Source organism: Leptosomus discolor, chromosome 3 (assembly GCF_034619465.1).
Source record: "Leptosomus discolor isolate bLepDis1 chromosome 3, bLepDis1.hap2, whole genome shotgun sequence".
Lineage (NCBI taxonomy): Eukaryota > Metazoa > Chordata > Aves > Leptosomiformes > Leptosomidae > Leptosomus > Leptosomus discolor.
The window spans coordinates 48,660,995-48,805,173 of NC_141393.1; positions in this window are offsets into that span (position 1 = coordinate 48,660,995).

Consider the following 144,179-nt stretch of genomic DNA (forward strand, 5'->3'; position numbering starts at 1 on the left):
GAAATAAAACCTTGTAAGTGCAGTGTATTTAAAGATCTGTATTAAAGATTGTAGGAAATACAGAGGAAATAAAAATAAGTCAAAAGGAATCTGGCATGGCTAAAGAGCAAGGCAAAGTAGAAAAAAAGTGGGAGAGGAATTCTTCACTGGATTTCTAAATGAATTAAAAAAAAAAAAAAAAGAAAAAAAAAAAAAAGAAACTGTCCTAAACTCAGAAAAATTAAATGTAAACATCTACAAAGTCAGGGCAAAATCAGTTTGGGGAACAAATAAGATGAAGCATAAAGTCTAATAAAAATGTCTTTGTTCACATATGCAAAAGCAAGAAGCCTTCCAGAGAGTTTGTGTGAAGCCAACAGACAATCCAGATATAAAATAAATATACTTCTATAGAAGAAAAATTCAAACAACCTGCTAATACGTTTATTTCTGGTGTAGGAACTTCAAAGAGATTCACTAGTCATCATGTAAGACTCATTAACTGATCCCTCCTAAATAACAAATCATCACAAGCAGCTACAGAGCAGATAGATAAATGTAAAAAAATGGAGTACATAAATGCAACAGCTGCCAGGACTGGGTAGTCTTTCACCTGTAGCTGTAAAGGAACTGAAATATGAAATAGCTAATCTACCTCTATGTAAAATGACAGAATTGTTTTTCTAAGATTCCGTAAGTCTGAATAACTGTTACTGATAAGCCTGATATTTTTATCAGGCAAATTAAAGGAGTATGTAACAAAGAAGAGAATTAGGGTGCTCAGAAATGAACAACAAGGCAAGAGTTGTCATGGGTTTAGATTTGTCTCATAAATCTTCTGCAGTTCCTTGAAAGAACTGTAGCAAATGTATGAGCAGAGGCAATCAGTTAAAAATCACCTTTTGAAGTTTAAGTAGACTTTTGATATGGTCCTCATTACCAAAGAGAAAAAGAGGACATACAGAATAAGAGTGAATAATCTGTTCCCACAGTGAAGGTCGCCCATGAACTTCCACCAGATCTATGTTGTTCAAAGCACACATTCACCATGTGAAAAAAGCTGTGAATAGCAGTGACAGGATTTGCCTGTGATCATAAATTATTTAGGAGAGTAGAGACAGAATCTGATGATGAACAACTGCGGTATCTCCTTACAATACTTGGTGATTAAGCAATAAAACATCAATGTGAAAATTGAATGTAGTTAAATACAAAGTATCCCTCACTCCATCAATTTTAAGTTTACACATATCATAATGGGCTCGGAGCCTAACTGTCACCATTCAGGAATGAGACATTTGAGTTACAATAAGTAGTTCTATGAAAACACCAACTCAGCAGTGGCCAGAAGAACAAACTGAATCCTAGCAACTATTGGGAAAGAAACAGCAAAGAAAATAAGAAGATTGTTATGCAGCTGTAGAAATGGACTGACTCCACGGAACAGTAAATTTCCCTTCCTTTGTCTCAAGAAAGATACAGTAATGCTGCAAGGGATTTAAAGATGCCAAGGACAAGAAAAAGTACATAGCATGTTCCGTACAGAGACTGATTGAACAGATTAGGCTGAAAAATTCATGAATGAGGGAGAAGATCATGGAAAGCTATTTAAGATATGAGATCTGGAGAGCTGAACAGTGATAATGAACCATCATTCCTTTTGCCACACAAAGCAGCTTCTCACTTGCCTCTTCCTTAAATATTTTTGTACTCATTGCATGCAATATACACTATGTAAATGCATTTACTACATAAACCTTCATACCACCAGGTTTTAAGCTTGTGTGATTTCCAGAAGCACATTAAAGAAACCTGTTGATGACAAGTTACAGCTTCTTTTTTCTATTAAAATCCCAGAACAGTTAGTCCCCTGATGACTGCTATTACTGCTTTTAGAATTTTGCTTTTTTTCTCAACTTATGAGGAAAAAAGAAGGAAAAAGACTTTTGTCCTGTTTCTTGAAGACAGGATGTCAAGGAATGGACTAGCCTTGAAGGTGTTGGAGAAATGCCATGATTTCCTGACAGAACCCTAGCTAGTAATATTCAGGAATGTAAGAACAAATAAATATTTTTTTTTAAAAAAAAGGTGTGAGAGAGAGGTAATGGCAACAATTTTAGAAGATCAGTATCTTAGAGGAGAGATTAATGTTTAGAAATAAAACTAAGGAACATTTTAAGTCTTGTTCCTGGGCTTATAAATTCTCATGGAAGGTTGTTTCCAGAGCTTCAACTCATATTGATCTTGCTGCAGTCAAATTCCTTATTCTGATGGGTAAAGGAAAGAGAGTTGAGGGTCTATGTTAGTTGCAAATGAAGCAGCAAGGCATCCTCATACCCGTGAAAGAAGAGAAGATGACGCATGGTAGCCTGTAGCCCTAACATATTATTTATCTCCTAATGTATGCGTGGATCTTTGTGAATGTAGAGAAGAATCCTTTCCTTTCTTTCCTTCTTTATACTTCCCATCTTCTCCACATGAATCACTTCTTTTGTCTCTGCTAAAAAAAACCTCACCCTAAACTCAGCAAGTCGTTAACTGTTCATTTTTCCTTACTTTTCTGGCCATGGTTTTGGTTTTCATCATGTTTCATGGAAAAGATAGCAGGAAAGTGGCAATTGTAGCTGTGACTGAAAATTTTTATTCTGGGTTTTTTAGTTTTTGGGTGGTTTTTTGTTGTGTTTGTTGTGGTGTTGTTTTTTTTTTTTTAGTGACTGAAGGCAGATCCTGAGTCTAACATGTAGAGCTTAACACAGATGGTATTTAGTCGAGATCAGATTTGATGTATTAGAAAAACAATAGAAGTGCAAACATTTTCGTCTCATCTGAAAAGTCCAGTCAGTCCTTTGAGCTCCCAGAAGGTATCTGGAGTCACTTCAGAGTTCTGATTTCATTCCTGTTTTCCAGTTTTCTCCATTGCTGATTAGCTCTTGGAGGCTCTCCCTGATTATTCTGCGATATACCCAATGATGCCATAAAAGGCATCTCGCACCCCAAAAGGAGAAGTAACCTTCATTTGCTAGACTCCTCTGACAAAAATGATAACAGACAGAGTAAAAATCTTTATGAGTGTGCGGTCCTAAAATGCAGCTATGCTGTCCCACAAAAGGTGATATTTTAGTACAGAGATCTGCATTTCTCAGAACTGTGATTTATAAGGCTCTTGGTACTGCTGAATATAAAGGAATTCAAAGTACTGTGTAAGCAAATTTAAGTCTGAGCAGTGTTCATGATCTAAATATTACATCATCATTCCCAGAGTGTTTGGTCACTTGTTGCTGTATTTTAAGCATTGACTGAGTTACAGTTTTGGGGTTTTTTTAAGCCCAGTAACAGTAAGCAATTGTACATACATTTACAATAGTGGGCATTAACCTCTCAATAGAGGCCATTCCCCAGACTCAAATTAAAATGTGTATTAGAATTTTCACAGTTAAGAAAAAAAATGCAACAGATTAATTTAAAAAAAAAAATCAGAGTTTAAAATTTGTGAGTGTTCTTTATATGCACTACTCTTGTAATCAGCGATTGCTAAGTCTTTCAGCATACAAAGTACATATTAAGGCAGGAACAAGGCAGAAATCTGATTTAGGGACTGGAGAGAATAGAGGCATTATTGTTTTAAGGGACAGCAGGAGATTGTTCTTGTTTTCCACATCTACATTAACTGACAGTCCATTTCAGCCACCACTGATACTTTAGATTCAGTCTATCAAATAGTAAGTCTGCACATACTGCTGGTTTTATCTGTCTATTGTGGCTGAATCTACACTAATCCCTACTGTAGAATGGGAAATGGAATTTGGAAAGGGCCAGGAGAATTCAGCCTATTGATTTACAGGCCAGGGCTCAATGAAGTTGCTCTGCTACTAACCAGGGCTGATTTTCAAATGCACAAGGTAGGGCAGACATTATCTATGTTCTTCTTCAGCGCACTAGTCTGAGGTATTGGAGGATTTTTTTTTTTTTTTTTTCATATCTGAAAGTAAAAAGGATTTGCTTTCTTAAAGCAGCTTCTTTGATTTTTGTGTGTGTGTTACAAGAAACAACCTTTATAATGTTACAGAAATTAATTATTTCCCTTCCTCTTGCCTCATTAGTTAGACTTTGGTGCAGTTGCAAAGAAAGGGAATAAATGCCTTTAGTATTGGAATAATGCCTTAGTGCAAAATATAATCTGGGGACTTCTAAAATACTCACTTAAAGCCTTTTGCTAAACATTGAAAACAATTAGCAAAGATTTGCTTGACTTGGAATTTTAGATCCAAATACTTCTAGGAAACCAGAACTCAGATCTGAAATTTGTACTTGTGCTCATCTGTACAAGGACAAGGAAAGCAACTGGAAGACAAAACTATTTGTTCCAAACATATGGATACTTTGGGGTTTGAGAAGCCGTTTTGTCGTGCTAATGCATTACAGTAAAATGCGCACGTGCATTTGCAGAGATACCTCAGAAAAAGTTGTGACATATTGGCTTATGTATTACCTTAATATTCTACGTCAATGTAAAATGTTAAAATGAGTTACTACAAATAGGAGGATTTGACGCTTTGGTGTTGAAGGAAAAAAACCTCTGCAAGCAGAAATCCCAACGAAATCTCATAGAAGAACAATTCCAAATCTGAAATGAGTGTTTTACAAGAACAGTTACTCCTCTCTAAATTAGTGACAGTTTTACTACTGAGGGTAATCTTGGATGTCAGGTTTCCATCTGTATGGATTTTCCATTTTCAACACGAAAAATGTTTCCTGCTTCTAATTAATTCAGGGAATAACTTGTTTGAAGTTTTATACTGAGTGGTATGTATTTAGAGGACTGACAGAACTTCAGTTTTCGGAAAGCAGTATAAATTAATTCTTCTCTACTGTATTTCTGATTCCGCATATCAAAAAGCAGAATCAACTCCAATGGCTTTCGAGGCTGATGAAGGCTATAACATCAGAGATATGCAGCATTTTCAGCAGTACAGCAAAAGCTTCCAAACTTCTGAATGGTGGGAAAAAGACACAGGTTTTAAAGATCTACCTATTGCAAAAGTGCTACATTTAGTCCATTTCTAGGGAGGGTGAAGGGAAGAATATTAAAGGCTTCTTTGTTAAGACAATTTGAAAATATTGTTTCATTCTGTTCTTTTAAATTAATTTTTTGGGAACCCATACAGGTAAGGAAATCTGGAAACCATATTAGGCATGAACTGCTTCCAGTAACAGCCAGCTGGGTTGAGGCCATTAAAAGCCAATCCTGGCACATCTATGACAAGGGACATCCTGTTGGGCTGGAAATTAGTAAATTGATGTGAAATTATAGGTAATTAGCTGCCACACTTCCACAATATTATTTAAAAATGTCTAACAGCTGTTGGCTAATAAGGAGTAATAGTCTAGTCGCTGCAGAACATTTTCAGTGCCACTAACAAAAACGTTAGCATTCTATGAAGGGTAGCTGCTGTGTGACAGCAGCAAGATCAGAAAAGATGGCACTGATGAACAGGTGTCATCAAAATGTGGGCAGCAGATGTGTGCAGCTAGATGGGTAACTGTCACATACTGGAGCCTGAGTCTCTCTAAAGCGATTGTACTGCAGTGACTCCCTCTTGTTAGCATCTTGTTAGGTGCGCTAGGCTGTTATATGTGACTGCCCCCTGCTTTCTTCCTCTTGAGAAAAGCAAACGCTGTCCTATTGCTTGGCACTGATGAAACAGTCCTTCAGCTGCAAGTCTGTAACCGATACCAGTATTCCATATCTTGATAAAGAATGGCTGTTTATTATTCTTTTGTGTGAATTCCTAAGGTGTATTCTATGGACAATATTGCATGTTAGCTGAAGGCGGCATATAACAATTGCAACAGAAGTGTTAACCACTGTTGCTTTTATTTACAGCTTGGGTTTGTTTTGTTCTTCCCTTGCATGGGCTAGCAGCATGTTTATATCAGGAATATGAGTTCCCACAATAAACGGCTAATTGCTGAACACTTGACGTCCCTCTTCAAATCCCAAATTAAAGCAATTCTTCTCACCATAGGGTTATGCTGCTTTACATATATTTAGGTCTTTAACTTCATTGTTATTACATTTTCATTGCTGTTCTCTTGTTAGGTTTAAGCAATGAGCTGTGACGGTGCATTATGAATCCTGAGCAGAAATGTTACATAGCTTCTATCTCATTATTTGATGCTGAAAAGACTTTCCTTCTTCCCCCACAAAAATCATAAACTTTACTGGGCAGCAATGCTACTGCTGAAAGCAGATACACACAACTTGTAGAGAGACGAGATTATTTCCGTAACGTATTACTAACAAATTTGAGAAGTATCTCGCATAACAGGAAACAATGCCAGTCTTCAAAAAGGTCCTTCAAGAAAGTCCTAGTTGATGCTGACAAAACTTAATCTCTAATATTTGAAATGCCGTCAAAAAGTGAGCTGCTTATACATCTAAGGATCACTGAAACGGGTCCCACTGAAAATATCCTCAAATTCCTATACAGCGAAATGCTATTCATGATCTTACTGAAGACACTACTTTCAAATACGGAAGAGGATTTTTTGCTCCAAAATTCTGCAGATTGATTCCATGTTAGCATTCACTGCTATGCAGGAACCAAACTCTGAATTCCAAACTCCTTCTATTCTGAAGAACATTGGATTTAAATATTTAGTTGGGCTTTGAAGTCTTTGGTACTATGTTTCTCTTCAATTCATTAGTGTAACCTCTTGTTAACATTTAAGCTGAAATGAATTGCTAAGAATTGTGCAAAAGTGCTGACTATTAGTCGGGTGTGTATCTGTTATTACGAGTGAGATCTGAGACTGCACACGCTCCAAAACCAAACAGCTTTTACAGTTAAAAGAGTTGTGAGACTGTACTTGGACAATTTGCAGGAAAAAAAAAAAAGGTGGAAGATGATTTCTGGCCTTCTATCAGCCCATGGCTGTGCAAAGATCCAGTACAAACTGGTCTGACACTGGCAATGAAGAAAGGATACAGATTTTTGTTTGAAGGCAGAGTTCTTTTTGAAATTCTCAGAGATAAAAAATCCTCAGATGTCTTGTCTTACAGCTCCTTTTAATTCCTGTACTTGGTGAAGTTCCATAAGCACTCTATTAATGAGAACGGTCTTACTGTATTCCAACAAAATCCTGGTCAGAGTCAAACAAAATGTGCTCATGCTGTGTCTGCAAGTACTTCTATTAATTAGATGTGAAATTCTGAAGAAACTTTCTCCTAAAAAATAGAATCACAGCTTTTTCCAGCAGATGACACTACTTCTCTCTGGAGAAAACATCCTAATTTGTGTTCAGAGTCATTCTGACCTACAGAGAAAATTAGATATCTATCTGCTTGCTGCAGCAAGCAGTCATTGAAAAAAATCTTCACTTCCTGCAACAGCTCTGCCAGAGCCTGTAGAGTTAGGTGTGCTGAGGTACTGATGTACTACCTTTGTCTGCCTGATTACCGAAAAGATTATATGCAGTCAGTGACTGGCAATAAGAAAAGCCAAATTTCAGTTTCTGAGATTTCTTGTAGAATTTTTGAGCCCTTACACAGAGACCCATGAATATGAATTAAACAACCTGAGTGGTAATGAGTGTTACTTCTCCACTCACGAATATAACTAAGCAAAAGATTCAAGCAGAAAGCTCCTACTGAGGGAAGGAAGATTGAAAAAAACAAAAACCCAGAAAAGAAAAGATTGACATTTCAATTTAGGAAGACCGAGCCATCCATAATATTCAAGGGCACTTCTTTGTCTGGACAACGTTGTCCTCCTAAACCTGAGAACGAGGCTGCAGGAGGTAGATGTTACTCTTCCTCTCTTCAAACTTCGCTCATACTTTCGTGTCTGCATTGAAAGGTCCAGCTGCAGGCAGGACAATCGAGAATTTGTAAAACTCAGAACCAGTAAAAACCAGAGTAACAACAGGACCGTATAATAGATAACATTCTAAGATTTGCTGTTCTCCACAGATCTTCTGGATATGGAAAGCCATGTCAGAGCTGGTGATCTTAGTGCCTGCTAGCTGTGCCGGTCACTAAGTCATTGTAAATCTTGTAGGGTTGAAGGGCTGCATGACCGTATGCCTTACCATCCACTGCAGGTACAGCAGATTGAGCAGTGTTTGTGTAAGGGAAAAGAGCTCTTTTTTTCTTCTCAGAGAAATTCCCTAGGATCTGAGCTTCCAATTCTGCAAGACTTATTAACTGACATTTAGAAAATATGTTTGCATTTTTCCTGTGAGGCAGAATAAATAACAAAATAACATTCATTAAACATGTGAAGTACTTCAGTGAAACAGAAAATTACGAAACTTTACTGGGTACTGAACTTCTGATCCAAAGCCAGTACTATCTGCTGTCACTTACTAAGCCACATCTCGGAAGTTTGAAATTCATAAGCATGAATCCAGATAGGCTGCTTTAAAGGACAAAAAGACTTTTTTTTTTTAAACTTTTCTTTTATCTTCCCCTGATAGTCATATTAAATAAATGCCTGTATGGAGTACCTACTGTTAATTATATATATAGATGTATAATATATATTGTCACTCTGCTTGTTATCTACCCATATAACATAAAACTGTGAATACTATTGTTAGATAAATTTCACCATTTTTTTTTCTTCTTCTAAACTGTTTACATCAACTACCTTTGACTGGAGAAGAGACATCATCCTTTTTATTGCTTGAGAATCCTTCTGTTGAAATACAGTCTTGATTAGACAAGGACAGTTCCTGATTCAATGTGCTTATATCTTTCATGAAAACAGTTGTACTTGTTTATAAGTAGTAATGTAGAGCTGTTAAATAGCAATTTATTTTCTGAATGCCAGCTCTCTTAGTTGGCTGCACACTCTGCCTTTGACATTTGCTGGTTTATTCGTCTAGTACTGATGAATGAAAGGAAAAGGTCTCATCGCAAGAGGGTTTATATGAACGCAGGAAGAGACAGGATTAGTTAGACCTTCCATTGACTTTTTTTTTCTTTTCTGAAGAGTTGGGAAGGAGATCTGCAGGTCATATAGCCCTCTGTCCACCAGACTGGACCAACTTTACTTGCGCTATTCAGAACAAATTTTTGGCTAGCATAATCTTTAAAATTTCCAGTGATGAAAATTTCCTAGATCACCTTACTAGTATTTAATGACTCTGCATTTACGCCATTACTATAGAAAGAATCTGCCTTCTCCTCGTATCTTCCCCTGCAGCCTGTGATAGGCAGCTCCTTTTCCCCAGCACTCCTTCACACCGAAAAGAACTCTTTAAAACTTATCTCAGCTGAATTAATGCAACATGAGTTTCCAATGTCCTTTTCCATTGTCTATTACGTGACCAGTTAACACAGCTAATAATAATAAACTGCATTTACTGGTAAAGAGCAGCTTCTGATTGCGGTTAGCCTAATTTTGTGCAAAAAGCACTTTGTTCATGTGCGTAGTGCTTCAGACTATGGTAGGACTCAGAAAGTAGAGTTAAAAGTAGTTGCAAAGGAGTGCTCAGTGGTTTGCAGTGATCATTATTTTATCTGTCCACTTGTGATGCTACAGAATTAAATACAACATTTTCAAAGGGAAAAATAATTTAGATTTTTTTTTTATATTATATATTACAGGTTACTATTAATAAATTTAGACTTTTAAAATTATCCAGTAACTGACCTCTGCAGAATTTTGTCTCTGACACTATTTTACCTTTGAATAAACATTTTTAACTGCAATGAAAAATGTTATGCTGAAATCAGAAAGAGTACAATCAAAAGCACTGAAAATCAATTCAATTTCTGTGCTGGCTTGTAGGGTAGACACATTCCTCAGAAGAGTTTTAAAACTCTGATCACAGATAACGACTTTCAAAGAAAATAATTGAAAAGAAGAATAAAATGTCAGTAAAATTTTCATGAAAGCTAATTTTCTTCATCATATGTGGACAAAAATACACGATATTGTTATGACTCACTGAATTATTCAGTTGCCAGAGATGTATATCCAGCCTTTTCCTTCTGTTTAATATGTGCGTGACTATGTATTTTTATTGTCCTGGTTTTCAGAATCCATTTCTTGTATATCTTTTGCTCCTAAGGCTTGCCATTTGTAATAGTACAGTGCAGAGCTATTCAGTAATGAGAGACACCAGTCTTGATCAAGACTGTGAACTGCCAAAGGTATGTCCACGTTCTGTATTTCTGTTGACAATCCTGTACCAGTCTTTCAGGCTCTCAGAAAAAACCTGTACCATGTAGCTGTAGTTCCCAGCTCTGAGGGACTGGTTGAACTGAGACTGTTGAATATCTGTCTGCTCAGCAGACCTGGATAAAATAAGGCTTTATAAAAAACAAGTTTTAAAAGATGTTATGCGGTTGAGCTGGAAACTAGATCTGTGGAAAGGGTTTACAAGAAACTCAGTTTATCCATAATGTATTGTAAGGTAGCAGCAACTGCAGTTGCTGTCAGGAGCCTCCTTCCCCACAGAGCAACATTAAAACGTGCACCTTTATCTCCTTTGCTTGTAGTGGGACTTCTTTGGATAAAATCTCTGGTGCTACTTTATATGCAGATGTTTCCAAATTGAAAGTCTTAAACAGACACTCCTTAGTGTGGAATTGTAAAGGAAAAATATGGATATGAACTTCAGTCTTCTGCAAATGGAAGATGAAATTGCATTGTAATAATGCATTTCAGGCCCTGAAACAACATGACATAATCAGACCTCCTTCCTACCTCTTTGTGTTGCTTTTATCAGTTTGATGTCAAACATATAGTTGAAGTATTATGGAATGTACATGAGCAGATCAAGGTAACACAGGCCAAAGTAGATCAGAAAAGAACTAAAAATTTGTTTCAACAGCCCATGATGCAATAAACAGAGTCAAGGCCTGGAGATGAGGAGGGATATTAAAATCAGTGACAAAGTGTAGGAAGCCTTAAGTTCAGAGCTGCTGAGAAAGTAAGTATAAGATCCCATAATATATTGGATGTAGGAGCTATGCTGGAACTGAATAACAAAAGAAAGAATAAATACTGGTTTAAATTGCCATTATGATACACACAAACTTTCAAAGAGGATGAAGCCTAGACTGGGAAAAATTGATGATTTATGTACTTGTTTTTAAAATTATTTATTGATTCAAATTCTAGAGACAATAGCAATTTCTTGAAAATTTGTCATCTATCAGCACCTATTTGTTGCACAAACACTAGCAGAACCCACTGATGTTCTTGTTAGGGGAATGCTGCTGCCCTTGTCAGCTGACGCGCTGGGACGCAGCACACAATGGATATGGTCCGTAAACAGTGCTGGGAAATAAAGAAAAGAGACGTAATTTCAAATAGTGATATTTATAACGATGCAGACTTTTGTGGTGCGTTGGTGCCTGTTGGCGTTTTGGTAGCAGGGAGGGGGCTACAGAGGTGGCTCCTGTAAGGGGCTTCGAGAAGCTCCCCCCAGCTCCAATTTCGGACCCGCCCCTGGCCAAGGCCAGAACAGTCTCTGCGAGTAACTATTTAAGAAAGAACCTGTTGAGGACTTCTTTGTTCGTGTTTCTTTATTGGTGAGCGGAGGAGAGGAGGGGGATGTGAGAGACCCATCCCTGCGGACACCCGGGTCAGTGAGGGAGAAGAGGGGGGCTGTGCCGGAGCAAAGGCTCCCCTGCGGCCCGCGGTGGGATGGCGGCCGAGCCCCTGCGGCCCGCGGAGACCAGCGGCGGCCCAGCCGTTGCCCTGCAGCCCGCGGAGGGCCCCGGGCCGGAGCAGGGGCCGGGCCCGGAGCCGGCGGTTCGTGGCTCCGAGGCAGCCGCGCTGGAGCCGCCCGTCGGTGGGAGGGCGGCAGCCCCGGGAGGGACCCGCGCTGGGGGGTTCTGGGGAGCTGCGGCCCCGCGGGAAGGACTCGCGTTGGGGCAGTTCACGGAGGGCTGTCTGCCGTGAGAGGGACCCCGCGGTGGGGCAGGGGAGGGCTGCAAGGGGCCCTCTCCCTGCGGGGGAAGGAGCAGCGGAGACACCTTGTGCCGGCCGAGCTGTGACCCCCATTGCTGCCCCCTGCGCTGCTGAGGGTAGGAGGTGGCGGAGCTGAGCCCGGGAAGGCGGGAGGGGTGGGGCGAAGATGTTTCTAAGACCTGGTTGTATTTCTCATTGTCCTTGATGGTGGTGGTTCATGAAATTGATGTTGTTATCCCCGAGCAGAGTCTGTCTGTTGGCCGTGACTGTAGCTGGTGAGTGAGCCCCCCCTGTCCTTGTCCCGACCCTCGGGCCTTTTGGTTGTATTTTCTCCTCCCCATCCCTCAGGGGATGGGGCAGGGGTGAGTGAGCGGCTGCGGGGGGCTTTCGTTGCCAGCTGGGTGAGCTCAAACCACAACAACTTTTTTGACCTCAAGTGGGATCTTGCTAACAGTAAGGTGTTCCGTGCATTCTCTGTAACATAAGCGTTACGGACTTGGAGCCCATGCTAATATCCAAGGGATACGTCGATGAACGTGGGTCCGCTGGTGAATGCGGGGGGGGGTGGTGGGGGGTGGGGTGTTCTCCGTGGTGAACGCCAGCCCCGGCTGGGTGGACAAGCCGTACGTGTTTATGCCAGTGCTGCTGATGGATGTGGGTGCTGAAAATGCCGCTGCCCTGTCTGTGGTGGCCTATGTGGCCAGCCAAGTTAGATCTTGTGTGAGTTATGTGTCCCTCTGGAATACAAGTTCAACCTTGGGACTGGCTGAACCTGCGAACTTGAACAACAGCAGCTGCATTGATCAGGCTGGGATGGAGAGACTTGCTCGGTCTGAGTGTGCAACAGGCCTGGCTGTAGCAGCCGAGAAGGAGGAGCAAGTCCTGAACATGCTGCAATCAGCAGTTCACATAACATAGTTAACAGGAATAGATTGCCCAGCAAATGTGACCATCAGGTTTAAAAACTTTGAGGACAGTTGCAAGAACTAGTACTGTACATGGATAAAATCACTGTCTGATATATTTAAAACTGACTACTCCGATGACTACTTCTATCCCTTTTGTCTTCTACTGCTTGATGTGAGGCAGAACTGGCTTGTCTAACTATTTAGTCAGTGCTTGCAATGAAGTAATGACTCCTTTCCTGTCTTATGTATTTGACATTGTCTGTCTCCTTCCAATACATTATTTATTGGCTTTCTTGCCCTGGCATCCTTCGTAAGTAATTCTTCTAAAGACTGATTGTGATTACACAGGGCATGATCTGTTTTATTTCCTTCTAAACCATTGTATTTTGACCTTCCTTGTACCTAAGTGTATTTGGACAGAAGAGGGAAGCAGAAGTGTGAATGAGAGAAGTAGGGGCTGTTGCAGGGGCAGCCTTATGCTGTCCATATGCTTAACTAATGTGTCACAGGACAGCCATGGCATTGGAACACAAAAATCAGTTTGTAGATCTCAATACCTTTCATGACTTCTGCGAACATACCACACGACATTTTTGTAATGTTGTGCTTGAATTGATCAATTAGTGGATGTGGTTGTGCCAGGGAAATACATAAGGTCTAACTTAATTCAAATATTACTTTGATAAATTAGAATTAAGAAACAAATAATTAAAATTAGTAACGATAGTACACAAAACCACCTTCTTAAACAAAATGTAGTAACCCTAAAACACAAACGTGCACACACCTTGCTCACATACAACCTGTTAGGGTTACATACTATCCACAGGCCGTACTGCAGCTCTGTAGGAGAGCGGGTGTCCCTACACTTCCTCAGAGCAGCCAGACCTATCAGCATTCTTTCTCTGTGATCATGGAGGACCTTCACCACCACTCTCCCCACCCCTTTTCTTTACCATGCCAGATTTATGTCACTACTCCCTTTCATTTACGGTTGCTGGATTCTTCCTCATTCCACTTTTGGGTTCTAATCCCCTGGCAGAGCTATTTCTTTGTTTTACTTTCAGGTCATGACTGTCACTAATCCCCAGCACCACTTACTGCCTTCCAGCTGTCACGCTCAAGGCCACTCACAGCTGTTCTTTCTTACATCCAGTGACTATGCAGCTTGTTGTATGTGTGTTTGTCCCTGGCAAATACAAGTTTTGTATCATCAGGCAGAGAAACCTGGTCAAGAAGTCGTAGTCACTTTTGTTTGTCCTGTTGGGTGTTACTTGTATGACATCACAGAATCACAGAATGCTAGGGGTTGGAAGGGACCTTGAAAGATCATCTAGTCCAATCCCCCTGTCAGAGCAGGACCACCTAGAGTAGGTCACATAAGAACACGTCCAGGTGGATTTTGAATGTCTCCAGAGAAGGAGACTCCACAACCTCTCTCAGCAGCCTGTTCCAGTGCTCTGTCACCCTCACAGTGAAAAAGTTTTTCCTTATGTTCATGTGGAACCTCCTATGCTCCAGCTTGCACTCATTGCCCCTTGCCCTGTCATTGGACATCACCGAGAAGAGCCTGGCTCCATCCTCCTGACACTCGCCCTTTACATATTTATAAACATTGATGAGGTCACCCCTCAGTCTCCTCTTCTCTAAGCTAAGGACACTCAGCTCCCTCAGCCTTTCATCAGAAGGGAGATGTTCCACCCCCTTCATCACCTTTGTGGCTCTGCGCTGGACTCTTTCAAGCAGTTCCCTGCCCTTCTTGAACTGACGGGCCCAGAACTGCACACACTATTCCAGATGCGATCTCAGACATGTTCATTACAATTATAGGTATATTGAATGTTTTGGGTTCTGATGCCTTTCTAGTCATGTCCACTCAGGTACCAAAATGAGAGGGTATTTGTAAACTTAGGCCTGAGAACCTGAAAAATGAAGTTAGTAATAAGTTTATTAGTATCACAATACAGCTGTAAATCTAAAGTCTTTATGATGTTTGTTAGACTTAAACAACCCACAATAAAAATTTAAACCATGTGTAACTTTTTGCATAGCAAAAATCACTTTTGAAGACAGGATTGCAAAGTCAGTAAAGAAATGATAAAATCAAAGTCACCTGTATCCAGTGTTCAGTGTGATAGCTTTGCTACCATCTACGTAACGTTTCTTCAAAGGACCTTGCTGGTCGGTATTTACTCAATGAACACTGAAAGACAATTCTACAATGGCTAGTTGTTCAACGTAAATGAGGCCTGAGGTGACACTTGATGCTGTTGAAAACTCATTCTGAATACAAAAAGAATAATTATTTAAATGGCATTTTTGAGGTGTTTATTACTGCAGTTGCAGTGCTTTGCATCATTGGCTAATTTGTCTTCAAAAGCACCGTTCTGAATAGGTGTGGTATGTTCAGAGTGCAAGTTACATGATCTACATCGGTTTGTTAAAAGTTTCCCGATTAAATTAATGGTGTTCAGTTTAGCGTGTAAATCCCCTCATGTCTTAAAACTTGGATACTTGGAGGCAGCTGCAGGTACTTGAGGTCGACACTCTCAGTGTAAACAGCAAGGTGGCTGGCAGATTATTTATGAGGGTCCTCAAGCTGGAAATTAGCTTCGTTATTATTTGATTGGTCTGGGATTCAAGATTTTTAGAAATCCGGACACGTTATAAAGCCTGTCTGGTTTTGTCTTCCATTTTTCTGTTAAGAAAACTGAGGAAATGATCAGGTGAATTCAATATATTTATTTTAGGAAGTTATATTCTAGGCACTCAGAACTGTGAGCAGATAACAATAGTTTTCTTCTGAAAACAGAAAAAAAAACCCCATCAATTAATTTTAATAAGCTAATGCTAACAACATTATGTAAATATTTATTCCAAAATTAATGGTCCCTGTTTGGCAATATTTGTTTTCCTTTGCATTATCTTGTAGTAAATTTCAGAAATGAGTTTATATGTAGGAATACTGACTGCAAAAGGCTTTTGCAATTTAGTATGATAGAACCAATTATTATATGACCTATGCTTTTCCCCAGAAAATAGATGATGAAATGCCTGTATCTCCACTTGGACAGCAGAACCATAGGATATACAAGTTTAGTCAAAGTTTTAATCAGTGTGTGGTTAAATGCTCATTTATAGCAATAATGTGTACAGACTAATAATTTTAATTAATATCTCTATTCACTTCAGTTTTTATGTCTATCTTCTCTAAGTTTTGTGCCTCAGTTAACATTAAAACTTTAATCCATTGTTGCTTGCTGCAGTTTATAAATGTTTGTTTATATATATAAAATATAAACCTAAAATCATATTTGATATTTAACATTTCTCATGAATAAGTTAGTTTTGATAAGAATAATATAGGCCTCACTTTTGTTTACAATCTCAAATAAGCCTGTCCCTGTCCTCAAGGCAGAGATGAGCTTAAGCATTACAGTAGTGCTTCTGCTGGCAATTAGCACCAGAACAAGTGGATCCGAGTACTTCAAATGACATGGTAAAAATAAGCAATTTGGGATGACGGAAAGAAACAAATAGTATCTTTCCTCTTCACCTGCAATAACCAGGATAACGTTGTCTCTATATTGGCTCTCCAGCTCATCTCGACTAATAAGAGACAACTTTCACTAGCTTTGGAAGAATTTAAGCATAAATACGTGTTTATAGAGATGATCAAGGGTTCTGAACTTATGACTCCAGAATATTTTTATTGCTTTATAAACTTCCTGTACAAGGACTTTGCTTTTCATAGAATCATAGCATCATTTTGGTTGGAAAAGACTTTTAAGATCATCAGGTCTTTTTTTTAAGGGAAAAAGTTTATTAAGGTTTGCAGTAACGGAGCTTTGCTCATTGTGATGAGTTGCTCAGGAATGTTTGATGAAGCTTCTCTGACTTAAGCTGGAGTCTGCCTGCTGAACCGAGTGCACTAGATGTTTTGCACCACCCTGCCATGTTCTACCCCTTTAAACCGACCAAGCATCAAAACAGCTCCAGGTACATGAATATGGGGAGTTCCATTAACAGCCAGATTACAGAACAAAACCTGTTGTCTTCTTGTTAGTTTTCTTGCAAGACTGATGTCTGTTGTTCCTGCTCACAAATTGGTGAGTGTGGTTTGCTTAAGGATAATGCAGAAATACTCCTCATGATGTGAAGTTCTATCCATTGGAAACCGATTGGATCCTAGCTTGATATGTAAGGCAATATGTACACTGCACATACGTGATTGTACAAAGGGCCAGGTGATTAAGTTGTCTCAGTTCACAAAATGCATGTCATCTTCCGCTCTTTAAACCTTTATCCACTATTGTCCCTTTCTTTATTCTTTCAGCTATGTATTTATTCTGAATTTAATACAAGGAGTAGTTGAGTAGCTTTCTCAGCTTGTCTGCATGAGGCACACTTGAAGGATTTTAAAGAAGCTTTTAGATAAGGGTCATGGGCAGGAGCAGGCTCCCTATACATGGAATTGCTTTTAGGGTGTGGGACTGAAACTTTTACAGAACTTGTGCTGGCTAAAAAGAGAAAAGCTTTTAAGAAAGAATTAAAATGAACAGAAACAGGGAACCCAGTGTGTTTAAAATAATTTGAAAACAGGTTGTTTCGCAAAGATTTGCTTCATTTGTTGTCTGAATCTGTTAGAGCACTTTGTTGAATGAGTTACACAATGAAATAATTGGAGCCCTTCAAAAAGTAAGTTCCCTATTTCTTTCTCTACAGCTAATCTTAAAAATACTAACTATTAGCACCATCTCTAGAAACTATATATATAAAAACTGTACGGTTTATTTTATTCAAGAAATAACATTAGAACATACTGTAATTCAGCCTCATTTAATAGCCTTGATGGAAAATAAGGAGGTCTTTGGATAAACTGTCAAAAGAAATAGGCTGGCTGATTTTAAAGGGTGCAGGCCACCCAGTATCGCCCTTTAGTGCCATCTGGTCTGGAAAACTAGCCAAAATATGATCTGTCCAGCTCCTAGAATTCAGGTTGCAGTCCTTGGTCTGGGCAAACACAAGAGACTTCGTTGTTCACCACACATTCAGAACCAATTGTGCAATTGTGACAGTTGTACTGCTTGCGTGTGTGACCTCTTCACTTCTGAAAGGGTTTTATTCTGTGAATATATACTGCACCTGAACAAGACGTCTAAGCACTGCACAGGCAGACCATATTGTTAGGGGAAAAGAGAGGCAAGTACATTGTTATTTGAGGAAAAATTACCTCAAGCTCAGAGGACTGACACAGAGGACAGTGACAGAGAGCACATCGTTACCAGCTGTTCCAGATAAATATTTTACACCCATGGTGGTACTACATTAATATTGATGATATATTGATATTTCCCACATTTGCTATATAAATTAATGAACTACTGGACCAAACAGCCAGAAGGAGTGGGATGATTTGTCACTCTGTAGCTTCCCCAATTTGCTGTCTTCCCAAGGCTATACATTATCAAGAATAACAAATGGAACTCATATGGCTTCCTCGTTAACATGCATTAGCTGTATCAGAGTGTGCTTCATGGTTTATTAGGGTCAGTTCAGGAGAACCTCCATATCTTCAGACAATCTTTCTCTTCCTTAAAGAAAACTAGCAAAGAATTAGGACATCTTTAAGGAAAAAGCTTTTCAAGATATTTTTAGTCTCTTGTAAAGTTGTAAAACAGGTTCAACTGATTCACTTGCCCATGAATATAATTTTACTGACCACCTTTGGCAAAAGGCTCCATCCTATGAAACATATATAATTTGTATTTTCTAATTATGTTTAGAAATGCACTAGATTGGCTATCACTTGTTTCCTGACTTCTGGATGTTGCACTCTCTGTTCGTTTGGTTTATAGTATTCATAGGGCTCGCTGTTTCTGGTTGGATTTTTTTGTTTATGGTAGATTCTATACAATGTAATTTACTGTACCAGGTGCTGCACAGAAACATTGCAAGACAGGCCTCAGCTCAGTGTGTGATCTAACCAAGGGAAAAGGTGGAGAAAGGCAAAACTCCATCTTACCAAAGATAGATAGCTCAGTGTCACCTCAGGACAGGAGACGGTTTTGCTTGTTGCATTCTTAATCACTTCCGAGAAAATTTTTGAATGAAGCTTTAACATTTTTATCCCAGAATGATCAAGGGTTTGAAATACCTCTTTTTTTGATTTGTATTGTACTGGGGGCTTGACGGGGTTTTTTTGTTTAATTAAAGAGTTGTCTTTTTTCACTGACCAACCAACTTTCTAATATTTAGCTGTAATAAAACAACTTATACTCAGCCTCTGTCAGGTGAGAGTTTGAAGAGTGAATGCTTTTACTAATGGTTGAGCTACCTGTGAAGGGGGAATCAGATATGTAATCAAGCCAAGCAATCCAGCACAGTTTTGATATTGGCTTGATTTGGTTGTTTTTATAGACAGCTTATGGCTAATGAAGATTCTTAATCATAAATGCTATCATATAATTTGATGTCTGTGTACAGTGTATCTGATTTCTCTATATTCCAGAGACTTCTCTTATTCTACTAAACAATTTCAGAGCTCATTAGCATATTGCTGTAGATATGATTACACTTGCAGTTGGCACAGCTTTTTCCTGTTGATTGCAGAGTGGTAAACAGCTCCCTTTGGTGCCTTTCCCTCTCATCTGGAGCACAGAACCTAACTGCTGTGACCACTTATGTGACAAATTTGGCAGATGCAAGATCCCAGATGGAAAGCTCTCAAATTTCTGTTTCCAGTGTAGCATCTGGGTATATGATTACCTTCCTGGCTGACTCCTCACAAGATCTCCTGGGCTGCTTCTACACATTTTCCAGTTATAGCAACTTCAGCGAGTGTTGTGGAACTGGGTTATACTGATCTATTGACAAAGTCTCCTAATTTGCATAATCTATTGAAGTTATAACTTTCTTTAATTAAAGAATAAAGCAACATTCTGTTACCTAAAAATATCATCTTGACCAGAGAGTTAGTTTATTTCAATCCACAACTGTTCTGCTCCACTGTTTGACAGAGAATGTTTACCAAGGAGGTGGAGCATCTGTCTGCCAGTTAGGAGTCACATCTTGTTCTCCATTCTATGGTAGTTCATGGGATTAATGATTTTAAAATGCATTGACTTAGAATGAAACATACCAAGTGTGGGGAATTATGTAATTACTGATATTCCAGAACTTGCCGTAGACCTGTTCAATTGCGAATGATGGCTGTCTTTGTGTTGGGACTTTTGGACTAAGTGCATTTGTGTTTCTAACTGTCAGTCAGTTGATGAAACAAATACTGAAGTTACTAATATTTTAAATAAATTAGAATACAAGATTAGAATAAACAAACGAATTTCATATGGATATTCAGTAATCTTTATATCCTATGTTATTTTGCTTGTGATGAAGTTGTGTTCTTTGAAAATACAGGATATATTTGGAAAGCAGTCTCTTTCAAATTCTTTAGAAAATTTCTACGTAGTCAGGGAATGAATTAAAATTTTTGTATTAGCAATTTGAGTACAAAACTTACATACTTTAAGTATGTATTTCGTATCTGTAGGAATAATGATACCTGAGAATCCTCACTGAAATACTCCTTAAGTTCAAGAAATATGAATGGTACTTTTAAAGTGCTGTGCAAAGCCTGTAGTTTCATCCAAATGGAATGAAGTTTCTATGCATTTTATGTAGTACCTTTTCTTGTTAAATGAAAAAAGAAAAAACCTCAACCCAAAACCCAAAACAAAACCCCACAAGTATGAGTAACTGTGTGAGAGTCTGTCTTTCATATTATCCCTTTATTTTGAACTTTGAAACTCTCAGGGGTTTATTTTTGCTAGTCAGGAGCGTAAAACAACATTTCTGCAAATTGTAATGGCATTCTGAGCATGACCAATAATAAACATAACAAGTGGCTTTAAACAGCACTAAGAACAGTGGTGGAAGTCCTGGTTCCTCATACCATTCAATGGAGGTAATTCAGTAATGGGTGGTATCACACAATGTGTGTGTTCTGAGTGACTTGACATGAATATGGGCAAGTCTCAGGAGGAGCTGTGGATTCAGGACAAGTAAATCCACCTTCAGCTATCTTCAGAGATGTGTACAACTTGAAGATTCAGGAAATTAAATTAATTTTAATTAATTCCTTCTTGGGAACACATCACAGCAGAGTTGTGAAAGTTACAGCATTGTCACAGTGGTTCAAGGGAGGCTTCAGACTCAAGTGTTTTGTGAAATGTTCAATTGCATGCATGCCTCCTAGGGAAACAAGGTCCTCTCATTCTTTTAATTTATTATGTAGTCACCTCAAAATTCAACCATTGACTTGTGATGATACTACCTAAATGACTGGGTTTTTTTCTAGCAGTTTGCTGGTTTGCCTTTTACACAGTAGTCAGGATGACTGGGATGCCAAAAAATTTTGTTGCTCTCTGAATTGCTACTGCTTTCCATGATATATATAGCTTATTTTATTTCGTAATATGCTTAGCCTTGCATAATTCATGGTTGTTATCCTTATTTCAGTAGCAGCAGTATTTCTCCAAGTACTTAAAATTTTAATTTTCCTCTTCTGAATTCTTTTAAGCAGTACCAGAAAAAAAAAAAAAAAAAAAGAAGACAAATTACTTTATAGTGAGAATTGTAGCCAAGATTTTTGGAAAATGAGGAGTATGTAGAGAGAGAAAATTTGACAATTTGTGAAGATTTACCCATAATAGCCTTTTCATGAACTGTCATGTAGAGATTTAAAAAACACACCACCACTTCTCTCACTCTTGCCCTCCTGGTGGTGTTACAGCTAAGAAAGCTTAAGCAACACTATATGCAAGTTTAAAAAATAAGTAATTCCTTGGCATGAGGTTTCCTTTATGTTAAAGCTACTGGGGGAAAAAAGCCTCAACATTCTTACTGGTTTGCGATATGGCTTAGGTGGATATTTAAAAAAAAAAAAACAACAACCCAAAACAAAAAAACCCAGAGTCATGCTTGGTGTGCAGCATATGCTATGCGCTTAGGATAATAGGGAAAATATTGTGTAGGAATCAGTTTTATTCATTATTTAGTATTTCAACCAAATGAAGTATTTGCAGGATCTGTGACAGAATCTGGTGTCCACAGTAACTTCACTGAGACTAAAAGGAATTTTCCGGATTTGTGTTGATATCAGTGTTTAATGTCTGGCTCTTCCAGTGATGAGGCTCTGTTTTACTATCATTTTAGATATTTTATACTATTCTTGTCATTCAGTAGTTGACTATCTTGTGTTAATTGCACTTCGTAAATACTGGCAGTTATCTATCCCTAGTACTGTATTAAAGGCCATTGTGCTGCTGCAGGTTTGACTTTGCAGCTGAGATATAGAACTGAAATCTTACCACACTTGTCTGCTAAAGATCTTGTGACATTGTTTTGCAAGAATAATATGTTACCATCAGATTCTTGTATAAACTGCAGTTAGCTTAATTACATTCTGCCTTCCTAAATTCCTTCTGTAGTGTCATTTTGATAAGACATTTTTCACTTTCTGTCTTAAAACTGTTGTGTAATACTGCTTTATGCTGTTAAACATCTGCTGTATTCCACCCCAGTGGTGTCTGATTCACGGGTAGATGAAGTGATTGCTGTGTGCCTGGTATATAAAACACTTTGGTATCCTTTGGGATAAATATAAATGCAAAGTGTTGTAACAAATCTGTAGTCACCAAGGACTTTGTGGTTGTCACTATATTGCAAGTTACAGCAATTGGGAATATCACAAGGAGCAGTGATGGAACAGTAGAATCCTTTTTTAAATGCATTTGACTCTAGGCTGAAAGAATTTGTAGAAATAGAAATTACGACACACAGCTGAACAGCTGTTATCCCAGCTTTTGGAAGACATTGCTAGATTTTCCTGACGATACTGAACCCTGCCATTCCCCTGACACAAAATTACTCTGGATGTCTCCTGAAAGAAGGAAGTGTCTTGGAGACCATGGACCAAAAAAGATCTGTCTGAATCCTCCTCCTTACACATACCTGGAATTTCCATGAGCAAATTGGACGGGGGATGGTATATCCCTGAGTATTGCACTTGGAAACGTCACATTTTTCATAACTGCCACAGTAACAGTGATGCAGAAACTAGTTCAGTGGTGGTACAACTATCTTGGTAATAAAAGGCAAGGATATTTCAAGATGGTTGCTTTCCTTTGATTTTTCTAAGTAGTCTTCTCCATGGTTTTTAGAGGAGAAGAAAAATTTCTCCAAAACTGTGCACTCTAATGCTTGCAGTATTGTCCCTCAGAAAAATGTACCAAGAAGACTCAGAGAACTTGACAGAAAATTTTCTCCAATATTAGCCAATACTTGTGCTTTTGTGTGTGTCTTCTTTCATCCTTCCCAGTTGTTTTTCTTTCATAGAATCGTAGAATGGTTTAGGCAGGAAGGGACCTTTAGAGGTCATCTAGTCCAAACCCCCTGCAGTGAGCAGGGAAATTTTTAGCTGGATCAGGTTGCTCAGAGCCCCGTCCAACCTGGCTTTGAGTGTTTCCAGGGACGGGGAAGCATTCATCACCCTCATTGTAAAACATGTCTTCCTTATATCTAGTCTGAATCTCCCCTCTTTTAGTTTAAAACCATTACTCCTTGTCCTATCACAGCAGGCCCTGCGAAAAAGATTGCCCTTGGCTTTCTTATAAGCCCGCTTTGAGCACTGGAAGGTTGCTAGAAGGTCTCCTTGGAGCCTTCTCTTCTCCAGGCTGAACCACCCCAGCTCTCTCAGTCTGTCCTCACAGGGAAGGTGCTGCAGCCCCATGAGCATCTTCGTGGCCTCCTCTGGACCTGCTTGAGCAGGTTCATGTCTGTCTTTTGCTGGGGGCCCCAGAGCTGGATGCAGCACTGCAAGTGGAGTCTCACCAGAGCAGAGCAGAGGGGCAGAATCCCCTCCCTTGACCTGCTGGACATGCTGCTCTTGATGCAGCCCAGGATGTGATTGTCTTTCTGGGCTGCGAGCGCACATTGGCGGCTCATGTTCAGTTTTTCATCCACCAGCACTCCCAAGTCCTTCTCTGCATGGCTGCTCTCAATCCACTTATTGTGCAGTCTGTGCTTCGGATTGCCTCGACCCAGGTGTAGGACCTTGCACGTGGCCTTGTTGAACTTCATGAGTTTCCCACAAGTGTCCATGAACCAAGTTAAAATTCATACTTTTCCGAAGATGGTAACTGTGTTTTTGTAACTGTGGGGTTTTTTTCAGGCAGTGAAGTGTTTATCACACAACACTATAAAAACACTTTTGCCTTGCTGCATAATCGGAAAAATTAGTCTTGTCTTGAAATACTCTTGAAAGCACAAAGACGTATTTATCTTGTGTATTCCAGGGGAAATGTGACACTTCTTAGTCCATTGGAATCCAAGTCACAGTAGTATGCTGAAAAATACTTCTAGGTAAAAAATTACCTGTAAAATGGCAAACAATTTAGGATACCTTACATGTGCAGAAATAACAACAGCATAACTGGTTAGTGAGCAAGAAGACTGAACTACTTATATATGAGAAACCTCTGCAATACAGTGGGATAAATCCATTTAAAATCTGCTACTTATGAGGGAGTATATTTCATAAAATTCTGTTGCTGTCCATTGAAATTTTGAGCAGTCTTGCTACTGATGTGTTTCAATTATAAATGAGAAACTTAATTTCAGCTGCTTGAGTAAATATTCTATCTTTCTTAAAACAAATCATAAATTGACTTCAATATGCCTGCAGACACTGTAGCCTACAGTTTAGTACTGGTAAGTCTACATATATATGAAATATGGTTATGGCTGTATAAAATAATGTGTCAGATGGGATCCAAAGAGAAAATAATAATAGCTTATGCAAGTGCTGGAATGCCAATGATACCAGGCCGCCCTATTGATATTAGGATGTCAATACGTCTATTAAAATGTTGACTAAAGTAGCTCAGAAGTTGTCATAGAATCATAGAATCACAGAATGGTTTGGGTTGGATGGGACCTCAAAGATCATCTAGTTCAGACCCCCCTGCCATGGGCAGGGACACCTTCCACTAGACCAGGTTGCTCAGTGCCCCATCCACAGCTTCTCTGGGCAACCTGTTCCAGTGTCTCAGCACCCTCCCATTCCTCTTCTCTGCTTTCATCCACCATGTTCCTTCTGGTTCTTTTTACTCCTCTGCAGTGCTTAGCCTTGTTGAAGGTTTGCACAGGCCCACCTCTCCAGCCTGTCAAGGTCCCTCTGGATGGCCTCCCTTCCCTCCAGCATGTTGACCACACCACACAGCTTGGTGTTGTCAGCAAAGTTGCTGAGGGTGCACTCAATCCCACGGTCCCTGTTGCCAACGAAGATGTTAAACAGCACCAGTCCCAATACCAACCCCTTGAGGGACGCCACTCGTCACTGGTCTCCACTTGGACATCGAGTCATTGACCATGACTCTTTGAGTAAGACCATCCAGCCAATTCCTGATCCGCTGAATGGTTCATCTGTCAAATCCTTCTCTCCAATTTAGAGACAGGGGTGTCATAGGACAGTGTCAAATGCTTTGCACAAGTCCAGGTAGATGACGTTGGTTGCTCTTCCCTTATCCACCACCACTGTTACCCTGTTGTAGAAGGCCACCAAATTTGTCAGGTAGGATTTGCCCTTAGTGAAGCCATGTTGAAGCTTCATGTTACCTCCTTATTTTCCATGTGCTCTGGCATAGTTTCCAGGAGGATCTGCTCCATGATCTTGCCGGGCAGAGGTGAGACTGACTGGCCTGTAGTTCCCTGGGTCTTCCTTTCTTCCCTTTTTAAATATGGGGGTTATGTTTCCCCTTTTCCAGTCAAAGGAAACTTTTCCAGACTGCCATGACTTCCCAAATATGATGGATAGTGGCTTAGCCACTTCATCTGCCAGTTCCCTCAGGACCCATGGATGCATCTTATCAGGTCCCACCTTCAGGTTCCTTAGATGGTCTCAAACTTGACCTTCCTATGGTGAGCAGTTCTTAATTTTCCCAGTCCCTTGTATTCTGTGACTTTGGCAGTGTGTCTGGAGCACTTGCTGGTGGAGACTGAGACAAAAAAATCGTTGAGTATCTTAGCCTTCTCTATGTCCCAGGTAACCAGGTCTCTCATTTCCTTCTGGAGAGGGCCCACATTTTCCTTAGTCTTCCTTTTATCACTGATGTACCTATAGAAGCTTTTCTCGTTGCCCTTGATGTCCCTGGCCACATTTAATTCTATCAGGGCTTTGGCTTTCCTAACCTGATCCCTGCCTGCTCAGCCAATTTCTCTGTATTCCTTCCAGCTACCTGTCCTTGCTTCCACCCTCTGTAGGCTTCCATTTTGTGTTTAAGTTTGTCCAGGAGCTCCTTGTTCATCCATGCAGGCCTCCTGGTGTTTTTGCTTGACTCCCTTTTCGTCAGGATGCATTGCTCCTGAGTTTGGAGGAGGTGCTCCTTGAATATTAACCAGCTATCTTGGGCCCCTCTTCCCTCCAGGGCTGTATCCCATGGTACTCTACCAAGCAGGTCCCTGAAGATGCCAAAATCTGCTCTCCTGAAGTCCAGGGTAGCGAGCTTGCTGTGTGTCCTCCTCACTGCCTTAAGGATCTTAAACTCCACCAGCAGCCAAGGCTGCCCTTGAGCTTCATATTCTCCACTGACCCCTCCTTGTTGATGAGAACAAGGTCCATCAGAGCACCTCTCCTTGTTGGGTCCTCTGTCACTTGGAGAAGGAAGTTATCATCAACGCGTTCTAGGAACCCCTTGGATTGCTTGTGCCCTGCTGTGTTGTCCCTCCAACAGATATCAGGGTGGTTGAAGTCTTCCATGAGGACCAGGGCTTGTGAACATGAGGCTGCTCCTATCTATCTATAGAGGGCCTCATCCACTCTGTCTTCCTGGCTGGGTGGCCTGTAGTAGACCCCTACTGTAATGCCTCCTGTCCCTTCCCATCCCTTTAATCTTGACCCATAAGCTCTCAGTTGGCTCCTCACCCATCCCGGGGCAGAGCTCCACGCACTCCAGCTGGTCATTGACATGGAGGGTAACACCCCCTCCTCCCACACCTGTCCTTCTTGAGGATCCTGTACCTTCCATTCCAGTCATAGGAGCCATCCCACCACGTCTCAGTGATGCCAATAAGATCACAGCCCTGCAGGCGTGCGCACGTCTCTCACTCCTCTTGTTTATTTCCCATGCTATGTGGGTTTGCATAGAGGCATTTAAGTTAGCCCCCAATAAAGCTGACTCACTGGCTGCAGTGGCTGGATTTCCTTTGTGCAGCTCTTCAGAATGCTTGAGATCATAAAGTTCTGTCATACAAAATGCTTGAGATAAATGCCAGAGAAACTATTGGTAAATACAAGGGGACTTGTAAGAGTAAGGGAGGGACAAGAAGTATAATGTGTTACTTTGTTCCCAAATTTTAATGCACAACAGAAGAACTAAGTGCATCATATTTATTATAACAGCCACATCTTGTCTAGTACAATAAAATGGTGCATTTAAATACATACGATGATGTAATGTGCTACAAATGTATAATGCATCAAGGAGAATCTAGAATCAGTATGCTGTTCAAAGCATGATAGTTTTGATTTAAGGATTTTTTTGTTGTTCTCTTTAGCTCTGAGGGGGGTGGGACAGGGGTGGAGAAGAAGCTCCAGAAACTTGGTAAAGACAGGATATTTCATTCTATTTTATAAGCTCTCCTTTTTTTCTGTTCTTAAAATATACTGACAGACACCATGATACACTGATCCTTATATTATTGTTCTTCACTCAGCGTGAAAAGATGGTAATTTATTGAGGATTAAATCTTCAAAAGGAGCATCGGTTTGGAAGTTCTGCTGGATTTGAAGCAACTTATTTGAATCATTTGGACCTCATAAGTGTCTCTAATTAAAACCTAGAGTGAACTTTTTATTTTCTTCTGAGAATTCCAGTCCTTTCCTGCTAAATATATAACAAGAACACACAGAGATGACCCTCTGTATATGCATTTCCTCTTTTACATGAAAAAGAGAATGAAATTTAGTGGTGTTGCTTTCTATATCTTTCTCAATGAGGCAGAAGGCACTTTGGTGACACTAACTTGCAGGTAAGGATGGGAAGAAACTAAGGGCCACCCGGAGAAAGGGCAATGGAGTTGCAAACAGCTGATTTAAGAGGATTGCATGTCTGTGTTGTGTTTGTGTGGCCGGTCCTCAAATAACCTCAGCTGCTTCTCCTAAGTCTTGCCCTCAAGACCTTTCACCATCTTGGTCGCCCTCCTCTGGACACACTCTAACAGTTTGATGTCCTCCTTATATTGAGGCACACAAAACTGCACACAGTGCTTCCCCACAGTGCAGCGTAGAGTGGGACAGCCACCTCCCTCGACCGGCTAGCTATGCTGTGCTTGAGGCACCCCAGGACACGGTTGGCTCCTTCAGCTACCAGGGCACACTGCTGACTCATATTCAACTTGCCCTCAGCCCAGACCCCCAGATCTCTTGTTGTGTGGCTACTCTGCAGCCTCTTATCCCCCAGTTTGTGTGTATGACCAGGATTACCCCATCCCAGGTGGAGAATCTGGCACTTGCTCATGTTAAATTTCACATGATTGGTGATTGCCCAGCTCTCTAGTCCATCCAGATCTCGCTGAAAGGCCTCTCTACCATTGAGGGAGTTCACAGCTCCTCCTAGTTTAGTATCATTGGCAAACTTACTGAATGTACATTTGATTCCTGTGTCCAGATAATTTATAAAAACATTAAAGAGTGCTGTCCCTAAAACTGAGCCCTGGGGAACCCCACTAGTGACTGATCACCAGCCTGATGTAACCCCATTTACTGTAGCTCTTGGAGCTTGACCCAACCTGAACTTGTCTAGCTGTATGCTGGACATTTTGTCCAGAAGGATACTGTGAGAGAAAGTATCAAAAGCTTTTCTAAAATAACCCCCACACACACATCTACTGGCATCCCTTGATGAACTAGACTTGTCAAAAAAGGAAATTATCTTAGTTAAGCAGAACTTTCCCTTCGTGAACCCATGTTGGCTATGACCAATGACTGTGTTGTCTCTCAAGTGTTTTTCAGTAACTCTGAGAATAACCTTCTCCATAATTTTACCAGGCACTGAACTGAGACTGAAGGTCTGTGATTACCAGGGTCTTCCTTCTTACCCTCCTTGAAAACTGGCACAATGATTGCCAGCATCCGGTTGACTGGGACCTCTCCAGACTCCCCAAACCATCAAAAAATAATGGAGAGATCTCCCATGATAACATTGGCTGGCTCTTATAGTACCCCGGGATGAATCACATAGCACCCCATAGACTCATGTGCATCCAGCTGAAGCAGTGAGTCTCGAACAAGCTCAGAGTCATCTGGGAGTTTATCATCCCACCAGTCACAGTCTTCCACCACAGGGATCAACATGGGTCCCAGGACCCATCATTGGTGTTAAAGACAGAGGTGAAGAAGGCATTAAACATCTCTGCTTTTTCTGTGTCCCTATTTGTGAGGTGACTGACCTCGTCAAGTAACAGACCAATGTTATCTCTGATCCTCCTTTTGCTGTTAACAAATTTTTAAGAGCCCTTTTTGTTGTCCTTCACAGGACTGGCCAGCTTGAACTCTTAATCAAGCTTTGGTTGCATGAATTTTCTCCCTACAATGGTGAACAGAATCTCTGTAGTCCTCTCGTGTCATCTTTCCTTGCTTCAAATGTCCGTACACTTTCCTTTTCGGCCTAAGTTCTAGAAGGAAATCCCTGCTTAACACTTTCCTCAAAAAATCCCAGACAACCAGTTGCCTTTTCTTACACAACATGTTTGTTCTGAAGTTGCTAAACATGGCAAGAAGTCAGTTAGAGAACACATACTCTTTCAATATTAAAACTAGTAGGTCTTAATATGATGGCTGTAAAATTAAATCGCAGCTCATAATAAATAATAAAGAAAAAAACCTGTCCTTGTGAAGGTCATCATTCATAAAAATTATTTATGTGTGAATTAATGGAATGTTGGCTCAATAAGCACTTTATGATGCAGTGACTTCAGGCTACAACACTATGTCAAACGCGATTTTTCAGAGTCATGCTGTGGCTCGTAGTTTGTATTTAATAAATGTCTCTAAGCCAGATAACTAATTAATATTCTTGAGAATATAGTTGGGAGATGAGACTACTGAGATTTTAACCATAAATGCAGAAGAATAAATTATTCAGAAGAAACAAATATATTGTTATAAGTTTGTACTCCAAACAATTTTTAAAATTTTGAACCTCTGATGAAATAAGTTTAGATCAACGTCAGTAGTATTAGAAAAAAATTAGGTGCCTATTAGAATTATAAGTCTGGGAAAATTTGAGTCCAGAATATTCCAAAACCTCAGAAACTAGGAAGTCAAGAAATAATATTTTCTTTTTAAAAATATGGAGAACATAATGAGATCTTCATTATTTTGAGAAATTTGCCAAATCCAACCATGATTCCTAAAAAAAAGTATAATATTTAGCTCCTATCTCAGTTTCCCATGACACTTCCCACTTCATTATTCCTCTTCGTCTTGCTCCAAGAAATTATCCCGTTGCTCTAGCATCATGCTAGTGCTCGTCCTGCCCTTTAACTATCTGTGTACCCTGGATTTTCCCTATGTGTATTCAATTTCACTTTCTATAATTCTCCTTTTTCTGCCACTACTCTGTTGGGGGGGAAAGTCATTAATGTGTTTTCTTTGCAATTGCTGTGAAGAGATGATGCAATATTACTGTTATGCAGTTCTCTAATCATCTTTAATTTCTGGAGTTCTGCTGAAACCTCTCTAATTCCTGTACTACAATACAGATTTTTTGGTGGTGTAAGTATGGATGAAATGTCCCAGACATCCTCTTTACTTAAAAATAGAAATTGAGAAGCTGTGGAGGAGTGGAAAATAGTCTGGGCTTTTTCCAAACTCCAATGCAAAATGGACTTAGGAAGCAGAGGTGATAACAGGTTTATTACTGATATATATGTATGTGTGTGTATACGCATTGCCATTCCATTTCTAGAGTGACTAGCTCTGAGACTAACACAGCAGCTATGGAAGATTTCACTGTGAGGGGCTATCTGAGGAAAGGGGCCACCTTTTCTCTTTCCGTTTTACAGGGGCTCACAAGCACAGCTTCCATTTGCGAGGGCTGAATGCTAATGGCGGCTTTGGTCTTCCAGGCAATGCATTTTTAAGGATCACTCTCTGCCCTTCTCTAAAAATTGTTAAGTCCACTGTTTCTTTACAGCAGTGAGCCTTCCTGAGGTGGCTGGAATTTTTTTCACCTGAAAATGTAGGACAAAGTTGAAAAAGCACATAGATGCAAAGGAGCAACATTAACTGACTGGAGAAACAAGAGTATCACATAGAGGCAATCTCCTCTGGGTGGTTCACCAGCACACTTCTGTCTTTTGACTTAAGCCAAAGCTTCATTATAAATAACTAGAAAGAAAAAGTGGTGCCTCTAAACGGCCTCCTGAGGGCAAGCAAATGGCAAAACTAAAGAAATCTCGAAAATCCCTGTGAAGATTAAGCTGGAAATAATTACATACTTTGGCAATCACTTACAGCTTCACACATCAGCCAGCCTTTCACTCTGTGTTCGGCAGTAAGCAGGCAGGCACTCAGTAGTCCCAATGCTGAATAATCATGCAGTGGGAAATAAATTGGGAGTACAATGCGATGCTTTGCTAGGAGTTGGGTAGTGACAAATGATGATGATCAACCAGAAGATAAACAATAACAAGCAGGCTTAATGACAACATTGCAAGATTTGTCGACACCAGTGCGTTCATTGCCCACTGGCACAGCCCCCTGGATCTGTTGTTTTTCTTGTGCCAAATTGGAATTCCCTCCATAATTACTTTTTCCTCTCAGTCGTCTTTATTATCCATTTTACTGTCCAAAAAGTAAATTTTTTAGTTCATCACCAAAAAAGAGCCATTCAGTTTTAACTTAGTATACAGATTGAGATAGTGAGATGCATAGATGGACAGACACATTCTTTTGAGTCTGTTGTACATCTTTCTTTTGGAAAACAGTACATATACAAAGTATGTAAAAGAAAAAAATCAAGATTGGATTATTAAATATGTTTGATATTGAAATCTCTACACTAAAAATGGCCAGGATCTGGTGTCAATCAGAGGCAGAAGTGGTGCTGTGTTCATGTAATTGCAGTTGGCTAGCGGCTTGGGCTGATGGACTGAGGTGCTTTGTTTGGAAAGAAGATCAAGGACTCAAGAGTGAAAAGATGCAGATGGGTGAAAGAGCTGGGGAACAGCATGCATATGGCGATGTAGGGAGAACTGACGTATTAGTGCTTTTGGGCTCCATTTGGTCTCCTAATCATCCTTCAGTTGAAATCACTGGCTCCATCAAATTCGTAAGCAAAAAATCACCAGCTACAAATGAGAGGATTATTACAAAACATAGATAAAGCTGAAATTGCTGGCTGTAAACATGCATCCATCGCTGCTTTATGGTTTGCAACATATGCTTGTAAAACTAGAATTATTATAAAGCTATCTACAGTAAATACATAAAAAGGATATGTGGGGAAGGAAAGAAATCAAACATAAAAATTGGAGAGTGGGGTGAGCATCCAGCAAATCAGCTTTTTTTAGCTAAATTTCTTATTAAGGCCTGCATTAAATATTTTGCACAGAACCTCAAACCATTTGAAAGGAGTTTAGTTCTTGAAATGTCTGTCAGCCTCAGTCTAAATCCATGGAATCTCACTAAATTAATGATGCTGATCACAGCTTGGAAACTAAACTCCCTTTCTCTGTTGCTGCTCTTATGCTTTCTTTCCCCTGGAAACCATAAGAGCCTCACATCACTGTGGTGTTTGGATTGTCCTTGTCTTCTTGGAGGTCAGCACTGATTGGATTTGGTTGATTTTTGTGATTACTGTGGAACAGAATCATTTCAGGCTTCTCATCATCTAGCAAATTCCTCATAAAATCCCTGAATTTTCCTAATGCGAGTTTCATGGTGCTTCATTGCATGGTACACCAGACGCAGTGAAATACACATATAAATAACAAGTTCTTCATTTTCTTGGCTTAAGAGAAGCTTGGTTAATATTTACAGCAGAATACCTGGATTACTTTTCTTACTTGTTTTCCTCTGGGGAACATCCATTTGGTATGCTGTGTGAATTGTGGAAGCTGTTTGATACTCAGGAAATAAAATCGAGTTGCTGGAAATGGCTGTTGCTCTCTTTTTTAAGCACAAGGCGGCCGTCTGTGTCCTTAAGCCGAAATGTATTTCTAAAAAAGGTCTTGTATCTGTTTAAATTTTGAGGTTGCTCCTGAGAAATTATACCAAAATTAACTCATTAGAACAAAAAGAATTCAGAGTAAATCAACTCCTTTCATCTCTCTCAAGTAAGAGCAAAGTAAGACTTTGGTGTAATTGTAAGCCATATATGCTGTCTATAATCACAGAGTATTAAATACTTTTAACAAGTATTTAATTCAAAGAGTAGTAAAAAAGTATATTCTACTATAAGAAAAATTAATATGGAACTAAAAGGATAGTACAACAAACGTAACAGTACACTTAAAAAAAGTCTTTTTCCCTGCCGTAAGTTTTTGAAGCCAAGAATGGAGAGGATTAGAACATTTTCATTAAGGCAATAACTACATAAACATTAAGCTGTTTGAAAATGATCATGAATCACATCTAAAAATAATGTTTCTTCAGCTTTCACTATTGTTAATTAATGAATGCATCTTACTATATAATGTAATGTACTAAACAAAAGAAAAGCAGAAGGATATGAAACAAAAGAATATTTGATACAAAGACATTTATTTATTGTCAGGTTGCACTCTAGGTTTGAATAATGGCTTGGCAATTAGAAAACTATTTAACAAACAATAGTTATTGAATAAATAAGTTTAATCTATGGGAATGACTAAAACCAAGTTTTGCCAGTGCAGAAGTTTCTCAAAAAGTTCTATGCGGGACTTGTCCATCCAGTCCCCCCTCTAACTCAACTGTAACTGCATGCCAAAAATTTTATGAATTCAAGACATTCTGTGTGTATGCAGCTACCACAGTGAGAATTGCCCTACATGCATTCCTTGAAACATTTTGTTCTCTTCGGTTTTGCTTCTCTATACATCTGCCTGTAGTATAAAACATGCATTTTTTTCAGGGTGATTCCCAAGAAGACTGCAATAGGCTGAACGTGGATTACTGGATCTTGGCTTCATAGAGTACTTTGGTAACATTTATACTTAAAGGACCAGAAGAGACTCAGCAGACAGGACTTGAATTAAAAAAAGAAGACACATTTTCCTGATGAAAACCATAGGATCACAGGATAATTCAGGCTGGAAGAGACCTCAGTAGGTCATCTAGTTCAACTTCCAGCTCAAAGCAGGGTCAGCTATGAGGTCAGACTAGATTTCTCAGGGTTTTATCCAATCAAGCCTTGAAATCTGCCTAGGACGGAGGTTGCACAACCTCTCCAGACAACATGTTTAAGTGTTCTCACAGTCCACATAGTGAAACTTTCTCCTAAGATTCAGTCTGAACCTCTCGTTTCAATTTTTGCAGCCATCCTTCAATAATGCACTTCCTTCTACAGCCTAGCTTCATCTTATTGTTTGATAACCTCAATACAATTCCCTTTGACCAAAAAAAAAAATATCTAATAATAGCATATAAACTTCTTGCCACTAGTTTTTGACTTTTATAAGGATGGGGAAAGATTCTTAAGACCTCTGATCCCAAGATACCGAAGAGTGCTGTAACAATACAGAAGAAATGAATGGTGAAGAGTACTGGAATAATAAAAATGGAGTGATTAAATGCATCAAGTTATAGGTTAACAGAAAAATTTCTGTTACAAGCTGAGGTTTCTTCAGTTCAAAAGCATAGGAGGAGAAAGACATAGGTGTATTAACTTATCAGCAGATGATTATGAGTTATAAATGTGATATGGCTGAGGAAAAGGTCAATGTACTTCTGGGATGCTTGAGGCAAAGTACGGATAGGAAAATACAAGTGATGTTGTACAACATCATCAGTAAGACTTCATGTGGAAGGCTGTGTACACCTGTGATTACTGCCATCGAAAAAGATAGCTCAACCTGGAACAGATATGTTAAGTGCTATTACAGTATCTCAGAAATGGAGTGCCTGAAAAGAAATAGAGTTACACTCTATGGGGGGATGTGGGGAAACAGAGGGGGGAAAAAAAAGCATAACCTAAATAGAGAGTAAGAAAATTTTATTTGAAGGGCATACCAATGGTGAAGAAAGAGACTGGAGCATGCCACCCAGTTTTAGAAGAGCTCTCTGTGTATAATAGAGAAAAAATAAAAAAGAGGTGATTTTTTACAGCTGTGATAAACTTTTGAATGAGATTGAGGAAGCTAATAGGAGAGGACTAGATTTACCTGTTCACGAGGTCATATTTTAGGGGAGCATAAGGCAGGAAATAATGTATATAATATACTATTGGTATATTTCAATACTTGATATACCAAAAATCACCAAACCACACACCAAATGAGCTTTTGTAGATGGGTAAGATAGGCTGTCCAAGAACTAATGGCAAATAAGCATTTCTTTTCATAATCAGCGCATGTTGAAAAATATTAATTGAAATGTGTTTCCTTTCAGAAGCTAAAAAATACATTGCTGATTCTGTTAGTTTTTTGGAGAGCTGCAATAGCACTGTATAAAGAATGTTCACGAGGCAACAGCAGGTACTCTGCTGTGAGATGATTGTGAGTTCTGAATTACTTCTTCCTGGCCGTTTTCCTTGAAGCTAAAAGATTGCCATGTTTTCATTCTCAAAAGTCAATCTGTACTGGAAACATAAACTGAAGTAAATTTTTTTAAATAGAGGAAACTCACAGAAATTATGGCAGAAAAAAACCCCAAAACAGGCTCATTAACAAACTTCTCACACACACACGCACGCACACACACACACACACATATGCACGTGCACACACAGACACACTTCTTGTAAGAGACAAATCCCCTTTCCTGCATGAGGTGCAGAAAAGTATCAGAGTCAAGAAGTCTGTCACCTGATGTCAGGTATGCTTCCCACTCCTTTCTCTCCCTCAGAAAACACCTGAGCCACCACTCCTTGTTCAGGAGCTCTCGTTTTCCCATTTGCCTTGCTCATGAATCTGAAACTTTTTTCTTCCCGTTGAGCTCTCTCATCTCTGAGGGAAGAAGCAACGTTTCCCTAATTCAGTTCCTCTTTTTTTTAAAAGGAACATAAAATACAAACAGCAGTAAATAAAGCAACTACTGTCCATCACAACCACACTTATATACAGATCCATTAAATATATTCCCCATATTGCAAAACTGAGTGGATGCAACTAGGTAAATATCTTCCCTAAGTGCAGGGCTTAATGCAGAAACACAATCTAACCGTACTTCAAATATATGCATACAGCAAGAAAACTAAATCTGATTTTTTTAAAGAATATTTTAATTCTTCTTTTTCATCATTCAGACTAGAAACGGCAAGTTCTGCTGAAAATAGTTTTTGCTAGCTGCAGATGCCAAAATACCTTTTATTCCAGAAAACTAGATATTGTTTTAGTAAAGCTCGTAGGTAGCAATAAAGTATTTGCAGTTTTAAGGTTTTTTAACACTCCCAGTCATTGGCTGAAGTGTTTTTTTCTGCAAGTTTGGAAATAAAAAGATGTAAATTTCTCTCCTCCTCTGTAGATTTTAAAACAAATGCAATCTAGAGGAGTTAAAAAGAAAAATAACGAAAATGTAGTAAAGCCCTTTGTTTCTTCTATTTTTTTTTAGCTTTCATTCAGCATTGCCATCTTATTCTGTGGATCAAGCCTCCTCTTTTTTTTTTGTCTCTGTCACCAAAGGAGGAGCATCTTTTTCATGTTACTTTCACGATCCTCAGTCAAGACAGAACTGAACTTTAGAGTCTTCACATTCTGGTCAAGCAAACTGTACATGTTTAACTAATTCCTGTTAATGGGTAGCTCTGATTTGGTAATAAGAATGGAATTACAAAACAAAAGGTGGGTAGATGCTATCTGCTAAGAGCAGATCTGATTGCAAAGATTATTAAATTTTTTTCAGGTTACACTGACTTCCATTTAGAGTACTTGGCAGGCTTCTTGTTTGTCTAAGAGGTGTCAGAAAGGGAAATGCCAGTTGCCTCACTACTAGAAATTGTATTGGCTTTTACACAGTTGAAGAAAAAATGTCATGATTGACAAACAATTAGAGAATAATTATGATTTTGTCTCTCTTTAAAAAATGTATATTATTCTATTTCTTCACTCTTCTGCGTTATGGCAAAAGACTAAGTGCCAGCACAGCAGCAATGAGAAATCCCTGAGCAGCTGGAAACATGAAGTAACCTCTCATGATGTTCTCAGCCCAAAGAACACTGCCTGTTGCTACTCCTCACACACACTGTACTTTTTAACTGGGTATGTGAATACTTTTGTAGGTTTGCATTTACTTAATATCTCTTTGGATGAGGTAGATCAACCACACAATTTTCAAATTGATGGGTTTTGATACTATATTCAAATACTGTTCTCAATTATGTTAGCTACTGGTCATGTATTTATTTGTTTGTTTATCTATTTTTTTATTTTTACATCTATTATTGTTGATATTTCTTGAATCCAAAATTAACACATTTCACCAAATGGTAGGGAGTTAAAAAGTTATTATTTTTCATTTACAGATCACCATTCTTCAAAGGAACTTGAAGCCATTTATAACTGATGCCAAATTAACTAAACTCACCATGGTAATTTTCCTCCCTTTGCAGAAGATTAAATTTTGGTATCGGTATATTAAATGACTCACACAGAATAGTCCTAGAGTTAGTGCTAAAATATAGGATACAATCTGAGTAAATAGTTTCAACATTTTGTCCATAAATAATTACCGATAAGAAAAGGAGAAAATGACACCGAATATACTACAATTTGCAGAAGATTTGAGTCTCTGATTTCCAGAGTCTTCTCCTGACAGAAGTTGTTTTAGGAAGGGATCAGTAAGAGGATGGATCACTGATTAAATTCCTGAATAGCTGAAAATAAATAGAATTGCAGTATTTCAGAAAGCCTAAATTAAGTACAGTAAAAATAAACCAGTTTTAGCTTATTGCAACCAGCTTTGATAATAATGTACATCATATTGAGACACTGCTTTTCTCCCCTCTTGTTATATACATGTATTAATTTGCTATACCTGCACCCTTATTTTGTTACTGTAGCATACTAGCCATGAGTAATACTTGGAAGCTTCAAAATATTTACCCAATGTGCTACGCTTTCATAAGTGTGTAAATCAGATAACACAAAAACATCTGCCATTCATCATGTGTGGTCTGTAATTAATTTGCTGCTTGCTACCCAAAGACATCCTTAAATAAGAATTTTACTTACTTTCTTGATCAATTTTCTCTCTTTTTTTCTATTGTTAAAAGCAAAAATAAAAAAATATAACTGTGTCTTTAAACGGCCTGAGAGAGTTAAAATATATTAGTGTATGGTCATGGTAATTATTTCCATTTTCCTAGCTGAAATATAGGATTGTAGTTGTTTTTAATGTACTCCTAAATGTCATGTGCTTAAATATTAAAGCAGCCATTCTCTTCCACTGTAAAGAAGATGGGAAAATGCATTTTTGTAAATCACTTGCAATTTAGTTAGATTAAACTCTCCTTTATTCATGTACTTAACCACCATTTCAAGTATTTATTCTGTGACAAAGAGACATATACTGAGAAAAAAAAAAAAAAAGCAGTACAGGAAAGAAAGAAAACAAGTAACTAGAAAAATTCTGTCTGATGGGTTACGATCTGTCAGATTTTTCTACCTGTTTCTCTTCTCAGAGGCAGACTGCTCTTACAGTTTTAGTTATGCAATGTACTATCTATTGCCTCTAAACAGTATGGATCACTCCTAGTTTTCTCAGTGTTACCATGATGTATCTGGCCTTAGTTTAAGCACCATGAAGCTGACTGAGGAATGAGGATACTTTAGAACATGTAAACATAAGTCTTTCCACATTCAAATGTCAATGTTTGCTTTGAACTGGCAGTTATTGTCAGTAAATGTATATATGCTCTAGAGAGTCCAGCAGAATCAGAATTACTGGGTTTTGTGCTGAATCATTTAGGGAAACTCTATTGTATGTACCTGCACATTATACAGAGTAACGTGGAGTTAACCGGGATACCTTTGCACTTCAGAAGCAGTGTCAAATTTCACTGTTGTGTTTGTGGTGCTGTTGCTTCTAGACTTCATCATTATTTAAATTAATGTGTTGAAATATAATTCAAATCATCTTGTAGTGCTGTTCCATTTAGAATATTATCAGTATTTGAAAAAGGTAATTTATTATGGTATCTTCATGCTACACAGCAGTCAGAAAAATGACATTGTTTGAGGCCTGTATTATACAGGAGGGAGCAATAAACAGTGGAGCACTAGGTCTGGAGATGGAAAAATAGGATGAGAATCATTTTACCTTGACCTACAAAGTTTAATTAGAAAGACCGTGTGAATTTCAGTGCACATGGTTCAAAAATGTTTTCTCTGCCATGATATGAGATCTTTCTCTTAGTTACAGGTTATTTACCATCCTTTCCACCCTTTCAAATACAATAGTCTTTAAAACCCAAAACTATTTAAAACCAGGATGTTATTTTGATACAAAACATTGTTTAGTTTTGAAATGTCTCAACTTTTCTAAAGTTTTGAGATTTCAAACATAATTATTCAATTAATTCATTAGATTTTCACAAATATACAATTGATGGAAACTGAAACCAAAATATAAAAACTGAAACTAAACCCACATTTTTTGTAAATTGTATTAAAAGAAAATAAAATTAAAAGATTGATTTAGTTTATTACAGACCTCCCCACTGCCTTCTAAATAACTGTACTTATATTTAGAACTTGCTCAAAAGAAGAACTTGGTTATTTGGAAATTTCTGTAACAGAAAAGTAGAAAATAAAACTTTTTAAAAGTGTGTGGTATGTGAATTCATAGTGCAAAAGAAAGATCTCACAAGGATATTAGATCAAACACAGATAATTGAACATAAGAGCAAATATAGCACATTTTCTATATTGGTTACCTTGTGATCAGGTTTAGTCAAAAAGTCAATAGCAGGCTTAAAACAGTCTGGTGAATTAAAAAATATTCATGGGAGGTTTTAATTGTAAGGAACTGTGCTACATCCAGTGAAAAAGATATTTTGTTTGGAAGTTCCAAACATTGTCAGCTGTTCATCCATATATTTTTGTAATAATATTATATTCATTAATATGCCTGTAATTTCTTCCCAAAAGTTTCAAAAGAATTGTTTAAGTAAAGCTTTGAAATATTGGCTACAGGAGGTTGCACTCACATTTTTAGGCAGAGTAAGCTTCATTTCTTTTTTCGTGGGGGATTTTAAAAGACGAGAAGTGAAACCAAAAAGAGACTAGTGAGTCCTCTGTGTTAAAAAGTGATGGTAGCGTTATACAGATCATTTACATGACTTGTAGCAGATTGTATTCTTAATTTCTTGCCTTGCTGAATCACTTGTCAAATAAGCTTCCATTTGACAGAATATTCTCTTTCTTCCTGAGCATGTGTGGAACCTGCCACCAGGTTGCTCTCATTATGATGCCATTCAGCTAAAAAAGCTGCTTTGAAAATGGTTTCTTCTGCAGTAAGTTCTGCATGTTTAGTGATGCACTAATATAGTGTGAAAGACAACCGTCACAATTTTACTGACATTTTATATGCTCTTTATTTCCATGTAGAGAAGGCACAGATGTAAAAGGACAAACTGAGATGCTTCAAGACATTGCTCAATTCAAGCAAGCCGCTTCTGAAGAAATGAATGGAGGACAAAGGAGAACGTTAAGTGCAGAAGGCATCCCTCTGCAGGGAGACAAAGCAGGCTTGATGATGCCCACTGTTCTCTGCCCGATCTGTGTCATTCTGCACCACATCTGTGTCATTCTGCACCACTCCTTCCTTCCTTCCTTCCTTCCTTCCTTCCTTCCTTCCTTCCTTCCTTCCTTCCTTCCTTCCTTCCTTCCTTCCTTCCTTCCTTCCTTCCTTCCTTCCTTCCTTCCTTCCTTCCTTCCTTCCTTCCTTCCTTCCTTCCTTCCTTCCTTCCTTCCTTCCTTCCTTCCTTCCTTCCTTCCTTCCTTCCTTCCTTCCTTCCTTCCTTCCTTCCTTCCTTCCTTCCTTCCTTCCTTCCTTCCTTCCTTCCTTCCTTCCTTCCTTCCTTCCTTCCTTCCTTCCTTCCTTCCTTCCTTCCTTCCTTCCTTCCTTCCTTCCTTCCTTCCTTCCTTCCTTCCTTCCTTCCTTCCTTCCTTCCTTCCTTCCTTCCTTCCTTCCTTCCTTCCTTCCTTCCTTCCTTCCTTCCTTCCTTCCTTCCTTCCTTCCTTCCTTCCTTCCTTCCTTCCTTCCTTCCTTCCTTCCTTCCGTCCTTCCTTCCTTCCTTCCTTCCTTCCTTCCGTCCTTCCTTCCTTCCTTCCTTCCTTCCGTCCTTCCGTCCTTCCTTCCTTCCTTCCTTCCTTCCTTCCTTTTTTTCAAGCCAGCCTGACATGTAATTAGGAGTTAGTACATTTCTGCTCAGATCAGATGTACAGACTATTTGTATTACTGGAATCCAGCCCATCAAACTACCAGCGTACTTTCCTGACTGCTGCAGGGAGGACCTTGATGCTTCATGCAAAATGGCATCACAAACTGAATTCAACTTCATATCAGCCACAGCTCCTGTTGAAGTTGGCCGGTTTTTCTTGCTTCTGCTCCTATTTCCAGCCATAAACTCACAAATGGAACAACACTGAAGATGTTCATTCACATGTCACCATCCTTTTTAACTTAAAAGTCTTACATGCAAGTCATTTACATGTGGTGTTACACGTGGTGTTCAAGTTCCCCATTTCCTGTTCGTGTAACATGGTAATGTACATAATGAAAAATGAATGCTGTGGAGAATTTTAAACAATGCAAATGAAGGTAGGAAAGTCTGCCTCCAAGAAAGGCAACAAGATAATGGTATGTTCCTCCTAACTTAGCTTTTTTGTGTCTGTATCAATTTTATAGCCATCCTGTTATAACCATCACTTTTGAAATGTATTCTGGACCCATTTGTGTCATACAGATCTGAATTTAGTGAGTAGAGTTCTCTATAAACACGGCCATTACTTTGGCTAGTGGTGTTTTAGTGCTGAAAAGTAATCCTTATTAGAATTCTGCCTGTTGTATTCCTGCTAGAGCTAGCAAAGTTGATCTGGCTGGTACAAAACCAAACACTGTAAGGAAAGGCAGACTGCACAAATTAAACTTCTAAGATAAGAGGCAGCCTTAGGCAGATATTGTAGAAAAAGCTTGCCTGCCCCACCAAAGAAAGAAATTAAGAAATCTGATATAAGTAGGGTGTGAGTTTTCACAAATTGTTTGAAGGAGACTTCTTACTCTGTGCCAACTTTAAACAGCAGAAAACCCTTCTCCACTTGCTATTTTCAATTTTCTTCAGGCACACAGAAACTCTGAACTACTTGCCCAGAGCCAGTTTTGATAAGTGAGTCTTCACCTTTTTCAAGGTAAGTAAGAGAAACTTTTTTTCTCCTAAAGCTACCTCCAGTAGCCCTTGATTGCAGACAGGACTTCAAGCTAGCCGCTTAGGTTAACTTTGCAGAAAGGGAAAGTGCAAAGTGGAGAAACAGTCTTTACAGTTGGTCAGGAAAATACAGTGCAGCTCGAGTTTGAAGCAAGCCAAAATTCCTGCATATAATGGGTCTAATCCTGGTCTCCTCAAATGACTCCAAATTTTTCTTTGGCTGTACTAGGCTACAGAGTGCAAACTCAGCTTTATAAAGAATTTGGAGGAGGACCAAACACTTTTCTTAAACCAAAGGATTTCATCAACAGAACTTTTATCCTACACTGGCTATTTCAATAGGACTTATATGTATAAAGACTTTCTGTGCTGAAGATAGTCCTCAAATGTATAATCCCTGCTGAGCAAGCTGGTTAGGGGAAGCTGCCACCCTGCTTGTAGTTCTCAGCAGGCATGTGATTTAAACCCTGGGGAGTTTAGGTACTCTTTGTAACACTGAGCATTCTGCTCCAAAGAGCTTAGAAGTGCAAAGCCAGTGAATGTAACCTGTCTTCTGTTAATACTGTACTTTGGTGTGCTTGAATTGTTTTTTACTTTTCCTCTCTTGTTTTCTCTTCAAAAAATGGAGAAGTAAATCCCTGTGAATATAAGAAAGCCTATTTTTTGTAGACAAATAGATCCATGAATAATATATGGTTTGGAGTAAATTTCTGAAAATGTACCCTGCCAGAATTTGCCAGAATGCTTCAAAGTGAGGCAAAATAACTCTTTACATGCTGTTCAGAGCCAGCTGCTAAAAAATAAGGTTTTCCTCAAGACTCACATGTCTCTGTAGAGCTAATTGGAAATGATGAAATTGTGTTACCTAATGAAGAAGAAATTAAGAAGAATTGTCATGGGATATTTACCATGTTACTATTAGATAACACAGTAGAGTTGTTGCTATTAAGTATGTTATTTCCACTGTTTTCAGTAAAAACTTATTTACTACATATGTATTGTAAGATCCCACGTCTTACTACTTTGGCCAGAAATCACTCTTATAAGAAGCTTTTTGGTATTTGTTTCCTCTTTTATTAGGGATGTGTGGGATTCTAAAGTGAAATTATACTCATTTGGAATTTAATTTGTACTATAATTTACAGTAAATCTTTTTAATCACCTTTTCAATGGCTAAATATAACTCTTGCCCGCTACAGTTTCCTAGCCAGAATTTAATGATAACTACTGTATTTCATTTTTTCACACTGCACATTCACAGCATCCATTGATTTCAGACTGAGCCAGGCTGTCTGCACAATTTGAAGAGTAAAATCTGTGTTTAGTTAAGAATAGCTTTAGGTTTTCTTGGGTTAGATTAGTGAGAGCTGCTTGAGGCTGGAGTTTGCAAGTGAGATCTACCATTATCTCTTATTGCCTGTTACTGAAATATTTGTACACCCTGTGAATTACATAAACAGCACGGACTAGATCCAAGCTTTCAGTTAAGCTCCAGGATGTACAGACTTCTGTGATAGGCATATGGGTGCAGTCAATGAGGAGTGCTTGCTGCCAAGGAATAGGCAGGCATATTGGTCAAGGAGATGCAAGATAAAGATGCTGTTGACCTTGAACTAATGAATACTCTATGTCTGGATTCCTTATCCCTTTTCAGGAATTTGCCACACAAAAACAGGCTTAACTTTGGTTTCCCAGGTTCCCCTCTTGGAGATAGATATTAATACTGTTTCCTTCAAAGAACTGAGCAAGTGGACCTGCTTCTCCTCACCCTCTCTCCAACCGTGACCGGACTAGGAGGAGGAAAAGGGTATTTTCTCTTTTATGCATTACATTAACAGATAGAACTTTAACTTTTCCTATTTAAGGAAATAGACAACTGGGCTTCTGCTTCAAAAGGTCAAAACACAATACACTATGCTTGATGGCACAACTCTGTAAGCAGCCAACACCTAGTAGTCAGGCTGTGCTGTTGTGTATCAAGAGATTTCTGATCATTCTTTTGGGAGTCTTTGTTAGTTACTGTAGAGCGAGACTATAAATGCAAGGATACTGTTGTAGCCTATCTGAAATAGAAGAAGCAGGTGTTTAGCTTAAGTTCACCGCTGAGAAGCTTCAGAGTATGAGCATGAATGTAGATTGTGGCTAAACTAATGGGCAATAACTTTCTTAAGCCACATTAATTGATCAACCTGGGTTACCTGACAAAACCCTTTACAACAGAAAAATCAAGATTCAGCTTTTCTTTAGAAACTTGAAGCAGTTTAGATTTGTGGTTTACTTCTTCCAAGCACTTCCAATTTTGAGCTCAGGTTTTCAGCAGCCCATTATTTAGTACTCTGAGTGTCATTCATACTGTTAGTTACTTTGACACTAGCAACTATAACTTTTCATTTCTTTTTTGAAGCAGATATACTTATGGTGTTTGCCACTCAGATTTCAGAGCAGGCATGTTTAAGTATCACAAAACAGTGATGTGTTCATAGTTGTGCTACTGGCACAATTTACTGTGCTGTAGAAAGGAGGAAAATTGCTAACTGCACTAAAGCAGAAGGAGGATTCTAACAAAGACTGCCATAAACCAGATCAGTAATGTTTTTTCACAACTAAAGAGAAGATCGGTAAAGTAAAATGGGCTCTTGTATATTCCAGATCCCAGTATTAGTAGAATACTAGCTGAAGGCCTGCTTGGTTTAAAAAAATTTGAGACATTAGCAATGTTGCCAAACAGTATAAGGAGCTATGATCTTACTTGCACTTTTGGGTGCTTTTTAATTAAGAAAGAATAACATTAACATTTGATTTCAGAAGAAACAGTCGAGAAAGCATGGGTAGATATCCGCTACAAATTTCAAACAGGAGCAACTGCACAGAAAGTGGTTTGATGACAACAGGTGATTTACTGGAATCTTCAGAAGGTGCTGAGGTAGGATGTTGTCAATGAATAACTGAGGGCTTTACTTCTGCTTTCTTCCAAAATCGACTAAAAATACAGGTTTTTAATATCTTTTATTCAGGATTTTCAAATGCTATTTTGGAAGAGAGAAATACTTGCATTTTCCTCCCAAAATTAAAAGATTAAGTCACATTATTAGATATCAGTAGTAGTGATGTCTCATGAAATAATGGGTAAAGAAATTAACATAAGAAACCACTAAATGTTATTAAGTATATTCTATTTACAGGAGTTAGACAAAGCAGATTATGTTTCTGTCAGCAATAGTATTAATAGAAATGTATGAGAAGTAATTGGTGGCAGTCATATAAAGAAAAAGATTTGGAGACAAATTTATGAAGACTGATGGCAAAATCACTATTGAATTGGATGAATGGTTCCTTTCACTTGGATTTCTGGAAAGAAAATAAATACGTCCGTAGTAGACTTTGAAATCAAAGAGAATGTCAGTAATTGACTAGCGCAGGATGTACTGAAGCTACTGCTAAATGTCTTAAATCCAGGGAAATTAATTGGGATTGCTTGGAAGTTGATAAGGTAAACAAATAAAATGTGATGTAGTTATTCTTGCAGAATGACAAGAGACAAATATTTGCATAGGAAGAATAGTGCTGAGATGCTGTCAAGGTGTCCTAAGGCACCTTTTCAGTGAAAATGAGGTTTGGTATTTCAATGTAGATAAAAGGTAGTATAGTTTGACCCAGACAAACTCTCTTCAGGATAGTTAAACATTTATATACCACCATGTTCTGAATAATTTCAGAGAAAAAGGAGTAATTTCTTATTTAATTAAACCAAATGAAGTAATAAGTAAAAATAAATCTACTTGTTTTTTTTGGCTTCATTTCCTCCCCTCCTCTATTTGAATGCCTGAAAACATTCACTTTTTTTTTAATGAATATTCGCATGCTGCACTCAAGGACATATTAAACTTGGTTTATGCACAATTTGAAATACTTTCTAACACTACAGAATTATAACTGTGGAATTTATAGTTCTACAATTTATTTTACAAAATCCTGCAATCAGTGAGAAATTGAAGTTGTCAGTATAGGCAGATACCATTGGAATTAAGGGAGAGCCTTGACTAATTTGTAGTCAAGGTAATTTTATCCTTTAAATTAGCCACTAAAGAACCATTTGACCTCGTGTACATCTAGCCAGTACATAGGGCTGAGCAGAAGAAAAATCAACTATGCAGAATGGGAAGAATGAACTTTGTAAGCCATTTTCAGTACTAATTGCTGAAGTTTTCGTAACAACAGCAATCCAGGATTTAAAATAAATCCTTAAAAGCTATCACATTGATACCAAAAACATTTATTAATAGCACAGCATGGGATTTCATGGAGACAAATGCAAATATGCTTACATATTCTTTACCATATTTTTCCACTTTATTTTTAAGCAGAGTTAAGATTAATGGTAAATCAAAACTTCAGCTTTAAATTACCACCTGGATTTCAGGTCTGGATACAATGCTTAGGTTGGGAAAATCCCTTCTTCCCTACTTTTTTCATTGCATTCTTGCCCCCCTGCCCCAGCAGTGTACAAAGCCTGTGCTGCCTTGTAAGGGTCTTGGAAGACTGACCAATTCTTGGTTTTGAAACCAAATGACAACTCAGAGGAATCTTAGTGTAATGTCAAAGAGGCTATGAGCGCAAGAGGAAGTGGCAGTCAGGGAAAGAGATTTTTCACAGCAGAGTTTCCATCGTACAACCACAGGGAGATGTTGAGTTGGATACGAAAGTGTGACGATAATACCATAATACTCTTTGCCAAATAAAAGAACACCAATTTGAAAAAAAGCCATAATGAGAAGGACATACAGCATTGAGTTGTATGAAGCTGGTTACCAAACTCAGATACTATCAGCATTCCAGCAGAAACATGATGTACTAAAAGCAGGCATTGGAGATAACAACAGGGCAAACCTGATTTTGTTTTCTTTCCCTTTAAAATGCCCTGAGAAAGAACGTGAAATTCATGTCATTCATAAACCGAAAATTGCTTTTGGTTTTCTGTCGCTTTCTAAAGAGACTTAAGGAAGTTTCAAAGATCCTGATTGACAGAATCATTTTGATTTGATTAAACTTTTTTTTTTTAATTAATTGCAAGGTATAAGAAATATTTAGAAAATTCTCTAAAATGTTGTCTCTTTGGAGGCTCAGAAAATATTCATGCATAAGCATTACTTCCCCCACCCCCCCATATTCTATTAGGGTGTTGTGACATACCAGTAATGCATAAGATAGCCTACTGAAATCTCATAATATAAACACAGTATGAGTAAATACTTAATCAAATCCAAACGTGTGAGTAATGCAGTCTTGGTACTTATCACAAGTCATGGGAGAGCTCAGAACTTATGGAAGCAGCCGTTACACAAGAGGCAGCCATGCAGATAGCTATCCACATTGGCTTGGAATAAAAATCAGAGAAAAGAGGACAGATTTAGGAATAAAATACTGAAGAATTCCAGGCTGGAATTTAAGCATCTAATCTGACCCACAAAGCAGCTGAAGCTATGCAGAAACATACTCGGGTAAGCATTTTTGGGGAAATAAGTATCGTGAATATGACCTGGTGTTAATGGTTTTACAGAGAATGTGGAAAACAGCCTTAAAAGGAAACTTGAGCAAATGTCACAGGGATATTGTTTCAGGCATGCTGTGCAAGCCCTCTGTCAGTTTTGCCTTTCGGAGCTATCTCATTGCTTTTAAACAGCTACACGAGTGAGGCCACTGGGAGGGGTGAAACGTCTGTTTGGCTGTCTGGGACACATTAGCATTTTCAGTCTCGATTACGTGTGTACTTTTGAAGGAAACCTCTATCATTTGTATTTAGTGCACTTTGGCCTGTGTCACAGAGCAGCCCTGGAAAAAAAAAAACAGGATTCCTGTTTTTTAAAAAAAAACAAAGTAGATGGTACCTCATCTATCACACTGCAACTGCTAATGGTCACTGAGTCTACAGGACCAGACTGGAACTACTTTGAGCCAAAAAAACCATAAATGAGAATATCGTAGTAGTCAAATTTCTAGCAGGTTTTTTTCTGCCTACAAATTTACTCCTTTTGACCCACAGAGCTTGTGAAGACAAAGCCTAGCTTTGTTATGGCTCAGAAGACAGGAGCTTAAATTTTTTACTTAGCTAGAAAGTAGGTGGCACAAGAGGTTCGTTCAAAACACTTTTATAAAATAAAGGCTTAAAAGAACAAAAATAGGACAACTGCTTCTTGTGTTGCAATATGAGTGAAAAACCTTTTGATGCTACTATTGCCTGAAAGTTCTAGAACCACAGTAGTAGCTTCCTTTAACAGTATTAAAACAATTCAAGGATCGGATAATATTTTTTTTTCCCCTGTCCAAATGTGAAAAAATGAATGTTCTGTAATTTTATGTCTTTGCAGCCATGAAGAAGTGTACTATTAACTGGCATTTTATATTTTGCTTTTTGTGCTTTTATTAGTTAGTAGTCACAAAGATTTAGTTCTGCAAAAATTGTTACATACATATGCTTCAAAAATATACGTTAGTGTGCAATAAAATGTCGCTCACATACTGCTTCAAACCTGAGGTTCAGGCAAGACTCTGCAAAAGCAGCATTTCTCATCCAAATTGTGGTGGACAACATATAAATAAATCAAGAAAATCTTTCTCAAAGCATTTAATCAAAACAAATGTCCGTTTCTTCAGATAAAATTAAAATTATCAGAATTCAAACATATTGGTGCATAAAGAAGTATGAAAGAAATGAGTGCAAAAAGAAGCTTGGAATGGACTGCCTGAGGATTTATAGTGGGACTTTTTGAAACTTAGTGTGACAATTTGCTGTTGTATGGAAGCTGAGTCTATTAGCTACAGTTGTACAGATCACCCTTGACTAAGGTAAAACCTCATTTGTATATACAAATTCATTTATATGTAAAATGTGGGAAAGAATCAAATGGATTCGACTGAATTGCAGTAATCAAGGCTTAAATGCATATATCACAGGTGGCAACATATTTATTCTTTCTTGAATTTTGTCAATATTTCTGTTGAGAAGAAAGGGCTGGTGATAAATGCAAAATACTATTTTTGGCTCTGCTATTAATTTGCTATACAGTCTTGGGAAGTCTTTTCCTCTGCATCACCAAGATTCTAGTGAAAGCATGAGATGCACACAAAAATGGCTGAATGACAAGACACAGCTTTTCCTTTGTCTTATATTTGTAGGTCTAATTTGACCAGTGCATGGACATAGGAACCTTCCCCTCTCCACCCCATCAGGTAGTACCTATACCAGGAATATTAAAATCCCTCTTACCAGTTAGACACCGTGTTGTGAACGCAAGACAGAGCTCTAAGTCTATGTCTATTCATAAACCTTCCTCTTTCACAGAAACCTTAAAGCCTGCTAGGTTATTTCCTGGTCTTGGCTGCTGCTAACTGGCTCCCAGCTACAGTCAGTCACGCTGACTATATGGCTTAGGTATTATCCTGTTTATTCTTCTTCACCAGAGGATTTCTGGCCCAGGCAAACCCAGCCTCTGAGATGAACTTCCCACTTACCTAATTCCTGCTCTAGAAGATCATCATCCTGGAACAGATGCGCATACTCATCCTGTACACCAGTTAGAGGAGGGGGTGGATTAACTGCAAAGGGGAGGCTAGAGAAAGAAATATAGCTGCTGTGCGGTCACTATTTAGTAGACCTAAATTTTTTTGCCTTGGGTAGCTTAATCACCAGCTTTAACCTTTGCAAAGAAGCAGAAGCAGACGCTCCTATTCTAAGCAAAAGAATGCCAGGTAGTGGAGAAATGGCTTTTTTCCTTACTGCCACCAATTTGCCTAGAAGTAGAAGGTTGCTGCATAGAACAACCAGATGCCATGACAATTCAGAAAGACTTCACAGGTGAGTCACAGTGGCTCATCCAATTTGAAGCTAGTAACGTAATCCTTCTGCCCAGTGATTCTTAACACAATGCGACTGCAAGCTGAGAAACATTTTCTTGTGCCTGACTTTTCCAACTTAGTTTACAATGTAAAAACCAGGCCTCTGTTACAAAATCCCCCTCTATTTTCCACCAAAAAAAAAAAATCAAGTTTGTGCAGGAATTGTTTGGGGCATCTTTCAGGTTACTGTGCAAGCTTCCTGAATTTATCATCTATAACTAAAGTAAATATTTTACTACGTTTTTAATCTAGCCCTGACTCCATGCAAAAATAGGAAGGTAAAATTAAGGTTTTTGTGCTTCACTTTCTTACTCCCACTGATTTGTTTGGGGAAAATTTGGTAGTTTATTGAATAGCTAAATTGGCTGCCATCTGAGAGTGCACCCATCTTCCTGACGTCATCTGCCAACTAGGGGTGGACAGAGAATAAAAGTCTTATTGTAATACTTTTGTTGTTGTTCATATTTTTGTGTGCATGGTACAGAATACTCTCTCAAACCTTATACTACAAAATTCCCCCTTATACTTCTCATTAATGTGGTGATGCTCTTATCAGGTCTTAACTGATTAATGATGGCCGGGCTTATTCTACTTAGCCCAACTACCTTTCACGTGAAGATGTTACAAGATCAGGTGCTATGGTATTAGTTATTTAACTACAGATCCTGCATTTGAATTTTGTCTCTTAAATCTGGGACTTCATGATGTCATTTCAACCAGGACATTTACCGAGGTAATTTCTGTGTCACTTCCTAAATAATTTCTTGTGTATAGAATTTCTTTGTATTTTCAGTTGCAAGCATGATTCCTCCAGCCTTTGCTGACTGCTTATATGCTGATCCATAATAAGAAGGGGTGGCCCTTTTCTAAAGAGGGACTTCTTACCTGAACTGAGCAGTTTCAACTCCTGATCACAAGGTGGTAGCACTCCTACTTCTTCTGCACTGACTCTCATTGCAGTCAATAAGTAAAGATGGAAAATAACAGCTTGAAGCTTCCAGATTCTGCTCTTGCTGACATGAGCATGCCTTAAAGTCATGTGTAGAAAGGCAATTTTAATATATGATGCTCACATAATGTCACTAACATATGCTGTGCCAGCAGCAAATTGATTGCAGCACAGCCTCTGCCATTTTTCTTTCATCCTGACATTACAGCTGACAGTTTTTAAATGTTGAACGCTGGGGCAGTTGTAGATAAATCATAGACACAGTCACAGAAAGCAACTATGACACATCAAACTCATAAGGTCTGCAACAGCGAGACATTCTATTCATGTACAGATTAAATTCTGAGGAACAGTGTTAGCTCTACTTCACGCATGCAGTTTATCTGCATGCACACAGTAGAAGTTTTGCTGCAGGCCAGCAGTCTGGATTGCCAAGCACTGGGAAAAGCAATCTGTTCTCGTGGAAACACATGAGAAGCGTCATCCTGTTTTATACAGAATCTTGGTAACTGCATTTGGTATATAACAATGAGCATCTACATGGTGACTACCAGTTTTTCTTGAAAGTAAGGGATTCTTCATGGAATTTCTCTCAGAAGTTGTCTGCATTCAGATAGATCTCAGATCAATGGACTAAAGTGTGGTACTTCCATTGCCATGTTCATATCTGAATGGAGAGAATAGTACATTGACTTGAATGTTACTGAATATTGCTTGTGAAGCATCAATCTTTGCATGCAGAAATATGCAAAACAAATGTTTATCTGTTAAAAACATGCCAGACAAAAAAACCCAAACCCTCAGAAAGTTGGAGCATCTCTCTAGGTTCTGGACTTCATCATTGCTGCTTCGCCTTCTGTGGCCACACACTAGAGGCTGAAATCTTGCAATAAGTTATTCTTTTGTGGTTTTCCACTTCATCTCCAAAAATTATATTTTAATTATTATTGCTTTCATTCAGGCCAAGTAATTCTTACTCTGAAGCAGTTTAGCTTCTCTGCCTCTGACCTCGCTTGAGCTGGGGCCCAGAGCATAGCATCTGGGGGTTGCTATGCCCATCTGGGGGTGGGGGGAGCTTCTCCCACTCTACCCCAGCACGCAGAGAATCCTGAGAAAGGCAAGGGGAGGAGGGAAGTTAATACAAGGCTCTACTCTGGAAATAAATAAACAAACAAATCCAATGGTGGACTAAGTTGATGAGCTACACCTCTCCCATTCCCTGTGGAGCACTTGCAGCCCATTTCTTGGATGCCTTCCAACAAGATGGAGGATTTTACGTTAGCCTAGCAAATGTATCTCCCCTTTCTAGCCAACTGGCAGCCTGTTTTATCTCTGTCTGTAACACATTCAAGCTGGAGTTATTCCATCCACCTGCATAGAGAAAGGGAAGTGGAAAAAAGAAGGTTCTCATTCAATCTTTCAAGGGCCACCCCATCCAGCTTTCTTAATAGCGAAACAGATGTCTGAGATGTAGAAGCGTGAAGGTGTTAAATGGTTTGTCGCTTTACAGGGTCTGATCTACCCGCATGGCTGCTCAGCCTCTTCCTCTGCTGAAAACAGCGAGGAGACCATGGCTGGACATTCTCATTGTAGCTTTTGAAATAAATCTCTCTTTTTCTCCCCCACCCCACCCCAGCAAACCGCTTATTATTTTGCACTTTATTGAAACAGTTGTCCAAACCCCAGAAATTCTTGACAGCCATCACTCTGCGTCCCTAATTTCTTGATTTCCTCCCTGATGCTGTCTTACTATAATGGCAGTCTTTTGACATTAAATTTTGCAATTATTTCTCTTTCTTCTCATGGCAACAATAAATATTGGTCATGTATTCTGAATACAATTATAATTGACTATTTTCAATGGTGCAGCTTCACCTATCTTACTGAAGTGTGGAACAAAATATATATTCCTGCAGCTAATGCAAACCTTCAGGCCAAAAGTTTTCTCTCATACATACCAGTGAAATCTCATTATCAGGTAAAACTAGGACTGCCATGTCTTTTAATTCCCTGTTTCTTTCCGTCGAGTGAGTTTTAATGACTTTTATTTTTCAAGAAAGCTTCCCACATGACCTCTAGGAAAATAAGGGATTAGTCAACATCTGAAAATTCAGTCTGTTGAACTATATTAATTTTCTTAGAGGCTAATATGTTGATCAGGATACGTTCACTTGCAGAAGAAAATAAATTATGCAGACTCTCTATAAGAAAACAATTAGAACTAACACCAACAGCCTCCTCAAATTGAACAAAAAAACCTTCTTCCCCACCCTTTTTTTCTGTCCCCACCCAAACCATCAGGCAAATAAAATTGTGTTGAAATTTTCAAGAAGAGTATCTCAGTCATGACATTTTTAGGAAACAAAATTAAGGCTACCTAGGAAATCATCAAATTTCTTAGCTCCAGTTACCAAGGAGTAACTGCAGATTCTTGGGTCTGCTTTGTGTCTGACAGGTAGAATAAAGAAATGGCCTGGAGATGCTGACAGAGTCAGAAGATAATTTGGCTCCCATCACCTATGGAAGATGGCTGTTGGAGAAATGCCAAGTAATCTCTGAATCAAATGAAAAACTATGCCATCACAGAGAAACCTTCACTGGGAAATCAATTTGCATATTGCTACAAAGGAAACAGTGCACATAAACACTAGCACAAAAAGCAGATTTTCTTTTTTTATTATTATTTTTAAATGTAAGTTCTTTAATGCGATCAAAATGTAAGCATTTAGAAAGTAAACTTTTAAACCAACCTTTCATTTGATGATTTGTATTACAGTGGCTTAATCATTATCTTTATAATTTACACCCTTTCAGCAGTTCCTTTCATTGTGATTTCATCAAAAAGGGGAAATTTATGTGATAAGACTATTCGTGTAATAGCATTCAGCCTCAAATCTTGAAAATATGATTCAGTCACTGAATTCCAGAGTTTGATTTAAACAAGTTACTTTGTGAATGAAATAGTGCTTATTCATACTCCCCGGACAGGCAGAGAACTTCTGGTCTCTGGGACAGCCACAGTCAACCTCCTTTAACCTCTATGAGAAATATGTTATGGAATGACATCTTACAACGTTTTGTTGCATTTTATTTCTAGCATGAGCAGGAAGGAAAGTTCAAAGAGACCATTTTTCCTTTCTTTCTCCTTCTTGCCATCCTCACTTCACAGCCACAAAAAAAATGACTAATTATTTATGGCATAAGAGGTTGGTTTTAATGCATATAATAACCATATTCTCATTGATAAAAATATCTACTTTCAGACATCTCAATGGCCATAACAAATTTTATTGGGAGAAATCAAATACAGTAGTAAAAAGATCTTTCTAGTAAATTAATTTTACAGATGTTTTGTTGTATGATTCAATGGGACATTTTTATTAATGAGAATATTACAGTACTTAAATGCAAGCACTAAATACAAACAAGTTCACTTACAGCTGTTAAAAACCCATCTATAGTTAAGGACACAGGGAAGTATCCACTCTTTCTTCATCATTCATTTTGGTGTGCTGCTTTGGGGTTCTTTTCCTCTCCAAAGGTATTATAGTGATGATAGTTGCAAATATCTATAAGGCAAAAAAGCAGCTGTTGAATGCAGCTTTAGTTCTCAATGTAATTATATAAATGTTTCTCTGAAGTGGTCTGCTCTGTGATCCCTCCAAACTCCTGAATTAATTTATACTCTGAGCTGATTCATTGTGTATATCTACACAAATCCTTTTCTAGAGAGGAAAAGAGTATTAGTTATGGTTACAAGAAATCAGCTAATATTAGGGGAGTGCATGGAAATAGTTTCTAAAAGGAAGAGACAAGTTTATCAGTGGAGTCAGGAGAGTGTTTCCCCGTTACCATTTTGGAATTCTGCTTCTAAGTTTGATTATCTTCCCTGCTCCCACCAGCGGGACTGTAAATCAGAAAATGCAATGGAATAGTTGTGAGGTTCTAGTTTAATCTTTTGATACTCTGAATAGGTTTGTATGTTAACATTCGTTGCATATGAACTTTTTTTTCCCCCTCCTTCTTTTATGTATATATTTAACTCTGAATTTCTTGAATTTACAACCCTTAGCCTGGAGAGAACTGCAAGATCTTTACATGTTTCGAGGTTGATGAAATTGTATGCTCCATTCATCTTAATGTACCCATTTTCACCTATGCTTCCCCTGAAAGCCTGCTTCGGAGTTTGTGCAAAGTATGCATTTTCATGGCAACACGAATGTAAGTCCTCTGTACTGCTCAGTAGTTTCACTTCCAGCTACAATTTTAAAATGAAGCAGAAATCTGTCACTGCATTTCACAGAGAGTCAAAAGAGCTTGTGCATATGAAGCTTGCTCTAAAACTACTAACTCTCTCCAGATATTGAGGTTTTTCTTGTTCCTGGTTATGTTAGGTGGACATTAGTTGCTGAGCTACTCCTGCACATGAAAATTGGTACATCTGTGTATTTACAGAAATTCAGTTTTGATTAGCTGGTGGCTAAGCTTAATGATCACACTATGGAGCCAGAATTCTCATTTCATTCAGTCCTAGGGTACTTACCTTTGATTTGAAGCATTAAAATCCCTTTTGATAGGGATATAAACATGAAATTTGGCAGGTAGTTCCTCTTAGTCACAATTTGAAAATGTACTGGGTAAGTAACTCTCAAATTGCATCCCCGTGTATTAAAACTCCCTCTGAGATCAGCTGATCTAATTAATTCAGGTAAAACTAACTCGCATCCAGAAAACATAAGAGCAGCATCAGATCAGGGAATCTGAGTTTAAGTTATTTTTCAGTTCTCTTCATATTTTAAGACGGAAGATAATAGCTCTGTCTTACCCTGCCTGTGCAATAAAGCATTTTAACACTGCTCTTGAACAGGTCTCAATTACTGGAAAAGTTGCAGTGTGAGGGCATCAGGAGCTCTTGTGAGAAATTAACTGCTTAACAGTCTTTATGATGATGAGTCATGGGGCAGAAAGATCATTTTCATCCTCTTGCATAGCCTTGAGGACAATGCAATTACTTACAAAACAATAACATTACCCCAGGCTCTTTGGCAAGCCTGGTGATCCCATAATGGACAGCAGCAGACAAATAGTAACAAATAAGAAAACAAAAAGCTGTGTGATACAGGCTCTATTAAAAAGATAAAAGGAAGGGCTGGAAAGGACCAGTCATTAGAGGGATTGCCACTGTTGTTTACCAAATGGAAAGCATATTGTTTTCTTCTGTATCCATTCATGGAAATAAAGCACTAAGCAAATTAAAAAAGTAAACAGAACTTAGCGAATCTCAGCAGAGGACTTAGCTGTAAACTCTGTGCCCTAGATACGATTCATTGTGGCCTTTGGGAAAACTGGGACCTTTATTTTATGAATAGTAACAGATTAAGCAAAAGCAGTTGTTTTTTTTTTCTGCAGATTCTGCTTTCTTGAACTGTGTAGGAGAGTGTGCTGGTACCTAGACAGAAATCTGAAAGGTTGGGCACTATCCTATCACACTCATTAGACAGTGCATGTTTTACTTGTTGGCATGCTGTGAAGCAACAAAAGAAATTACACGTTATGGCTTGGAATAACGGTAGCTGTGAGATAGCACAAGGCTGACTGACAAAGCAAGATGCAACCATGCCACTGCTTCAATTTCCAGTTTACTTTGTGCATTACACCTTTCCTCTGGAATATTAGATGCAAGTTTTTTGTCTAATTCAGCCTTTGAATTCCACTTCTGCCAATAAACTGGAAATGTATTACAAGAGTTGAATCAGTTCCCGTCTCACCTATCTTCCCCATTGCCTAAGCATTTTTGCACATGCCACCCACCTGAGGTTGATTGACTCTTGAGTTTCTGGAATGTTAGACAGCACGAGTGATTTAATAGCATGACCTGAAAATTAAAGCGTGAAAAGTGAGCTTTGTTTGTCCAGCTGTTAGCTGAGGACTGGATTTATTCACCTTGTCTCTCCTGTATGTATTAATCTCGTTAGAATTGCAGTCCTGTACTCCTGCTATGGGAAAATACCATTAGCTGTCCCTAGAACAGGGGATCTTCCATTGCATTTTAGAAAAACTTGGGACAACGGCAGCAGTGCCATACAGCTCCTCACTGCCCAGGAGCACCAAAGGCAGCTGCAGGCAAACTGCACAGGGCTGGAGCCAGGACCCAGCGACGCTGCCTGGGGAGGCAACCACGAAGCTGTCAGCACCCACGGGGCCCTGACACCGTGCATGAGGCTTCAGCTTTTGGTTTTCAGGAGCTTTTGGAAGTGTGCCTTGTATGGCAGCCATGTCTTACACTGGTTTGGAGTTCATACACGAGCTATCGTCTTTACAGCAGGATTCAGTATCTGTCAGCTGTGCAAGGCTAGTTCCCGTTGCAATCCAATAGTTTTAGATAAATTGCTCATTATGCTGAAATAAAGACTTCTCGTATTAATGCATGTTCTGTGGTATCTTTAGCCTGATTGACTCAAAGATAAGAACTTCTTTTTGAATTACTAAATATTAGCTAAATTGTTTTATCGCCTGTTCTTTTTTATATTGTTAATGGACAGACTTTTTTGATCACTTGAATCGCATGCTAGAGTGTGTCAATAGCTTTGCCATGTTTTATCAAACTCTTAAATAACAGTTCTTAGTTTTAGTTTCTCCTTTCAGTATCTCTTATTATTTTGGTATTTCAGAACAATGTAGCATTCCTGAAATTTCATCTCTCTCTCTTAGTGGTGGGTAATTTTCCTTTTGGTTTCAGCTTGTAATTGTGCTGAAAGTACAAGTTGCATTTGGGTCTGCCTGAGTGCTGCTTTTCTGTTTGCTTTTCAAAACGTGAGGGTTTCAAAACTTAACTGGGAGGTGCTAAATCATTTTATTGCTGTTGCATGCTGCATTTTGCTTGTTAGTGTGCTGACAATGAGGAGCTTCATCATGACTCTCTCCAATGTGAGTCCTCTTTCACATAAATGGCATTCCTCGTCAGTAAACCAAAACACTCTCTAATTTGTTGGGATTTTCTTTTAATCTGCTGCCAACTAAATGCACAGGGTTTAGTCAGTTCTAATGCATTTCCCATACCCAGCACAGTGTTTGTCAGCTGACATTTGCCATCCACAAGCAGCTTGTGCAAAACACGCTTCCTAGCTGGCCTCATACAGACTTTCTGTACAGTTGAGATTTCCTTTATTCTATTGATATGTCCTAGAAATTCAGAGGGTTTCTAAATACAACAGCCTAACTTGGAGATATCATCCAAGGCTTTATTTCTCTGATAAAGGGCCCTGAACCAGAATCTGTTTTTTTCAAACAATAAAAGGTGACTTTTATCCTGAATATACTTAATGGCAACTCTGAGCCATGCAAAGCTAAACACAAAATGAATTTCTACATACTTTGAAAAAAAAAGTTAGGATTTCCTGACTCTAATGAAACTTTTGGGAATTCTGCCACAAGTTCGGTAGGGCCAGTATTTTATTTTTAATGATAGATGTCAGTGTTTTAACCTTCAGCCTTCTCTATTCTACCTTCTGTATTTAGCATGTCATGATTTCAAAGTGTTTCAAAGTCCCCCAAAAGTCTTGTAACTTGAGATTTTCTAATGCGTCTGTATTTTTTGACAAGTTACAATGTCAATAACATGTCTGCAGAACTCAATTTCTGCACTGAATCTGTTCGCTCAAACTTGCTTCAAACTCAGCTCTGTTCCATTAACCCCTATTACCTATTACGAGCTGTCTTCGTTTGGCAACACAAAACACAATCTTCAGCTCTTTCAGTCATTGAACTCATAGCCATCCAAAAAAAAAAAAAGTAAAGCACAGTAAAGATGCAAAGAGAGGGATAGGAAGAAGAAAATAGTTTCGATTATGCAATACAGCCAAGAGCACCTGTGTTGGAATTCATTAACTCCATTGAGCAGGCAGCTGCATATTCACAACATCCTGATGAGGCAGGGGAAAAGAAAGGAGAGCAGATGACTGACTGTACAGATTGGAAAACATAACAAAATATTTAAAGTACTTCATCTTCTTCCTCAGGCATTTGATTATCCTGTTTCCCTTTTAGAACTGCTGGTTTCCTTGTATTTCTCTGAATATAATGTGTTTGTATAGTTCATTTTACAGGTACCTTCGTTATAAATACAAAAAAACACAGGAGTAACATTTTCCAAAAAGTACAGTTTACGCTACTTGTTCTGCAAAGTTAAATACTTGAAGTAGTTCTGAGCACCTTTGTTCTGTAAGTTTATCAGTTAGGACAGACCTTTCTAATCAGTAATCATCCTGGCTATATTAGGCAGCTGATAATTTTTTTTTGCTTATCCTGTTTCTATTCCTATTTTCCCTATCCCAAATGTCTCTGTGCTTTATTCTAGACAGGTACACTTATAATCCATGGAAATTTTACTTGCACCCCTGTCATGGCTTGCAGCAGTGGAAGAAGTCCATCTTCCTGATTCACCTGTTGTAATTAAGGGTCATCAGGTGGATCTTGACCTCACTGTCTCCTTTTGGCCTCTGCTAACAGTGATTCCAGAAGTGACTTCCAAGTGCTTATTGAATTCTTCAAGTGGAAATTCTGTAAATACCTGATCACAGCTGCCTCCTACAAGTAACTTCCCTGATGCTGAGGGAAGACTGTAGGTACTAATGCTTCCTCAGATACTCATGTTGCCTAAGGTGTCAGGTGTGCGTGAGGAATATGGAGCTGAACAATGGCCTTGAAAGCTGGAGCATCACAAAGTCTTTGTAAACTAATTTCCTCAGGTTTCACAAGGGAAACCAGGTGCATGCTGTTAGTCACCTGAACTTCAGTGGGATTTTCCAGTAACATCTTTATAAATGAAAGACTTCAGCAAACCTCCATGATGCACTGAGTGTTGTCTCTTCTATGCTACAAGACACAAGCAGGAATTACTGGCAGTATTTGGTCTGCATATCTGCCTGCCGGTATGTAGTATCGTGTTTTGCATTATGATTTGTGGTCTCTTGTTTGTAAATTTTTGAGATGAATTCATCTATATAGAGTACTCTGTATATTACACTTGAAGGGAAAAATGAGTGTATACGCATACCCAGAATTCCAGATACCATGTTCACATCTCTCATATGTCAGAGTGTGCCAAAAATAACTCTATTGAGCTCCATCAATTGATGCTGAATTTGTATAACTGAGAACAAAAGTGGGAATTGACCTCTTTTCTGTAGTCTCGCTGGTAAGATCGTGTTTACTAATATAACATGCTGCCCAAACAAAAGTTGTAAAACAAAGAGAAGAACAAGATTGAGAAATAGAATGGCTGAAAATGAGTCTCGAGCACTGAATTAATACTGAACAATGTATTTCCTTAAAAATTAGTCTAAATATAATTCCTCTTCTCAAAATCTCTTAACATTATTTTCCTATTCATTATGTCCTTTATTTATTACTGCTTGATTGAAATAGTACTTTTCTGGCCTTTAAAAAGACTACTATTTTCCCTGTATTTATTTTAAAGACAATCACGTTATTAATGTGGCTTTATTAGCCTGTTTGAGGTCCAACCCCTCATTAGATAGGCTTATCCCCTGGAAAGTATTTACTAAATGAGTTGCCACACTAAGGCAAATACAGCACTGAACAACTGAAGTAGCACAGTTAGCAACACATTTGAAAGATGAACACAGCAGCATCCGCGAAGTATTTGTTACATGACTACGGCTAAATGGAAATAACTGATGAAAGTTTCACATCTCGAGCAATTTGTTTCATACAAATCATTATACAGACATACAGCTGAAAAGTGTCTTCATGCATTGTGGGCCACGAAGGGTGTACAGGGGCTGCTTAGGGCATGTCAATAAAGCATGTTCTGGGACCTTTGAAGGGCTATCTCTGAGCTGATACATTCACTTACTATCATAAGGGTCCAGATGAAGACTCTTGGCATCCAAAAGCTATGAACCTATATTAGTCTGACACTACCTAAGGAGTCAGGCCCAGTTCTTCTGTAGGCTAATTAGCGTGTTTGTGATTATACTGCTTCCAGTTTCAGACCTAACTCAGTCAGTTCTAAGATAGCTATCTCCTTGCATGGGCATAATGATATGTACTTTGGTGTTAGTCACCTACTTTTGCCCCAGTTTTCAGTTGTTAGCCCTCTTTTGGTGCTGGTGTATAACCAAAGTCTGCCCTTCCCCAAGGAAACTGAGACATCCCTGCTTGATATCAAAGCAGACAGACTGTTACATGGCTCCTCAGCCTGACTGATTCAATCCTAGGTCTTCTCTGTCTGAGATGAATTTGCTACTCCTATATAAAAACTCTAATTAGTAGGATATAGATACAGACATACACAGATCCTGACTCTTGTTTTCTTGCCTGCTTGAGGATCTTTATGTCTGACTATGTATGGCTGCCATCAGAAATACAAGAAATTGTTCTGTTCCTCAATTTGGAAGTAATTTTTACCAAATTCTATCTTGTTTTGCTTATTTCCTTATTTCACTTAAATATTGATTGTTAATTAATAACTTATTAGAAAGCCACGTTTGCAACAGTTTGCCAAAAAGCTGTTGGATGCTTTGTGTTTCTGACTTTGGTAGGTGACACCAGAATCTTTGATGCATAATTTTAGCCTTGTTCGCAGACCAATTGGGTGATCCTGTGTTCCAAAAGTTATCAAAATGTTTGCAAAAGAAGTTGGTACAGTACTTGACTTCTAAGGAGTTCTTTTTTTAAAACTTAAGAGCAAATAGGCTATGCTGCTGTGGTGTAAGAGAGCTAGTTTTCCTTATCAATTAATAACTGCTAAAAACCTAATAAATAAAAAAAAAAAAGGACAGAAACAAATTGGGGAAGGCTATTAGATTGTCCACAGAAACCTGCATTTCAAAACCCAGGTTGGCCCTGAGAGGTAGCAGGAAGATCTCAAAACACTAAATGACTTAGTGACAACATAACAGATAAAATCCAGTGTGAACTGAACATATGAGGAGAAAATAGTTCTAATGAAATATATACAGTGATGGCTCTGAATAATGTATTGATACTCAGGAAAGGGATTTTGAAGTCATAGATAGTTCTCTGAAAATGTCAATCAATATTCATTTGTAGTCAAAAGAGAAAATTGTATGTTGAGACTTACTAGGAAAGAATTTGATAGCAAAGAAGGAAATGGCACTGTATAAGTCCCTTATATACTGCTAATTATAAACTCTATGCAAGTTCAGTACCTCCTAAAGTCCATTTTAAAAGGACTAATTAGAACTAAGCAAAATACAGAGAAGAGCAACAAGGATAGTCAAAGCAAAAGAATGATACTGATTTGGGGCAAACCACATGTATTAGGATTCTTCACTTTGGAAAAGACATGAAAAAAGATATGAATGATATGGAGAAGATGAATAGGAAATAAATATTCAGTTTCCCTTAACACAAAACCTGGCAGGCACCTCATTAAATTACCTGCTATTTCATTTAAAACAACCAAAGGATTTTTTTTTTTGTCATCCACCATGTAGCTACACATATGTGTTATAACACACTATATTGTGTAAAAAAAAAAAAAAAACAAAAACGTTTAAACCCCCCCCCCAAAACTAGCCAAATTCATGAAGCATAGATCCATCAACTGTTCCTTTGTTGTTTTCCAGGTTACATTCTTTCACAAACTCATCCTCAGAAGTGTTCAACCTAGTTTTAGCCCAAAGGAGATTATAGTCTCCACTGAAATGTTCATTCTGTGTCACAAATCCATCAAAGACTGTATTCGCTGCTTTGAAAAATCAATTTCATGCATAAATTTTAAAAAGTTTCTCTTGCAGAAAACACATGCGCAATAGCAGTCTCTTCAGGTTAACTTTAAATCTTATACTCTTAACAGGGCCTAAAACCCTTAAGAAAGACTCTGCTGTTCCTTTGCTCCAAAATGTCATGAATGTTAATTGACTTGTCAGTAGATATCAACCTGGAACCATTGAAGGGTCTTATATGTAATTTCCATTCATTTTATACCAAATTATGCATACAAACACTTGCATTACAGTAAAAAGACTAAGATTGCAATGTCAATGATTCAGAAGTTGCTGGAATGAATGCTCATTGCATAACCTTCAGTGTCCCATTCCAAATATGCGTTATAATGACGTGTTGATTACATGGTTTCATACCATTTTTTCCACAGAACTCCCTTGCTATGACTGTGATGTGATATACACAGTTCGCTGGGCTTGAAAAACATGACAGTTTAAAAAAAATAACATATCGACAACAAATCCCTTCAATGGTGTTTTCAGCATAAGTCACTAGCATGGCAATCTTCAGACTCCTCTTCCTGGCCAAACATCTGGGATTCAAACTAAGGGCTGCACTGGTGCCCGTTCTTACTGTCAGTACTGTCTTCTCAGGGACATTTAATATGGAATTATAATTGCAGGGCAATCATCTATGAAGGGAAGAATATGCTCAGTGAGAATGGAATTTTTACCAATTTCAGCTCCTAAATACAAAGAGGCATCTGTTGAGGGCTGGCTTTGAAAATAAAAACACTTGAGTAAACTGTCATGAAAAGTAAAATACATATCCCTGACACAAAGGTGAGTCCAAGCTAAACTTCATTTGCCAGCTGAGAAGCCAACGTGGTCAGTTATATTTGGAAATTTAAGACTGGAAAAAAACCCACCATGTCTTCCAACACAAATACATCCTTTTCACCAAAAATTTCAGCCCTATCGTACAAAACTTGGCAGTGTTCCATGTAGAAAAATTTTGGACTGTGCTGATTTTATGTAATAATATATGTAAATGTATACAGCCAGTAATGACTAAAAAGCAGGAAGGGAAACAGTTTATTTATTGACTTGACAGATTCTAACATATGACAGTTGTAGAACAGCATAATATTTTGAAATAGAGTTCCTATTATTTGTGCGGTAGCTAGTAGGAAATCCATGTGACAAAAGCAATGAAGAGACTTTGGTTTATGTTCTGGTGTATAGTGTTAATTATTACGGACCACTGGTTACTGTAAAATAGTATTTTATTTCGTGTGAACACAAATATTCTTATGGTGGTTATGTTATACTGATTATGTGTTTGAGCAGAGGAGGAAGAATATTTTTTAAATGCTAAATACATACAGTAATTCCAGGTCCTTGCTGTGGTACCTAAAGAAGCGCTTAAGGGAACACAAATCTTTAAAGTCACTGTTATGAAAAGGAATACAACTGAAGGGAACGGGCCAAAATGTCTACCTGCGATAGTTTGCAATGCTCTGTAGTGTATGAATATATATATATACACTCACACGCACACACGTTCATGCACTTTTTTATAATAACATGTGTTAGAACAAGTTTTACCTAAACTTGTGCCTGCCTTAGAATACAAAGAAGTAAAATAGGATGAAATGTTTGTGTGTGTTTTCATGCCAATCTATGAGAAATCCCAAGGAATTTCTCTTTCTCTAGAAAGCAATGTATGCCATATATAGTAAGAAATTCTTCAGTTTCTTGGAAAATGCCCTCAAGCGGAAGAATGACTGTTTTAGAAAAATGAGTTATTTTTACACACTCACATATTGTGACTTAATTTTACTGCAAATGCTAACAAAGTTCTCCCTGCTGATACCAGTACTCATGCAAGCCCTGTGAAAGTTGTTTCCACTGTGATAACTAAATGTGAAACGATGAAGGATCAGACAGTCATGTAACGGCCAATACCTGGAAGATAAGCAAGAATAAGAACAGCTATGACTGACTGTTTCTACCTCTAGGGTTCTCTAACTCAAATCCGTTATTTTTTATTTTTATTTTTGGTGGATTTAATCACCTTTCTTTTTCTGACAACATTAAACTTGAATAGAGAAAAATGTAGCTTGCACTCGCAAGTTTCGTGTTGAACCTTATCACACACTCACAGTGGGCAACTCTCAAAGGAGGTGAAGGGAAAACAGGGAGAAATGGTGGAACAGGCCACAAAGTAAACTGAGGCAGAGGAGATGGTATGGACTCATGCGCTCCTTCCTACTTCTGGTGCACTTTTAAACAGACTAGTTATGTATTTACTGACCAGGGAACAGGAGACACACTGACTGTCTCGCAGCAGCAGATGTTTTTCAATTGCAAGTTGAAATGAAGAATACAAGCTGGAGTTGAATTTACATGGGGGAATTTCATGGGTGTTGAACAGAGTTAGCTGCACTCTAATATTTGGCTCCAATACCATCAGTCTTCAAATACCTTTAGTGTCAATATGCTCACTTTTCTCATCTCTTGGGATAAGGGAAGGGGGAAAAAAAAAAGCTTTTATCACAGTTATTTTTCATATGTAATCTGCTGTAAATGAGTCCTCCATTTCTTTATAGGGAGTGTGTGGGCTGCACCCAAAGTTTTCCCACTACATGCATCTTCGTTTGAAAAAAAGCTTTATTCATCAGGTTTGATTACTTCATTAATTGTCTGTAAACACAAATATTAAGATCTGAAGAAGTCTGTATGAGTGGGACAAGCCAGAGTGGGCATTAGTCTGAATTAAGGAGTTTTAACAAGTCTAGCATTGTGTTGAAGAGAGACAAAGTGCCATCTAGTGAAAGCAATAACTGTTAACATGAAAAAAAGGTTGAGATTTACTGAAGAACAGTTCAACGGTGTCAGTTCCCAAAGGTGTGTGAATATAGCTAGTGTTTTATTAATGTGATATCTCAATTTATGCAACAAGGCAATTATTATAATTATTCAAATCTATGAGTACTCCATGAATTTTTGTGGTTATTTTAGGAAAAAAAAAAAAAAGTATTCCAATCCATTTTATTTTTACAAACTGAAGCATGGTTAAGTTGGGCTGGAAGTGCTGTGGTTATTCTATAAAAGACACTTTCCCTTCCGAGGCACCAACACCCCAGTGCAGTGCAGAGTCTAACCTGTGAGCCTATGCAGGACTGAACTGTTTGAGGTCAATAAGCCATTCACATGGTTTTCAGAAAAAAAAAAAAAAAAAAAAAAAAAGGAATTACATTGTGAACTTCTACCAGTCTCTATTCTACCCTCTCGAGTTCATCTGGTTTGAACAGATTCTTCAACACAGATTGCACAGGGCATTAATCTCCGAAATCACTCAAACATAGCTTTTAGGGTCTTGTCCAATGGTAAATAAAAGCCTTTTTTTAAGAAATACGGAAGAAGCCTCACTGAGTCATTATGAAGCAATCTGAGGTAATTAAACCTCAGATTAAAGGTAATCTGAGACATTAAACCACTAAGCAAATGAAAGATTACCTTTTGATTTTCAAACACCAAGGATGACAAAAGTTTGCCTTAAATTTCTGAGATAAAGTACACAGTATTTCCAGTGTAAAGATTTAAATAGAATTTTATAGAAATACTGTTGTCAAAAGCTGAAGCAAAATGTTAAGCTCCAGTCCTTCTCTCCTTGATCTTGAGTTCTTGATTGCTTCACAGTACTTAAGTATTCTGTATCACTGTGCTTTCTAATTGTAGTGCTTCCCTCTAGCCCTTCAACTACAAAAAAAAAAAAAAGGGGGCAAAACACTTCAGCATCACAATCCGAGTGTTATGAACATCGCTTCATTGTGAGAAGTGAAGCAGGCTGGAGAAATACGATCATGATTTAGTTATTGAACTGCTAACAATGTGCTGTCCTAGGTTACAGTGTAAAATGTGCCCCCCCCCCCCCCCCAAATATTCTATTACCATCTTCAGGAGCTGTTGAGACCAGGTGGGGCGGTGCTCCCTGCCTCCCCACTCTGGACTATCTCCTGTTACTGGGCACAACAATGCCTTATCGCCTGACCCATCGATAACTCGCTCCTGGGCTATCTCCTGTTAATGGCCCATCAAGGAACTGCCTCACGACTCCCCATCCCATTGTGAGATGCTCCGCCCGGGGGGGAAGGAGCCAAGCAGTCCATGCCAAATAAAAACTGAGATCTTGAACACCCTAGCAGCCTTCTTCCACTGGATTCCCAGAGGGGTTTTTTCCCCCACTGGAGTTCCGGAGGACAAGAGCTACCTACCTACCACTGGACCTTCGGAGGAAGACCAGACCCTTTTACAAGATCGCTGCTTCAACAGCACTACACCCATCACTTCAGGAGGACTGCAGCCATCATCTTATCGGACTGCTACTGCCACCCTAACAGGGTGTCAGGTTGTATTTCTGACTCTGTCAGTGTAAACCAGTGGGTTGTTTTTTTTTCCCTGCCTTGTGTTATATATATATTAGTAGAGAACTGTTATTCCAATTCCCCATATCTTTGCCTGAAGGTCCCTTAATTTCAAAATTATAATAATTTGGAGGGAAGGGGGTTGCATTTTCCATTTCAAGGGAGGCTCCTGCCTTCCTCAGCAGACACCTGTCTTTCAAACCAAGACATGTGCTTAGCGTTGAACAGGGCATAAAGCTGAGCCTTCCCCAAACTGTTTGTAGCAGGGTAGTTGATGCACCTGTGTATATAAATACACAGTCCTAATGCACATATGAAAATCCAGACAGCAGAGTCAATGTGGCAAAAACTGCCTGCATGCAAACTCCTTTACAAGTCTTCCTACCAGTCACCCTTCTTGCAATTTCAGAGTTGAGCCTTACCCCCTGAGCCATAATGCTGGTATTTCTCATCTCTGAAGACACATTTGATAACCTGATATCCTGAGAGAAAGAATCTGAAAAAAGCTCCTTTTCCTCTCTTTAAAATCTGAAAAATTTAAAGTGACCCGAATTACACAATGTTGGCACCTTTTGCTTAGTTGCCCTGGACTTTTATTATTTACTGTGTATCAAACGCATTGCAGTATTTAGATTATCATATCTGTCTTTTCACTGGCTTGTCTTTTCCCAGTGTTACCTGTGGGTCACACGACAAACTTACTTTAGCTAATTAAATGTTATATTATTGCTAATTTGGTCTCCCTTAGTCTGTAAGTTTTGTGCTCAAACTGAAGGGGTTTATAACCACTACATAAGTCAATAGCATGACAAAAACTACTGTTACAGTTTGTTTTTATCAAGGACATGTGCCTTTACTTCCTCGTCAGAAAGAAAAAAGATCCCTTTCTATGAACTGATTTAGGATTCATTGCACTGGGGTTTGGAAGGGTTTGAACAGCAAAGCAGGCACTGTGAGCAAAATTTGGAATGGCTCTGTGAAGGGGAACATGTAATAGGAAAATTAAAGGCTGACCACTACAAAGAATGGTGCAGAGCATGAAAACATGAAACAATCCTGCTACCACTGTTCCTGGGATGAATCCTGTTAATGCATCCCAGGACACCTGTGTCCCCTGGCACGTTGGAGCAGTGACACAGGATCAGTGCCAAGCCTGTTAGTTCAGTTATTAATTTATTCTACCTGCCATCAAAGCAGAAAAAGAAACAGAACCTGACACTTCAGGGTTAGCTGATTTAAGTTCTTCCTTACTTGTATCTTTGTTTTATTTTAGTTTTAGCTTCCTCCTAGCATTACTTTTGAATAAGAGTTCCAAGTATGCTTAATCATTGAAAAGTTCCTAACACGTTCTATAAAAGCAGAAATGTTTGCCTTTATTGTAGTTTATGTTGTAGCAAGAGTAGAGTTAGAAGCAATAAACATTGAAGCTCACAGAAAAGACTGAGGATTAACTTCTTTGAATGATTTCTACATCTGCTATAGAGTTTCAGTACATGGCGCTGATCTCTCAGTGTTTAATACAATACAGCTGGTACTTATTTGCTGTAGCATACATTGCTAATTAAATAATTCTATCAGGCGTAAATTTCCTTTCAGGTGTTTGCCCATGTTTCTTTATTTTCTGCTTACATATTGAACCAGTGATTTGTCCCCTATTCCCCCTTTCTAAGGTAAGTAAAATGAGCTAGAAAGAAACAATAAGTGGATGTCAGCTGCCACGGGGAAATGGTGGGGAAAGAAGGGCATACCAGAAATGAAGGCATCGAGCCATCATCTGGTCATCTACAGACACGGAGCATATACCACCTCAAAGTCAGCCCTGAACTCTACTACTGCATATCATATACCTTTACATCAGGCAAGCCAGTGTCCTGTGACTTTAGGTGACACTAAGCGTGCTGTCTTTGTTTGCTTACTGGGATAAGGATCTAACACCAAGTTATCAGGAATAAGAATACTCACATTTTTCATATAGAAGCTTAAAATCCTAAGCTATTTGACTGGTATAACACCAACGGGTAATTTACTCCTCTTGAGCAACCTTCAGTCCTGTGACTGTACATTAGAATGTCGGTCGTGTTCGCTTGGTTTAAAACCTTGCCTGAACTAAACGGAGGAAACCTTAACTATGGTATATAATTTGACTGCAAAATTTTAGGACACCCCCCCCCCCCCAAAAAAAAAATCAACAGGTAAAAATCTAAAATGACACTTTGAAAGGGTTTTTGTAATTCTTTACAGAAGTATATATGCATAACCTATATTCAGTAAGAGCTGTGTCCATGTGCTTTCTACATGAATAATGAAAAAAGTCAATGCATTCTCATTATTTATACAGTTGAAATCTATTAATGAAAACAATTACACTTTTTAAAATCTTTACCTTTTCTGCTGAGAAATCACTTGTTAAATTATGTCAGGTCATATCAGCAGTTTTGGAGTACCCGTGTAATGTAATGTGACTGATACAAGCTGACAAGACAGGCAACCCAGTGATATGTTAATGGGGCAGGAAGTGAGGTGGGGGAAGAAAGACAAAAATGGATTTGTATCAGAAGACAAGGTGTGAATGCATGTAGGCAGAACCCCAACAGGCCACAGCAGTTGTCTTCCGGTGGTTTCAGCAGGGAGCCGAGAATCGCCTGTCCTTTCATTTACAAAGCTCGACCTTTCATTGTAGACTGGAGTTGTGCAAGGGAGGTGCTGAAATAAGCCTCCCTGAGCTGTCTCACCGTGGAGAGCTCCACCCAAAGCTTATCATGTCTTGCTTCAAAACTCATTTTGAAAGCACATCAGTGAGAGTTCAGTCAGCGCTTAGACCGTGCAGAGGTTCTCTGCACAGAGGAAACTTGCATGTTGTACAATTATGGTTTTACACTCCTCAGTATCTCAGTTTGAAACACTTGGTTTTTTAACCAACGCACGTACTTTGACATTAGCCCTCAGAGATGCACAAAGTGATTAGCATATGAATCACTTCACTCAAGTTCAGAGAAGAGTGCTCTACCTTCAAAGACATTTCATCATTTGCAGAAAGCTACAGTTTCACACCATTGCTTATGCTCTAGTATCAGTGACTCAGAAATACAAGGTTGTGTCGAATATGGAGGCTAGGTGCAATGAGCAACCGTAATTCCATTTTCTTGGCAAATGAGCATTAAGCCTACTTAGTGCAATTTCAGTAATTCAAGATGAAGTGGAGACATGGGGAAACACAGCTAGTGAGGAGTGTTGGTGTGTCAGGATAACAATTCTCATGACAGTTTTTCCAGCCATAACTCCTTAATTTTCTGAGAAGTCAACATGGTATTTAATATGCTGTCATAATGCAGGAAGCAGCAGTCAGGTTACTTAGACACCAAGTTAAAAGAGAAAACTACATCTGAAAGTTTTATGTAAACCAAAACAACACCAGCAGTTTCTTCGTCAGAGCTGTATCTATCTGCTCAGTTTGTTATGCCACTCAAAGCTTTTAACAAAGATTTGCTTTTAGGGAATAAATGTTCTTTTACTGAGGAAAAGTAAAGCTCTGTAGCCTTCTGACTCCTGAGAGATAGGTGGCCTTTGTTTTTATGTTGTCCACAGCACCGTAGCATCTGAGTTTCTCATAATAATTACAGAATACTTTATCTAACAGTTATCCCATAGTATCTATAATTATCCCTATTTACATGAAATAACTAAAGAAAACAAAGGTCAAAGTGGCCCGGGTCCAAAGCCAAGAGGATAACCAGTGGCAGGACTGGGACCTCAAGCACAGAGCAAACAAAAAAACAGGGCTTCTAACATTTGGAGGAAAATTCTCTTCAGCAGCAGACCCAGTAATAGAATCAAGCTAGCACTCCCTGCTTCCAATTGCCTGCTTTAACTACTAAACTTTCTCCCCATCAGATAAATTTTGATGTGTGAATCCCATACAGTGTATGCTGCAATACCTACTTAAACTAAAAACGCCACAGCAGCCACAGCTTGAATTTCACTTGGCATTTGTTTTATAAAGAGTTAGAGATTCTTAGGTAGCTCTAAAAATATTTGGCAAGGTGATGGTTTTGTTTCTAATTTATATATAGATGGTGGCTTCCTTTCCCCCTTATTCCTAGCTAATTAAAAACACGCTTAGAAAACATTATTCACAGTAGCATGGAACTCACAGAAGTAGTAAAATTACTTCCAATAAGAATGTACAAGTAAAGAAACCCTCCGAGTCTTGGCCTTAGATATTCTGCAGATTTGTAACGAAGACTGTTGCTACCAAAAAGATTATAAACTCTTGTATGACTATCCATACTTGAAATCTGCTTGATAAGAGTCCAACAAATAATTTATAATGCATTAATTCAGTGGTGCTTTCCTGATTCACATATTGGTTTTGAATGGATCTTTAGGGTTTTGTCTGCTTGCTGGTTTTTTCCAATAGATACCTGGATATGTGCCATAGGTGTGATACTTGGGTATGAATATGTGATGACTAACTTTGACTAACTTCAAATTAGTTTTCCTCTACCATGCAGTTCCACTGCTTAAAAGTGTCTTTTTCAACAATTTTGCTATCAGCAAAATAATTTGCTAGAATTTATTACATACTTAAATGTTACGACAGGCCAGGCAATATAAAGCTAAATATAAACAACGTTAATATAAAGGAGAGATTTATTAACACAGTAAAAATAATTCAATTCAGTGTGACTGAATACATGCCAAAATGTCTTGGAAATATTGCCAGTCCCTTTTTCCTAGAACAAGGGGAAAACAACTTTTTTAAGACAGAAAAGTGATTCTCTAATTTGCCTTCCAAATTCCATGACAAATCTGGCTTCTAACTTCTAATGACATCCGTTTACAGCAGTACAGTTTATCAAATACCAAAAACATTTTGTTTAGTTTTCCATTATGAATGAGTTTTTCCAAATTATTTTTTATTTAGAGACTATCAAGCACATGTGGAAAAAGGGATTCCTAAATCCCAAAATGCATCAGTCTTCCTCTTTTGTTGCAAATTTTGAGAGATTGAATCCAAGTTTTAGAAATGCTGCTCAAACTATGTTTGCCCATGGCATGCATAGTTATTGCTTTAACAGGGAAAATACATGCCCTTTCTGCAAGGCGAAGGATCCTAGCTACAGCAGCATTAGCAGGCATCATTAGGACTCTGCTAGGTACAGCTGAATAAGCTTTGCCTCTGTTATACCATCTATCTTCAAGCCATTAAAAGTAACATTGTAAGCTGTTATGTAGTTGTCATATCAGGAGGAAGTCTTATTCCGATTTAATTAAATTTTTCTGACAACAGATAAAGACAGGGAATGGAAATAATTAAGCTCATACGGGTTATTCTCTTCTGCTGTTAAATCATTATTCAAGGAGAAAACCTCCAAAGTTTTATCCTTGGGCCTTTTTAGGAGACTATTTTCTCAGGTTCCTGCCATTTATTAATGTGTTGATTCATTTTAGCAGGATTGATATCTCCAGAGGGTCATAATTCATTTCTGTTAAATCCCCAACATGCAGAAGCTGTTTGAGAGAATTCTTACACCAAATAGTTACAGATGAACCATCATCTGAAATCAGTGTGATGTATTTAAAGTTGAAGGCAGCTGCAATGCACAGATTTTGGTTCAACGGCTTGGCTACTGGCCAGCCAGCTATCCCTCTGGAAGTTTTTCACCCCGAAGTGGCCTGAATAGGCTGCTCAAGTGTACTGAGGCCAATTCCAAGAACTTAAAAACCCAGTAGCCCATTTTAAGGCAGATGGAGCAAAAAAATGGAGTCAAGAAGCCTCTGTTAAGCTTCTCTACACTGTGTAGAGGGCTGGGCACCTTCATGTGGCACAAGGAGCAGTGAGGTGCCTCAAATCAGTCCTGTACATATCAACATCCCACTGCCAGCTCACTGGGAAGTGCTGAGCCTAAAATCCTGCCTTTATTCAGCTATAGAAGAAACTGCTTTTTCCCCCTTGGGATTCACCTCCTTCACCCACCGAAATTAGAAAGAAAATTCGCTCCCCAAACAGTCTTGAAGGCAATGGCTTGGCCGTCCCCTTTTATTTAAAAGTTTATTGCTAGACCACAGTAATGAAGTAAGAAAGCGGGTTTGATTTTTTCTCTCCACATACTGGAACTTACATTCATTTTTCTCCCCTCCGTGCCTAGCTGTCTGAAAACCAGTCTGGTCTTTGTTTGCTTATGGTTATATAGGAAATAACATTGCTCCACTGTAGCAAAGCCACAAGGAGAGGAGGAGACTTAATTGTAAAACAGCCAATTTCACTCCCATGCTTACTGTCATACCTGCCTCCTCACAAGAACTACAAAATGTGTATTTCAGATGATGCCTGGCATCCAGCTGAGAGACATAGCACTGGGAGATTTGACCACGATCTCCTGATGGCCTGGGTGACAGAGGACACCAGTGATCCAGTCCCGGTTAGGCGTTCTTTCAGATAGTAACAATGTGCTGGATTTGGGTGCAGTTTGCACCACTATGGAGCCCACAGGGATTTTTAGTCTGTCATTGCGCCCCACCTGGGTGAGTCACTATGATTTAGCCATTGTCCTGACCCCTGCACTGGCTGTCCTAGGAAGATGAACAGAGTAATCAATACACAAGACTGCCACAGCCCTTCCTCTGCCGTTTGCTCTGGCACTTCCACACCCAGCCACTCCTGGTTGTTCCCTTTCACAATCTTGATGTTCCAGTTACTATTTCCTACAGTTGCAGGGATATACGGAAGGCAGGAAAATGCAGGGATGAAAGGCAAGAGACAATTTCTGTTTGTCCTGCAGTTTGTCTGACAGAGAATGAAAGAAAAAGGAAACAAATGACCAGTTCCACAGCCTAGAAGTTAGTGCACTTTGCTTTTGCTCTCAGAAGTGCTGCAGTTTAAATTCAGGACCAATTACTTGCACCTGCTTGACACTGTGTGTGTGCACAAAATGGGTATGATTGATATTCATTTGCTGGTTTGGATACTGTCTGGAGTGAAAGCGGGTGATATCATGTGAATTGCAGTTGCAAATCCCCTGCTCCAGGACTGAAGGAAATGGGCTCAGCATTACATAAATTGACAAGGGCCAGCATTACCCTGTATGCTAGCTACATGCTTTGCACAGCCAGATTTCATTTCACCTTTGATTTCAGGTTGCCTTCCAGCTTAATACTATAATAGCCAGGAAGAGATCTGATCTCCTAGTGTGCATCATGCCTATATCATCCTGGGGCATCTGCTTCTGTTTCATTTGTCTCCTCCCTTGGACACACAGATCATAAACACATGTTTCTGCTAAATACACAGAAAGGAATACCTTTTCACATCGTAACCTCTGTGCACGTGAAAGGGAGCATTCCTCATTGCCAAGCAAGCTATTGTTCATCTGTGTGTTTCTTATTGTGCCAAGAAAATACTTGGCTACTTTATAGCACTAAAAGCCATGTGATTTAGGGTATGTGATTATGCAGAAGTGTACGGTTGCTTCCTCAGTCTACCTGCATAGTTTCTGAAATGAAAGTTTTAACACCATACTCAACAGCCCTAATTAAGAGTGGATTATAGCACTGAAGCCAAAAAGTGAACTTAAATGGACATTTTGTAGTTAGGTACAGTTTTTCATCATGAATGCTATCGAAGTGTTTTATAAACTAATACATACAAAACAAGGTATTCTCAGCTAAAAGATGGAGTGTAAGTAAAAGAATAGTATACTGGCAGGAAGCCTATATTTTGGCAGTAGTATTACCCTTCTGAAAAGTTCAGTTAAGTCCTTCAATTTATCTTGCTCAGAAGCAGGAGCTGCTGAGTAATACTTGTAATTTTTTCTGTTTACAAATAATTCATTCAATAAAGGTTTATTTTATGAATGTATGTCTTCCCAAATATTTACAAAATGCTCTTTGTCCCTGCACTTTATCTGATGGAATATTTCATGTGAGCAGTGCCCATGTATTATCTTGCAAAAATTAATCTTACTGTGTACCTGTTTATTTATTAACTAGTTTTGCTCCCACCTTGAATAAATCACTTAAACCTCTTATATTGTAGAACTATGAATAAGGAATGATACCATTCCTGACAGCCTGTATTTTTCTTTTAAATACATTTCTTCCAAAATTTTGAGTAAACATCTTGATTTCGTCAATATGGGAATATTCAACATTTTAAGCTTATTTTAAAACTGTGGTTTTGTTTTATCTTTGTTTGTTTTATCTTTATTTTGTGCCATTTTAAAGGCATAATGGCATGAAATGGAAATAATCTGACTGGATTTTTCACCTACATTTTCTGCTACAAATAAACTTTTATTTAGGGAATTACTGTCAATGTAACATGAGTGTAACAAACAAGCTAAACTTTTCATTCACATTGGTTATTTTGCACAGAGGGCTGTTATGGAGCATGTTTAGAGTAATATTTTACATTCATGCATCCCTCCACTTCTCCAAGAAACTAGGAAATCAGGGGTTAGATTATGATTTTCCTTACATTTCCTCTTAAAAAATGATATATTTGGCCCCACATTCTCCTCACATTGCTGTTGCACTTGGATCCAGAGTCAAAGTTTGCCCTCTAGCCATCCTGGCTAGCAGCCTGCATCACATCTCTGGCTCCAGGATCTCTCCCTGTTTCCCTTTGCCAGCCATAGGGCAAAGGGATAATGCTTAGATTGTACAAGAGACTGCACTGAAGTGTATTCGACTCCAAGGCAATGAAACAAATGTACCTCAGGCAGCATGTGCAGACTGTTAAAATCATTCATTAGAATTCTTCTCAGCTGGGCTAGTCCCGAGTTTCAGCTACTAATCCAGGTTAACAGCTCTCCATTTTTCTGAGAGGCAGTAAACAAGAAGACAGTATGCAGCAGGCATTTGAGAGGCATCACTGGAGGAAGCAGTTAGGCAGAGCATAGCTTAAATTAACTTTTTGTCATATACAAACTTGCTTTAGTAAACTTTCAACTTGTCAAGATTGCAGCTGAAACACTTTTAAGGTCCAGCACTTCAGTGCAACTAATATTCTTCTTGACATTTGATATATTATATGAGGAGCTTCAGGTGTAAAATGCATTGTAGACAAAATACTTTCTTGCCTCTGGAAGAAACTCATAAAATGGTTGAATTGTCAGGAAAGTGACAATTCAAAGGGACAAGAATGCAGATAGATTTAGAGCTGCAGGAGCTCCTGAAGGACACAGGCATTGAGTTAAGTAGTGGTCTGGAAACATCTCTGGACTCTTACATCCTCCTCTCCAACAAACTGTCATCCTTGATGGCACCCTACAGACCACAAGGCCAGCAGAAAGCACAAGGCTCAAGCCAAGTTAAAAGCTAAGCCGAAGGAGGAAAATGCAAGCTATTGACTTATATCGGATAGTTAAAAGGGTCCAGTTCAGGGAAAGTTAATTGAGGGGCATTCCTTTATATCACATTTGAGCTTTGCCTAGAGAAAATAAGCATGCCAAGGTATTCAACTGGCATTTATGCTGACATGTAAAATAAAACCCAGTGATGCACTGTATCCAGCCGTAAATGCTAGGAAATAATGTTTCCCAGTAAAACAAAACACTCCTTACCACCTAATCCCAAATACACAAATATAATATTTGGTTTTTTTTTGTTGTTGTTGTTAGCTGTTTTGATTCCTAGGCACCAAAGATGGGGAAGAGCATCATAGACTCCTCTGTAGTACAGCATAGGCATCCATTGATTCAAACCTCTCTAATCTTCAGTCCCCACATAATATATTGATTATTTTCCCCAGACTATTTCCAACAACCTTTGCTATTCTCAAACTGCTAATAGTGAATAGAGCTGCCTCGCTTCGCATCTCCCACTACCTAATTTTGTGGATAGTAAACCATGTTGGAGGATCTTCACAGTTCTCACATTCTAGGTCTCAGTAGCTGTCAGCAGACCCAAAGGTGGATTTCCTTAGGAGTTGATTTTTTTTCCGTTGGCTTTGGTGCTAACACTTGTTGCCACAGCTCCTGGGAGAAAACCAGGATAAGCCTCTGGCTCCAAATTGAGGCTACTTAGGTACCATATATGGCTACCTAATGCACCACTGGCCTTTCTACTTTCTATGTCAATACAAACACCAGCTGAATACTCTGATGTGCTTATTTACTCTAGATCTGATCTACCCAGGCTGCCAGGTGTGTGTTGGGGGCAGCAGTGGTGGCTGCCAGCAGCTCCCCTAGCTGGATATACTCAATATCACAAGCTTCAGGATTAGCTTTTCTAAAAGCCAGTAATAACCACAGAACAGAATGCATCCGTTTTCCAAAATAGTAAGTGAAATACAAACCACACTATGCTATCACCTCTTAAAACCACAGTGCAATTATAACCCTGCTGTCCAAAACATGTGCCACAAGTTTTGTTATACCTCTTCAAACCCTTTCCATGCCACGAAACTCATTCTCTGCTGAATCAGTAGTGCCCCTGCTTTTGTTGGGGATGCTAAAACCCATTCTGTCCCCACTTCAATTGTAGGATTATGCTGACATGCATAACGTGGTCATGCAGCCACATTAACTTGCCAGTTTCCCCAAGCTACCAGCCCAAGTCCAAAGGCCAGCAAACATAGGTCCCTGCAAATCAGTGGGAAATGCTGGTACAGCAAATTCACCCCAGCTCACACTGAAAGTATTCTGTGAGGGAACACAAGAAATACTCAGTTGTTAACTGCACAACCTTTGCTGACTCTTCTTGAAACTTCATCCTGCTCCCAGTACTACACAGAAAGGGACACATTAGTCCAACTTTTAACCCACTAAATTCAAAGACAAAAGAGGAAAAAACCAACCTCCACTGACATATTCCAGTTCTAAATATAATTTTTTCCAAGAAAGGATCTAAAATTTGGGCTACTGGATATGACGCTGTCCTAGGGGAATAGTCTTCCTCATTACGTCACAGTCAGATTACAGTTGCAATGACAGAGTTGTGACCAAGGGGTGCTGGAGACCAAGTAGCTTTCAGAGATCACACAAGCATTTGTTAGATCTCTCTTCAGGAACCTGTTCATTTCTTTCTCAGAGGGAGGGCAGGAAGACTAGGCTCCAAAATCATATTATTAAAGTCAAGCAGTGAAAAATACCCACTCTGACCCAAGCACATAACAGCAAATTCAAACATAACTGAGATTCACATGTAGAAAGTGACAGTGTTTTTTCCTCCATTTTGTGGTAGCATACTCACTCTCCTCCCAACTAATTTCAAAAGTTTTAATTAAACCAAATTTTCCTGGATTTAGATGTTTCTTAAAAAAAAAAAAAAAAAAAAAAAATCTATTTGTTACTTTGAAGGCAAGACCACACCAACAGGTACCATCCCATGAATTGGGATACTATGGAGCAGAAGCAGAGCCAAGGCCCCACAACAGCCTCAAGCTGAAGTCCCCAGGATAAGCTTAAATGGCAGCTCAGTGCAATGGGCAGGGAGGCAGAGGTGGAGGAAACCAGGTGGGGCTGCTCAGGGCCATTAAGGCAACCAGCACTCTTGGGTCCCTGAAACACCCAGCTAGCATGATGCGTCAGGCGGGGATTGCCCTGAGAACTATAAAAGCTGGAGGAAGTTGGATTAAGTTGTTTCCTGCCCCTGTTTTGGGGATGAGCTTAAGGGGAGGATGGAGAGAAGTTTGTTTTTCTTTGAACCAATCTGTGCTTGGTCAACTGCACTACTGTAAAGGTCTGGAGCCTGTTATCCTTGTTTTTCATGCATCACAGGTATATTTTTTGTGGGAGCGCTTACTATAGACTGGAGTATTCAAAATACATTGAGTTTCTGAGTTCAGAGTGTTTAAAGCTTTTTGCTGACAGTGCTTCTTCTGCCTATTGCTATTCCTCTCCAGTACTTTGTAGGAAAGGAATGGTTTCCTCTCTGCTTAGAACCCCTCACAGTTATCAACATGTAAATGTATATGTGATGGTATGTAACTGTCTGACAAGATAGGAAATGTTTTACAGTTTTGTCAACAAAGATAAATGTTATTTAAAAAACTCTACTAGAAATAAGGACTGCTTCAAACAAGGTGGTGTTTTTAGTCTTCTCTTCCACTTAAGCTAATTTTCTGTTCTTTGCTGAGGGTTGTTAAAGTTCCTGAAGCAACAAGATTGCTAGTGGTACAATATGTACGTATCCATGCATATGTATTATATTTACGTGTTAGTACATATGTAAGCACCATACAATTATGTAATGCCTTTCATGTCATAAAACTACTTGATTTAGTACACTGTCTTTTTTACAGTGATTATAGTATACATAGGGGTTAGAAATTTTTTTTTTTGAAAAAGTGAAGTTCAGTCTTCTGAACCCATAATAAAGCACTAAAATTACCTGCTCTCTTCAGCTGGTGAACACCCATAAAGTACGAAAGTCAATACAAAGAGCAGGTGTTCAGGGACTACCCTTCAGCACTGCTAATACACTTTCAAGTACACTTTTTCCACTCATAAAATGGTGATCCTACTGTGCTAGCTAGGTCAGCTGTGCGGGCTGCTGGCTAATTCCACTGCTGGTAAGTGAAGAAATATAATTTAGCAAAGTGCGATTGAGTAGAGCTGCCTTTCTGTTGTGTTGTTGCCCAGTACTTCAGACAGTAAGACTTGCAGAAACAAGTTGTTGTCTCTTTGGCTACTTGCTCAAGCTGGATGGAGTCCCACTTTGTAGCCTTAACTAGGAAGGCCGTAACTGATTATCTGGTGATTTTTTCCTTTCTTTCTCTTGTCTCTCCCTCACTTTACTGAGATTAGAACAGCATATTCAGCAAATGTCATATGTGCTTGTATGGTAAGAAACTTTTGGGTGCTAATCTGCCTTGCCATCCTTTACTCCTGTGCAACTTTGTTAGACTGAAAAAAGTTTGTTAGGCTCCTCCCAGAGCAAACTAGGAAGGTACTGATGTAACAGAGCATTCTTAAGGTGCTATTCCTTAATCTGTCACTTCCTCTATCTCAGACTATCCTTGCAATATTATTTTTTCCCCACTTGCTTTAGTTTCCAGCAACCCTGGGGATTATTCTATTAATATGTGTGACTACATTAATGTGAATGCTTTGTATCTGCCATTCAGCGTGCATTCTTCCAGTTCTGTGTGCTTTGTCAATGGTAAAAGCCTATAGTTGTGTAGTTTTCTTATAAAACCTAAATTTCAGAGCTGCTTATGGCTAATGTCATGCTGTAATGGTAGGTAGGAGCTCAGGTCTTCCAATTGTTTGGCTGCAAAATGGCTTTGGAAAGGCACTGATTGAATTATTTCTGTAATTTCTTGGAAGCTCACTGCTTCAAAACCAAGTGATGACACACAAGCATACCAGTGTTCCCCTTTGGCCCCTGCCAGTATTGAAGCTTAGTAAGTTTTGATGTATTAGGAAATAATTTTTATCAATTTGCATTAGAAATAAACACCAATATGAGAACTGCAACATATTAACAGTAGGATGTGTTTTTATGTTAATAACTCCTGAGCAGATACTGTTAGTTCATTCTGTTTGGTTCTACCAAAACTTCCTCCATAGGGTGATAGGATGTTTTAAAACTGTTTTTTTTTTTCCTGAATAATTTGAAGAAATGTAAGCAGGTTCCTGCAGAGCCTCTGGAGTTCTGTTTCCACAGAGACTATTGCAGGTGTTGTTTCTTTCAGTCAATGGCTTTTAGTGCTGCACCATGACATTCGATAAAGTTATCCAGTAAAAAGGTAATAAAACTGGTATTAGCCTCAGAGCCTACTGAAGAATAGAGTTAATCAAACAGGGGTCAATGACACTGATTACTTCTCAACAGTTTACCTCAGGATCAAAAGTAATGAAACAAACAGTGATATGAGGAGGAGAGAAAGAACCTGTCTGTGTAATATACTGCAATAGCAAAAGGTTTATCCTATTTTTTAAAGGTTGCAGCTGCTACTCCCTCATGGAGCTATACAATGCATTTAAAGTATATCTGCTTCTCCTCAGCCCTGTATCTAAGGATTATTTGATGTGAAGTTTGATTACCTGTTCTCTGAAATTCAGTGATGAATGTGACAAAGGTCACTCACATTCTCTTTTAGTCTTGCTTCTTTGCATATAAAATGGTTTTGTGCCAGCCAAATTGCCAGTAAGTTTTGCTGACACTGGAGGTAATATTTGTAAATATTTGGAGGTAATATTTGTAAATATTTCTTGATCTATTGTTGGGTTGACATTGCATCTGATTCACCTTGTTTGATTTTTTTTTTGCTGTTGTTGCATGTCTTTCTCAGAAAACATTAGTGTTTACAACAGTTATGACTATATATATAGTCTCATTTGACTAATGTAGGAAAACCCTGCAAAATCTACATGGATTATGTTTTGTATGCACAACTGTTCCTGTACACATAGTTAGGAATTAGTTCTTTGGAAACGCTGAATGCTTCAAATGCTAGTGAAGAAGAAACTGTAGTTTAAAACAATTGGAAAAGGCCCTATGGAGAATATTGGTATGCAAAAAGACAGAACAGTAAAATAATCGTAGCTTTTCCTTGAGGATTGTAAAAATAAAAAATTAAAAAGGGAACAACTTGATATAGAGCAACAGCTTATTCCTAGCTCAGAACTCTGTTTTAAGTTGCTGTTATTGCAGTAAACTTTGCAGGATACTTGAGCAAACATGAGGCACGGACAAGATGGGCATTATCTGACTGCTCCATACCGAACTGCTCTTAGTGCAGAGCATTAGGTGAATATGTTACATTTGCAATGACAGAAGATGTGCCTTTGTCTATGCTGTTGTCCTTGGAGCCCTGTTACTTTTAAGAGGTCTCTGAAACACATGGTATGTTCCCTTCTCCAGGTACTCAGTATAAGTACACTTCCCAGGTGCTTATATGTACTGTCCAAGAGCTTTCTGATAAACAGTAATGCCTTACCTCCCACATCTGTGCCAACAGAGCTTCCTGCTCCAGATATGATGAGTTTTCTGTGAAGAGTTTGTAGGACCTGCAGCTGTTTCTTAAAGTCATGATCCAGGCTGTACCTCTAACTACTCTCAGCATAAAGCTGTGCTTCTTTCCTGAGCCCATGAAGAAATTTTTATTGTATTACATGAACTACGTGAACTCTTGGAAATCTTTTTTGTCTACGCAGGCTCTCTGATCCCATTGGTTCCTCGTAAGGATACTGAAGTCACCACTCCAGACTAATTCGGCTTTGCATGGTCTTGAAAATAACAAAACATTGTTGCACACAAGTGTGGCTGGAGGAATTTCTTTCCTTCCAAATACTGAGTAAAGAGTGTTAATTTACCATCTGCCTTCGGGTTCTTTGCTGTTCTTGTTCCAGAAACACCAGTAGACTTATTTTTGCCCTCAGCTGTAGTGTTGTTTTTTTTTTCTTTGTCCTAGAGCCTTCATTGCCACCAGTTGCTTTACCATGTTTGAACAAAGTGTGCTTCACTAAAAGAAGTCTTCCTGTATCCTCCAGTCTGCATTGCCTGCAGAAATCAATCATGCTGAAGTATAGTCTGAATAATTTCCTTTGCAGAGTTTATGCTCTACAGCCACAGTTCTCAGTTTTCCAGGAAAACGTTAGTCTTTCAGCTTTTTTAGGATGGGTGTCTTTTACCAATTGCATTGTTTTGACAGCACCATGGTTACTCTGAATTTCCAGGTCTTGTAGCTTCCAGGTTAACCATCAACTCCTGCTTGATTTCTATTGCCCTTTACTACTGAATTCCTAAACCGACATTTACTTATCTTTCTTTTTTTGGGGAAAGAGGGGGACATACTACACTCAAAAGCATCAACAGATGAATCTTTCTGCTGTATGTGACTACATGATTGTGAAAGGTGTCCTCACTGTATGAGTTTGATCATGCTGTCAGTTTGACTTAAACTGTCTTCATCTCAATGTCACCTAAACAGCCTTTAGAACTGGCTTTTCTTTGGTAATTCCAGCTGAGATAGACCTACAGGATGTATTTTTTCAGTCTAACTCACTATGACCATTATAAGCTTATAACTTGCCCCAGTCAAGAGAGATTCGTGTACTGTCTAAAACCAGAGCTGCATGTGTTCCCAGCATATGGTGCAGTTGCAGTGACTGACATGCTGTGTGCAGATAAAACACGACTGATTTTACATGTTGTTCGCTGCTGTCATCTGACACATGGACAAAAATGGAAGGATCTATAGCATATCCATACAGTCTGCTGCCCTCAGCATAAATAATGTAGCCTGTTGAGGTGAACAAGCAAGCCTTGTAGCACTTTACTTCTATTTTGCCACACAAGCCTAGACTGCTCAAGTCATGACTGTTTCTTTATTGCCGCACAGATTACTGTGAAATAGCAGTTGCTCCTTTGAAATGACTAAGCTGGGTGTCGGACTGCAGATTTCAGATCAGTCTGCAGTGAGTAAGAAAGTCCTTCTAAGAAGGAAAGAAGGCTTCCCTACAAGGAGGTTTTTCTCCCAGTAGTTTCCCAGATGCCAAAAACCAGCTTTACCAAAAGCTGATAATTAATCCAACACTCATTGAAAAGCAGGTTTTGGAGAAAAAAATTGGATTTTGTGGTGTCCGAATGAGTAATGTAGGGAACTAATAAGCTTTCATGCTTTTTTAAAAAATAACAAAATAATCAAGTTGCACTTTGTGGCTTACTCCTTTGCTTCACTTCACCTCTCAAAATCATTAAAATGAGAAGCTGATGCAAGTGGCACTACATATAATATATAGAGTGCATCTAGGTGTCAACCCCACCATGCTCTAAGTTGCCACTGAGGAGTAATAAGAGTCAGTAATCTGGAAGGTAAAAACCTATTTCTGGTCTTCTGTTAGCTGGAAAATTGAACATGAGGTTAAATGCAAACTGCTGAGCTCTATTGATGTAAGCATTGATGGGCTGTGTGTCTCAGATTTTGGTATAATGAATCGAGACAACTTCTACCTGAAGTGATACCACTGAAGGGGCACTTGTGCAAGAAATCTATTTGTAAAATGCCCTAGAATTATTCTTTGGCGAACAAGGACGTTTCAAACTGGTGAAGGAAAAGATCCCTTCAGGCACTTTTTCTGAGGTCTTAAAGCCATTGCATTATTTCTGAAGTCTTGTTTCAAGAATAATATATGTTGGTTTTGCAGCTTTATTGGTATCTGTTAATTCACTGAGCAGTAGTAGTTTGTTTTCTGGAGCTGAAAGACGTGGCAAGAAACAGAGTCCTTTTAACTCTGGAATAGTGGCAAGGAAAAGTACTTAGGAAGATTATATAGCTACTATCCTTCTAACCTTATTTTGCCTTTTTTTTTTTAAAGTGGTTTCAGGTTTATTGTTATGTGCCTTACTTAAATCACTGAAATGAGAAGCAAATCTGATGAACATTGTACTAAGTTACTCAAAGCAATATGAGATGCCTAATGAATGACCAACAACAAAGTGTCTTCACAGTAGTAAAGCAGTAAACCAACTTTTTGATCACTAGATAGAAATACCATCTGTTTATATTTCACTTGGTTCTAGTGATGAGAGAACTAATCTTTATCCTAAAGTCTTTACTACTGAAAAAGTACTTTTTTCAGAGTATACAGTGACTTGAAACTGCAGCGGGTTAATTTAATACTCGGAATTGTCTTGTCTAGTTCTTTCAGCACTACTTGAATTACCTGCTGACATCTGTTATAATTGTTTGTTAATGCAGCTTTTAAGTATCAATGACTCTTGCTTACATTTGACTGCTGTGGTGCCATTATTTTGTAATATATATAATTAGAACAAATAAATTAATGTTTAGATGTATGAAATGAAATACACTACATATCTATGTCTTAGTTTAATTATAGCTTATAGTGGGCTAGAGTACCTCCTTTCTATTTTTTACATTCTTCTAGACAGTCTGTTAGCTCAACATGCATTATGTAGAGAAAAGCCACCTAAATAGCCTCAGTGTTTGAGATAGTATTTATTTGACCTTAACTGAGGCCCTCCTGAGTAGAAGACTGAGAAGTTACAATTATTTTTGCAATGTGGCCTGCTCAGGGGAACAATACTCAGTAGCACTATCTTCAACCTTGCTGAAGAGAATAGTTAGTACTGAAAAAAAAGCTGAAGTTGGACAAATCTCACCTAGCACTACCATGTTGTTTCCTAGAACAAAGGTAATGAAATGCTGGCCTGGCTTGTAAGGCAGATGGCAAGCTTTGTCAATACTCAGCATTTCTTTAGAAACATATTTTTGGAGACATCTCTGTCCTATTTAGAGGCAAAATAGAGAAGACTAAGGCAGAGAAAGAAAAACGAAGTTGGTGCAAGGTCATGCCTGTCCTTGAAGACAAAGCTTTGAATCTTGTTGTGGGTGGTTGTTCCTATCCTGGGCCTTGAGGAGTAAGGGAAGTTCCCTAATCAACATACTGCAATAGTGAATTTGTGCATCAGTCAGGAAGTTCTATCTTTTTTTGGATTGCCATTCATGACAAATTATGGAGAGTTAGTATTTTGAAGAGAAGTAGGGTTTGTTCTTTCTGGTTGCAAGAGATTGAGTCTACTTGTACATTCAGTATCAAACTGAATTGTCTTTTTTTTTTTTTTACTAGCTTAATTGTAGCTAACTGTAGTTTTTTGCCTTCTCCTGCAACACGGATGCCACGGGGATGCCTAATTAATCCCTGTGAATTCAGAGCATAGGTACCTTCATTGATTCTGTTCTCTGGCTGTGGCATGATGAGGTGTGCTGTCCACGGGACTGAAGTACTTCAGTTCAAGTAACTGAATTCAGACTGGAGCAACTGTCTGGATTTTGATGTCCCATGAGATATACAAGAGGTCAGAGTAGATTATGTGATTGCCTCTGTTAGCTCTAAACATTGTGGAAAATGGTCCACGTCCCCTGTTTGTAGAATTGTTTGCATGTAGAGAAGTTTCCCAGGAGGAGGGACAAGAATTTTATGCTGGGCTACAGAGTTTGCAAACATAATTTAATAAAAATGGTTCTTTTCTGCAGTATATTTCTCAACGGCAGTTACTGAAAGCCTGTTTCACAATCTGGTTATTTTTTTCCCAGTGGATTTAATTATTTACAGACAGTAACGTGTCTGACAAATGCCATAGCATAGACTTGAGAGATACTTACTGATAAGCCTGGTATCTGTGGCGTAATGCAGGAATAAAGACAATTGTCCCTTGGTCAAATAATTCACCATTAAGAAATTCTCTAACAAATACGGCAGTTTGCAAACAATTAGAGAAGTACTGCTGCTTTTACCAGTTACTTTTATAGATTAATAACAATTAAACAATTAACTTGAACACAATTTTCTTAACATGGTGATTGGACATGTGGCTATCCCATGACTTGACTGCAGAATTTCAATATTTTTGAATTACAACTCTTCTGGATTAGATTAAAAATCCATCTATCATAAAATCCCTTCTTCCATGCTGACAGCAAATCAGAAAACGGTGTCAGAAGAGTTTGTAGCAATCCTTTTCTACAATACCCTTCCCAATTTAGTAATCTGAGTATCATATCAGTGTTTTGGCAAATATTAATCATGAAGACCTTTTCAGATATCAATCCTTAGATATGTGGTTTCCTTAATTTTGAGGACTCAGCAATATTTTCAGAGGAAATAATAGGTATCTAACCACTTCAGCAATGACTAACAAGGCTTTTCCTAGTTACTTATAAGACCTTTTTTCCATAGCATGTCTAAACTTGGGCAATAATTAAGATCAGGTATTTAAAAAAAAAAAACTATCTTCTCCTGCATAAGCCTGTTTTAGATATTCAGTGAGGATGGGAAGATACATGGAAATGCATTTAAAAATCTTAAATGAGTTATGCTTGCATTAGTGGTGACACCACAGGGGACTTCAGTAATGAATTTCATCAGCTCTTCCAAACGCTTTCAGTACAAGGCTGATTAGGCCAACTCTTTAAAGAAGACCACATATGGATTTTGTTTCAGTGAAGTGGTGTGGGGTTTTTTTTCTGACAGAAAAATGCAATTTTGTAAAAGTATATAATTTAGTTATTTGAATTAAAACTCTCACCAGAAGGGTCAGTCTCAGGTCGGGGACATCTGTCACATCACAGCCAGCACTGGGTAGATTAAGACTGAATTCCACCAAGTGAGAACATGAACCTCTGAAAGTGGCATATGTCATAACTTGCCATAAGTTTGTTGTAAGGAGTAAGTATCTACATGATTACAGAAGTAAGGATACAGGTAAAGCAGGACCTGCATGCAGAGGTATTAGAATAGCTAGTATATTTTGAAAACTGAGGTGGCTTTCAAATACATGAGGCTTTAGGAGTAAGTCTGCTATGTCTCATACTATTGCCAAATGCAAGTAAATTTTCCACACTGTAATTTCTAAAGACCATTAAGGGAAATAAGTTCTTTATCAACTTCTTCAGAATATGTGCTTAAGTCTGCCAAAAGCAGGACCTGTGTATATGCTAATTTAATTGCAATGAGTTTTTCCTCTTATCAGTACAACAAACTGTAATCAAAGTTAGAGCTATATATTTTAAAATCAGAGTCAATCAAATAAGCAGTTACAGTTTAGTTCAAATGGATACATAGATATTCACTTGGTTTTGCCTCTGTCTTATCACAGTTCTTGATGCTAAAACTTTGTAAAAGCATCTTCTTCTGAAGAATTCATAGGCATTGAACAGTGGGATCAAGTGCACCCTCAGCAAGTTGGCCAATGACACCAAGCTGAGTGGTGAGGTTGACATGCCAAACAGACAGGATGCCATCCAGAGGGACATGGATAAGCTTGAAAAGTGGGCCTGTGTGAACCTCATGAGGGTCCACAAAGCCGAGTGGACCCTCATGATGAGGGTGGTGGAACACTGGCACAGGCTGTCCATATTGGTGGTAGAAGCCCCATCCCTGGGAACATTCAAGGCCAGGTTGGACAGGGTTCTGGGCAACCTGATCCAGATAAAGATGTCCCTGCTCATGGCAGGGGGCTTGAACTAGATGACCTTTAAAGGTCCCTTCCAGCCCAAACTAATCTATGATTTCTGTTTGAGTCCCCTTGCACCTTTCAGACAAAGCTGTATATAGCTCATGTGGTCACTTCAATTTCCAACAGTTGATTGGGGGGAAAAGTAAAAACAAAACCAAACAAACAAAACCCCAAACAACAACAACAACAAAAAAACCCACACCAAAACCAAAACCAGGAAAAGGTTTCCATAGGCTGGACTAGTCAAATTATTCTCAAAACCAGATCAAATATTTCCGTGCTTCATTCCAGCAATTCAAACTATTCCACTCTTGTCTTTGCACAGTTGATTTTTAGTGGCAGATAAGATTGCCTCTGAAAACTACCTCCTTTGCCTTATTCAGATGGCAATACAAAGGTTTCTAAAATACATCCTGAAATGGTGATGTCTCTTGAATTCTACTTAAAATGCACTCATCATGAAATAGGTACTTAGCATCTGGAATGTTCTTTTGCATTTTGAACATTTTGAGAAACATTAGCAGAAAAGAAATTCAGGAAAGAGCAGTTATGGATGATTACAGATCAGGAGGAATCAAATTATAACATGTGGAAATGATTTTAACTTGTCCAAATGAAGAAGCTGTGAAGAACCATATTTGAAAACTGTAATGGGGCTATTTGTCCCTTCTAAGCCTGTTCCAATATTTGACTCCCCTTAATACTGGGACTTCAGGAAGGATTCTCGGGACCAGAGTTATTGGCTCTGATAAACACTGAAAGGAAAGATTTTGCCCAGCCTCTGAACTGTGGGACTGTATTAGGAAGGAAAACGCAGCTTTGGGAAAGACATTGCAGAAAGGCTTTCCAGAAAGATTGGGGTGGCACATGGGGAACAGGCTTTGGGGCCGGGAAAAGGTATGTTCGCTTTGGACTTCAGGAGCCGGTGATGCAGTGGATCCCTGTGGCTGCGCGGGGCTCCTGGCCTGGAGGTGAGGGTGCCATGTAAAGGCCTTGTCCTGACACCTACCAGCCCTTCTTTCTCTGAGGTGTGGTGGGAGGAGTAGAAGTTACTGTGATATACCTTGACAAGCTCAAAGGATCACCTCTCCCACCCTCCTCTCTGTTCAGGTGGGAGTGGAGAGCTCTGGAAAAGTCTCTGGAATTCACCTGGGTATAAGGAGAAGTTTGTTGCTGTGTACTTGTTCTGTTACCTCAGAAGAAGTGGTATTTTTGTATCCAGCAGGCTGATGAGTCACCTGAAATCAAATTGTTACAGGAGCCTCGAGAATAATCGTGGATCATGAGAGGCTGAAGGAGGAAGGAAGAAGCAAGTAGCTTGACTTGTCAGGATGCAGAATGCTTTTAAACAAAAATCTACAAATTGTCAAAGAAGATCTACATATAGAAGAAAAAGAAACTGCTTAGGTTCTGCTGATGTTAAACTAAGGATAATGGTAAGGAAGAATTATGTGCAATGTCTTCATGTTGATAGCTGGGGAATGTAAGATATCAGCAAGGTAACTGATGTATATTGCATCAAATGATTCACTAAAATAACAAAGCATTGAAAATATGCCTGCATTAATCAGAAGATGAAATTAATGATCCAACATCAAGAATCCCTCTACCAAGCTCTTATTGATGTAGGCCACTGATATGTCTGTGTACATCTGTGCAAATCATCCAGGGTATCCTTTGCCTAACTAAAATAAGGAGCTTGATGCACCTCATCTGCAATACTTGAAGTGGATTTAGTGGAGCTTCTGGAACTATCTCCTACGCTGAAAAACTTGTGCTATTACAAAAACCATGACTATTTGTCATGCATCTTCACTACCTGATCCACGCTTTCAAGCTATGACTCTTAAACAGATGATTTCACTTCAAGTAAAGCATGTTTCAAACTACCATTGTTACTGTGATATTTTAACCACAAGTAACATCCTGGTGCTTATTTTTTATTCTGTATTTCTAAGACTTTTCTTCATTATCCTGAAATTAGGTTCATATGAATATAGGGTTTCTATGGCTGTTCAGATGTAGTAAAGGACCAATATACTTCCTAGAAGCATGCGTGATATTGCAGTGCCATCTGTGCCAGAGCCAAGATTGAGATCATATACTTGAAAGAACATATAGTTAGCTAATTATTTAGAAATGTCTCAATCATGCTTCAAGAAGGATTAATTTAAAAAATCATTAAAACAATTCATTTTAACATATGTCAGTTAGTAAAGTAATACAAAATAAAATTTTCAAGAAAAAAAGCTAAGTGTTCTTTACTACCACCTACAAACAGAAGGAAAGAGGATGATCAGGCTATACAATTAGTAGGAAGAAGAGAGAGAGACTCATTGCCTTCCTGAAATGTAAAAAAGTTCTGATTAAGATTTATAATTAGTGCTTTTCAAATGGAGGTCTGTGGATCCTATGTATATTATGCAAAAATATTCTACTTGGTCTTAACTCTTCAGTTTGTTCTTGATCCACTTCCATCTTTCTATATGGAAGATAACTGACAGTTAAAGAAGCACTAAAATCTCTTTCAATTCCTTTTCCATGTCAGTAGTCTCTAGATTTTGCCACAGGATAATCTTTAAGTAGTAGTAGTGTTTAGCAGATCAGGAAATACTTTAACTTTTAAAAACCCCTCCTATCTTATGCTTTAGGTTTTCCTTTAATTTCTTTAGAACTACAACTTGAGTGACTTAATGCTAAATGTAATGATAAAGAGACTTGATTGTAGTGGAGATAACCTGGGTAAAGTATTTTCATCTTTGAAAGAAAATCCAGATAAACCCTATTTATTTGTCTGGTTTTTTATTTTTCTACATTTACTTGAAAACAAGTTAGACATTGGATTTATTTAATTTGTATACATTTATTCAGTTCATATTTCCTTTATGCAGAACAGTAGTTCTAGACTGCAGTGTTCTTTGGGTTAGTCCCATGGCAATAATGCAAAAGGAGCCATTCAGCTAGGTCTTTCTTGCAGGTGCACTCTTCCTGGACTCGTGTCAGTCCTATGACATCAGTCAAAGGCACCTCTTGGATGCCATTCTGCAGTAGCATGGGAGAGGACAGACCTCTCTTCTCATAAGTACATTTGCTTTCTGGCTTTTCAGCATAACAAGTGATTCAATTCACACCCGGGTGCTGGTGGATGAAAAGCTGGACGTGAGCTGGCAATGTACGCTTGCGGCACAGAAAGCCAACTGTATCCTGGGCTGCGTCAAGAGTAGTGTGGCCAGCAGGTGGAGGGAGGGGATTCTGCCTCTCTGTTCTGGTGAGACCTCGCCTGCAGTGCTGTGTCCAGCTCTAGAGTCCTCAGTACAAGAAAGACATGGACCTGCTGGAGAGAGTCCAGAGGAGGGCCACAAAAATGATCAAAGTGATGGAGCACCTCTTCTTGGATGATAAGGCTGAGAGAGTTGGGGGTTCAGTCTGGAGAAGAGAAAGGTCTGTGCAGACCTTAATGAGGCTTTTGAATGCTTAAGGGGGCTTATAAGAAAGATGGGCCCAGACTTCTTAGTAGGGCCTGTTGTGATAGGACAAGAGGTAACAGCTTTAAACTAAAAGAGGGTAGGTTTTGACTAGGTACAAGGAAGATATTTCTTCCAATGAGGGTGGTGAAACACTGGCACAGGCTGCCCAGAGAGGTGGTAGAAGCCTGGGAACATTCCAGGTCAAGCCCTGAGCATCCTGATCTAGTTGAAGGTGTCCTTGCTTATTACAGGGATGTTAGGCTAGATGATCTTTAAAGGTCTGTTCCAACCAAAACTATTCTATGGTAAATAAAAATCTCCTTTAGACAAATTTTGGTGGTGTAGAAAAACTTCACCAGTGGTAACAGACCATAAAAGCATCCGAGGACTGTGAGTTCATTGGAGGTGAGGTGTGAACCACAAAGAAGTCTAAGTTCTTTCCAGATAGCAGTTTCCTGAGAAATTCTGAGATTACTATAAAACTGACGGTTGGTGTACTACTACCTTCATTTCTACAAGTTCAGAGTGATTTGGCAGTTTTGAAAACATTCTGTTATGGCTGGAACTATTGTTCTTCTAGGCACTTTATCTCTTCCATGCATTGTTTTTTCACAGCCTTCTGTTTTACTACAGACTTCATGGTTGTAAATTCTGTGTAATTCAGTGGAAATATTCATTAAAGCAGCTCAAGTTAACCATATGCAGGAAAACTGGTAGGATAAGGTTCCTATGCTAACGCAAAAGAGGGGTGATGAAAACAATCTACATCTTGAAGAGATAATACTCTGTGCTGCCCTCCATGAGGCATGGCTGTTCTGGGTTGTTTGTGGTTGTTTTGAAAGCTTATGACTGGTGTTCAGTGTATACATCCTACCTCTCAATTTGTTCTCAGGAGAAGAGCTTCTTACCCTTCACTTTTATAGGAGTTGTTCTTGAGTTGCTTAAGCAGTGTTTAAGACCTTAGAATGATATCTATTGAGTACCAAGTATGCTGCAAATAGAGGTGGTGAAAGGTACGAATACTTGGAACAGTGATGAATCAAAGCGAAAGTGTCTGGAACAGGTGTGAAAGAGGATTTGTAATGTTTTGAAAGAGTAGGTGTAAGGTCTAGGGGAACTTTCACCAAATAAAAGAAGTTGCAAATGTTTGCACAGTTGATATTACTGATAATAGTCTTAATGTAAGTAAAGAGGTCCTCTGAGATGGAATTCTTTTTTGATCTCTTTGAGCCAGTAAATATGGTAGAACAAATTGCCTTCTGGTACTCTAAAGCTCAGTCTTTCCATGTTCTGAAAGCATTATGTAATTTTATGAATTATTTGTTTCCATTCATATTATGAATACTAATATTTCCTTTTATAAATTATTTTTTAACAAATAAAATCATAATATGTGCCAGTCATTGGTGCAAAATCCACTCAGCTCCTGAAGGCACATCTTCTCAGTGGTCCATGCAAACCTGGTTTATTGTGTGGTATTTTACATGGAAAATTTACACTATAATTGACCTGGAATAGATTGCTTTTAATAAATGTTTTAACATACAGTGGAAATGGTATGTAAATTTGAGATTACTTTTGGATTCTAACTGGACCTTTCCTGGAAGATAAAAATAAAAGAAAAATATCATTTGCAAACTTGTTCTAAACCTGTAGTTTGTCTGCAATTCTGTAATAGGGAGCCTGGAACTAGAACTTGCAGGAATGCCTTTCTTTGAGATCTATTGTCAGTCTAGTTAGATTCTCCACAGCTATATCTGCTAACAGTAATTTTCAAGACATCCTTCCATTCACCACTTGGCAACCTTTTTCCAATATCAGTGAAAGCAGGGAACTGTCTGACTATAACCATGAAAACACAAGAAGCCAGGCTTAAAAATCAGCACTGAAATCTGACACATACAATTTGCTTTATAGCTGGTTAAAGATGAGTAACTCTTTTGAAATGGTTTTACAGGGAGCTTGTCATAAAGACTGTCATTTCAGGGGAGATCAAACTGTGTTGAACTTATTAGAGTCAATGCAGAGCAATTGTGATAAGTTTGCAACTCTTCTCAGGTCAGTCTACTCTGAACTAAATTCAGTAAAGCATTGCATTCTAAAGGGGAAATTGGCTTTATGAAAATAAGTATGGACCAGTAAATTAATTAGTCATTGTGGATGTTAGTTGAAGCATCTTCAGCTTATGCTGACTACTTTTCAGTGATGCTTGAGGAACTGTCTTTTGTTTTGTATCTTTTTTTTTTTCTTGGGAACTGGGGTGGGGGGTGTGAAGAAATCTTGTGGACTGAACCAAGCTCCTGATGAACTTGGAAAAGGAAAACTGGGTTAACTTTCACAATGACAAGTCCTCGAGGAGGAAAGCTGAAACATGACAAGGGTGTTATAGATGCATGAACCTGGGCAGACTCTAAGTGGAGCCATCCACTTCTCCCTCTCTGAAGGACAGAAGGTAAGGAAGAGAGATTCTAATGATAAATACAAGTTTTAGTGGATTTTAGGAAATGCTATTATGGGTGATTCTTCAAACCATGCAAAGCCAGCAGCATTCTTATGCTAGGGAGTCCCAGCTTTCAAAGAAATGGTGAGCAAGAGTTAACATTGCCTTTTCAACCTCTCAGGTTATGCCTCTAACAGCAGCTTGAAATAAATTGCTCTGTGGATGAACAGAGGGCTCAATTCTCCTGGACTGTCAACCTAGCGCACTTCCTAAGTATAAGTCTCACTTAAAGAGAAAACAAAGAAATCAAATAGCTGTAAGACCTGTTCAAGTGCTAGCTAAAATGGAAGACCCAGAGAAGTGCAAGTATCATATAGCGAGAAAAATATTCTCGTGTGAGTAGTACATCGTGTCAACTCTATTACTGTCAAGGTAGGAACAAGGTAGCAGGTAAGAGCACTTTGAAAAGAATAAAACAAATACCCTAATTTAAGAATCAGTCTTCTTTTTGTTCTTGTGGTACAGAAGCTTTGATATAAAATCAAGGTTCAGAATAGACTGTAGGGTCAGAAGAATTTACTAGCCTGGATGACTTCCTGTATCTGTACCTGTGAGATATAAAACAAGCTTGAGAAAATTCCTGCTATCCAGAAAAATACTGGGCTGGTTTTATGTATGTTATTGGTGGTGGAACAGGAAGAATAAAATCCTTCCACAAAAGGAATGCATAGTTCAAGTTAGACAGTACAGTGAACCATGTTTTCTTTTGCATTAAAGCAAATAACCTAATTTACTAACATGAAGCTAGCTCTCTAATCCAATTGCACTTTTTTTAGTCTGGGCTGCAGAGGGAAGGACAACCGTGCCGAGTTCTAGAGCACGGCAGGCGGTGTACCTTCACCTTCTATTTCCTATTTCTGACACATCTGAAGACTGGTAAGGTTGTAGCTTACTCACTTGAATACACAGACTGTCATTAATCTGTAACCTCTAGAGACAAAGCAGAAATGATCTAATGCTACCGTGCCTGTGAAAGGGTATGAAGGAGTTCAAATTTAGAATCCAAGGTTAATGTTCAACAAACTGACGAAATAAACTGGCTATTCTTGAAAAGTAATTCACTTAAATGTTTTTAAGCCCTCAATCCTGTCAGCACCTACCTTATTCAAAACTGATAAAAATGTTGGAAGTGTTAATTTCATTTAGTGCAATAAATAGTAGTCCTGCACTGATTTATAGAGGGAATAATTTAAAAGAACTGACTTCTTGGTATCGCAGTGTTCTAGTCAAAAGGAATTTACACTGGATTCACTTCTAAATAGTTTGAAAGCATTGCAGAGAGGAAAAAAGATGAAAAGGCTTCCCTGGATGCCATTAGATCTTTATTCTTCTATTTCCATCGTTCTCTAAACCATGTTGAAATTTAGATTAAGTTTGGATAGTTACAGCAAATATTTCCTTGCCTGTTGTTGCTTTTTGTCTTCAGTCAGCAGCACTTAGCCTTTCTGTTCATGTTACCAGTTTCTTCAAGCCTGATAACAAAAGAAAAAGTTCAACTCTATGAATATAAAAATATGAGTTTAAGTTAATCTATTTAGGGTAGCTATTTTGGGCAATGAAGTTAAAAAGTTGATTTAATCTTTTTCCTTTAAGGCCTAATTCAGATATAAGTTGTTTGCTAGAATTATACTGGCTTCATATCTCTCAAGTTAGATCAGAATCAGACTAATCAGCTTTCAAAAAGAAAAAATTTATTTCCTTGCACACAGGGTTCAAATACACTGTTGTACCAGCATAAATGAGAAATAACTGAATTTAAAAAGAAGTATTGGAATGATTTAATACTGACGTAAGTAACACCCAATACCAAAATATTTCAGCAATTGGAAATATCTTGAGCAGCAGTTTGGCTTTGTTAGTTTATGCCTGCGTAGCTTTGTAATTATGCTAACATATCACCACACCAGCATTTAAAGGACTAGAGCAACACTTCCTTAGTTAAGAGAAATTTTATCACGGGATGAAGGAACAGTAAATAGGTAACATACATATTTCAAGGATTCTTTTTCATTGCTCTTTTGAGACCAAAAGTGGGATAAGGGCCCTATTCCTCAAGATTAGTCTGTATTTATTAAAAAAAATGGGATTTTGGTCCTAATTATTAAACAGTCCCAGGGAAGAAGCTTGAGTACATATGGAGAGATATTTGTAAAATGAGTGGTATCATGAAATAGAAATTAATCCAATCTAATTCCTGAATGTAGTATAGATAGGCAGACTGGAGAAACATTTCTAAGACTTGGTGTTCCATTGTCTCTTTACAGAGAGTTCTAAGCCCAAACCTTGCACTACTGGTTGTATTGGAATTACACTTCTGGGAATGAACCAAACTCAGTGTTTAGTGGGCTCCTACCTCCATGGTTCTTCCACTTCCCATGGTCATTCTTATTGTCCTGAGAGATAAACCAACAACTGAAATAATAAAACAGTCTAGCCAGAGGCTGATAAGCTTGCTATATACAGTTTGTATTTGGATTTTGTCTGACTTAAAATGTTTATTTTTATGGAAAACTTAATGGAAGTATATATATTATATTTTTCATAATACATAAGCTTATTAGCAAGTGTTCTCACTTATTTGTCAGAATAGCTGTTTCTGTTCTAGAAAGTCACAAGGTTGCATTCAATGTAGGTACAGGCTCAATACTGACCTTGCAGGTAAGGTAGAATTACTGCAGATAGGTTGGATTGTGCTGTTAGATTAAGGACTGGTTAAAGGCTGCAGTTAAAACTTTGGTGTTTAAGGACACAGTTGACTTTGAGGAGTGTTAAAGTTCATTGACTTCTATGACCATCTTGTCCATTTGTACCCATCACCATGTTAACCAAAAGTTAATTTACTTAAGTGTCATTTATTTTTGTCAGCTGGGTGTGTTACAGGAAGGGAGATTTCTGCCTACGCTCTTTTGTGAAGTAAATAAGCTTTGGATAATAAATCCGTTTCCAATATCCAGGAGACATAAGAGCCCTCCAAACAAGCTAACTCATAGGAATGGACTGATTGTTTATGCATAGCATATGTATACAGATCTATCTCTCTCCTGTGACTCTTTCCTTGCAGCCTCAGTGATTGATAAGATATATTTGGTGGCATATTTTGAGAATACATTATTTCCCTCTAAGCTCTGACCAACAAAGCTTCTAGAGAAGTGGCTGTTTGAGGCTTAAGCTAAAAAAATCCTACCTTTCAGTAAGAGTTAGTGGTGTGCTACATTACATAAAAGTACAACTTTCAATAATTATTTATGAACAATGAGCAGAAGTAGAGATATAGTATTACTTTTAGTTCATACATCCTTGTACATGTCACTGTGTCAGCGAGCACACCATGACTCTTCCCTTTGTATAAAGCTATTTTCAGCTAAAGAGCATGGGGCTTCTGAAAATTATCACTCTTTAAGATTGAGAGGTCAAGCAGATCCTTGGTAGATGAGAGGAAAAAGAATGAAAGGGGTGCTTTCACTGTTTCACTAAATATGAAGTTAAAATTGAGCATGCACTTACAGGAGTTATGTAGTTTCTAGAGAGTCAAGAATGTGGTGTTCCCTTAAGCTGTCAGCATTTCCCTAGCGGCATATGCATTTTTGGTCTCAGTGTGCACCACTGCCTGAGGTAATGTTTAGCCAACAGTTTTCCTAGAAAGTTGCAAGTGTTTACATGTACCATGACTGAAAGACAGAGGTCTTTACCTTTCTTGAAGGCAAGCTGGTTGAATTAACAGTAGTGCTCCAGCTTTATCTGCTCTACTCCCAGATTCAGTAAATGCAATGATCTGAAGATGGTATGAAATGCTGGATTACAATTTTCATTAATAAATGCTGTTTTTCTATGGCTTATTGTATATGGCAAATAGCAAAGTAACTGATGGTGTATAAACGATATTAGTTTCTACCAAAAAAAAACCCAATACAAATCTGTGTGTGGAAAAAATTGTGCATAGTTTGATACATTCATAGTGATGTTGTCTAATAGCAATTCTGATAATGGAGAATGACAGTTATTGGGCTTTATCCAGAAACAGCTAATATGTAATGGATGAAGACTAATTATTCTGATTATGATGCCAGGCTGTACAGACAAAAAAAAATTTGAGATGTTTAGGGTGTTTAAAAAAAAAATAACATGATAGTTCAAGTCAGTGTGTTACGTCAAGATTTCTTTGGCTTTTAATCATAAAGTTCAGCAGAACTTTATCATTTTTTAAAAAAAGCTGTACACATTTATCATGTTACTGTTAATATTCACTGACAATCAAGGCCTATTTTAAAAGAATAGATGAAACTGGTGTTGTCTAGTGTAGACACAAAAATGATGAGGTTCTCATCAATCAGTTCTTTCACTCCCAGGCATTATTTTATTCTGCAACTATTTAGCAAATCCTGAAATGATACGCATCTTTTTTTTTTGTCCCTCTATTTGTCTATGTTCTGGGTGACCTCTGTGTTCAAGCAGTTGAAATTCAAGTTGGGTGGACACTGTAGCAATTTTAGAAAGGGAAAAGCCACCCAGAATGAACTTATTTTTAACAGTTCTGCTTTTTCTTCACCTAATATCAGTCAAGTTTTCTAGACTGAAAATGTGGTTAATGCTTCTTTTTGTGAAGATCACATTAATGTTGACAGTAATGTTTAAGTCACTGAGATGCTTTTCATAGTTAAGTTCAACCCTTTATTAAGGTTCAGGTACTATAAGAACATGCTGTAAAACCAAAGAGCACAGATGACAGACATTGTACGTGTCATTTGATTTGCCCTTAAAAGGGGTGGAACCACTAGAAAAGAAAGAAAACTATTTTGAAATAAGAGTTTATGGATGTTATATGCTGCAGGAGCTTATCCTCCAGTATTTATGGGGGAGTTCCACCCTTGGCTGTTTCTCACTGTGGCAACACAAAGTTTATCTCTGCATAGCCCTACCTGACTGCACACAATGAGAAAACAAATTGTTCCATAACACTTGCCACTAAAAGCCTGTGAGAAATATTCTCTCAAAGACTAGTATTCTAAAAAGCTGTGATGTTGCTATACAAGTTTCTATCTTTCCATTGCAGTATGAAAAAATACACCCCACAGCCCAGCTAAAATGTCTAGTGATTACATTGCTATACTATAGTCGGGTCTCATTTTTCTTTAGCTGCTCTTGCAGCAATTAGCACATCAGATAAAAATGATTTTTGTGGCCTGTGGAAAACAGACATGTCACGTGCTCTCAATCAGTAAAGGTCTGTTAAAACAGAGATGGTAGTGCACTGAAGTAGGCCTGTGGTGAAAGCAGAACATTATCCAAGTCACTTTTCCTTATTTTGTAAGATTGACTTGATTTTTCTTTTCTTCAAAAAAGCTGTGCAGGCAATGACATTTTCTTGAAGACATCAGATAGGTAGTGTATCTACTGCATTTTTCATTCCTCTACTTGTAATAAAAAACATTATTCCCTTTCTTTTTTCAGATTCTTAGCCTTAATATATTCTATTGAGTTTTCCATTTGAAGACTGTATGGATTTCTTATCTTGGTGCTCAATGGGCTCTATCTGTCCATGGTAATCTTTGTCAATTTTAACTTAAAAATTCAATAATATTTACATCAAGAACTATACAACAGAATATTATGGCAAACCATAGCTTTCTCAGCACTTGCAATATAGAAGTTCACTTCCTAAGCTTACTTTGGAATGCATATCTTTTCATTATGGAACTTGAGTTATATGCAGACCCCCAAGTTAATGTTCCTTTCGTCTATCAGCTTTTTTTGGGAGCAAACCACAAGATCTTGTGTTGCTTAAGTTTAGTGCCTAGCCTTAGGCTGAACACCGTTGGGAGAGTCAGTGCATTAGCATTAGGGTAAAAAATACATGTATCAAGGAAACTAAGTTTGAGTGGATTAACAAAAAAAAAGAATCTGCGGATGTTATATCTTCATGATCAAGATATAATTCCCTTTTAATACATAATTTGATGTTCTTTGCATGAAATAGCTAACTACACTACATGCTCTGTCATGCTAGAATAGTCTGTGATGTTTTTCCAAATGAGGTTTGTCTAATCTAAGTTTATTTTTAGTGTCTCCATTTGTGCTTTCTTGTGCCTGTTCCTTTCTACTCCAATGGAATATCTGGCATGGTTCATCCCATTTGAAAATAGACTTCTAAAATGTTATTGGAATTACTCCCTAAATGTGATTTTTCTTATTTTTTTTTAATAAAAAAAGCCTGTTTACACTGCCTGCCTTGTAATGGGGACATCTGCACCACAGATATTTCATAGTTAATATTTATCATCTCAGGTTAAATGCCAGAACTAACCTAAACTTGTATATATTCTGTGAAGAGATGACAGTTAGAGCATGTCAGGTAATGGATATAGTTTGCTCCAGGTAAACTCCCTCTACTGAGGGAAGAAGGACTTTCACTGAGGCTGAACAGAAGGAACTCTGAGAGAAAGCCTGGTAGCAGTTTTAATGCAGAATTTACTGTGTAGCAATGCCAAGAAAGGAGGGAGTGTGGGAGAACAGAGTTTTGAAACCCAACTCTCTCCATGGAGGTACTAAGAGATTCAGCAGAAAACTGCTTTTGCGACTGCTCTGGAGTTTTGGAAACAGGACAATGTCTCCTGTTCTTTGGCAGCTTTGTGACTTGTAACAAATCAAGAATAGAGAATGCCTGTCAGTCCTTTCTTGCTCCTTTGCACACTGGCTAGCATAATAATTACACTTAAAGAAATCCACTAACGTTGAAAAGGATGTCCAAGTTAAATACCAGAACTAACCTTATTTTAATTTGGCTACCTTGTAGGTGTGCATTATAATATAATGTCTGATCACATGATTATAATCCAATTTTCTGAAGGAACCTATAACTCTTGTGGGAGGGAGACCATACTCACTGAATATGCAACTATTAAATGTAGTCTTTTAATCTTGTCACTTGAATCCTTCACTCAGTCTAATTTTGATTCCTAGTTACTGCTTGTTCCAATTCTAGAGGCATTGCAGAATAACAAACTTACAACATTTCCAGCAGCTCTAGATTAAAAGTTTCTCTTTGTCTGTTCGATCTTTCAATGTTCCTGTGAGTACTGCAGTAGTAACTCAAATGACCTACCCTTCAAAAGCAATAGGTAACAACAAAATCTTTAGGGGAAAAAATACAACAACTTGTGAAACACACACTTATCAGCCTTTACAAATGTCATAAATTTTGGCAAAGCTGGATGAAGCATGCAACTTGCAAATTTAGAACACGAATCTTGTCATGCAACAGGACAATAAATGCACTGCTCATCTATGTTTTTTTCTTTGAAAAAGCCAATTAAAAAGTCTGAACAAAATTTAGTTTGAACAGGTAAAAACCTTACACACTGTTTATTGCCAGCTTTGTTTTACAGAATAAATATCTGTGTTGCCTTGCCTTTCATCCCTTTGAAGCCAGGTGAACATAATTTTTACCAAAGTTATTCCTTCAAATGTGTTAATCTGACTAATAAGCACTTACGTTCTCAGCCAACTGAAGTTATAAACTTTGTTACAGATGAGTAGTGTTCTTTCACTGAAAGTGATGCACAAGAGGGCTAAGCCCTCAAGTTCAGTGCACTTCAGTGCACCTGTATTCTTTCTCCTCCCTTGACTGGTTTCCTGGGACTGTCAGTTCCCTCAAAAAGAATGTTCTCCCAGATTAAGTCTTCACCAAGCCTCCCTGCCAACCCACTGACTACTTCTGAATTTTGCACAACCACGAGGAAAAGCTTGTTAGCTACTGTAGGAAAGAGAAGGAGAATTACTGCCCAGAGTTATACAGCTTCTTTTTAGCTTCATTGTCTCTCTTCTTTGGATACCCATGGACAGAGACATTTCTGTTAGGTATGTATGTGACTGAATGTAAAATTCCATTTTCACAGGTGATATTTAAATCTGCTCATTATTACTGGTTTTGTCAGTAAAATTTAGTGGTTGGCTATCTGTAGAGAAGGAGCACAAAATCATAAGCAATTCTTGCAAACTGGTTTTAGAAACATTGACTATCTCCTACTCACTTTTCTATATGCTTTTCTCCATATTTCTTGGATATACTTTGGCAAAGTAAAAGTGAAATATTGTGTGATTGAAAGAGGGTAACTAAAAATACTGAGTAGATGTAAGGACATTCAAAACTTAAAGGAGGGGAAAAATCTCATGAAATGCAAACTAGAATGTTCATTTGCATTTGGATTTGGCAGGCTATTTTCCACACATATTAAGATTTTTATCCCACCCCCTCTCCAATGCACTTACACAAAGACATAGTTTCTGGAATAATGTCATGAGTGACTTCAGACTCAAGTCCAAAATTTTTTTCATTGTCCCTTTTGATTGAGTTCAGGCAAACTTCTTTACCTTTTTCAACATGGGAGAAGGTATCTTCCTTACCATTTCCAACACATTCTTCCTATGTGCAGAGAGAATTTTTATTAAAAATGGCTGTGTCCTGTGAATGGTAAAATTTTCTTACAAAAATATTTAATCTAATTAGCACAGAATGAAGTTTAGATTTTGAAATTTGAGAAATTATAAAAAGGTAAAGCTTTGTATGTTTTCACTTAATCTAAAGCATTCTTATCATTTTCATTGTTTTCACAATTTTTTCTAGTGAAAAAAGTTTAATTTTTGAAAGCTGAAGTATCTAAGAAAACTACGATAGTATAGCTAGGGATTCAAAATAAAAACAGCAGAGAAGAAATTCAATTTAGTCAAATTAGATCAATTTAATCAAATATGATTTAAGGAAGAAGGGGAAAATCAAACATCAACACTTTCTAAAACCTGAAATAACAAAGTATTTCTGTTTTAAGTGTTTGATTTCAAGCTTTTTTAAAAAAAATTACATATGTCTAGTTACATCCATTTTTGACTTCACTAAGTGTTTTTTGACAAAGCTAAGGATGTTTAAAGAGGTACAGCTTTCTCATTTGAAAAATTTGATCCAACTCTCACCTGCTGTAGAGTATCTGTGGCTTAAATTGGCTACCAGTTCTGTCACAATGTCTGGGCACTTTAACAATGTATTCATTTGCTTGTTAGAAATTAAGAGTTCATTCAGATGATAAAAATTTCAGTTTGAGTTACATGTCTCATTGAAACTCTACTTTCATATTTTCAACATGTAGCTCCTGTATTTTGGTTGAACTAAAAGCTACATGGTCACAAACAAGCAGACTGTTATCACAGAGCAGCATATTGATATTAAGAGTATATCACATACAAAACCTTTTTCATGGTCATGCTCTTGGGGGAAAAACTTGTCACGTCTTTAAGGGGTGTGCATAATGGCTTTGCACTAGGAGGGTGTAACAAATGTTGCCTGCTCATTGTCCAACTAAAAAGGAAAAATGCCAAATGGGAAAGGTATAATCCTGGTGGCAGCAGGGTATTGGCAGTGGGTCAGCCCTATCCTTTGCAGAGTCAGAGGCTGCTTAACAGGCTGTTCATCTAGAAAGCTCCTTTTGCTGCAACAGGTGGGAACAGAGCATGTCTAATTAACAATTTGCTTATCAAAAGCTGTGGTTAGTGAAGTACTATATGATTATATGATAATACATTTGCTTCTCTGTCTGATCTCCACCTGCTCAGAACAGGATGCTACAGAGAAATGATTTTTGTTCATAAATAATCTTAGGAGAGACATATCGCTCACTGAACTATCTTTCATTTTATTCCTGTAATGAAGCTGCTATTATTTCTCATGGCAAATATCGAACTCCTCTGAATGCACTGCATGCTAGAAGGAGTTACCAAAACTGGACAACTCTTAATGTTATTTTGCACCACCAACTTTTGTCTTGATTTGAGGCTCCTCTGCAATAGAAACACAGAAAAGCAGCAAAAAATTCAAATTCTGAAGTCTTACTATTACTCTTTATATGTGTGTAAAAGATTCATATAATATATCCTAATGTGACTGCTGTAGGTGAAGGCTTTTCTATTAATCCCATATAACTTTTCCAGAGGAAAATACCCAGTTTGCTGCTTTTCCTAGTTGTTGTGTCATGCAACACCAGAAGCGCAGGGAGTCCTTGATTCTTTACTTTAAGTGATTTCTGAATTTCATTTAATTAAGGTCTTGCTGTTTTAATCCCTATAGTTAATCCTGAACATCAGATGGGAAAAGCTAGGTTGTGTTAGTTGGGCCTTGTGTATGGAGTCATAGGACATCTGGCTTGGCAGGATCAGTGCATCTGTGAGAGCTCAGAGCTGTGGGCAAACAAGTCAGAGCTTATAAGGTCTCTGATGCGTAGGTATGGTTCTGCTCCCCTTGTGCTATTGAAATACCACGGTGGGGCTTTATAGCTGCTCTTTCCATCAGTACATAGTTTTTCATAGTGCTTAATGAGATACGGACAGTATTTAAAGTATTTCGCCTGTTTTATTGGCTGTGGGTGATGGAGAGAAAGTATTTACACTTTACATATGTTTTTGACAGAGGTTTTGGCTTAAAGCTTGTTCAGTATTTGATAATACTAAATGGGTTGAGACAAGCGCAGTTTTAGACTGTTTGGCTTAACATACTGCCTAGGACAGAAAACAGTTATATATTTGCAAGTGGTGTTTGATACAAAATCAGAATGGTAGTTACTTATACCCTGCTGTGTTCTACCAGAAGATAATTGGTTAATCACACTTTAAATACCTGGAAAGGTCAGTGATTGTTATACATACTGTAAAATGATTAAACATTAACATGTGGTTAGTAATGCAATCGTATTCCCTGCTGTAAGCTAGAAAGTGAGAAGGAAGGGGGAAGTAGAGAAAGGAGGTGAAAAGTTCTGCAGTGAATATAGAACATCGTGAGAGAATTAATTTTTTTCCTTGAATAGTTGAGCATGCATTTTTTGCTGAGTATTAAATACTTGCCATGAAAGCTTATTTTTTCTTATTGGAAGTGCAGCTTCCCAAATGCTGGAAGAATGCCTGGATTGACCTCAATCTCTGGGATATCATTAAATTTTTATAGGAATCAAAATGCTTAGACAGTTCTTCAGCATGGAAATGTACAGGCAATGTTTCCTTTGCCTTACACGCTATAACAAAATATGTTAAAAAAAAAATGTGACGGTTAGACTGTGCTGACAAGAGCACTGATCCTCTACACACTTTTCCTCTAACTTAGAAGAAATCACTTAATTTTCTTGAGCTTTTGAGCCTAGGTCTACAGATGTCCACAGACCTTTAGGACACTTGAAAAGCATACTTTGACACCTAATGAGAGTTTTGTAAAGGCTAGCAAATTCTTTTGGCAGACCTGGCGGAGTATTTTATGCCCATATTCTGCTTTGTCATTTCTGAGCTATTACATCAGTGGTAGGGGCTAAGTAAAACTATTGCATGTTTGAAAGCCACCGTCTTGACTGTACCAGACACTGAATTATGGGCTTTTTCAAGAGTAAAACTATCAGGTTCAGCTAAAAATCTAGGCTGTTGTGCTGAAAGTCTAACAGCATGGCATTATAATGTTTTCACTGGACATACATGATAACACGTAACTAGAGCCAAGCAATTTCATTTTATTTCACCTCTGGTATAGTATATTCTTTTGGAAATTGTGGTTAAAGCTGTCTTGAAGCAACTAGTAAATTTGGATTGAGATGCTGACAAATTTCATCTAAATAAAATTTGTGGAGAACAGGCTCCTGAAGCTTGAACCAGGTGACTTTACAAGGTCCTTCCAGCCTCAGCAATCCTGTGATTCGGAAAACTGTTTTATTTAATAGCTTGCTTAGATTGGACATCTACAATACTGATGGGTGCAGCACTAGGAAGGAAGGATCAGAGTTTGATTTGTTGCAATCCATTGTGGTTCTAAGATCACATATTCACATGGCGTCTTTCTATGACAAAGCTTGTGCTAGCTTCTTGGCGTAGGTGTGCAGGCACAAGGGGAATGGCTGGAGGACATTGCATCTGCCTTGCAAGAGGTGCAATCTAGACGATGCTCTAGTACACACTTCCACCAGGGTTTTACCAAGAGGGAAACTTCATGAGGCTTATCACTGTTGCACTCAAGTTCATGCTGTGAGACTCCAGCTACAAGTACTAGAGAAATCGGCACTGAAAAGAATCCCCTTGCACACCAAGTTGCCAATGCAGGTTCAAGTGTGGTCCAAAGATCAGTGTGCTCCTGTATCAAATATAGGTTTGAATCTGGATGTAAGCCCATGTCTTTGATCACAAGTTACAGAATTCTGACTAAAGTCTGCACTGCTTATTGATTTTTCTCTTTTGTACAAAATTCTTAAACAGCCACTCAAAAAAGCCCAGAAATGAAAATGGTTATGGTCTGAAGCTAGCACCTGGGTGTCAGTTCATGGGGGAATTGCTGGAACTAACCATACTGCAGTTTTTTGTATGATGTTCTCTAATAATGCATCTAATTACAGGGCGTATAGCAGAGTAGTTGCTCCCATGTCCTCTGCAGTTGGAGGAATGTGAGAAAATTGTGTGCCTTACTGACTAAAGTCTCCTTGCTACAGTTTTGCATTGCTATGCTTGAATCCTTGCTTCCAGCCTGCCTCGTCCTAACCCAGGGTTGCTGCTGATTTGTTACTTTGTTCTGCATGCCTTTTTTCCTTGGACAACAGATTCCTCCTACTGCCAGCTGTAGTCATGGTAAGACTGTGTTACTAGGTCTGTTGGTATTATTTATATTAATTTTGGGAGAATGGGGGAGAAACATCCGGTTGCCCTTGGCCTGAGCTGACAAGTTTGGTTGAACGTATTGTGAGTCAGTCTACCTGTAATTTTACATGTCTGTAAACATAGAATCATACTTAATGTGTACAATTTGGTTTTAAATGTTTAGCTACCATTGGCTATGTCCTTAAAATCCGTTGTTCAATTCATGTTAAGTATTGTAGAACTAACTCTGTGCTTATTGTGTGTGCCTCTGATAATGGAGAAAAGGTAGCAGCAATTTTCATCATTGGACAACCTACAGAATCATTAAAAACCTCATTCAGGATACAACTTATGAAAAGGACAAGCGCATCAGGCAGATTCTTCATTTTCTCTTGCTTTAGGTCCTATTGTTTTGCAATGAGACTAAATATTAAGGATGAGAGAATTTATTCACCTACTGTGTTTTACACATGAAATCTGTCATTATTTAGGTGTGATTGTGTCATCTTGATTTGCACCAATAGTACGTTATGCTAATAGTAGCCCTATTAGAACAGAATGGAAGAAGATGACAAAATGAAATCCTTACTGTGTGCCTGAACTCGGAACTCGTGGCAGTAAGCATGTGAAAATTAATACAGAGTTGCTCATTTATGGAAACTACTTCTGGGGTAATTTCAGATGTTCTTTCCTGCTAAAGCTTCACAGAGGATGGGGTTAACCCTCTGCACAACTGTGGGCTTCATTTAAAGGAAGCGGTACTGATGCAGAGCATCTCCATGTATGTTAGGGGACATTTCGCACAGTCTTACACAAGACTGAAATTATGGGCAGAAGTATTCATGTTCCCTCTGCTATCTAGCCTCATGACCTCCTCTCATTGCCCTTTCTATTGCATCAAAATGGAATCCTTTATGTATTGTTGTGATCTTTCAGTAAATCCAAATTGGTCTCAAAGCAACTATCAAGAAAACGGGGAGAATGACATGTGCATGTGCAACTGCTAGTCAGGAATCAATGGTCTATGTTTTCACATCTCTGAAGAGTAATAAATGCCACTTGGAACACAGATAGTATTTATAGTGACATAAATCCGGAGCAAAACGTACTAAAAAAAATTTTGTTTTAAATTGACACATACCATATCCTTTTCAGCAAATATACATCTTTGCTTTCTCTCCCTCCATTGTATTTCTGTGAGACAGCCTTGCTGCAGCAGTGATTCAAGACACCATAGCTCTTTTCCTGAGTCAAAAAATATTGCAACAATCATCTAGTTAGAAATAGGAGGAACTGAAAGTCACACTGTTAATGTGTACTTCTGCTCGAACTTTTGTTTCTTCCTCGTACCTCATATATCAAAACTGCCCTGATTCCTCTTCACAAATTTTGCATGATGAAACAAGCTCGCAATCAATTTACAGTTATTTGAATAACTCATTTCTGCTACTTTAGACTTTTTGAATCTTCATTAGTGACCTGGAAACCTCAGAAAAATTGGCCATTTGATCAATGACAGTGGAGATAATCACTATTAAGATGGAATCTTTCCATCAAAAGGTCTTCAATTAGCTTTTTTTTAATTACTTCCTTACCAACATTGGAAAAAGGAAGTTCAATTACACAAATGGCAAATAAATGGAAGTAAGGAAATTTGCACAAAGCTTGTGAAAGTTATGCAAGTTTTTGCTGAAAAAGTTTGAAGGGAGAACATTGTACTGTTCAGTCTCAATGAGTTCAATAATCCCTAGTGGCTATCTAATACCAATATGCAGGTCAACACTGCAAGCTAAAAAATCCCAAAACTCATGGCTGTTTGGGACAAATGTAGGAGTAGCTACTGTTAGAGAAGTGAGATTGTTCTTTATTCCATTTATTCATGTTGGTTTTAGGGGTTAAGAATCTGCTTATTTAAAGCTGTTAAGCTGAATCGGTTCACATTAGCTCCTCAGATATTTTTTTTTTTTTAAAAAAAAAAGGATTAAAAGACCTTGATATTCTATCTTATGCTAAACTGCATGTGTTATAATTGTGAGGATAACTGTCTGTATATCCCAGCTTTACAGTCAGCATTCAATATCAGATGGTGCCTTGATGTCTCATTTTTCAAAAATACAGTAAATTACATTCACTAATATATTACAGAGTATCATCATAAATAATTGCCACTAAAAGAGTTGGCAGATTAAAAACATATATTATGACATGCATTTCAATAGAATTTGAAATGGTTCCTACCTATTTGGAGACAACTTGTAAGGTGCCGTAGAGTACTTTGAAATACGAGATGTTGCATATTAATAATTGCTCTTACAGTGTTTTTGTCTGCCTATTACTAGACTGTATTTTTCCTGTAACTTGCCTATGCGATATTCCTGTCATACTGCATCTTTATTTCTAGGGATCTCAGTTGTAGGCTTTAAATCATTCTTTAAGGTTTATTCATTTGGCTTTTTCTCTTAATTGTATGTTTTTTATATTTAATTAAGCTTTTTGTGGCATCTGCTCCAAAAGTGCTACATAAATATTATTATGAATGATAAATATTTTGTTCCAGGAAAAAGCAGCACACAGAGCTGCCAACACCTACACATAACTAGGAGAGCCATAAAATGCTTGAAGTTGAAGTGTATACAAATCGGTTTTAAATGCAAAACTTTTCCAGGCTTTGTGAAACAAAGCTAGAAAACAGTGGACCTATTTCTCATTAATTAATTCTCATTATATCACTCAATTTGTTTCGGCATTCATATATTAACTATTTGAAGACCTAGTTCATTTTTTCCCTCTGGAATATGTAGAGATATCGTTTCTTCCTTCAAATGGGTTAGGAATAAACTTCTTGCAAATGATAGTGGTTGAATTATTTCGTTTCCAGATACCTGAGTATTGTTAATCTGCCCCTGTGACTGAAATGAGCGCTACACCACTGTTTTCTAGGACTTGAAAGCTCACAGGTATCTTCAGATCTTGCCCTTATGTGGCACTTTGATACCTGACTTCTCTCCCTGATTCTGCTGTGAAGTTCCAGACAGATATTGGCAACCATGAAGACACCCAATGCTTTTTACTGTCTTGTCCTATATAATCTAGATTTAACATTCATAACACTACTCACATCAACATCAGCTGCGATGCCCATCGATTAAGAAAATCTGAAAAGAGGATGTGAACACTTAAGACTATTGTGTTTAGCACGGATCTTCAGCTCACTTCTGGCTGTTCACCTGCTTTACAAGACTCAATGCTATCATAAACAGAGGATCACACCTGTAGCTTCTGATAGCAGCTTCTCCTGACTACTAATGTACAGCTTGCAGACTTCAGCTGAAGTTTTCATGCGTACAACCACTTGCTACAATGACAACTGCTCACAGTTTTCGGTGTCATATTTGACCAAAGATCAGTAACACAGAAACAAGAATGGCTTAATTCTCCTCTACTAAAACAAGTTTGTACGTAACTTTCCTGTTTTAAGCAAGATTCAAATGTATCTCCTAATCACTGCTCATTGGTGGACAGTTTTATCTTCAGGATTCCCTAATTTTAAATTCATGTTATCATAATAAACATAACAAATGTCCTAATTTTTATAGCTGATGTTCAACATTTATTTGCAAAAACTTCTTATAGACCAAGAATTAGAATATTGTATAAAGCACACAGCCACAGATCAGAAAGGGTTTTAGCTGCAAAGCCCTCAGTTGTCTCTGGCAAATGTAAAGGCATGCCTAGGGAAAAACACAACAACCGGGCAAGCGCAGTCACTGGGTTCAGTGAACACCTGCACTTATTCCATTAAATCGTCCAGTGTCCCCCTGAATCCATGTAAATGCTTAGCAACCTTAGCATGCTTTGGCATGGAGTTCTAAATTCAACATTCAATTGCAGGATAAGTCATCTCCTTTTGTAATTGTCTTCCGCTAGCCTCAACTGATACCTTCTAGTTCTTGCACTGCAGAAGGTGAGACTTATTTCATTCTTGTCTGTTCTTCCCATGCCCTTTATGCTATAAAGATCTTTAGTAAATCTTATCCTCAGTCTTCTCTTCTCCAAACTGCATAATCCTAGCTAGTTCAGCCATTCATTCTATGGAAGTTGTGCCACTTCCATAATGATTGGTAGAACTACATTTACTTTGTTAATATATAAAGAAAGTAAATTCTTATTTTTATTTTTATCTTTAATTTTTATAAGAAAGGGATGTGATCAAAGAGAAATGGGATTGAAATACAATCAAGAAATGATTCCTGGGAAAGGAAACAAAACCCAGAGTTAAAATAAATCCATGTGCCTCATGGAATAGCAATGGAGTTTTAAATCTTAATCTAATTTTTATTTTCATATTTAATGATTCAATGTAATTATTTTAATATGTTCATTTTCATTATATTGTGGAATGTACTAATTCAAGTCTGAGACCCATTGACTAGCCAAATACTTGGGATTGTAGCATAAGTCCAGTTGGAAGGAATATCAGATCTCTAGTCCAACCTACTGCTCAAGGTAAGATCAGCTCTGAGATCAGATCAAGCTGCTCAGGGCTTTGTTCAGTCTGGTTTTCAAAACCTCCAGGGATGTACTAGATTGCACAACCTTCCTGGGCAGCCTGTTCAAATGCTTGACTGTCCTTATGGGGAAAGGTTTTTTTGTGGGTTTGTTTTTTTTTTTTTTCCAGTCTGAATTCAAACAGAAACTTTTGGATAGACAAAATTACTTTTTTTTTTCTTCTTCTTTCCCCCCTCTCTCCTGAACTTACTGGACAGGAACCTGCCCAGGATCAGAATGCATACAGACAGCTGGACAGCCCTATCGCTAAGCTCACATGTCATTTTGAGATAGAAACCACAAGCATTCCACATGTGCCAGACTGGAGCTGGCCTACATACAATGTATTTTTTAGTGCCCTGGAAGCAGATGGAGTCTGCATGGAAGTCCTTCTCAACTTTCCAAAAAACAGGTTTAACAATAATGGGGTGTAATGTATGAATTCCTATACACACTAAATGAATCTCAATCTGCCTGAATGATTCCTGGGATTGATAATGCAAAATCTTTTGGGGGATGACAAGAGAAAAAAGTTGCCGTTCAGCCAGCAGAACAAATTTTCTCATGGGTAAAGCTTGATGCTATTGTACACCTCTGCAAAATTTCGTTTATGCATGTTCAAGGGGGATTATAACTTGAACTAGTGTTGGGAGGGGCAACTAAGATGACTGAGAAGGTAAAGTTATTTCATAAAAGACAACTAGCAGGGCTTGGCTTGTTTAGCCTAGAAAAATGAAAGCTGAGAAGGAACTGATTGCTCTCTGTCAATTCAACAGGAGAATAAACATAGAGAAGACAAGACCTACTGAATTTAAAGAAGAAATTTAATATTGGCATAATGTCTGTGAATAAATTTAGGATGGAAATTAGCAGGTTTTTCGTCACCATATGCATAGCTTTCTTAAACAGATTTCTGTTAGAAATAGTAGAGGCAAAGACCAAGTCATTTTTAAAAAGATTGTAATAGTTTACAAAAGACTTGCTTATGACTGAATCTGGTAAAAGGTTTCCTGTTTGATATTCTTAGTTCAGCTACTGACCTTTCTCTAAGTCTCTTAAGGCCTAATTCTCAGAAATGCTAAAATCAGTTCAAATTTGTTTAATCTTGTTCTTCTGAGAGCAGTTCCTTCATTTGTAAAATTGATGTACTACTTAAGTTGAATGAGCATTTGCAACCCTTAAGATAATTTAAAAAAAAAAAAAAAATCAGTTAAAGTTAAGAACCCATCCTGAGATTTTTTTTGAAGCAACATAGGACTGTCAGATTTCCAAGGTTAATTGACTTGTAATAGAAATAGGCAGCTAAATTGATGAGACTTTTTGAAAATCTGCTTATAATTCAGAGGTAAGTCTGAACCGTGGCATAGCCTTCTTTCCACAAGGCCTCTTTGGGTACTTTCTACTGTGCATAAAGAAGTTTTGCCAGTGTAGTACACTGCTTAGGATCACAGAGCAATTATTTATTTATTAATACTCATAGGGAGTAGTTAGTAATAACAATTTTTATTTAGAATTAAGTATTTGCATGCTCATAACGCAGACATGTCTAAGGCAGTCATCAGACAGGAGGTGAAAGGAGTGTTCTCTGGTGCTCAAAGTGTTGCTGTGTCCACCTGAATGCTTTTTTTCCTTGGCTTTTGTATCACTTCATACTGATGCTTTTCCCACAAGTCCTTGAGTTACTAACTATTGCCATCTCTGCTTCTGTCTCTGTTCTTTCTTTTCTTGCATAGAAATAGCTTTTGTTCCCTCTTACAGTTTAATGAGGCAAGGTCAGAAAGCTGTGTTTTAAAAAAGGCAGGTGTTGGCTCGCACACAGCTGGATCCCCAGGCTGAGTTACAGTAGTATCATTTTGGAATGATCAAAACTTTGAAGTCTGTAGATCCAGCACTAAGTACAAGGAACTGCCCTCCTCCAGAATCTGTAGTGCTACTCAGGTCTGAGGATGCTCGGGGTAAAATCTAATCCTTTTAGTCTCGCCTTCACTGTAACTGTAACTTATGCACCGAAGAAATTGAAGCTTTTGCGTTACTTCATTGTAGTTTTGCTGTGTAAGTAGATTCTAGTATGTGTTTATGTTATTAGTAGAAACATCTGTAACAGGAATTATGCTTAATTGCAAATACACAAATATGGCACACATGATTGAATAAGCAGCTACCTGGGAAGGGAAGAAGTTAGATTTGCATCATAAAAAAATGGAAAATGACTGGAGTTTAGAGCTTACTGTAATCTGAGAAAAGCCATCTAGACAGAAACATTTTTCTAAAATGGACCATTTCATTATTTAGCAGACATTTTTCAGTATGACAATAGTAATCAGTGTTTGCAGAACAACACTGTCTGTACACTCATCTTCTAAGCTTTTTGTGCTGATTACCACTTCAAATCTGTGGCTATCTGGAAAGAAATTTAAGTGTTAGAAGGTTTGACAGCAGACTATTTGGCCTTGGGCTTATATTTTCTACAACCAGATACAGCTTGGGTTTTAAGCAGAAGTTGCATTATTCTAGCTTTTGTTCTCCCTTGGTTTTGGTAAAATTACCATTTGAATTAAGAGCCCTCCTTTCTCTTTATAAATGACCCATTAAAAAGAAGCAGGAAGTTATTCCAACTGGGAGTGTAAAGCTTCTTAACGGAGCTTAGATTTTCAAATCTTGAATGTTCATCAAAAGCAATGCGCTACGTTTTGGGTTGACATCATTACTTTTACTGTGCATTAAAAATAGAGCAATAATGGTTAGGCAAAAATTCTGACCTCCTAAATATAAAATACATTTTTGTTAGCAAAGTATCGACTGATCCACAGGCTCGCATAATAAGCAGTGCTTGCCTACTCTTGCTTGCCAGGATGAAGTGTTGTAGTAATGCATATTCTAAATATGATGCATTCTTATGCAAATACTAAATCCCTAAAAATAATATAAGGACTGTAATTCTAAATGACAGATTCTTTGCATAAACTATTCTCAAATGTTCTAAGTAGACAAGTCTCTGGTCAAATTAATTTACCTTTTACATGTGGCTTATAACGCCTAGAACAGACCACTGCATGTTAATTTGTACGCTATTGCAAATTGTCAGCAGTAAGGATTTGTCTCCTTAGTGTTCCTCCTGGATATCTGGTAGACCTATGCTGAACCCATTGCTGTGTTTCATGTTAATATCAGGAGCTTTGCAAGAATTTTCTCCAGTCATGACATTGACAGTTCCTTCCTTCATTTTGTATCATGGTAATTTTTTTCTCTGTCTTCACATTTGCTAAAACTTTGCATGAACAAGGTAACTAGAACTATTTGAATAGTGACGAATTGACATCAACAAACTTATTTAAAGGGAAATTATTACATGATCTGTGTAATTAGGTATCCTTACACACTTTCAAGTACAAATTAAATGTATATAAAATACCCTACTGACTTCTTTCTTCTTTATGTTGCCACATTACATGTTTTTCTAGCTTGCTCTTTATTCTGAAGAAGAGGCGAATAAATTTTTGACAGCAATAATACTTGCTAGATATTTCTAAGTTTGGAAAAGTTTCTTCCTCAAAAAAAAAAAAAAGGACCTGAGATTTTCATAGTAATTTCTTTGAATTCTTTGCTGCAGCTCTGGTAAAAATGGGGAGACAAAACAGAATCCACTCAAACTTCTTGTAATTCTGTAGAAAATCTGCTTCCAAAGAGCATGCTTTTGTGATGTGAACACTAGGATCTAATATACCTCTTGTATCTTTAATTCTATAAGATATTGTCCTTCATAAGGACTCCATTTTGATCAGACAAAATTGCAAAGTATGCATTTATGATCATTCTACATTTCAATATAAGAAACGAGTTTCCAGAAACTTCTTTAAAAAGGTGAAACTTTTCAGTCTGTCATAAGTAGGTATTTTTGCATAAGCGCTTTTTTTTCCTCCTTGGAAAGTACTTGTTTATTGAAGGTGTTTATTTTTCCAAAATTTACAGCAATTTCTACTGCGCTAAGTAGTATTCCAGCCTTTCCTGTTCAAAAATGACATTCTCCTTTGTGCTCAGGACGAGTGCCATTTTCTCAACAGGTGTATTAATGCTTGGGGAATGTCAAAAGACACTTAATGAGAAATTGCATGTTTGAGAAGGGATGTCATATTTCCGAGCATGATTGAAAGCCCCCTCCACTTTGTCCCTGATGTCTTATTTCCCTGCCGCTCTCACAGCTTCACGTTAGTCACACACTGCTTGACACAACCATATTCATCAAATAGACTATTTTAAGCTATTATCCAGCAGTTTACATTGTCCAAAGTTGTCATACACTTCACAGATATTTTTCCAGCTTTTCACTATATTGAAACAAATAGTAGCCAGGGTTTCTGGGACTATAGCCATAGAAAGGCATCTTGTATACTCTAGGCAAATGCTTAGAGGGTTACAGCTCACTATTGTAGCAGCAGAGCTTGAATATTTAAAGTTACAGAGAGGTTGTACTGTCAGTTCTCACCAGCCCTATCGTGCTACACTTTCCCTGTCCATTCCCGTCTGTCTTCCCTCCCCCTTGCCTCATCCTCAATTCCAGTATGAAAAGTACTGCCCTTCAGTGAGGCAGAGGTGGGCAGGCAAGACTTGACTCAGCATTCGCTGTTTCTCACACACAGCCACTGTTGCTACAGCCCCTTCCTTTCCCTTTGCTTTAAAGACACCACTCACTCTCCTGACCCTACAGCTAGCATCTGGCAGATGCTGTGCCTGGCATGAAATATTTTCCAAGCAGCAGCAGGTCCTGGAGTCCCTCAGCTTCTGGGTGTGCTGGTGGTAGTAGTGAAGGTGGCATTAACTTGTCCTACGTTTTCTACAGAGACCAAGGCATTGGTACACTCTGACAATTACTGCTAAAGCAAGTTCTCTAGCCTAAAGCAAATCTTCCCCACAAAAGACAGTTGGCAACTATCCGCTTTACCTTTCTCCAGTGCTGGTCAGCAATTGCAGTGGGCATTTCATTGAAAAAATCCATTGGTTTAGATACAAAAGTTGGAGGAAATCTTGGACAGGAACTACATCAGCTTATATATATGCAAAGAGCTACTTGTTCCACACAGCAGTTATTGCTGCCAACTTATAGCTAAAATTTCTTAAAAACAAGCAGACATTTAATTTAATGATGACAGTCCAAAATACACCCACTAGTTACCTATTAAGTTCAATTCCTACCATAACCTATTTACTTTGCAATGTATGAAACCACAAACAAGCAGCTGGTTCACTGGACACTCATGTATAGGACATCAAAGGACCAAGGTATCTGAGCTTCCTTCAGAAAAGCTTATTTTTGATGTCATATGAGTGGGCTATAATAAAACACTGCTTATAGATTTGCCCTTTAGTATGTGATATACCTTGGCCCAAGTTACCAACTACATTCCACAGATTGTTTCAGGTTGAAATAGGAAGTTTGTGATTATGTCCCATGATGTACTCTTACTTTGAGGGACAGAGGGCCCAGTCTGCATAAGTGGGAAGAGCCATTATGATTTATTTCAATGCCAACTGATGACAAAGTGCTTGTAAGAAGTAGATGACGACCTTATTCAGAAGACAGTAGTAAAAGGTATACTCCCAGACTACTAAATTTTATTCTAATACACTGGATTTTAATGGGCTGGTCATTATTGTCTCTCAAGTTTTTGACCAAGTCGTTACTAGCTATTAAAATTCAGCTATTTTTCTTCCTGCTTTTTGTGAGTCTGCAGTGAGCATGCAGAAGATAGCATGAATATTGAGTGTTTACTTCCATGTTACCCTGTGTATTTGCTTTAATATCACCCATACAGAATCTCACAGCTTTTTGTCTAAGGTGTAAAGGTAGACACAAAAGTGAGAAAGCATGCCTAGTCTGGTATACACGTGAGCGAGACTCCATTTTTTGCTGAAGAAATGAGAGATCTCAGTTATCTCTGTGTCCCCTTACTCTATGCTACTGATTTGTATATTCATTTTCCAGTTTCATAGACGTGAGATACTGAGATTGACTACTTCACCTAAAGTCATTCAGCAAATCTGCAGCAGAGTGGAAAACAGTCCAACAGCACTCTTCTCTAACTGCCAGCTAAAATGAATTGACCTAATGTCGGGTTTATGAGTAAATAACTGGAGAGTCCCCCTATCTTTTTTTCTGAGAGAATTATGGTGGCAAATGAAATGAAAGAATGTCCCAAAGAATTTGAGCCCTTTCTTGTTGTTTGTTTTCTAATCACCTATTAATTTTCATAAAGTAAAAATGGGCATAAATAACATAATTAAAAATAATGACATGTTAATCTTCTATCCCTAAGCTTCCGTTTAATTGCTTGAAGGGTGATGTGTTTGGATCTGACACTTATTTACTAGGGATGATTGCTTAGCCATTTACCGTATTAATATTGACAGATGTCCCAGAGAGATAATAAGGGAAAGCATATCAGTAGTTTGCAGTCATTTAATGTTTGCATATAATACTATTTAATACATGTTGACTTCCACATTTAGCTTCTCTGGTGAACACAAGAACAGCATGAGAGACTTTTCCAGAGTTATTTTCATCAAATAAATGTAAAATGACATGGAAATAAACTCACTTTCTAAAATGACAAGTTTCATGTTTTATTCCACTAATGGGGGAAAAAATATCACATTCAAGGCTAGTTTATCAGGCACATTTATAAAATAGAGAACTCTAGACGTTTTTGGAAAGCTTTTGAACACTAATTATGATAGGAATTCTCCTCTCAAAGGCTGTATAAAATTCAGAGAATTAGGGGGGAAAAAGTTTTTCAAGAAATTTTCTCTCCTAAACGTTCATGGTGAAAAGAAGGAAACAGACTGATAAACTGGTTCATTCCACCCCTACAGGGAATGTTGTACTCTTCCACAATACATTCTAAAGCATTTTCTGGTCTGGGTATGAAAATATCAAGTGATTAATCTCCACAGCTGCCGTTGACTGGTTCTCCCATTCTCAAATGTGTGAAGAATTTTCAATGCTTATTTCGGAATGTTAAGGAAATGTAAATACTACTAGTAGTATTAGTAGTAAAAAAAATGAAATGAGGGAATGTTTCATGATTTTTTTGAGGATTGTAAACTAGTAATAAAACATATGTTGTACAGATGTATGTTTCTGCCACACAGTTCATCTGATATGCAGCAACGAAAAAGTATGAATATATGAATATAATGCCTGTCTTAACATGCACCCTTAGGAAATCTTCTCATGTAGTAATAGCTAAACTAAAATTAAGTATTCCAACAGGTGTCCAGGAGCTTGATATTTATAGGACTCTTCCTCAATTCCTATCAAATTTGAAAAATGTAACTAACAGTGTTTAAAGAAATTAGTTTGTCAACTGATTGGTGTTGTCTCTGATATCCCTTTATTGAAAGGCTTGTCAATCAGCATACCCGGATAGTAAATAATAGTCTGGTTTTATTCACTGTGGTTCTTCATCTGTTGCTACAAAACCAACAGTGACTCAGGAGCAGCCATGAGTCACTGCCATTCTCTTGATCAAATCTGTATCAAATGAAATAATATATTGAACCACATATCAAACTGTGGATGAACAGTGTGGGGTAAATGCACTGAAGAAGTCTGTAGAGGAAATGACAAGAAGGGCTGGTTTGGAATAGGTCAACATGTGAACAAATTGTTGGGCAAATGGACCCTTTTATTTTATTTGCGTATCAAGCACCAGAGTGGATTGGAGCCCTAACTCAGCATGCACAGCCAGGAGCATGGACTGGGAGAATTCAGTAACAGTGAGGAATAGCTTGACGGTTTATTATTGGACAAGAGCAAAATCTGTAAAATCATTACAGATTTTATTCAGTAATTCAAACTATAATCTGATTTAAACCAATCCCAGAAGAAAAACCTGTGAGTGACTGTTCATTAAGTCAGGATGACTGAGAAGTAGCTACACACTTCACACTAAGTGTTGTTTTCCCATATAAGCCCCTTATGTTTGTCAGTACTTTTGAGCATCTTTGTTTATCAGGAACAAGAGAAAGAAATCACAATTTTAGAGACAAGACACAAACACAGACATCCTCATAACACCCTCTTGTTATCCTCCAGCTGAGGAAATAAGTTCGGTTAACTAAAAAAAAATAAAGAGCCCAGAGGAAGGTACTCCTTTAGATGCACTCTTCCTGCTGAGAGAAGTCAAGGTGGCTTCATTTCTCATGAAGATGAAGAGGTCTCCCAGGGCGCCTTTCAGAGAGATACTTAGGTGTGCTTATAGCAGTACTGATCACTAGGCATGCCTTTAGCTGGGTGGTAGTTTTAAAATCATAAGAATCTTGATTTCTCTATAGAAACTGGTGTTTTTAACAAGGTGATCCTCAGTTTTGTGCACTGGTAAAGGAATATATTGATAGAAACTGTATGCAGAGCTAAAGGAAAAAAAACATGCAAGGTAAGGTCTACAGAGTTCCCATGACTGAATTCTCTATGCCTTATGATACATCCAAGAATAGGCCAATAGACTGTGAACACAGTGATTAAAAAATAAAAAACAATTACCATTAAAGGTATCAGCATGCACAATCAATTTTAGCTTTTCCACTTCTGTCAAGCTGTTCAGCCTGACTGACTCTGTATCCATCACCACCCATGGATAACTGCGCATTTTGGAAAATGTCCAAATTTGTTTGTTTGTTTGTTTATTATGGTGTGACGGTTACATCGTTTAGTGGCCTGTAGAAAGACTTGCATTTTTAACATGATTGGCAGACAGCCCTGAAAGTCTTGGCCACTGATCTGTGCTCAATGAATGATGCAGCCTCCTAAACAAACTGTCTGGGTAACGCTGAGCTCAAATAGCAACAAGATTTACTTCCTGTTGAAAGAAGAGGAAGAAAAAAGATAGGAGTGCGGGACAAAGTTGGTGTTGCATTTATTCCAGATATTTTGTTCATATTTGGACACCAAATATGTCTGGCTTAAGGTTTTAGTTGGATAGCTTTCTGAAAACATACAGAAATGTAGGAAATGCTTGAAAGCGGTAATCCTCCTGTAAGTATCTCATAAACTTAACAGAGGTGGTTCTAATTTCAGGAGTTAAATAGCCATAAGCACTGGGAAGATGGCTGCTGCTGCTGCCTGGCAATAAAAGTATTAACTTAAGCTGCCCTTTGCGTCAACTGCTCTTTGAGAAGGGAAATCTCATTCAGCATCAGTCAAGTACTGCTCTGAAAGAGAAGGCTTTAATTATATTTTTCATGCAAGCTATAGAAGTGACTGGAGCTTGCAGGTATATCACATTAAATTAGATTAATATAATTGCAAACAATTTTGTAAGATTACTATTTTTTAAAATTTATATTCAGCTCCTTTTTCACTTTTCTTCCCCACTTTGAAAGGGAAATGGCAAGATTAAGACAGGAATATTTCAATTTCCTCAAGTGTAATACATGACTGTGACAATCCTACTAAAGATTAACTTCTCCTTCAATGTTCCTCAGTGCCAGTCATGAAGAAACACTCAATCAGAAGTGCCACAGGTGTTTTTTTAAAGCAGCTGGAAGGTTCTGATCATGTTAAATCTGGTCAGGCTGGCAAGAACAGACTCGATGCGAAGACACCCCCTCTGCTTCTTTGTGTTTTCTTGGAATTTAATATTGACTTTTAAAGGGTTTAATTTCCACAGCTATTACACCCTGTTGTACCAGAGCATAATAATCTTTACAAGGGGAAGAAACGAGAAGGTAAGAAAAATAGTACATAGGTAATGAATACCTCCCTTCATACTACTTGATTCTTTTCTTTTTTTCTTTTTAGCAAAGGAGACATTGACAGGTTCCAGATTCTTAACATTTCATACAGATAAGGAACAAATCCTCACCATCAGAAAACCTGTAGGAGAAAGTAAGTTGAGTTGAATGTTCTATAAAATTCTTTAAAGCCCAAAAGGCAGGAATGTAATGTTTGGGGTTTTTTTTTTAATTATACAATTTACAGACATTAAATGGCCAGGATAAAAAAAAAAATAAACTGAAGGGTTCAGTCAGGCCTAAAGTATCTGATCAAAGCTCTGGCTGCAGTCCAGTAAAGCACCTAAATGTTTGCTTAACTATTTATTTTCAATTTTTGTTCTGCCTTGGTTGAGGCATATTTAGTTTGAATTGTGAAATGTGTTGTTTGCAGGGTGATTAAGCTCAATCAGGAAGAAAGAGCAGGAGGATTATGAATTGCACCTAGGGTAAAAAGAAGCTGAAAGCACTTATAAACTAAACTCTGACTTTTTATATATATATATATGTCTATCCATATACTATGCAGTGTTAAATCTTGTAGCTTTGGTCATGACTCCTGGAAACACTAAATAGTAACACACATCCAAAGGACTTGACCCTATTCGATTATCAGAAATAGCAGAGAGGCTATGTCTGTTGCTTTTTGTAGAAAATCTCCTTGTGACGCAAAAAAATCCAACATAAATGTGTGTTTGTGGCCCTGACAAAATACCTGAGGCTACACCAGGGGAGTAAATGGTTACTATTAACAGCATTTTTCTTCAGACAAAAAATTACCCTTCAATAAATCCATAGCGGGTTCAGAAGGAGAATTTTGGGATTGACTGTCTTATTTCACAAGTTCAAAATTTTCTTTAATCAGCTGAATCTTTATCTTTGCTAATTTTTGTCCGTGACCACTGACAACCTTCCTAGCCTGCGCATTCTCTTGAATATGCTGCTGTTGAATTAGCTCCACCTACCTTTGTGTCCCTGCTGTGCCCATTTGCCACAGCCAGTCAAGAAAATGTTTAGAGGGTAGTTGAGTTCTGCTTTACCAATTTTATACTTGTATGTCTCCACTTAAAATTTCTTCTGTTTGTGTGAAATTTGATTTAATTTGATTAGCCTCTGGACTGGGAGTTAACCTCGTATCTGGTGATCATTTTGATAATTCTAATGCTGCCATTTATTCTGTCACAGAGTAATATCGTGGAAAGTGTGCCTTCAGTTTATTCACATCTAAACACCTTCCTGCCCATCAGGTGTCCAGCTAGTAAGCCTTAGAATTTAGGAGTTTAGTTAAGTAATTGATAACCACAGTGTATTTTTATTTTAAATCTCCTTGTGTAGCAGGCTCTACATTCACCTGTTATCATCTGCAGACCCTAACATTCAAATCAGCCAGATGTTTCCCTTGGCTGAGGAATTGTACTTTCCTGGAAGTATCGTCCTTTGGAATCAATTAAATGGTTTGAGATGTAACTCGAGAACCAAACAGATATCTCTCTCGCTCGCTCTCCAGAAAGACACAATTTGTATCTGAAGACTTGGAATAGTACTTCTTCAGGGGCACCATTTCCATCAAAAGAACTTTGGCTTGGGCTTAGTAATCTGATCTTGGTCTTCCCTGAAATATTCTTCAACCTCTGTGGAGGGATGGGCTTCCCAGCAGCTGATCTCACTTAGATGGGTGCTTATGTGAGTCAGTGAGGCAGCTGAGCGAGTATTTTGGTCTCTTACAAAGGGTAAAAAAAGAAAAAAAAAAAAGGTTTATTTTAGCAGTAGAACAGTAAATGACTGCAGGCCATGTCCTCTGCTTGTTGTTTTTTTTCTCTCTCAGGATAACCATCTTGGACCGTATCAAATTGATCCTACTGTGCAACTCTAAAAGGGCAGAATATACTCCCTATAGCTGTTTTTCAGTGAAAACTTACAGTCTTCTAGCATTGCCTCTGCCCCTCTTTACTTAAGGTTATTAGGTTTTGGTTGGGTTGTTTTGTTTGTTTGGTTTTTAAAGTGAACAGATTGACACACATTTGCAAGTCAAGAAAACAATTTCAAAGTAGATCTGGTTAATGTTACTAACCCAACAGAAACAAACACAATTACACCAAAATATTTACTTCTGATACTGACAAACAAAGTTCTGAGGAAAAGTTTCCCATGAAACTTTACTAACATGTTTTGGCTTGTACAAAATGTTTTGGGAAATATGAAATACATTGTCTTGTTCAACCTGGGGTGCCATTGTGTCAGTAAACTCAGTGGTTCCTTTGTTTCCAACAAAATAAACCCCACCTTTAATGCCAGATGCCCTCTTGCTCTTTCCCTCCTTCTGCTTTCCTAGTTGCTATCCAAGTGATTTTTTTAATTGGTAGAAAGTGATATTACAGCTGATACTACTAAATGGCTATTGCACAAAAAACCCAATAGCTGTCCGTTTTATGGATCTATTAAGTGAATGTAATTTCTTAATCTGAAATGCTTAAGTATGTAGGCCAAAGCTCACGTCAGTCAGCTCCACACTTCTCTACGTTTTTCTGTTAAGACACTTGAAACCTTTATGAGTATTAGACATGGTTTAATCCCAGCTAGCAACTGAGCACCAAGTAGCCGCTCACTCACTCCTCCCCCCTCCCAGTGTGATGGGGAGGAGAATCAGAAAAAGAAGGTAAACCTAGTGGGTTGAGATAAGAACAGTTTAATAATTAAAATGAAATAAAATATAAAAAGACAAGTGACACACAAGGCAGTTGCTCACCACCCACTGACTGATGCCCCAGCAGCAATCCCCCCTCCCCGGGTCAGCTCCCCCCTGGTTTACATACTGGGCATGGAGTTCTGAGGTATGGACTATCCCTTTGGGCATTTCGGGGCAGCTGTCCTGGCCACTCTCCCTTCCAGCTCCTTGTGCCCCTCCTCGCTGGCAGAGCAGGGGAAACTGAGAAACTCCTAATTTAGGACAAGAGCTACTTAGCCACGACTAAAACACCAGCATGTTATCAACATTATCTTCACACTAAATCCAAAACGCAGCACTGCACCAGCTACTGGGAAGGAAAATTAACTCTACCCCAGCCGGAACCAGGACAGTCTTTAATTCTTCCAAACAGAAGGAGATAAATTCTGCCTAAGAAAGACTGAGAAAGCAAGTAGAAAACCTCCTGATGTTGCAGTTACAGGAAGCATGGTATGTCAAGAAATTGAGCCTATTAAATGAACAGAAATGACACTTCTATTGTAAAGATGTACTGTATTGGCTACAGGCAATTTCATTCAAACAGCTTCATACCACTGCTTAGGCTTAAATCTGTAATGGATTAAATAGAAACGTTCAAGGTTCTCAAGTCTCAGTTGTTTTACGTGTAATGTTTCATCGAAAACAAATAACAGGAGACTCAAACCAGGAGAAATCAGAGTTCGTAAGCTGTAGGTTTCATCCTGTATGACTACATGTCTTTTTCAAGTCTATGTTGCATTTGGGCACAAGAGTTGCAATCTTATTACTTTCAGGAGACTCGTTTGAGCTTATACCATCACTTGAACGTGGACTTTTCGCATTACTGATCAGGAAAATTCAAACGAGTCAGTAAAAAGAATGTGACTTTATCCCTGAAAAGTATCCAGAAATTCCTGGGAATGTTTTTCCAGTGCACTGTACATGATTTTGCTAGCTAACGATGGATAACTGTTCAGGTTTCAAAAAGCAGATTTAAAAAAAACCCCACAACGCTTATGCTTATGCATTGTTGTACTAAAGGTTGTATTAAAGGACATTGTGTTACAGAGCGTGAAGTGGCAAGGAAAATATTCTGATGATATTTTAAAAAAGGTAGGAATGGAATAGCCTAGTTGCTTTGTGACGCATTGATGGAGCACCGCTCTTTGTCATTCTATTCACAGAGCTTCCATTAACAGTTTTACCTTCTTGCAACAAGAAATAGTCTTGAGTATCTGTTGGATAATATGGGAGGTAAGATACATGGCATGTACTCTTAAGGAAGTTATATTTCATGGCATGAAAATGTTCTCCTAATAAGTGCAGCAGCGCTGCCAACAGGCTTGAGACTTGGCTGTTAATTCTGAGCACTATAAAATTGATTTTGGTAGCGTGTGATAGCAATCAGATCTCATTTTCATATTGCCTTTGACAAAAAATGAAGGATTTTCTCTGTCTACAGTAACATGTTTTAATAGGCAATAATGCCTCTATGTTCATTAACTGAAAACATCAATTCAAGGATGTAACCAGACTTGCTCTGAGGAAGCATAATGCTTTAAGATGCAACTAAGCAGACCTGTAAAATGATTTTTCAAAAAGTAACAGGACAAAAAAGGAACCAACATCCCCTTTAAACTATTTTAGACTTTTTTCTCAATTTCAAAAACCTTGAAAATGATTCATAAAAGCCAATTAAAAGCTAGCCTGTTGGCTCAGCAGGAGGGATTCATATATCCCTTCAACGCAATCCTCACTGAGGTATGATGAAATGGGGTGGAGGTAAAGAAATAGTGAGTTTCTAGACTTAAAAGTGACAAAGTATCTAGTTACTCCTCATGGCAACTGAAGGGGAAAAATCAGTTATAATGTCTGTGCATCTAAAAATACAGCTCATACCTCTGCATGGTTCGTGATCATCAGAGCTGAGCAGATGAGAGAGCAAAGAGGGAATGGGAGACTGAGGAAGTGATCATCAGAGGATGCATTAGACATCCAGAAAGCTGAAAGCAATTTCAGTCAGAAAGGAAGAAAGAAAAATGTTTTGATGTTAATCCATTCATGCTTCACCATTTGACTTGCAGTTAGGGCCACCTGCTTTGTAGCTTGCTTGCTGAGAGCAGGTAAAAACTTTTATGCCTGATTCTGATATCTAATCATGCTGAAGCAAACCAGAAATTAATCCAATAAAATCAGCCCACAAGTATTTATATAGGATTAGTGTAAAAATCAGACCCCTTACACTCAGTGGTATTTCTGTGACATAAATCTGTAGGTTTTATGGCTATTTCTTTCAGGCATTCATCAATTCTTTGGGCAGAATTCATAAATGTCATTCAGAGCAGTTCCTTAAGTAACAGCAAGCAGTTTTATTCTTGGCTACTTCCTCTTCTAAGAGGGGAGTCAGGACTTTACCTTCCCTTCCTGAAGGGAATATAGTCATCTTAGGCAAACTCTTTCATAAGAAGTGTTTGGTTTGAGTTCTGGACGAAAGGGTCTTAGTTCTCACTCTTTTCCAACCAGGTCAGTCTGTCCAATTAGAGTAGAAAGCAAAAGGCCTGCCCCAATAATCTGCCCACTCTCTGCCTATGATCACAGCAAGCATTTACTGCAAAGGAACGACAGCACTTCTGCTCTCCTCGTACTGCAGCCAATTAATTATACTTTGCTACAGCAGTGTTAGGACAGTCAATACTCTTTAACTCCCTCTGCAAAAAGCATGGACATGTCATGTAGGAAATTCAAGGGATGCCATTCTGTGATGGCCATGCAAGGCATAAGCAGTTACTTTTAAAGATCCACATCTTGCCAGTTTAAAGTATACTTCATTTTAAGGACACTGCTAAATTAGTAAAAGATTCTGAAGTGCTGCATATCATGGTTGGCCACCAGGTCTTGTTCATGGGATTTTGGTAATGTTTCTTTAAGAACATCACCCTGCCTATGTTCCTCTGTGACATCGTTTGTCTTCCCTTTTCACACTTCATTCACTCCCCATGCTCAAAAAAAAGAAAAGCTTGTTAGCTTCAGAAATGTAGCTCAGAGAAACCCATTTTCTTTGTGAAGAAAGGCAGCCAAGCCAAGGCCATTAAAAGCTAGAATATAAGGCAGCAAAACTACAGCTCTGAAGAACCAGCAGCTGCCTTGAAATACTGTGCTTGTGGTGAAATTGCCGCAAACGGCTGGTTTTCCGCTGACTTAATTGGTACTTCGCCCAACCAGAGCAGGATTCATTCTTTCATATCTTTCTGTTCAGTCACTAGGAAAAGACTCTATTAGCTGCTATGATGTACAGCAAACCTTCAGACAGTTAGCAGGATCTAGCAATTTGTTCAGTCCATCTAGTTGAAGTAAAATCAGACAAAAACTTTAGTCCTCTTTGGTGCATCAACTGAGCTGCAGACAGAGCTGTCCATAGAAAAGAACTGAATCAGTGCATTTGGCTTAATATTTTCGACTTCATTGCTAGGGCCAGAACTCCAGAGACAGAAGGGTGTCCTGTCCACAACCCCCCCTTGTGGCGAGAGATATCTTCGAACAACATGCTTACAAGAATTTCAATTACACAACCTTTTTTCCCAAAGTCTGTGTATTTTTATGTTATAGAAAGATTTAAGTTGGCATACGATTATATTGTATAACATTGTTCGGAGACAAAACTTTGACCCATCTGTAGCAATGGTAGAAACCTTGTTAGGATTAAACGAAGGTGTAAAAAATGCAAGCTTAAAACAAAAGCGTGATACAAAGGAGTCTTTTCTCAATTCTTTCACTTTAAAAATTAGTGCTTAGTGCTTCTACTAGTAATTACTTACAAGAAACAGTATTTTTAAAGGATGCGGATATCTGAAAGCAGTGTGAAAAAGATGTATTTAAAATATATCCACCAAAAATAGTTTTGACATTCCTTCACTCTATCTGATGAAACAACTAAATTGGAGAACAGAAAGTGCTAGAAACTATACGTGAAGATACATTTAAGCAAGATTTCTGATTTTAAAAGCTCCAGAGAAGGAAGGTATTAATTTGAGGTCAATCACTGCAGCTTAAAGCCCTACTGGCCTACACAGCTTAGCATTTAGTGTGAAAAGACCAGATAGAGATCCCCTAAAATAAGATGCTTGCTTGACCATGGCTTCTGAATCATTTGAGTTTTTCCTGTGACAATTTCCTAGCTTATACTCATCACAGGGGAAAAAATAACTGAAACTGTAAACATTAACAGCTGTGTGTGTGGCTTAATGTCCGAAATTAAACCATTGCACTCTCAAGCAGACCCTGCTGCTCACTAGCTGCGACTGGTATGGGCTGCTTGTAAAGTTTGAGAACGCCAGCTTGAAACCAAATTGGCATGTCCTGAATCCTCCACTTAACAGAGACAAGAGACAGGGCAGGCTGCTCACACATTGTGCTTCTACGTACAGATTATTCAGGCTGGGAAAATGGAGGGCTTGGGATTCTTAAAAGAAAAGAAGGTGATGGAAAAGAAGAGTTCCCTAGATGACGTGGCCTTTGTAAGAGGAAAGGAACCTGGAAAAAAGAAAGTGAAGATCCTGTCTGGAGGAAAGTTCCTGGAAGTGGGGGAAGGTGCTGAAGACCACAAAGCTGCATGGCGATGAATGCTGGGGGCCGCTCAGGGGCCTTGGCTGGCCACACCCAAGAAAGGTGACTGCAGGCAGCAGCGTGGCAGGAGCCGACAAGCCTTTCTGCCTGACTGTTCTGCACCATCAGTGGCCTCCCTGCTGGAAGTCCAGACCTAGCAAGCTGGGGAAGAGCGAGTGAGTGCGTCAAGCAGAATAAAAACTTGAATCTTAAATACACCCCAGTATCCAGCTCCCCTATGGGCTATGGGTTACTCCATCCCACCCATAACATAACTGGTGTCAGAAGTGGGATGCTATCAGTGAACCTTGGTATAACGGCACTAGGGGATCCCTCCAGCAGTAGAGTGTTTGTGTGCATGTGTGCAAGTGGCAGGTACACAGCTTAAACTTGGGGCTCTATCAAGCTTGGCAGGGAACCTCACTGGGGATTTAGCATGCTGGAAACCACAGTGCATCTGGGGCAGCCAGTGTAGTTGTTGGGCATGTAATTCAGTGCATTTGTCTGAATAGAAAGTGATGAAAAATGGATGTTGGTCTCTAAGATAACCAAAGAAAGCAGAGCAGAATGAAACTAATGCCCTGATGTCATTCATATTAGTAAGCACACAAATATTTTAGCTTCAGTTTCATTGATTTTATTTGGATCTGTGTCCATCATTGATTTCTCAGGAGGCAAGAGGATGCTTCTTTTAATTCTCACAATAGGAGAAACTGTGGGGTGGTCTTAAGCTGAATTTATCCATGGGACTAGATTTTGCCAATTGCACACCCATTTAAACATGGAAAGTAGTCACATGTGGACTGAGTAGGAATGACTTTGATTAATTCAAGCATTAAATAAAAAATAAAAAAAGAAAGGAAGGACAGAGAGAAAGGAAGGAAGGAGGGAAGAAGAAGAGAGAGACAGAAAAGAGGAAAGGAGGAATAGAAGGAAGGTGAAGAATAGGTCACATGGAGGAATGTGCTAGGAAATTAGTCCAAGATAGGTGTGTTTTCTTAAATTAGACAACAAATAAATCCAGAAGGGTTTCATGAGCCATAATTCCTTTAAGACCTATAAAAAAGCAAATATACTTCTGCTCTGTGGCTTAACGTGTTTTCTCTGTATGCAGGCAGCATAAGCCTTAATCATTTGATGTCCCTCAATGTTTTAATGATTTCTCAGTTTCTTTCTAATATTTGGTTCTCTTTGCCATATATATCCACTTGCTTTTCACTGTAGGGCTACTTAAAAGTTATGATTGTGCTGATTTGTAAGCAGTTAGCTGGTAAAAAAATCTTGCTGGCATTTTTGGAAGCTACAATTTTTCTTTAACAAGCAAAAAAAAAAAAAAAAAGAAAATATTTGTTTTGCAAAATGTACTTGGAATTTCATTAGGTTTTATAAGATATAAAAGCAGATCTCTAAAACTTGGACTGGTCAAATATGACCATCCCCATTTAGGACTCTGCCAAGCTTTTATGCCTGTGAACTTAGCTTTACAGTATGATCCCAAGATCATTCGCTTGAATCTCTCCACAGATTGTTGCGGGAAAAGCAAATATTAAGCCGTTTATGTCAGAATCAAGGTCATTTAATGGTGAGTTTGGTAATGGCTTCTCTTAATACTTTTCTATGCCTCAGAGACTAGGGGTTTGGGCATATTGCCTTCAGAGAGGATTATCTGATTTTGGAATGCTAGCATGCATCACAACTCCCTTTTTTTTCCTCATTGAGTTATAGGAAGATCGGTGTCCCCATTCTTAGAAAGGAGGGCAATCTGTTTAAATAATAAGCAGTGAGAAATTAGTTTATGATTCAAAATCAAGTCTGGAATCTGTGCTAGCGAGCCAAAAGTTGATTAGATACATCCTCAACAGGAAATATTGCCATAGAAGCGGAGGGAATCCTCGCTAGTTGTTAGAAGCACAGAGGTAGAACTTATTTTAATGGGGGGGGGAGGCATTTATTGTTATGAAATCCCTGCAGTTTCAGCAGACGCAGTATCTATAATCCCCTGAGATTTATGCCTTTATTTTAATCAACCTTCATGATGTACTAACCTCTATAAACGTCCCTGGCCTGCAGAAGCATTCTAACTTCAGTTCACTACTTCATCATAATAAAACTTATTTCAAGGTACATTAGGCTTCTCCAGTCAGAACACTAATATGATATGTTTGTTTCAAACAAAGGAACGAATGAAAAAAAAAAATGGTGATGGGAGAAGAGCTGAGACTGTCTCAAAATCTCTAGTTGGCTCCGGAGTTAACTGTGTTTGGCTCTACTCTTCTGCTTTAAATGTACTGGCAGAGGAGGAAGAAAGTGATTCGTGTCATTTTAAGGGCAAACCTGATGGCAGAAAAACATCTCAGGAAAAAATAAACAAGTCCAAAAATAAGAAAAAGGCAACAGGGCAATTCTGCCTGGCAGTTTCTAGCTACTCTCCTGGTAATTGCAGGAACACATGGCATAGCCTTCAAAAAAATATAATATATATATGCACATACGTAACAATTGAGAAGATCATCTCTTTTCTGTCTTTTCTCTATATGAAACAAATCTGTCCAGGTCTTCAGTCAAATCAATGGGTAAATGTATTGTTACCTTGTGGACATAGAAATACAGGTCTTAAAGGCCAATTTTTTATCATCTTTATTACGAGAGTCTTTTTTAAAAAATTACAAAAAAATAAAAGATGGTACCAGATTCTAATCGTAGTTGTTTATAGTATAAAGGAGATATCTTCTAAGTGAGAGTCTAGAATTTTGTTAAACAATATGGTAATTTAGAAGTGATGTTTATCCTGAAATACTAGGGAATACAATCTCTTGTCTGGAAAAAAATGAGGAAAATTAGGCTTTCCAAAGTTTAGTTGTAAGGTTTTACCTGAAAATATTCATACATATTACTTTACGTTTGCAAATTACCTGTGCTGATGCAAATTTGAAATAGAGAAGAACTGGAATATCCCGTTCTTAATCTGTCATTTGTCTGACCAAAATATATATGTGCTACGAATGCTGAGATGTGTCTTAAGGTGTCTTGCTGTATGCATGTTAAATAAATGGATATATTCATGTAAGATCAACTACAAAATTTATTTTCCAATATGTTCAAAAGATGCACTTCTTATTTCACCTACATAACTGATAGAGCACATTTTATCTGGCTCTGAAATAGCGTCTCAAAACTATGGATTTTTTGTTTGTCAGTTACTCTCTCTTGTGTGGCCATTTTGGAAGCAGGTTCTGCAAACACTGTACAAGTGGCAAAAATCAAAGCAGATTTCTGGCTCAAACCTAAGATTTCTGAAGTAGATTTGCACTCAGAATTTGACCCTGGACCTACTGGTGCATGCTGGCTTTGCCAAACTTTGAGTATAGGAATGATTTATGTCAGTCAATCAAGGATAACTTCAAATACACAGAAAACTATGTTGGATGCCACTTTGACACAATTACTTCTATTACTTTTTATCCACATGGCTGTGGTAGCAGAAAGATGTGTACTTTCTTAAGAAACATGGATAAATTTCACGGTTCTGGACAGCTGGATGAAAAATAAAATGCTAACAATATGGCTGAATTAGCAAATTTATTAATGTAGTTTATCAGAGAACTGCCAGGCATTATTTTATACACTGCAAGTATGGTCCACCTGTCAGAAAGATGTCAGCTGATTTTTGGACACTTCTTTCCTCCCATCGCATGTAGTTATAAAAGATAGACAGGGAAAGTGATTTTACATTCTTACTGTCACAGATAAGTAATTTCAACTCATTTGTCAAAAGCTTCCTCTTAGTTAATTTTCAGTTTTAGCTCATCAGGAGAATTAAATATGTACCTGCACAAGCAGGTTCCATCTATTAAATCACAGCAGTACAAACCTAAGCCCTTGATCAACTGCCTTAGGTGATCGACTTGTCGAGAAAGAAATTTTTTTTAAAAATCATGTCCTTTCTATGTTGACAATAAGTAAATAATCCCTTCCCAGTCCATACCCCACCTCTTCTCTTTGTTCTTCACCCTTGCAAAAGATGACAAGCATGATGCCCAAGAACTAAAGTGACAGAGTTTCTTGTCAGTCCATTATTCCTAGTTCTTAATCCTAAGCACACGGCACTGCAGAAACCCTTAAAAGAGATACTATTCTCTTTTCTGTATACTTGGGCATACGTAAGTCCTTTTGAAGAGTTAAATGTCAATTTAAAAAAACCAAAAACAAACCTCAGGGAAAAAAGCTTGTTGTGCATGCCTGTGTGACTTATGATTTCATAAGACACAAGGATCTCATTCTGGAAAAAAATCAGTTTCGTATGTGTGACACTCGCAAACTGCATCAAATGAAATACTGGTGAAAAATGTGAAATGTGAAAAATGGTAAAAAAGATTTTATTTCTCAGAACAATAGCTGTCCGATTAGGTCATACCTGGTATCTCATAGTAACAGAGGAAAAGGAGGTAAAGTGTTCCTTAACCACCATCTTAAACAGGTCACCACCAAACTGCCCCTGTGAACTGTATAGAAAACTGATTGATAGGTGCCTTGCCTTCCTTATCTGTGAAATGCAATCTCATCCTTGGTTTGAAAGTAAAACAGACACCTACACATACGCAAATCCTCCAGCTATTCACTGCCATTCATTTTAATTGAACATTTATGCACATTGGTGTCTCGGTACTCTGTACTGACAACAAAACTCGTTTCAACTTTCTAAGCTATGAACTCTGTTTCCAAAGATGCCGCTTCTTCACTGGGATTCTTCTTCAAAAACTATTGTGGTTTAATTTTTTCCCTCTTTTCTTCTCTAGCCCTGTGTAACGCTCCAAAGAGTCGTCTTTCAGCTTCCTAAAGAGGCAGAAAGAGGTTTCTCTGTTTCTCTCTTTTCTCCCCTGCCTTGAGATAAACTTGAGTGGCAGCCAGTTGAGGGGATTAAAATGGGAAGAAAATAAATTCAGATCAAATATTTAGCTGATATCTTTTCTCCTAGATTATCAGCAGGAGACGTGAATACATGTTTTTGGGTAAGTCACTGTTCAGCAAACCGTCCACTTTTGATTGCAAAGTGGCTGTAAAAGTTTTAATAACGTGTAACAACTAGCAACTGTGTTTCAAAAAAATCTAGGCATGACTGACTGCTAGGAATAGAGATTAAAATTTGCTATTTTTTATTTAAATTAAAGTTAGGTTATGGCTATACTAGGATACACGCAGTTATCAGAAAGTGCTGAAAACTTCAGCCTGTTTCCTGCCATTGATGAGCAAAGGTTTTGGATATAACCTGAGAAACCTCTGACGGGTGATAAAACCCTCTCTTCAGACACCATCAGTAGGGATTTTGCAAACGACTTCAACAAAGTTGAGATTTTATCCTCTGTCTGTGAAAACAAAGATTATGATCCTTGTTTTGTGAGTTTAAGCTGTTTACCTAGCAAAGGCTTACTCATATATTTAGTTTAGGAATAGGAGGTAAATTCTGACTGCGCTGCAATCAATGGGAGCTTTGCCAGTGTTTTAACAAGGGCTAGGTTTTCACCTTGAAGTCAGTGGTGTTACTTATGGGGTATAAAGTGAATTACACAGGTAAACCTAGGGAGGACTAGAACTACATTTATTCATGGTGCCTGATAGTACTTTATGGATTGATCTTGGGGTTGCTAGATTTTAGCTACTGTAGAGCTTGTTTTATCACACTGGTTTGCATGTTCACAGACTAGTCTAATGCTGAGGCTAAAGGTATATTAGCCAACTTCTTCATTTATTCAACTGTAAGCTCTTAAATTGCCTATAAAATTGCAGTTACACAAAATGCTGTTCTCCCAATTTACTTAGAAATGGGTAGGTGACAAACAGGTAAAACAGATTCTGCATTTCAAGTACATGAGACTTAGCTTGCTCACATTTAAACATAGCATCTCTTAGTGCGGACTAATGCCACTCATTAGCTGTCATCATCCATTTCAGAGGCAAAATTAGTTTGCTAGATTTATGTTCTTTTTAAGCTCATTTAGGAGTTGAAATGTAATTTGTAGGGTAGGTAATAAAGGTTTCCTCTGAGGGGAAAAAATACAGATGTGGATCGTGAATTATGTTGTTTGTACTCTGAAATATGGTGTAGTAATTCTGTATGACTTCTTTCTGAAAGCAAAATGTCAGATAGTGCCTTTAAAATGTGTGTAAATCTAAAATAAGTCCTGGTTAATCACTTTTCCATGACAGTAATGGTGGGTGAATCCTGATTGTGAACTGTTTCAGGTAATCCTGATTATAAAACATCATAAAGTTAATGTTTTCTATTTGATTTCTGATTACCATCTGACCCAAATGTGCTAGCTATGACCAGTAGCAAGTGTCCTTCCCTGTGCTCTTCAGCAGCAATAACCTCTGCTTCCCTTCATCCCTTCCCTCCCCTTTTGCTCTACCTCAGTCTCCTCTGCTGTGGCTCCCTTTTTCCCCCAGCTACCTCACGCTCCCATCCTGCTGCCTCCATTCTGTACAGAAGTTTTCAGCTAGCTACCAAATGTGGAAGGTACAATCGAGCGGGGAAAAAAGTGAAGTGCAGAAAACTGGTGGCTTCCTGCAGCTGCATTATTAACATTAGCAATGTCTTCTGCGTTAAAGAAAACTTGATAGCCAGCAGCAGAGATGACTAACAGACCACACAAAGCTTGTTCTAAGAGGAGAGTGCAGACTGATGACAAGCTTGTGTGCCAATGTCAATTTACCTTACACAATTTTAGGCCACACAGTAAAGTCGATTAAGGAACTCGGCCATCAACAAACACTCTGGCAAATCCCAAACCTGTCAGCAGTTTCTCTGCCTCAGCTGAGCTGAAAAGAAAGGAATTGATGGTAAATCAATAGTGCTCAATTGTCATATGCAATACTGCACAATGGCAGCACTTAACAGCCAAGCTATTTATGATGGTCCTCTGCTTTGAGGAAAGCACAGAGTAGATGTACCTTCCTGGAAATAGATTCTGATTGTCCATGTGTTTAGCAATTTAATTGTTCCTTTCCTGCTGGTTTCTCAATATGCATGAGAAGGGGATAGCTCTCTAGCACTATATTGAAATCACAAATGTAGATGTGACTATCTACAGGATTGCCAGTCCATCTTGAGGTACTAAGGCACTACTAATATTTCTCTCATAAGAAAATGTAAACCGATTCAGAATTCATGCATCTACGTAAATCACTGTGGGAGGGATGTGCTGTCATCTGAAGCATAGATAATTCCTGAGACTTTATTTTGGTTTGATTTTTTTCTTCCTTTTGATCACATTTATCTTCCTGAAATGGTGTGTAATTTTCCTTATCAATTTAGAAATGATACAAGATAACATCCTTCAGCCTGATAAGATTATAGTAATGCATTGTTCACCTGACCATATGTGTGATCCTTGAATTAGAGAGCAGAACTGGAGTTTCGCTTTGCATTCCATCCTTAACTGCCAAACATAAACCAGTTTGTTTACAGTAAAGCTTAAACTACATTGAGGCTGAGGTTCCAAAGAGAAAAGATTTTCTTTTTTATACACTGTGAAGCATTGAGCTCTCAACAAAAAAATGCTTTGGGCCCCGAACTTTTTTCCTGAAGATGTCAGTGAGATTTCTATGTTCCTTTCTCAGTAGAATTTTCTTCAGTTGCAGTAGTATCTAGAGTAAGCTTTTCGATACTTTTCTATATGTCAATTAATCTTTAAGTCAGCTTTTGACAGCAGTCTTGCAGGTTCTCATGGAAGGCACGTTAACTGCAGCTATAGTTGCAGTATCACTTTACGGAGATAGGCCTATCTCTTACCCATTGATTCAAGAGAACTTAAATACTTGGTCATGTATCATCAGATAAAGGAGAACAGCTGTGTATGTTCATATGTATGGATGTACACATGAACATGCGCATATATATATGCATATATGTGCATATATATATGCACATGTAGCCATAGTGTTCTTGCTTGTTCCAGGTCTTTTGCCTGTCATCAAAATACTTAAGGGTTAGTCATCCTGAGCAAGAGTTAAGCCATTCCAGGCTCTTGGAGACCACATCTCTTCCCAGTCTGTCAATAATACTTTAGAAGAGTCTCTAACATGAGTATAGGTTGTGATCTTGTAACAGCGCTTCACTAGAGGCATAGCTGGTATTCACAGCTGGAAGTATGTCAGCTTGACGTGTCAGGGAGATCTGCCTTCATTCCTTTCTGGAAAATAACTGGTATGTTTATCTGATTATTAAATGCATTATACTAACAGCTAAGGAACCTCATTGCATTAGGCACAGTGTTACCAAGAATGGTCTCTGCCTTTACAATGTTTTTATTTTGGTGGAATACTGTAGAGGACATTGTTTTATTGAATAAACAAGTGGGCATGCATCTATGCTTTTTTCCAGTTGTAAAAGTGACTGAATTTCTTATTTGCTAGGTGAAGAGGGAAGGGGAGAAAATCCAGGCAGGTCAACTTCAATGACTTACAGGCTGGTAGGGAGTGTAAACAAGCATGGCTTTTTTCCAAAACATTGTGCTTGCTTTCTTTGTTTCAGGAATGCTATTAAAAACAGTATACTGCCCTACACATAAGAAAATTTTATTGCAAGACAATGTTTTGAATATTCAAAATATTGAACATTTCACTTTGAAAATTCTAACTTAAAACAACCCTCATTTACATGAGAAGAGACATTATTGCCTCACCTTTTTGACCAAATTATTCACTCAATTCAATAGAAATTCACAGTTTGCTTTTGTGAGGTCAGAGCTTGTCATGGTTTAGGCCCAGCCAGCAGCTAAGCACCACTTGACTGCTCACTCACTCTCTCCTGCCTGGTGTGATGGGGAGGAGATTTGGAAGAAAAAGGTGAAGCCTCACCTGTTCAGATAAGGACAGTTTAATAGGGCAACACAAGGAGAGGAGAAGTAATAACAACAGGGGAAATCTTTTTAACAGGGCCTGTTGCAATAGGGCAAGGAGTGATGGTTGTAAACTAAAGACAGGTTGATTCAGTCTAGATATAAGGAAGAAATGTTTTACGACAAGGGTGGTGAAATACTGGCACAGGCTGTCCAGAGAAGTGGTAGAAGCCCCATGCCTGGGAACAATCAAGGCCAACCTCTGAGCTATCCAGTCCAGCTAAATCTGTCCCTGCTTACTGCTGAGGGGTTGGACTAGATGGCTTTGAAAGGTCCCTTCCAGCCCAAACTATTCCATAATTCTATGATAGCAACAATAATACTAATAAAAGAATGTGTAAAGTGAGTGATACACGATGCAATTGCTCACCCCTGGAACCTGATGCTCAGTCTATTCTGGAGCCATGACCCCTCCTCCCCCTGCACCTCACACCATCAGCTCCCTCAGTTATATACTGAGCATGACGTCATCTGGTATCGAATACCCCTTGGCTAGTTTGAGTCAGCTGTCCTGGCTGTGCCCCCTCCCAGCTTCTTGTGAAAATTACCTCTATCCCAGCCAAACCTAGGACAGAGCTACAGACAGTGAATAAAATGTGGCTTAGCTCCATTCCCAGATATCTTTTCCTGCTGTGATATTGTCATTCTAATCTGCACGAATTCAAAACAAATTTTGTCAGAATTTGTTTTCACACCACAGCATTAGTGGTCTTCTGCCTCTGAACTACCTTAGAGGCAATCAGCTAGCTTTGGTGATAACACTGTGCAAAAAAAAATATTCTCCCTATTTTTCTTCTGCTACCGCTTCTTTAATCTTAAGAATGTTGTTTTAGTATAGAAACACATTTTATTTAATCTGGGCTACTGTAATCACCTGAGTTAAGATATTCCTCTTTTTCCACAACTTTGATTTTTTCTGAGTGGCAGAAAATATAGTAAAGACAAAGTGGCCTTCAGTGGCATAGCAAGCATATCAGGAAAATGTGTTTGAAAGATGTTTCTGTATCGCTTGGCTGAAATTTACACGGATACCAAGATTTTATTGACCTAGTTCATTGTGTTATCTGAAACAATTTATTGTGGTTTCTCTGTGAGATATAAATTCACTGGATTCACACTTGAGTACCAATACTTTCTATGCAGGTTCTAATATATACATTGGATAAGAATCGTTGATGTATAGCTTCCAATTTCTCACATCTTTTCTCTGTTACAACACCGTGCCTTTAGTTTTTTTTCCTCCATTCTTGTCACCACTGTATATTTGATTAGTCATCTTGCCTCTTATCTTGAAAAGGGATTTATGTTGATGGGTCGTATACCCAAATGGGCTTTTGCATAACATGCCATGATCAGTCATTTGTAGCTGCAAATTTCATGTCTTTTTTACAAAAGATTTTTTCTAGATTTGTGGTTAAAGTAGTGCCTTTGTCCAAGTCATCCTTGGACTCCGATAACCACTGAAGACAGAAAAGTAATGAATTTTGGTTTGCTGAGTTATCTGTTGTATACTAAGCACAGAAATTAAAAACAAACAAACGAACAAAATCCACCCCATTTTAATAATGCTGCCATTACCGTATTTTTCCAGGATGCGAGCAACTCAATTTTCCACCAGCTTATGAGAACTAGATGATGACCTTAAAGATCACCAGTCAGTGGTACTGTAACTTAAATGCTGTAATTGTTTATTAATAAATTCAAAGTAGCTTTATTTTTTAATAGCTTAGTCTTATAATTTTTTCTAAAGTTAAAAATTTTATTTTTATATGTAGACACCACATATCCCTTCATGCTGTCATAAAACTCAGGAAGATACTCACCCATCCTCATCAGTTTCCATTTATTTCTGAATTCAAATTAACATATGTCACTGCGTTTCCTTAGGCAGTGAAGTCCTTTATTTAGTTTTGAATTTACCTTCTAGATGTAGAAAATGAATGCACTAAGCTACCAATACCTCGTTAAGTCATTCTCTGCTCATGACTGTACCACATTAAGCGAGGTGTGGCCCAGTGTGATGACCTGTTGCCATTGATGGGAACTGGGACTATGAGCTTCAGTTCCAGTTTAGCCATTGTTTAGCCATTCCATATGTACAATTTGCAGTGGATTTTTCTGGAAGCCTGGGCAGAATTATCTTCTTTAGGAAGAAAAGCATGAGGACATCTTCATAGGCAAGATGGAGATAGGGAGAGCATTATGTATTTATTAATAAATCCAAAACAAAGCTGTGTGAAATAAAACCCCACCATGCACTATTCTCCCCTTGGGAAAAACAACAAGAAAGGGAATGCACTGTAAATGCCAGTCACATTATTTAATGCACTATTCAAAGGTATTAAAATATTAGAACAAGGACAGTTAATCTGTGAATAAAACAAGAAGAAGAATATGCACATTGAAATATAGTCTTATGGTCCTACTTTAAATGTCTAAGTCAGCTAAATCTATTTTATGTATTATATCATTTTATGCATTATGTCCCTCCCCAATTCTTGTTTATACTCAAGCTTTCTTGTGAAAAACTTAATTACCTATAACCATACAACTGTGTTTCTTAAACCACAATATGTTGTGCTTTGCATCTGTTCTGATGGCACCCAAAAGCAATTTTTCCCCTGAATAATACTGAGTTGTCTTCAGTTTGGATGTATACAAAAGTTAAAATTTTCCCTGCCAGGCAGAGGTTCTGTTTTCAAAGTTCTTAATTCTAAAACTCTTCTTTGAAGAGGCCAAGTTTAAGGTGCTGTTCAGTGTGAAAAATCCAGGTGCAGCCTGTCTTATTGCGAAGAACAGAAAGGAAATTGTGCAAAATATGCTGTACAACAGCTAGAAAGAGCAACATTAAGAAAATTTCTGTGTTGATTTTTAGACATTTTGGACTTTTTCTTTATCCAATGATGCAGTTCCATACTCTCTAATATCCTTTTGTAGTGATGTATTTGTTCAGCTTTTCCTAATTGTGGCAGATTTGACCACAGGTGGCTCAAGTTTTATTCACCAGTTTTCTTTCAGTCTACATATCTCTAAGAAAATCATTTCTGTCATTTTGTGGTGAGGATATTGCTGAGTCAGCATGGCAATAAATTACGCAGAATGTCTCTGCAAATGGGCTATTCTAGCACATCTCACCAGTACTTACATGCTTGAGTGACTACAGCCAAACACTCTTCCTTAGTCATTATGAAATCCCCATTCCCACCTCTTATGTAATTCTAGCCCACGCTACTGATTCTTAAGTTTGAGTAATTTCCTTGAAGCAATGACATAAGAACAGCAGTGACTCATTCTCTGATATGCCTATGCAAAGGCAGAAGCTTGCCAAGTTAGAGGATGAAACGTCCAAGGTCAGTGACAGTACAATGTAGAAACCTCCTTTGGGAAACAGATGTAAACACCTAATGCTAAAAAAGATCAGCAATCGACTAAACTGGAGATATGGATTTCTCACAGAATATATTCCCTTGTTGTCTAAGTGTTTTATTTCAGCAGTTCTTTAAGGTGCAAGCGATTTCCAGTCTTTCATTCAGACATGCAGCAAGAACTACCCAAGTCGCAGGAAAAATGGAATTGGTTATTGTCCTGGTCTGGCTGGACAGACTCACAGTCCTGCTATGCTAGGCAGGCTCAAGTCAGCCAGGGCAGCTGCCTCAAGTTAGCTACAGGTGTAGCCCATCTAGTAATGTCGTAGTCATTGTAAAGGGGGAAGGTTTGCTGGGGAAGGGAAGCTCCTGTGGGGTTCCTGCTGGGGTTTCTCTTGCTCCTCATCTGACTCCTCCTGAGGACTGCTCTCCGGTTAATTGTGATGACTGGGTATTTGTTTGAGTGAGTATAATTCTGTATATCTCTATTGGTATTGGGGGTGCTTCATTAAATCTGTTTCACTTCCACCCAGGGGTCTGCTCTCCTTTCCACAGTTCTCCTCCCTGGCTGGTCAGGGGTTGTTGGGTGACAGAGCGACTGTTATTGTTTAGCCCTGAGTACAGGCTAAACACAGACAGTTATATTTGCATTTCCCCTCTAGCCTTTGTTTACCTGTGCATGTTTTTTTAAGCTCTACAATGATGATTGAAAGTGTCCCTCCCCAGGTTAGTGTGTTAGCTACAGAAGTATAACGTATTTTGCCTGCTTTTTTTGTCCCTGTGATTTGAGTCCTGTTATACCATGACCCAGCTTCAATGGGAAAGGCACATGATACTGTTGTCTAAACCATTCTGCAAATTAGAAATTTTTTGGGAAGTGCTGCATGGTACTTTGAAGTACTCTGAGGAGAAAAAAAGTCAAGATCTCCCATTTGTTTGTTGGAGACCCAAATTAGCTTGATGTGCCATAATTCACATCTCTTTTTTTTTCTTGTAAAGAGAAAACAGCTTGAGAAGAGGAATTTGTGATCTGAGTCACAAATTTAGAAGAAATCCTAATGTCTAGACAGGAAGAGAATCTGGGACAGACCTCTTGTGCTTAACATATGCTCCCATCTATGCTTCCCCTGTTGCTTCCGATGGGTCAGTTCCTCCCAAATATTTTATGGTTTTTGTACAGTACTTGCCACTTTCTATCAATTGTATAAAATGTTTGGGCATGTCAGTTGAGTGAACAAAACCATTCTGCTTGGGTCAGGTACCCATGTTTTGATAACTTTATTTAATGCATAATATGTGTTGAAAATTATTTAAAATATTTTCAACACATTATTAAAAAATAGGTATTAACAGATTTTGTCCTTCCTAAGTAATGATGGCAACAGTAACTACCCAAAGAGGTCTAAAATGCTATTAGGAATTATATGTAAACTCTGAAATGACTAAGAGTATTACTAACTCAAGCTGTAAGTGGAACTTCCACACCGTAAGTGTGTATTATATGATGCACATTTATAAGTAATAGGATTAAGAATGCAAAGTAACCACAGGAAGTACCAGACTTGGTCTGGGACATCCATTCTGCCACAATAAAAGGGGTGGGGAAGAGGAGTTTATGAACTTTCTTTTCAGTATGCTAATAGAATTTCAACTTTTAACAACTTGCTTTTTGAGCGATTCTAAACTTTTGATTTGATTTGCAATCGGGAGCTAAGCAAGCCACAATAATATCTATAAGATAGGAAGGATAAGTATTCTGTATTATTACAACTCTTGCAGTTTAGATGTTTGCTAATGAAATTTAAGTAAAAATTATAGCCTATCCTGAGGTATTCACTGCAGTGGCTGGGAACCAGCGGTATCTCTGGAAATAAGCAGGTCTTTACAACATGGAGTTTACTATCTTGTGTGATAGGCTTTCTCCTCTTAAATTCCATGCAGTAACGGAACAAGTGTCATTAGCTGTTTTCAGATGCTTTAAATGTAATTAGAAATCATTACCCACTTTGGAATAATGCCAGGCATGTAAAGTTTTATGAAAATAGTGATATACAAAAAGTCTATTGATACAAATGCTATTCTGGTCTGTTGTTAACAACCATGTAATTGCTTCTAATTCCTATAAGAATAAAATGGAAGAGGATCCTAAGTAGCAGTGAATGGTAAATAATGACAATAATGGCATTGCACTTTAGTATTTTAAATTATGGATATTCAGATACAGTTTTATCTCTGGGGATCACAACCTGGAAATAATACACAATGCAGCTCCCCTGTTAACTTCCTTTTTCTTGGTTTATTGTAAAAGAACATGAGTAAATGAGTAACAAACTCGAAAGGAAAACCGAAGGATTACAGGTATCAGCCCTTGAAGCAGAACTCTATTTAAACTATCTTACAATTTCACAAAATGTGAAAATACTGAAGAGATATAACTTACTTATCAGTGACAACCAACATTGTTTTTATGTGATACACCAAAGTAAAGTAAAACTTAGATGTGAGAACTTGGAAAAGCAAGAACAATATACCACGTGCTGGTTTTACAGGTACCCAGAGAAGACATCAACCTACTTCATAAGGCTGATAAATTTAAGAAACAATTATATGAATAAACTCAAATTCTTTTACATGACTGATGAGAAGTTATATGTTATTGTGCTAAGTGTTGTAGCCCTTGAATAATCCAATGTTGTGTCACTGGACCGAGGCTTCCCCTTGTAACAAAATCTGCATGTGACTACTGTGTGCACGCAGAGCTGTTCCAGTAAAGTTGGTGGCAGGTTTGAGTCCCTGCAGATCAGTACCCAAAGTAACTTCAGCATTGAAAAACTAAAGCAAACATGAAGATGAGTCAGAGATAATATTGAACGTGGCTCTGAATAAAGACTACTTTCTGTAACTCCAAACAGAATGAAACAGGTGGGTTTTTACATTGGTGTTCCTTTGATGAAGATGCTGCAATGGTGCTGGTAAATCTCAACTCTGAAAGAGAGAGGTTGAAGGCTACAGCTCCATAATATCAAGGAGACATTTGTAGGTATCGTCATTATGATATAAAGAATTACATCTGGGCCATGTTCACAAGTTTTATAAATCACTAAGGTTACTGTGAGTTAGAATTCCTTACATAGACACATTTATATACTTTTTAGGACAGCTACATAGTATCAGATCTCCATCATGTAGGACAAGAAGATCTATTAAACTATACTGTGGCACAATTTGAATGGGATTTGTTCACCCTGCTTAAGCAAGACTTCCAGCTGCAGAGGGAGGATTTTCCTGAGCAATGGATGCTTGCATGGCCAGTCTTCAGGTCCTT